We start from the raw sequence: 144,179 nt of genomic DNA, 5'->3' as shown, positions 1-144,179 counted from the left end.
GCGGGGCCGCGCTGGGGAGAGAAGGGGGAGGAGCTCGCGCCAGGGGAAAAAAAAGTTGGGAACAACTTTTCCCATCCCCGCCGGGCCGGGCCGGGAGGAGCCGCCCGCGGCCCCCACCTCCCGCGCTGCCCGGCACAGCCGCGAAGGCGGGGGGCGGGGGACCAGGCAGCTCGCTCAGGGTGGCCCGAGCAAACTAAAATTAACTGGCTGCTTTCTGAGCAGGCTTTGAAAATGCTAACAGCTGCCTGTGCCCGGAGTTATTAAAAAGGAAGAAAAAAAATAGAGTAAGGAAAAAAAACCCAAACCCAGCGCCCGGGTACATTTGCGGAATGATCCTATCGCGCAGTTGGGATGTTCGTGTCTGTGCGCCATCGCCTCCCCAGCGTGGGGGGTTCGATTTGTTATCGCACCATGACCGCTGCTTTTTGCTGGCAGAATAAACGGTTTATTCATGCAGATCTAAGCCCTAACTGGGGGAAGGCAGCTTTTTTTTGAAACGTCCAGTGTTACCTAAGCAAAGAGAGGTTTTAAATCCCCATTTGCACTGCTGCCATTCCTTAAGAGACTCAGTTAAACAGTGAGAAACCAGGAGTTCCTCTGTGAAAGAACCCTGCCTGCAGGAGAGAAAATGGCATAGGTGGGGAGAGCCCTGTTACTGGCCTGCTAGGCCAAGCAGATCTAGAACTAGACACCAGCATACATTTGCTAAGGACACGAACGTGGGATTTGCAGCAGAGCCGTGTTTTGAGGTGCACTGCCAAAGTACAGGGAGCTGGGACCATCCAGCCTTGTCTTCGGCAGCACAGAAGGGGTGTGCTTGACAAAAGCTCTGCAACAAGGCCTGCTTCTGCTTCACTGGCCCATGAGAGTTTGTGCTCACAGACAAGCTCGAGCCAAGGACTACTCAACTTACCTCATCCTTCCCTTTGAGGACAGAGATCCCCCCTGAACTGCAGTGCTCGAATTCTTACTTTTACTCCTTTGCTCAGGAGTGTGCTTCTGTTACAGCTAGGCAAAGACGCCAATCTGTACCATCCTGCAGGGCAGTTAAAGAGAGCAGGGTTTGGCTCAGGGAGCCACAACAGCAATTGTTGGACAAATGTTTTCCATATCCTCTACTGCTCACGAACAATGTGTCCTCATACCAATAAGACCATGGTGCTGCAGCTTTTGTTACATTTCTTAAGAGAAGTTGACAGTTATAAAAAGGCTTGCTAAAATAAATTTACCCCTCTTAATGGAGATGTTTTTAAAAATAATACTGCTCATATTAAAAAATACATATGGGAAGGACTAGCTAGTCATGGCTGCAACAGTTCCTTCTGGAAAAGAAATGTTTTTTCTACTTTCTCAGTTATAGCTATTTGAGAATGCCTTAGAGGAACTTAGCTTTTTAATGTTAATAGGTTTTTAATCTAAATTCCTTGCTTTTCTACACCTAGACTAAGAAGGTTTTTGCGATACTCCTCACAACCATCCATGGGACGAATTTACATGAATCTGTCTACTCTGTTGTTTGGTTTTTGGCCACTAGTAGCTTTCGATAAAATTATTCTTTCCACACTTTTGTTTGGGGGTTTTGGGGGGTTGGTTGGGGTTTTGTTTTGGTTTTGGTTTTGTTTTGTTTTGGGTTTGGTTTCTGTGTGTTTGTGTGTTTGTTTGGGTTTTTGAAATTCGGTTTGATTTGGTTGGTTTGTTTTTTTGGGCGGGGGGTTAGGTTCCTCTTTCCCCCTTCTACCCCCCCAACCAATCTGTAATCCTCACCTTAAAGCCTCTCTTTTTCACTTTGGCTTATGTGACTGTCTTCATCTGCAAAGCACTTTGTGATATTCACTATGAAAAACATTGGATGATATGAGATGTTTCACTGCCAGGCAAGGACAATGCAGAGAAGGTAAAGCAACCACAAACTTTCTGCTGCATGGATTGTTCATTCTGATTTCTGTATGTTAAGAAATAAGTTCAGAGCTAGTAAAATCATATTACAAGAAACTCCCTCTCAGCAATGGGGAGACAGTGACAGGAACTATTCAGGGTGAGGTGGGTCAAATCAAGTGGCAAGGCTTTAACTGGACATTTATTTACAAGAAAGGGCAAATGGCATCAGTGGCTCCCCCAGTTTTCTACTGGTCCCAGTTTTTAGAGTCATTAATCCAAACCATGGAATGAACAAAAAGGTAACTGAGATCTCTGATACATGCTGTAAAAGCATCCTTTATATTTACGAATTTAATGTAGAGTCAAAGTGAAGCAAAAAGGGAAAAAAAGAGTGAAAAGATAGGCAGCAAGGAAGAAGGATTATATTCAAGATTATTTGTTAGGGAGAGAAGAAAGTAAACTTTTCACATGGAATGATGCTGCTAGGTCATACCAGATGGCAGGAATGTGCAACAGAATTTACTAAGATGGATGAAGTAAGTTTCTTTGGTATGTTACCAAATTCCAAGATCTTTTTTCTTTTTAGATCCATGAGGAGATGGGAAACAGTCACTGAGAGAGGCAATGGGAGTTGCCTCAAAATGGCATACTGTGGTGTTAGAAAATCCCAGACTCCTAAAACAGTCTTAGACATCCTGACAACTTTCAGAGGACAATAAAGAGAAGGGAAAGGGAAAGGGAAAGGGAAAGGGAAAGGAAAAGGAAAAGGAAAAGGAAAAGGAAAAGGAAAAGGAAAAGGAAAAGGAAAAGGAAGCAGCAGCAAAATTCGTGTTCCTGGAACACAGGTTAGTCCAAAGAATCCTGAACCTCTGTAAGTACCATCAGCCACAGTTCAAACGGTAGCCTGCAAAATTACTTAAATTTCCTCACAACAGGAGGGATCCTCATCAGCAGAGTAAGCACAGCAGCCCAGTTATCAGTCACCCAGAGAAAATGCACTGCACCAGACTTTGCAGCAACTGGCAAATTGTCTATTGCAACCACTGAGCAGTTCCAAAGGTTTTTTCTAAAAATCTCCTAACTGCTAATGTTCTTAGTACACTACATGGTCTGCCAGCAGTAAACCTTCACAAAGTCCTGGCAAGTCCCAGATTCTGGAATAAATTTACAGTCTCCAGTGTTGATACCAGCTCTGGAGCTGTCTGACCAGACTGCTAGGGAGGAATTGTTAGGCACAAACAATTATCTGTCTTTTTACTCTTTAAAAATAAAATAAATTTAAAAATAAATCCAGTTCAACTTCCAAGCTAAGTCAAGTGAGGAGTGGCATCCCTACATGATGTCTTTCCCTGCTGTTTTAAAGCCTCCTTAGATGGTGCCAATATAATTATCGTTGTTTCCTATCCCATCTGATAGAAAACTCTTCCCATGGGGGGAGGGAAATCAAAACAAAACACCCCCTCCCTGCCCCACCACTTATTTTGAGTGCCTGAGGGAGAACATTTTCAGATTACCTGTTGCAAGGCTTTCAGTCCTCCTTGCCCTCAAAAGAACAAAGGCCATTGCTTTCCCCTTGTCCTTTCCACCCACAGAAACTTGCTGGTCTGCACCTCACTTGATGTGCAGCTAACCAGCACTGCAAAAGCCCTGGTGCCACCACTTGAGCCATCAGATTTTCCCAGCTACTTTTAGTAAATTAAATAACTTTTATGACACTTTTAACCTCAACATTTTGAAGCATGCTTACATACAGGCTTACATGATCAGACAGGCTATTGAGCTAAGAACATCAAAATTTGCACTCCCTAAAGCTTAGTGGAGAAATGCCTGGAGCCTGGGGGAAAATTATGCATTTGCCTATTTTACATAATTATTTGCATAATTAGAAATAAAATAAGTTCACAGTATTATATCAGCTTGCATTTCTATCAGTCTGATAGATTAGTCTAAATTACATCTTGTTGGAGCTCATCAAAGAAATCCAGTCTTTCTGTAATGAAGTGGGAGAGCCTCGTATTTCATGGGCAGGCAGTGGGAAAAGCAACCAACCCCCTGCCCACCACCACGGAACCCTTAATTTGAGATTAGATGGAAGACATAAGAAACTGATTGAAAAGAGCATATGGGGAGGGCGCAGGTGACAAAAGGAAGGGGATGCCCCTGGAGGGGATGTGGCTTCCCGCAGCGAGAAAGGTAAAAGCCCTTTGCACCACGGATTTATAAAATAATTATTAGTTTATGATGTAGTATCCCAAAGGATACAGGGAAGTAGCACTGTCTTCCACATTTATGGTCAAATGTCTTCCACGTTTATGGGGGAAACTTTAGAAAACACGAATGACCTATCAGGCTGATTGCCTTTATCTCTAAGATCCATGAATAAGAAAACAAAACCTGATCTGCTCATCCCCCTCTCAGCAGTTCATTGAGAACATCAGTTACATTTTAACCCTTTCATGATACTTTGAAATCCCCTGTTTCTTTAAAGTGAATTTAATCTACTTTCTCAGAGCTTTAGGACTGCAGAAGGCCTTTGGTATAGAACCCAGGAAATCCCCCCCTATGTCAGCTTCTTAGGCTAGGTACCTTTTTAACAAGACGAATTCTCTACTGGCGGCAGTATTACCAGCCAGGCCTGCCACCATTCTGTCTGGGTGGAGTATACTGCAGTATGAAGAAAGGAAGGTTCCAGAAACAGTTGGAAAAGATGATATTTGTGTCTGCTGTCCTCTTTCCATCAGTGAGGAAGATCCTGCTTTACAAAATCTGGATGTAGCATAGGCACATGCAAACTTACTTTCTGATCTTTTAAATCTTAAAATGCGCTTCTGAGCTAGTATGTTGGCTAGACACTTTCTTGGCTGCTGTAGCTCATTTTGGCCAATTTTATATACACTGGGATATGTGATATACCAGCCTGGACAGCACCAGGAGAAGAAGTGCTTGGGATGGACCTGCCCCAGGCTCTGTGGGCTGGCCATCTTCTCTTGGTTTCTGCAGGAGTCCCAGTCGAATGGATGCTCCAGCTTATCCTGAGCTTCTTCCAGTGTCTGTGAAAATGACTCACAGATATACAAAGATCTCTAGCAGAGTCACTCCTTGCTTTATAATTCTAAAACTATTAACGATCCAAGCAAAAATAAATACAGCCTTACCTACTTGCTCTCATAACCATGCAGTGTTTTTTAGGAAGCTGACTAATGTCTTTGTGGTTGAAGCTCTCCTTCCCAGAACTATATTCCCTCAGATCTCTTGTCCATACCATGGATCCTTGACTTAGTCTGGACTATCTATCAGACATCCCTTTTCCTCCAAAACCCAGTGGTTTTGTTCTTTCTGTGTGATTCCCCCTTCTATAAACCCCCCTTCAGTTTCTGAGGCCAAAGACAAATGCTAACACCTGATCTCTATGTCCTTCCTGAAAGAGCTGCACAATTACAAAAATCTTTTGTTCTGCAGAAAAGTCTGCAGAAAAACTAAAAATATACTGGTTCTCCTTCCTCAGGGCAGCCAATTCCATAGAGCTGCTCATTTATCAGCTGCCATTAAGGCACCCAGTCTCTTACCAGGGAGCATTTCTGCGTGCAGCTCTAGCAATGTAAGGCTGTTACAACTGAGGTACGTAGAACTTTAATGAAAAACAGCCAAGTTTCTCAAGTTTGCGCATAAATTTCCAGCTTACTGCAGATGGTGCCACAATATTTTTGAACACTGAATTGTTTTGCTTCTAGCCCCATGGCTGGTGTGGACATGGTGACTGGTTGCTCTGATCACTCTCCTGTTGGTACCCTTTGCTTGTGAGGGGTGCTGCAGTGGTCAGATACATTGTGATATGTCTTTTGTCATTCATGCCCTACCTGGGTTTAATTTTGTCTTTCTATAGATTCATCTATTCCAGGTTATATTTTAAATCTTCTTTAATGTACAGACTGGAGGCTTGCACTTGTCCTGTTAGAGTTTACACTTGTTTCAATGGAAACAGCAGGATACTCATCAAAGACCCAGTCTGTGTTTATGTAGGAAGAAGACCTGCGTTTAGCCCAAAATAAGAGATGGGAAAGACCCATTATATCTTTTAGGTCCTGCTGTTACATATTACAGTGGTATAATTAGTCTAATTTTAAATGCCTGGAATAATGGGAATCTTGTCATCTCTCTTGGGATGTGGTTCTACCATCTAACAATCATACAGGCAGGAAGCCTCTGTCTGATGTTCAAACAAATGGTTTGTCTTTGCTTGGTTAAGACTCACTAAAGATGAGTGCAGTCTCCAGAAACATATTGTTTCCAAAGCTTAGAAAACAAGGGAAGAAGAGTTGTTATTTCATACAGAATCTGCCAGATGTGTAAAGAGGCTAAGGAATTCCTAAGCCTCTGTTTACAAAATCCTGTCTCCTCTCATGAATGCTTAAATTACCAATCACTGCTACCATCCTATGTTTAGGGTGAAATTTCCTCAATGACTCCACTTTCAAAATTGGATTGGAAAAAGAAACAAACATTTTAATTACTTTTACCTCTTCTTAATGGGCTTGCACTAATGAACCACGGTTCTCCACAATTACATTTAAAATGTTACAAAGAATTATTTCTTCCTTTGGTCCTGGCCATGCTTGGAGACCCACTTGCTGTGGTGGCTCTCTCCTTCCAGGATAATTGAAGGTTTGCTGTGTAGGGCTTCTGCCTGCTCCATCCCTGCAAACCCTGGAGATGGATGATGGTGCCGTGAGGAGAATTTCCCCTCCCGCAGGAGCCCCCAGGCTGCAGTGACCAAACTGCATTTCAGTGTAACAATGCTGTGTAAGGGCAAGGGGCAGAGGGCTAACACCAGTGCTTACACACAGCTCTCCTGAGAAACTGGGATCCTGGGGGTTGTGGACCTGCATCAAATACTCTCCCTTACCTTTTTTAATCACTTGCTTTCAAGCTATGACTTCTACCTTGGTGTCAGCCTGCATTCACTGCACTCTCTTGGAGCTGGGATCACTGGTACTGTGACTGGGGCTGGAGATATTCAGCTGATTTCCTTCCATGGAGGAAGGGGAACCAGAAAGCAGCACTTCAAATAAGTTCCCTCCTCATGGAGTCTCTGCAGGGAATGAGGGCCTATTTTCTTAATTACATGTTCATTAGTATGTTTAGTGCTCTCCTCCCTCTCTTCCCCCAGCCCTGCCACCTGGGAGTTCCTACTATGTTACTGGAAAGCCACAGAGGTTTATTTAAATACCACATAGTCAGATTGGAATGAAAAGCTATGAAGCTTCCCCTCTTTAATACTTTTTGAAATTATTTATGGGCTATGCTTCTTGCCTACATAGAAGGTGCCTTCTGAGATTCCTGCAAGTCAATGCAGAAATAGCTGTTTGAATTGAGCAATAATTAGAAGCAGATGGAGCAAAGCAAAGCATCACAGAAATCCCATTCTGCTAAAGAAACACTGCTGTCTGAAATAGATTTCCGCTGCATGTAACATTTTCTCATATGGGCTAAAAAGAAATAACATCGTATGTCTGGTTTGCACCTACCAAAGCTGGGAAATTCAAAGTAACATCTGCAATTGTGCTCTGAATTCAGTCTCAATATGCATGCTGTTTGCAACCCCTACACTTGCCTGTACCACAGTTACAATTTCTTTTCTTTGCTAGACCTTGGAACAATGGGCATTCAGTTACTTTTCGTGAATGTGTGTATATTTATTTGTATTGGGTTTTTTCTCAGTCTTTGGTGGATTTTGGTGGTTGTTTTGTTGTTTGAGGGGTTTTGTTTTGTTTTCTTGTTTTAAATGATTTAAAATTCTAGGAAAATATTTGTGACTTAAACACATTACAGTACTTAGTAATCCACAGACTCAGTCTAGGGAAGGTACTCAGCTCTCCAATCCTAATTTGCTGCCAAATTCTTATGTGCTTGATGTAGTGGATTGTTTCACTCCTGACTTCTAAAAATAACACATCCTGCTCTCATTGCTCCCACAGATCACCTCCTTAAGTTTAGAGAAAACTGAAAACTCACAGCATCTCAATGACAGCTGTACAGCTCTCAAGCTCAAATTTTAACTCTGTTTCTCATTTGCTTTCCTTACATAAGTGCAGCTGGATGCAGTTTGCTTGAGGGGCTTTTGTTGAACCATGTTGTTGGGGTGAGCTGATTTTCTTTCTATGATTATAACTTACTGACCTGATAGAAAGTCGTAAAGCCATATTTTGGTTACTGCTACGTGTGTCCAGTAAAGCATGATTTTAATGGCGGACTTGTTCATAATTACTTTCAAATTTTCAATAGGTAGGGATCCATACTACAAGGTAAGGGGGTCTTCATGAGCCATTTTAGAAAGCAACAGTTTTAAAATTGCAAAGACATGCACTCACTATCTCTGGAAACATTAATATTGTAGCAAAGTGTTCTAAGCTTGTGCTACTCAAGAGTGTTTACAAACAGGCTTGAGGGTTTTGCCTGGAGCAGAAGCTACTCCTAGGGGAAAAAAAAAAAAAAAAAAAAAAAAAAAAGGGGTATTTTGAAGGAAATCATAAAGGTTATCAGGTTGCTGTTTCCTTTCTGATGTGAGTGAGCAGGCCTGTGCTGGTTGTGGCGAAGCCACAGCGAGAGCCTGTCCTGCAGAGCTGCTCCTGAGTTCCTGTCCTGCAGAGCTCCCAGGACCGCACTCAGGGTGTTTGGCACATCAGGCAGGGGCTGCTCCTGCCAGTGGGGTGAGGAGAGAGCATCACAGCCAGACCTGTGCTGTGGGAAGTGGTGCTGGGAACAGCAATGGGTGGCATCCCTCTGTTTGACCCTGCCTCCCGGCTCCGTGCTGCTGTAGGTGCAGGATTTTGCCTGGGGTGTGAAAACCGAAATTCCAGCCGCTGATAGCTATTAAAGTGCAACTGCTGAAGCAGAAATGTTAATACTGGTGTCTTTGCCAAACTCCTACTGGTTTATTTTCATAAAGACTGTTGCTGGGGCGGGGGGATAATGTAGGGAAACGAGGTCTAATATTAAAATAATTACTTTTGGCCAAAGCAAACAAGTCTTCCTGTAACATCCTAGATAGAAGCTGCCCCACATGGTGTGTTGGGTGATGGTGAAGGAGCGCTAATCCTGGAAACTCTGTATGTACATTGATAGTATTCGTTTAAGGTTTCTGATCTGTGGGAATTTGTGAGGTACTATAAATTGTTTTTACCTGAATTTGAATGAGGCAGCATCATGCCAGTGGCTTCTGGTTTGGTAGACAGTAGGCTCTTAAAATAAACCATTGTTATCATTACTATTATCCAAGTGCAGTGTAATCCTTGGTGCTTTCCTAGGCACAACAGCAAAGACATTTTATGCCCAGTGAGATTTATTCATGCAAGTTGTAGTAGGGAAGGATGATGACACATGAAACAGCCTGTGGGAAGATGAAATGGTGACTGTCCCCAGACATCCCCTGCTCTGTGCCAGAGATCGCTGCCTCCAGGGCAAAGACATCTGCGCTCAACTCAGAGCCATTGCAGGACTGCTCTTGCCTGTCTCAGTGTATTGGGGCAGTTCAGATTTAGCACACAGGTTACTCCTTTGAGCTGCAAACTGAGGTGATTGCTGGAACCACATTACTTTTGGCCCAGAGATCCCTGCATGAGGGGCAGCCACTTGCAGAAGAGCAGCAGGGCAGGGCAAGGCGGTGGGAGCTGCTGCAACCATCTGATTTTCATGTGTTTCTGTGACTCAATACTCTCCCTGACCACAAGGGTCAGCTCTTTGTGAGTAAATCTATAGGCGTTGGTCCCTAGATATTACACAGATATGGTGAGTTTGGGCTCTCCGAAGCAACCTGAGCAGCTGAATAACAGCTACTCACCAGGCTCCAAATTTGCTAAACAGTATTCCAAAGAAACTCTCTGTTTTCCAAGAATGTCTAGGGTAGTTATTCTTAAGACATCAAAGATCTAAAAATGAAATTTGCTTCAAATGTATATCTTAAAACTGGTCAGTTTTTGTTGTTGTTTGTTTTTTTTAGCTAGACCAACTCTCCCTTTAAGATGCTCTCAGATTCTAGGTGCTTACCACCAGGGCTGTGGGTGGCAAAGAAACCCAGGCCACTTCCAAGCTTCTTCAGAGGAGCTTACCTGCTCTAGGGAAGCTGCAGCTGAAGCCAGGCAGCTGAGAGAGGCAGCACAAATGGTATTTTTGCTAAATAATTCCTTAGGGTTTGAAGGCTTGTTTCCTAACAGGGCCAGCTAAAAAAATCCCAGAACTGGCATGGAGGTTGTATAAAAATTAATTATTGCTTTTGTCCATCTTTAAATGTATTGATTTAAAAAATACATATTTTTAATTGCGTTTTGATCAGAATCACTTTTGAAAAGAAGTGCTTGTTGAAAGCCTTTTCAAAAAAATTCGGTTTGCAAAAAAAATTGGTAGTATTTGAAGTCATCTGTTTTTCAGACAGGATGAAAAAAATAACAATTGGGATAGGAGCTCATCTGGAAGCATCATGGGAGAAAACCCAAAATGTTTCTGAAAAATAGTTGAAAATAGTCTGTATGTGACAGTCTCTTCCTGTTCACTAGCATACACCTAAAAGAAAAATCAGGTCGATTTTTAATGTAAAAATGCCCAAGTGTTTGCCTCTGTAAACAGAAACAAACCCAAAAGCCGGGTAAACCCGAATTGTATAGCCAAGGAACCCAAGCACCCCCTTTGCCTAGAGGAGGAATTAGTGGCTTGCATAATCAAGCCTGGGGAGCTCATTTTGTCATGCTCAAAGGGCTGCAATGGTGTAACAGTAGGGGTGGAGGGATCAGCAAGCACCAACAATGAATTCCCTTCATTTTTCCACTTTAAGGCCTGAGCAGAGGAAATGCAAAGCCCTTCTTTTTTGCTCTTTCCCCCCACCTTCTTTTTTTTAAGGATGGATGAAAAGAATGAAACGGTAAAGCAGCCAGGCTGACACCTGTATCTATGACAGCTCAGGCAAGGAAAATAGTGGGAAAGGATCTGCTGGCAGCAATTTGAAACTGTCCCCTTCCTGACTTGGAGGCTTTGACTGATGGTGCAGCTTTGTGCAGCCATATGGTCGAACATCTTGAAAGGCTGGCAAAGAGATGCTGGTGCCAGCTCTGGGAAGAGGAACCAAGTCATTATTGGAAACCAGATCTCAGAAAGAGAATATATACATTAATACAAAATTTTGCTTCATGCTTGACTGTTCTCTCTGTGCATGGGACCCAGAGTGGCACTGCAGGAAGGCAAGGCCTTGCCTGGCTGCCAGGCACAGCTGTGCTGAGCCATGGTTAGAAGGAAAAGCTTCTTCCTCAGTTCTTAGTTCACAGTGAGGGCTCTTCACATTGCAGCATTTCTCTCTTTGCACACCCTGGTTCACACCCTCCCTCTTTTGATTTACCCAAATTTGGCTCTATTATGAGCTGCAATATTGGTTCTCCCTGTATTGCAGAACCAGGAGGATAACGTTTGTTCTTCCCAGGCTGCAACAGAGACCCAAAGGGAGCAGAGCTCTCTGACCAGGGAGCCAGAGCTCTGGCAGCACTGGTGCCCATTAATGTAAAGGAGCACCAGGGCCAGCAAAAACGAGTTGTAATGACCGCCGTGGGTTCCTGCTTTCCCTTTTATTGCTTGGTACATTACATTTGTTTCCAGCAGAGAAGAGTTTATGTGTGTGTGGCTGCACTGGTTGTGTTGGACTGAGCTCCCTACATGGTTATGTGGATGGACTCCAGGGACAGAGCTGCACTTCCCCTTAATAAGCTCCTCGCACCACATTAAAGATAAAAGGGGAAGGGAAATATTTATATTCTGACAAAGCAGCTCTTCCCTTCAGGCTCTTGTTTTATTTATTAGCTTGCTCTGTCCCTCTCTTGCAGTTTTTTCTCTGTTTCAGTGCCTGTGCTGTCTTTTTCTCCTTTATTCACTAATTTTGTCCCTGGGAGACAGTGACAGCGAAACTTAAGAATCACTGCCCAAGACATCAGATTCAAATTGTGTAATTCCCAGTTGATAACTACAACTCTCCCCCATCTTTTTTTTTTTTTTTTTTTTTTTTTTTCTTTACACAAAGTAATGATTCATGGTGCTTAAACAATTGAATACATTACATCTAGTTTACTCCAATTGCTTTAGATGTAACTGTAGAAATAGGGTGAGTTTGGTTTCTGATGGTTGTTGTTATTTGTTTGTTTTTTATACATTGCAACACAGATGCTGAATAGCCTCCCTTGTTTGTGTAGGCAGTAGAAAGGACTATCATTCTTGTCTGGAGAAGCCCTTACTGAGGCATGACATAGCTACATGGAGACCTTTTTAACCTCATTCATCAAATGCTTCCTTTCCTCTGAGGCCTTATCCTGGGGGACCATTCATTTCCTTCAACTAATATGCCATACGAAAGGAATCTTGGGTAGATTCCTGCATCTCAGTCTAGCTCTGAATTTGTACAAAGGTTCAAGAAGACAAGCAAAATGTGATATTCTTGTCTTCTTCTTTTGCTCCTTCTCATACATTACAGAAGATCATCATCTAACTTTCAATGCCAGGGGACACCGAAGTCCATGTTATAATTATTTTTAGAACTGTATGTTTTGTGATATAATCAAGTACCCCTCTGCTAAGAGTGAGGTAGCAAAATTAGGGGCTTGGTGCCCATAAACTTCTTGTCTCTGACATTATTATCTTTCTGCCTGTTGTCATAGAACTGCAAAATATCTGCAAAACACAGCCTTTACAGCACCAGATTAAGTGGTGTAAACTGCAAACTGCCGGATGCATGAACTGTAGCTGGAGCAAACTGGCTTTTTACCGTTCACAGAGCTGTCATAGCTCTGTTTCCAGACTGATCAGGAAGGTAAAAGAATTTGTTAATTGATTTTTCTCCCTCCCATATCAATTAATGGAGGCAATCTAGTGAGATGTATGCTCTTCTTTCTTAGTTAATTAATCCTTTTCCTTTATCTTCACAAATAATGGCAATAAAGCAATTAGCAAAGGATTTACAGGGTGTGGAGTAGTGAGAGATTCCTCTGGCTCCTCTGCAGCTCAAGCTGTTCAGCAGTGCTGCAGTTCAGGCACTCTCTGAAAGGATTTGTATCCCCCACCCTCTGTGGTGTGGCTGCTGAAAGGCCAGCCTCCTCAAGATGTGAAGTCCCCAGCTCGCTTTCCCCTCAGGCAGAGTTAACAGCTTCGGTGCCAGTCCCTGCGACAATGACACCAGGCCTCAAAGGCAACAGGCACTGGCTGCTGGTGACACTGCTGTCTCCATAGCCCCTAAGCCTGTGACCCTAAGCTTGCACCCAGGGAAGGTGCAACGGGGCAGGGAGTGCTGAGCACCCCCAATCCCTCAATCCTGCTAGAAGAGCAGGCTCTGCTCCCCCCCTCCCCTGTCCTGGCCTTGTCCCACCACTCCAGGCCATACCCAGGCCCTGCCACCCTGAAAGCTCTCGGTGAGTGGTTCAGTTCTCCCAGCCAGTAGAAGAGGAACTTACCTAAGCTGTAAACCCTGCAGGAGAGGAACATACAGGAGAGGGGAACTGCCTCTCTTCTCTGTGACAGAGAGGTGTTGAATGGGTTTTGCTGTTCTCCCCAGATGTTAGGGCTCACCTGAACAGCTGTCTCCAAGCTCCCTGGCACAGCTGCCTTGGATGGTGCATGCCTTTTGTGGAAGGACAGCAGCTGCACAGTGAGGTTGCACTGGTGGAGAGAGCAGCATCTCCCTGTGGGTTATTCGCACCCTGACAAGACATCTGCCCCTGAGCTCATCTGCTCAAGACAGCCTTTATCAGCAACTCTCCTTGGTTGTGTCCTTCCCGTGTAGTGTGCAGATGAGTCCTGGTCACCTTTGTCCGAGGCAGCAACAAAGACCATACAAATTCCAGCCTCAGGGTAGAATAAAAGCATCACTGACAGTTTGTATTTTGAAATGTTCATATATTGGGTGGTTAAGCTAAGGCAAAGTTCCAGGGTTTCAAGTACTTTTTAGGCATGACTTGGAACACAGTATTTTGTCATTTTTCCATGTGATAAGGGTGTTGTGACCTGCTTCTGCCCGCTTACCCTCATACCCCTATGCAGGACTGGCATGGAGGGTGTGAGAGTTGGCCCTGCAGCTGGTAGGACAGCAGCCTTCACTGGTTTTGATAATTTAATTTAGTAGTTCTGAATCGTCATTTCTTATTATTTGTCTGTAAATAGAAATACAGAATCCTTCAGGCTGGAAAAGACTTTTAAGTCTTGAGTTTGACCATTACCCTAGCACTCCCAAGGCCCCTGCTAAACCATGTCTTGAAGTGCTACATCTACATGTCTTTTAAATACCTCCAGGGACAGTGACTCCACCATTTCCCTGGGCAGCCTGTTCCAGGCTTGATAACCCTGTCAACAAAAATTTTTTCCTGATATCCAACCTAAGCCCTCTGGTGCAACTAATGTTATTAGTCAAAGAGTAAGTTTGCTGATAATATCTCATTTAAGAAAAGCTTTACAGGGTATTATTTTTTCCTGCTGCTTAAGGATATTACTAGCACATAAGAATAAGCAACAAGTCCTGAAGCGCTGCAGCAAGAGCCATCCACATGTTCAATCTCCTCCTTTCTGCCCACAGATCCCCCTCTGCCTTCTCATTAGCAGCAGTGATGTGTTGCTGGAAGGCTCATCTCCACCCTCCTTCTCCAGGCACAAAGAGCTGGAGATGAAAATCTCTCTTCTCTGTGCTCCTAGCTATGGAAAGTGGGAGCCCTTTTGGTTCCCTGAAATATATGATGGCCTCAGAAGGGCAAGCAGATCCCAACAGCCCTGTGTATAGTGGTCAGTGAAGAGTCCCTCCCGCACCAGAGCCCTGAGGGAACAAGCACTTGACTCTGAGCACCACCACCCCTTGCTGGCCCTCAGGCTTTCAGGAGAAAAAAAGAAAAAAGATCCCGTCCTAATGTGTGAATTAACTGCAGCCAAACTGTCAGCTGGTGGCCCCTCATAGGTCTTAGACTAGATGCTGAAAATGAAGCAACTGACTGCAAGAACTTAAAGAAATTGTCTGTGGGTGAAGGAATATGTCCAGGCAGAATAATGTCCAGCTGTCCTTCAGCCAAGGGGTTCTCCCTCAGTAAAAGGTGTTTGGTTGCCCCTCAGCCTCCTGTAACCACCCCAACCAGCCTGGTTACTCTGTGCTGCTGCTGTGTGTCCTGCAGGTTTTGTGAACTGCCCCAAATCTGTGAAAATGTTGGTGAGCTCTAGAAAGTATATTCTGCTCTGGGCTGCTTCATTAGACTAATTTCCTACCTCCCAATTTAAACTCCACAAGAATGATACTTTGATGTAATACACATGATTTTAACTATACAGCCACTACATATTTCTGGCTTGGGTCAATCCTTCTGTCACTATGGAGAAGTGTCTAGGGTTTTGTTTTTTTTTTTTTTTTTCTATTATGTTGCTTTCTTGCTTGCTTACTGCTGCTGTGGCTATCTCTATTTTCAAATGTAAACTTGCTGTGCCACTATCAAGTGCCAGTGAGGAGATGTGGATGTTCTGTGTGACAGTGTGTATATAGTAGATGCATATTTGTCCTTAAGGCGAGATGCAATGTTTCATCCCAAGGGAAAGAAGAATGACCTTTAGTCTGTCTGGATATTTTACAATGTGTCCTTCCTTTTCTGTTTCCTGTGAGGTTAAAGACCTGCTGGTGATGATTAAAAGTACTGCAGTTTCTTCTCTCTCTAAGTAGTTTTTTGAGTTACTTCAGAAGGAAGAAAGAGGCTAGAAAGGTTTAGCTGCATCTTCCTTTTCACCTTGATGGCCACCAAAAATCAGATTCTGCTGCATTTTGCTTTTTAACAAAAGTAAAACTTGGTAAGCTTTTCTTTCTGTTCATATCCAGCAGCTGAACATCCCCTACCCCTCCCAAACAGATCCCAGAAGGATATTTCTGCAGCCTTCATACCAAGGTAACTTCCATGGTAACTTTCATGGCGCCATCATGGGATCTCTAGGCTGAAGCTTCTGCCACTTCTGGATCCATATATCTTAGCATTGTAGCTGTTAGGACCCAAGCTTGGAAATGTATCCCTAATTATAGCAGAAATGGTGGTCAGGGTTCATATATTTTTCCTTAGGCTCTTTTTCTAGTCCAGAACTGCTGTATGTCTTTCTGCATAATGCTGGCAAAGATATTGTCAAGAAAAAAACAAAACAAGGTAGTTCCAGAAGATAATTTGTGCATTGCACAGATGGTCTGCATGTGCACCACAAGCCCACAGCTTTAGGAAACATTGAATTTATTCTGCCCTGGCTTCACAGCTGATTCCAACTTGCACCACAAACCCCTGTGACACTTGCAGGAAGTGTTGGACTTGCTTGCAGGGTCTCAACAACTGATCTGTGCAGATGCTGTGGAAATGTCTAGGGTTTTTGGACACTGAGTAACCTGAGTTGCTACCACATAGTAGTTCCAGTGGATACTGGACCAGCAGAAATCCCACATAAATGTAAAGAAGGTCCTCTGAGTCTCTCTTCCTTCCAGACAAAATCTGTGGGCAGAAGAGGGCATGTCCAATTAAACCCAGACGGGTTAGCCTTACTCTAATCTGTTTGCTGCATGTCTGCAAGATGCAGAGATCAGGCAGAAGATGAATGGTGTGGCAGTCTAAAACCACACTTTGCTGTGAGTAATGTTAGCATATTGATGCAGCCTCTCATTCTCAGTGTTTGTCAAAAGTAATTAGTGTAAAGGTCTCCACAGGATCAACATCTGAAATACTTTTTCCACTCCATATTCTCTTTTTTCCCAGTTTATAGTCTCCTCTTAAGTCACTATGTTTGCTCAGTGGCAAATTTGTATGTAAAAGTTTCATTTATTTGCATTCATTCTAGCTTCACAATATCTAGGACTCTGAATTCTCTTACTGGATCTGATAGTTGCGAGTAGTCAGGAGACTGGATCAGGCCAACCACCCAGCATCGGAACTTCCCCCCAAAAAAAAAAAAAAAAAAAAAAAAAGCTGTCACCTGCCCTGGGCTCCAGGGTAGGGCTTTTGGCTACTCAGTCAGAAGGTACTGAAGGAATCTCACTGGGCTGTGGAGTGGCTGCTGAAATTGCCAATCAAACAACAATGACAAAAAACCCCAAATCAACATTTCCAGCCCGTTGTTGTTCTGCAGTCGGGCTGCAGCCCCGCACAGCGACTCGGCTGCCTGGAAACAGGGCATTCCTAAGGGCTCTGCTAAGTCCTAGCTGCTAACTAGGAGGGGTGAATACCTCCTCAGGGCTGGAATGCCCTGATCTCAGTTCATGCCCCCTCAGATAAGTGGTGACATATCACCTGCCCAAATTAGAAAGATCTGCCCAGAAATTTGTCAAAGAAGGACTTCCTGGTTTAAATCCCTCTGAAAGTCGCTAGTCTTCTACATTTGACATTCAGATTGCAGCTGGGGCTTTCAAAAAGCACGACTTGAATGAACAGCTATGGGTCATTCAGAAGGGGAGGGCCTGGCTTTGTGGCTGCTGCCCGGAGCTAGGGTGGGGAGAGCTGGGGTGCCCGAGCTTGTCCTTCTTGCCAGAGTGCTGCCAAAGGGGTCTCTGACCTGGACCCCTCTAATGGCTCTGAGGAATGTACCACCATAGGTCTCTCTGAGATAGAGAAAAATCATATTCCCAGTATTAGATTAATTAGTGATCAGGCTGGAAATCTGCCTTCAGTGTGTTCCTTCTTCTCTCTGTGCAGCTCCGTTCAGATGTAAACATTACTTTCTGGTGGAGTTTTGGCCGGTTTCTTTCTGTGCGTGATTCATTCACTCACCCTCCCTTTCATCCCTGCAGATGGCTACTCTCAGATCATGAAAGTGCTGCTTTAAGACAATGGAAATAGAGCCTTTTGTTTCTCGGCTTTTCCTCTTTGTAAGAAGGGCAGAGGTATTTGTGGGCAGGAAAGGACGGAGGAGCATCAGTTCACTGGAGATCGCCTTCCAAACAGAAAATCAAAGTCCTTAGCTAGAGCCCAGCCTCTTACAGAAGCATGTGGAATTAGGACAAACCAAAATCTGAATTCCTCTCTCATATTTGTGTAAAAATTGGTATCAAGAATTTACCTACCTTAACGACATTTTGTGGCAACAACTATGTAAAAATAGCACTACGTGCTCCAGAGTCCATTTTTGCATTTTCACACTGCTGGTCACTGGCTGAGTCCATGACATGCAAAGCACTTGTTGTGCTTGTTGAAATCAGCTTTTCTGCACCAAAGGGAGAGAGGCTCTTTAGTATCAAGATATACAGTCCCATGTAAATGAAGTAACTATATGTAGCTTAATAGGACTACGTTCCCTGGGACTGAAAGAAAAAGGAGTATTATTTCTTTATTCTTCAGGTAACATGTTTATAACAGGTCTCTTACCTGGCTGCCATTCTGTTGCCTTCTGTCACTGAAATTAAACTGCTGAAATCTATAATTTAAACATGTACATACCTCTGCTATGGTATGCAATACCAGGGAAATACAGTATAATAATGCAGTAAATATAGGTCATCTTCAGTAGATTGTAGCTTTTAGCAACTGGAACAATCCTGTATGCAAAAAAGGAAAGAAAATTCCCAGTGTGGGCATCAGATCTGTTCACATGGTGTGAACACACATGCTTGAACTGTATAAACACACAAAATAGTGAGGGTATGATGAAGAACTACATAATAGCAGAAGAAATATTTGCAGTATTTTGTATTAAATTAATAACTGAAGCTAACTGAATTTTCCATTATGTCTTTATTATTCCATTTATGTAATAATAGTTGGAAGAAAATTTTCTACCTTCTAGAAGAACACTTCTTTCTCTGGTGCGGAGTGTTTTACTTTTTTCATGTAAAGCCTGACATTGACAAGGGACTTTTTTCTAAATTATGAGAGGGAGGAAAAACAGCCATTTTGAGTGTGGACCTGAATGAACTGATCAGCTGTCTGAATCACCTCAGGTGCCACAACACCAAATGCCAGAACCCATCAAAACCCTTTCCAAGCTGATTTCAAAATCAGCTTTTAGTATCACTTTGAATTTCACCTTTTCCTTTTTTTTTTTTATGGCAAAATAAAAGTGTTCCACTATCAATCAAACAGAAAATACACAGCAAAAGTGTAATTTTAATAAACTTGTTCAGAATTGGCTAAACATGAAAAGCCAATAAGAATGCATTAGCTGTTGTCATTATATGACCAGAACCTTGTGTGTTTGTTTAAGTGAAAACTTTTTATCACATCAGTCCTTTGTTCAGTCTCCAGTTTGGAAATTAATCTCTAATGAGTGTCTAATCCGCTGCACTTTTCCTAATGATTTCATATAAACACTGATTTATTTATTGTACTTTGGCTGTAATAACTTGCTATGAGCTGGAATCACAGCTCTGAAACTATTCATTAGGAAATAGTAAACACTTGGCATCTTTTGAGTCAGTCAGGCTGTGTCTAAAGTTATTTACTGCAACACGGGTGGATTAGTACACTGAAGCTACTTGGTGCCAAAACCCCTACATCTGACCTGTTGGCAGTTTGGGAGCTTTTCTTTGGATGAGGTGGTCTGGTTGCTTGAACCAAATGTTCCCACCAAGGATGTGTTTTGAAGCTCTCCAAAGAAACATGCATTGACTCAGACTCCCAGGTTTCCATGATGGACTGGAGCTTATCCAGTTGTGCATCTCAACCAGCTCTGGCTTAGCGTTGTCCATGAGCAATTGGGCTCCTGCACACAAAACTACTCTGCAAAGTAAAACAGTTCCTATAACTGGGGATGCACAGGGGATTTGCATTTGCTGCTCTGGACCACCATACTAATATAGACATTGGAGTATAAATAAAATAGAGAAAAAGATTTTTCCATTTTTCTGTTACCTAAAAGCTGTTTTGGTTTGGTTGGTTGATTGGTTGGTTGATTGGTGGTTTTTGACATACCATTGCAAGAATTTTTTTTTTTTTTTTCTGAATATAGTCCTTTAGTGACAGGATTTTCCAGTCAGTGTTGAAAATTAAAATTTGTACAGTGGCCAGATTCACAAAAAACCCCCCCAAAAAAAACCAAAAAAAAAAACCCCAACCAAACAAACCAACTTGAGGGCTAGTTTTTAAGGAGTCAACATTTCTAGCTAGATCAGATACCCAGCCATTCAGATTTTACTTAGTCATGCACCCAAGACAGACCCTTTGGTCCACTGCACTGAGCTCTTTCACCTCACTGCAATTCACACTACATACTTCAGTATAGCTTGATAAGGGTCTTGTCTGGCCACAAGTTCCATGTAAATATATATATATATTTTGTCTGTGTATATCTATACAGCCATTAAGAGTTCAGCTGGGTTTGATGATAGTCATTAAGAGATTTTTCCACCACAACAGGATTGGAATCAGATCTCATGTCTTGGTTCATGTGCTGGCCTGATTTACCAGGTTGTTTAGGCCAGACTTGTTTGGGTTAACCTAATCGCCCTCTCCTGGCTAGAGGCTGGACCACCATCTGTCAGGATGGGTTCAGTATCCTGCTCAAGTTGTGTTGTCTATGATTACATATAGAGTCCTGAACAATGGTCTATTATGTCTTTGTCTTATCTTTTGAGTTTCTGCAATTCTTTGTTGGTGACAATTCTTGCAGAACACCACAGCTTTTTTCACCTGGAAGGAGTCTTCCATGGCAGCACCCTCTTTCCCAGGAAGACGTGTGCTTGGAGGCTGTCTGAGCACAACAGACAACTGCATTCCTGGGAATTTGTTTCAAGTTTCCAAGGTTTCTTTTCTGAACAAGCACAAGAATTGAACGTTTCTCCTGAGATTTCTCTCATGCATGGTCACCAAAATCATCCTCCTTTCCCATCAGAGGGAGTTTTCCTTTGTGCCCAAGAGGCATGTGGTGGGAAATAAAAGCTGCAGCTCTTGTTCACACAGCTCTGGCAGAATTCACCCTCCCCAAGCCCCATGTCTCTCTTATTTGTAGCAGAACCCAATTTTTGCTTCTTCAAACTCAGCTCACATATTTGATTTTATCAGATGTTCTAATTGTATCATTTTCAGGTATACCGGTATAAGTTGAGATTTCTTCCTAGAATGATTTGTATCAGGCTGAAGTTTTCAGGGAAAATTCTTTACTTCACCAGAAAGAGGGGGGAAATCCTGTAACTGTTTTTGTTTAATAATGAGCCAGATACTTGATAAGCCAAAAAGAAAAAAAAAAAAAAAAAAAGGGTTTGTGGCAGATACCAATACACAGACACTACTGAGCAGTTTCTTTTGTTCATGCAAGCAGCTGGCTCAGTATTGCACCTGAAGAGGTAATTAGAAAGATAAGTTGGAACACTAATTTGCAACATTCAGGCCTTCCCTGGGAAGGTATTGCCATGACAAAAGGAAATAAAGGAACTCACAGTCAAGAACAGGGGCACTATCCACCATTTTTCACTCTCACTGGCAGCTCTAGGTAACCTTTAACCTCTTCCCACCAGCCTCCTCAAAGAAGCTACAAGATGCAGGAGAGTAAAGGAAAAGGGTCTGGTCTCCTCACAGAAAATGCCCTGTGCGTTTATACTTAGAACAAATGTCTTTTATTCTGATTTCCTTGTGCTCTGTTGCTCTCAGGTACTCCAACAGCTAAAAAGGAAAAGAAAAAAATATAAAATTGCCACCTTGCCAAGAGCAGGTTTCTTTATAAGGACACTAATAAACATATTGAAATCAGTTCTATAGATTACTAGTCAGGAGTATTTTGTTTGGTTAGTTTATCATCATGGATAGTACAGTGCTTAGGTCTGAATAATTTGACACAGATTAATTAATTTAGTTTTGCAGTGCTACACAGTGAACTTTGCAACTTTGCTTATGAATGCAATCGAGGCTCTCAGGGAGAGCTACAGCTTAGTGACACCCACACAAAAACAGCCATGACAAGTTGTGTGCTCAGCTTCAGAGGCTGCTGCTGAGATCTCCTCCTGTTGGGAAGTGGGGCTCTTCTGCCAGTCATCTCATCTCTGTGATCACAGCCAGCCGGCCTTGTGTGCACTCCGAGAGCCCAAGCTGCTCGCACTGGAGCCGGTCACTCCATTGAGAAGACAACAGGACCTTAGAAAAGGAAGCTCTATCAGTAACCTGGAATCAACCAGTATAAAATTTCTCCTTATCTGAAACTCTATTCTTGGGAGAAATATTATCACTAGCTGTGTGTTAATTGGCAGGAAATTGCTTGCCCTGGGCTCCTCTGACAGAGGCCTCCTGCTTCCCTCTTCTCTCCCTGGACTCCACTCTCTCCTACTGCACCGCACTCGACGTTTGACGGTGCTGAAGGGAGAGATGAATTCCGTGAACAGTGAAAAAACAACTTTCCGCTCCATCGCAAGGAGCCAGATGACGGATACTATTTTCAAAGGCTTCTTTGTCCATAAGATGGCGTTTGAATTAGGAACTTGTTTAGCCAGATTCTCTTGTTACAATTTACTGATTCATTGGGTGGAGAATGGGAGGGCAGGATGACAGAGCCAGACAGCTTCAATTAATGATCTTTTTAAAGTTCAAACACAAATGCATCTTAAAATATATCCAGAATTAGACAGCAGGAAGAATTATCAATTTTAACCTATTTGTGCCTTTAAATTATCTGCTGAAGGTAAATAAATAGTGATGTTTTAACATCACTACTTTTTGAGAGAAGAATAGTGATGTTCTAACAGATTAAATCTGTGGTGTTTTTCTTAAAAACCAGAGGTGGTGTAGAAGGGTTTTTTTGAAAAAACAGTCTCAAAATCTCTCCTGATGTCTCAGTGAGACTATAACAACAGTAAAGTCTCATTTGGGTTTGGGTTAGTAACATGGAAATTAATTTCTGTTTCAGCACAGAAACAAAGAGATGGATCAAATTCAGGTCTTCCACCTGTTCTGACAGATGTCATTCCTTTGACGGTTTTCTCTGGATTTATCTCTGAGTTATCTCTGATTTATCCATCAGAATGGATAAATCTGGAATTCGATCCAAGGAGATACTTAGGATACCTTTGTCCCACCTGCACTGGAGGAGCACTTGGGCTCTGACAACACCATCCCTCTGCTTCTTCTTCCTCAGTGCTCCTTCAGCCAGACCTGAGCCATTCACACCCTGGCTGTGTGAAACCCTGGGGTCCTTGTCTCAGCTGCTGAGCACTGGCCATTTTCACAGTTCCTACTTCTAGTTATAAAGTTTCTTGGAAATTGCCTGGGGCTCTAATCTTACTGTTGGGGGAAGGGGAAAGGTCTGGAGTGGTCTTGCGTGACCTCAGCCATTTAATTTGTCAGTCATTACTTCGTGGGTATAGGTTACCAAGAATGCAATTCTCAATTTTCTTACAAAAATAGGGCAATGGTCTAAGCTTTTCTTTAGTTACTTGGTTGACAAAAGAAAAATTTTCTTTCTGTAGTAGAATCATTCCTATTCTCTTCAGAAGTCTCTCCCTCTGAACACAGACATACACATTTGTGTGCATGTGTCATTAGAAATATCATGCACACACCAACTCAACCTTTCGCAGAATTTAGGTAGCTAGAGGTATTGAACCCAGAAGACTATACTAGTGATATAAATAATATATACTTTTTATGAAGTCCATTTTCACATCACAGATTTCTTTAGATAAATTTTTTAACTTTCGAGTTCCCTTCTTTTTTTCCCCCCATTTACTCCTCTCAAGGCAGCATTCAGAATAAGTATTCGTGTGTGGGGAATGGAGACTTCTGAATGAACTTTAGCCAATTTAATAAAACTAGAACAAATCAATAAGCCACCCAGGCATCTAATGCTGTCAGTATTCCCACTGACTGTTCCACAACATCAAACAGTATGGAAAACATTTTCAAGGTAAGTCCTCTGTATTCTGAAACAGGTCCCTAAAGGCAGAGAGATGGAGGTTTTCTTGGGCTACCTGTTTAAAGTGGGTCATGCTCTGCATTCACAATCACCTTGAAGTCAGGTGCAGTTCTTCAAAGCTAGAGCTCCAGTGAGGCGTGCACTGCTTGAGGTGCGAGTGCGCTGCAGCCAAGGTCAGGGAGACCCTCCTTTCCCCAGCCATGTTCAGAAAGTTCCCTTCTTCTTAGCCTTGACTGGCATGATGATAACAACTCCTCTTAGCTGATATCAAATTCCCATCTCCGTGCAATGTCATCTCATTCGTCATGCCACCCTTAAACCAAATCCTAACCTCACTTCTCTGGCTTCAGTGAGAAACTCTGGGCCTCATTATCTGCTTCATGTGCGTTATTGAAGTTTTGCTACCCAAGCAAAGGAAATGAAGCTTCTGACAGTAGGTGTCCTTTGCCAATGTGAAATGTTTCAGTTCCCAGGGAAGAGATGCTGTACAGGCAAAACTACTTCTGTCGGTACAGCTATCTCCTGGTTTTATCTTCACAAAAGTGCAAAGCTGACATGTTTCCACTGGCAAAATTTTCTAGCTGGATGCTGAAGAAACAGAGGGCTGTTGCACTGGGACAGGGCTTTTGGAACAAGGACAGCTGTTTTTGGTGAAACTGGTCATTTCTCTCTGCTCTTCTCTCCTTTATCACTCCATCCCTCCCCCAGGTAAAATTGGCTGTATTGATCCATTTAACTGCACTTAGTCTAAAGGCATCTGTCAAAACAGTGAGGTTGATCTGGGATCACAGGTCATCCAAATCCAGCCTGACCCCAGGCCCTGCCAGCAGCTAGTTGCAGAGCTAACCTGGCTCTGAGAGTGTGGCCCTTGCTGCCCTCTGTGAGAGAGGCCCTACACAGGCCATATGTGTTGCCATTTTGATCCACTAATGCTCTTTTGTTCTGAGGAGGTAAGAAGAGAAGGTTATAGTCAGGGTGATGTTGCTGTCTTGTTATCCAGATGAGATTTTAGTTGTACACTGCCAGAGTCTGTTCATTATCAACTCAGTATAAACGATTTCAAGTGTAAGAGCTTACAGGGCTCATTCTTGTCTGCGAGGTCCCAGGAGTTCCCATGTGCACTGCTCTGGTGCTCAGTCTGGTGGTGGTTGCATCAGCTGAACTGTGGCTATACTGGGACAGTTTGGTTCACTCAGTGCAAGAGCAAATGTCAAATGGTAATACTCAGCTACTTTGCTACTACCTTGCTGTTATAGGGTTATGAGCACAGATACAAATTCTTGGTAAGGAGGTCTGTCAGCTCCTGCACAAATCCACTTTTGATGTTAGAACTGGAGGTGCACCACAATCTTCTCTCTGTAAGGAGTTATTAAACAATAGCTGATTTTGCCAAATGAGCTGGTATATTTTCCCCATTTCTGACTGCACAGAAATTAAGAAGTCTTTGCTTATCCTCACTGAAGAGCCTTTGAACCCTTCACTGTACTTTTCAGAAATCATTCTTGGTTCTGGGATCCCTGAACCCAGATGCTGATGGAGTTGACAGCAGAAGAACTGAGGATATCAAGGTGAGGACCATGCTCTGTGCTTTGGCACATGAAAAGCATCATTTTGAGCAGAATGCCCACAGCTCAGAGGCACCACAAATCAGCACTGATGTTTGAAAAACTTTGCTTCATTTGTGCTTTTTTCATATGCCAGTTTTAGATGGGTGTGAGAATCATGGATTTCAGCTGAATTATCCCAGAAATTTTCTGGAATAAGTGCAAGGGAACCAGTCCTGCTCTTCCTTGTGCCTCAGTGAATAAAATGAACATCTCTCACTGGAGAAGGACTAGCAATGACTTTAGAAAACAACAAAACAAGGAAATACATTCAGTTGAGTTACTGGTGGAGGGGATTTATAGCATGTTGTGAACTATCCACTTAGTCCCAGAATTTAAGTGAGGGGCAAGGGTGGGGGTTGAGAGAGCAGGAAAACACAGTTCCCTTGTTAAAATGAAAGAATGAGTTTAATATATACAGGCAGAAAGAGGAGGCAAGTCCTTTCCCTGTTAAATATTTACCATCTGAGCTCTGCTCAGACTCCTGATTTTCTGTATCTCTAAAGGTGGTGGTACTTGTGACAGTAGGATATGTTCCTTAATGTATTCCTCCCTCTCAACCCACCTTGCATGGGAAACGACTGCCGTAACAAAAAGCAGACTGTTCCCTTCTCATGAATATTAATCAGTAAACTCCCCCTGCTATTTTAAATCGAAGGCTGGTGCTAAAACCCTTTTTTCCCCCACTCAAGCATCCCCCAAGGAAAACCCTGAAAGTCCTGGGAAAGCCATGCACAGAGGCTGCCGTGACTAGAGGCCTTCTAGGCAGTGACATATAAAACTCTGAGGTCAGAGGGCACAGCAAGAGGAGGAATGAGCTTTGTTTCCGCTATGTGTTGCTGAAAGCTAAACCTTTATGGAACTTTTCTAGCTGCATTTTTGGCTATTTAGCCTTGAAAACAAAAGATTTATTTATTTTTTCCTATTCATCGCAGTTTTTGTCCTAAGTTGACAGCAGTGACATAAGAAGGACCCTCCCTGTTCTGAGCTAGAGCTGTGTATGCTCCTTTGGTCATTACTGCTTAGTACAAATATTATATGACCTTTAAGCAAAGGGAAGAAAACAAACAAAAAGATTGCACATTGCCAATGTAGACACCCATTTCCACAATACAGTCTTCTAAATAAGAAAATTAAAACTCTCTTGGCAAGTGAAATACATTGACTGGAGCATGTATAGTACAAGAGGATGCCCAGAAACCCAGCTGTGTGTCTTCACAATCCACTCAGCTTTAGATCAAACCAGAGGAATATTCCCAAGGACACAGGGTGATACAGCCGGAGGTTGACTTGCCTCCTAGATAACCCTGAGCAGCGCTGAACAATTCTTTGAACTCAAAGCAATTTGTGATTGTGTTCAGAAATAACACATAGACTTGCCAAAATCCAAGAGTGTATCAGCACCAACGTGTATTTTTCCAGTGCCTGTAGTGATAAGCCAGTGCAGAGTTTGTTGTTTTCTCTTTGGGGCAGGGTTAGCACTTGTGGTGCGTTAGAGGATTTCCCATGCCAAGGATGCAATTCATGTCCTGAAGACTGTGCAGTCAAGAATAATGTTTTAAAATCTTTGTCATTTATCAAAGCATTTGGACAGACTTCAAAGAACATTATTATCCTTATCTAACAGCTGGGAAAACTCAAGCAAGGAGGGGTGACATGGCTTTCCCAAGGCAATCTTATGAACTGGTGTCAGACCAGGAGTAAAGTACTGTAGTTCTGCCTGCTGTGGATGTTGCATTTCATCATGCTGTGAAGGTCAATGCTGAGTGCTGTCCACTCCAGATCTGATGTACTGGTTGAAGACTTTGAAAGAGAGATGCTGCACACCATTATGAATGGAGAATTGAAGCAGTGGATGGAACACATTCAAGCCAATCAGCCCAAACAGACCTGTGTTTAATGGCTGTTGGTGGCAATAGCTAATGGCATAAACCCCATGCTGGAATGGCAGTAAAGCTCACAGGACAGGCTCTTGGTGAGCATGGAAAAGAACCACCTCAGTCTTTGGAAACAGTATCTTAGGACACAGCTAGAGAAGAAGGTGGGAGAATGATGGGTTTCATGGCTGGTGCTTTGGTCACTCCACAGCTTAGAGGATGTGTTTGATCCAAGTAAGCCATGCCACCCAACTGAGCTGGTGATAAATGTTCCCCTGATTTATTCTGGAAATGTGATATCTTATTCATGTAAAGGAAGAGTGGCATGAACCAAAAGTACCTGATCCAGTATAAAGCTTGCTCACATGAAGATAAATCTCCACAAATCTTTGAACAATCTAGGATTGAAGAGTAAATTCATGTTAGATCAGCATCTTGAGTTAGGTGGCTGCAGTGGTTTTGGTCCAGAGCCCTGAAACTACATGTATTTCCATATTCTGGGAATAATTCTGTGATAGGTAAGTGACTGTGTTCAGAAGAAGAGATTTGCAGGCAGAACCTGAACTTTGTGCTTGCAAAATCTGGGTGGAGTGAATGGTTGATGTTAGTACACAGAGATGTGTATTTGCTGCAGCAAGGTCTCAACCAAAACTCCCAGTAGATAACAGTAGGTGGTTTAGAGGGTTTATCAAGCTGCAGTTCTCCTGTTCAGCGTTGCTCCAAGGTGATGGCAGCAGTACAGTTCTTCCAAGACACAAGAATGAGAAGCAGCTGTAGCAAGTAGCTCCAGGTATAAACATGTAACACTAATTAGAGGTAGTTAATAATTTCCTGGCTCTATTAAGTGCTCAAAACTGATATTTACTCTTAATTTTCACTCTTCTTTGTTGGAGCTGAGCTACCGCTGACTAATCACAGTTGGTGGTGAACAAGATGACAGTAGCGTCAGATAGTTTTCATGGAGTGCCATAGATATGTTGAGTGTGAGAATGCAGGTATTTGCTAAAATTCAGGTTGTTTATTTCAATAGAAGCATTTGGCTATTAGTGTTTTAAAGACTGTGCTGCATGATGACAGACCCACAAGCTAAACAACCAAGAAAGAGATCAGAATTACTATAAGTTTGAAAAAAATTCTTCTATGTATTTGAAAAGAATGCCAAAACTGTCTATTCAGGCAACTACTTTAACAACATTGTGTTTTAGAGATATAAAATCAAGCAGTTTAATATAAAATGGGAGATTCAAGTGCAAACTGAGAAGTGGATTTGACCCTGGCAGAAGTTGTTAGAGATCAGAAGCATATCTCAAGAGCTGATTATTCCATTTCAGCTGAGCACTTCTCAGGAATCCTTTTACCTTCAGGCCAAGAGGCCTTATTTATTATACAAAGAGATGCAGATAGTCACCACTATATTCACCTGTGGTTTGCTGAGATTAATGGGAAATTTCCAACAGGCAGGTATGGCACCCTGGAGAACATGCAAAGTTGACCCTTAATTGCAAACTCTCAGTTTTTCTGTTACCTGGCCCAGCTGAGCCAGCTGTGCTTGTGCTGAGACCCTCAGCCACTCAGTCCCTCAAAACAGGATAAGAGAGCTGAGACATCAGCAGTCAATATCGAAGATGCAGTGCTCTTTTCCCTGGCATCATTCAACTGTGACTGTCGATGCTGGAGCCTCAGCCATGTTTTGGGTAGGATTGTCTCTGGACTGCCGCACCCAGACACTGTACTAGCACTTGAACTCCTTGAGCAGTTCCCAGCAGTGCATATAGGAGCAGAATCCTTATTTCTACTTTTCCTTTGTTAGTCTCCCTATCGGCCCTCTGGGCTTCTGCACTTCAGCGGAACAGGTCTTCCTCTGTGGTATTCTCTCTATACACATCTAGGGCTTTGAATACCTCCCAGTTAGTGATTTCTGGCAGAACAATGTAAACCATTGATAGCACAGACTACAGCCAATTTGCCTTTCAGTTCCCTGTTTGACCTTTTAAACTTTTTTATTTCACAAATATTCAAACTTGAAATTTTACACACTTCAGGCACCAAAAAGCAAATTCTCCACTGGTGAAGTTTTCTAAACAAACTAGCCAAACCTTGAAAGGATATAATTTCCCTTGAAAATACATCCTCACAGATAATTAATAGCATAGCCATCTTTCAGACCAGATGGTTTCCTTTCGGATGCTTACGCAGAATAAAGTATGAGGAGCAAAGTAGCCTTATACCCTCAGAACAGATCCTGCCATCACTTCTTAGACTAAAATCCACGTTCCAGAAGGGTATAAGCTAGTAAAAAGAACCCTTGCATTTCACCTGATAATAATTAGCTTCATTGCAGGAGAAAAGTAATTTCTATACATTAGCTGACTCTATCTCTAGTATTTATGATTGTATGATATTCAATATATATTATGCATATATACCTATTAGGCAATTAATATAGTGCTGTGTAAGACATAAATATAAAGGTATATTTCAATTTATACTTACATTTATCCCATGTTTTTCTTAATAGAGATTTGCAAAGGTAAAATCTGTAATGTCTTTTGTGAAATGAGGCCACTTCTGGAGTTTATGTTGGTGTCGTAATCATGTCTAACAGCTGAGGCTGGGCTAATCCAGCCTTCCCTTTTGAGAAGGTTGGGACCCAGGTTGTAACAGTAAAAGAGCACTTGGTTTCTGTATTGAGCTTAGGAAGAAACATGGCCTCAGCCCCTTCCTCCTCCCTTGTGAAAGAGCTGTAAGCTCTTCACAGGCACAGGGAAGACTTGTCCTTTACTCCTGAGTGTTCCTCTGCTCTGCCCAGGCAGCACATCCTGCCTCCTCCTCTGGACAGGTAGCAAAACAGATGGATCTACCTAGAAAGACAGATCATCTGTGGGGTGGATTGGGCTGGTTAGAGTAAAGGTGAAGAAAGAAAGCATCAGTTTAAGAGACATGGGGGGATTTCAGGGAGGTGGAGAGGAATCTCACACATTGCCATGAGAATTTTAACAGAGCATTTTTAGTTCTTTAAATAAAACCCCAAACAAACACAAAACCACGTCCTGAGGTTATCAGTGTGTTGTGGAGGGAAAACACCACAAAGTGAATCAATAGTAGACCCAGCTGGAAGATATCTCAGAAACTGCTTGTTTCTGCTTTTGGTGTGTTCAACCACAGGATTGTCCTCTGCTGAACTGCGCGAATACAGAATCATGAGAGAAAGGAGAGGATACTTGGGCAGATTAGAAGGGAAAACACATGCCTTCTAAGGAAAAAACATTTGAGCAACCATCACTGGGAATCATGATGGCAAAATTCTCCTACTTTTTTTCTTCCTTCCATGTAAACATATGTCAAAAGAGATGGCAAGACTGCAGGGAGAGTTCTGTGCAGGTGATGTGAATGATAAAGTTTGTGAAATCAAAGCGGGATAAGAGGGATTGGTCTACTGTTCTAGCAAGATTTGCATTAATACTAAATTCAGGGAGCTGTATACCTAAGGACCATACTAGATTCCCCTAATTATTCATGATGGTTCTGTACTTTTAATTATTTTTTAACTATTATTACTCTTAATGCTTCTAAGAAATTGTCTCATCAGAACTAAGAAGTTGGGCAAGTGACTCATGTGATGCTCATCAGTAGGGGCAGCCTGAGTTATGTGTTTCCTGGAACAATTATCCTTCCCATTTCCACTTTTTGTTCTATGCTTGTCTAATGTTGTGTCCAGTCTGGAAGCAGGGAAGGGTAGGGACCTTGCCAGGTCATGTGTTTGAAGTGTTTTTGTAAGATCTTAAATTTTTAGCCTTTGGGAACAGCATTGGTTGAAGTGGTTGTAATCCGGACCTGTTTGTGGAACATGAGAAGAGTTTGTGCTTTGGTGGGCAGCGCTGTGAACAGGATGGCTCTTGCATGGCATTGTATTTTGGAGGGGGCGAGTTCAGGAAGCCTGAGTTCCTGGCAGTTCCCAGCCAAATGCTTCCCCCAAGCACCAACTGCACTGGCAGAGCTTAGTCTAGAAGAGCACAGGATGTACTTTTAGAAAGGTTCAGTTGCCCCTTCATGTGCCCTTTTGGGCCTCAGGCTAGCCAGGCTAGAGGAAGGGCAAAGAAGAGAAGGTCAGAAGATGAAAGGGTCTTTAGAGTAAAACCCTTTGCTGAGATGCAAGGCAGAATGATTTTGTCACTCAATTACTCTGGACTTTCAAAGCACAGAATGAAGTGTTGGATGTGGCAATGCAGCCCTTGTCAGCACAGCGTGTGGGAGGCAGCCCGGCAAAGTGAAGTGAAGAGGGTTTGTTCAGCAGCTGGCACAGCAGCTGGGCCCTGCCAGCTCCCATCTGACTTGCTTCATCCCTATCAGTGACCAGCTTCTTCTCTGGCTGTGACACTTGGCACTCTGCTAAGCCTGCTCTTCTTAGTTCTCCTTCCCTGGCACAGGACTCAGCAGCAGACATACACCCTGCGGAAGTGAAGAGCCCAGGACCAGCACAAAACTTCATAGGAAAAGGATTTTAAGGCCTGTTTATGTTAAGATATTAAGAAACAAGAGTTAGTGGCATCTAAACTAGGAGTAGTAGTGGTAAAACTGCTTTGAAAAGGAAACTAGCTTTTAATTATATCATTAAATCCCCGTGATTACTCTAAGCTTATTGAATGCCTTGGCTTGAAGGTTGATCTATTTCATGCACCTTTCTCACCAAACCAGTGAGCAGTGTTGGGTAAAAAAACATTGTGAACTGTGAAACTCAGAGCCCTCTGAGAGGAAATAGCTCCTTCATAAAATTCAAAGACCTTTTTACCTGTGCAGAATGGATGTAAATAGGTGTGAGGGTCTTCTTCAAGGGCCTTTCTAACCTAGACTGACCAGTCTGCCTGGCTAAAGCATCAAATATCATTTCTATCTGTAACTAAGTTGTTTGTATAATTTGTGCTTTTCAGAGCTGTATGAACTGCAATGGTGGTCGAGATTTTCCAAAGTCATAGGAATTAAGGCATCTGTAATACAGCAGGTGCCTAAATCCCTGAGTTTTTGTGAAAAGACAGTCCCAGAAGTTGCTATGAGAATCACAGGGAAAATGCCCTGGGGAAGGATCTCAACGTTTGTCTTAACTGGAAATAAGAGATTTCACTGGCAGAGCTTCTGCTTGTAGCATTTTGCTAAATCCTATTGTCATTTAGCAGTCTCAAGATGACTCTATAAACCACTCCTTATCACAGCCAGGTCCAAAAACCTGTTCTGTGAAGTACAGAGTAGTTGGATTTTACAGAGGTGATTCAGTTGATTTCTTCTACTACAGGTATCCTTTCTCCTCAGCACCACAGCACATCTTTGCCTGCGTCAAACACTATATTAGAGCCACTGCTGCTCCTAAAGAATTCTTAATGAAATCTTAAAAATTTCTCCTCTAGGAGTGGAGATCTGGCTACATTTCCAATTCTGTGTGCCACAGGAGAACTGGAGTGTGACTGAGCATCTGTACCTGTGCTTCTGCAATTCAAGCAAAAAATGTTGCTTTAACCTCTCTGTGTCCTGGGTGACTTGGTGCACCCATACTGTTCTGCTCTGGCCTCTCAGCCCCAGTCACACTGGATACATGTCAGTTTGAACCCAGATTCTGCTACCAGGCATTTCTCTTGGCAGGGAAACTAAACAGAGTGTAGAGCTTGGAGACTCTGCACCATCCAGGCAGCCTGCTTTACTTAGCAAGAACCAGGACTGCTCCACGACATGTAACAAAGACAGGATAGCCTAAATGTCCTGGAAAGGATGCTCAAAAACAATTGGTTTTGGTTGGTTTCTTTGCTCATACCACCCCTCTCATCTTCACTGCTCGTGATGTTGCTGTAAGTGCTGTAGCGTGACACAGTGAATTGCACTGAATCTTCTTGAAAGCTGGGCACCAGGTAAGCCGCTGAAAACCCTGAGTCTCAGCAACTCGCCTGGGAGTAATCAGTGTGTAAAGCCAGGTTTTCCTGTTTTGTCTCTTGTTAGGTTTTCCAACAGACCAGTTACCATCAGGACACTGCTATCAGCCCAACATCCGTCAGAAAATGAGGACCTGTGTTATTAGAAGGGAAAAAGAATATCAGCTGCTTTCAGGAAGAGAAAACTGGTGCCAATTTATGGTTTGCTTTCAAAGGGCCTGACAAACATCTTACTGAAACTGATGGAACAGCTGGCATTGATTATATTGAGTTCAGCTCCAACATGAAACTCTGAGAGCATTTTGCAGCATCTAATGATGGCTTCCTACATAACTGCCTTGGAAACCTGATCTCCTTTCCTTCCAGCCTCATTCCAATCCAGGTTGGCTTGTGTTTCTTTGTTCACTAAAGCTCTTGTTGGCTAAATTTTTTGGGACAAACATGTAACTTAAATCCCCAGACAAAAGAAAGCACAGATGCCTTTTCTGCTTTGAAATACCCAAGGTCTTTCTCTGCATAGCAAGAATCCATGTCCTGAATGGACTCAGGGGGAGCAGAAAGGGGCTTGCTGCCTGCGAGGCTTGGTTAATATGCCTCTGACTGGCTGGCTTTGTGCCTTCTCTTTACCTCCTTGTGAATGAGAAAAGCCTGCTGGCAGGTAGCCTAAGGGCTATGGCTATTTGTGAAAGGGTGAGCTGGGCAACAGGAGCAGGAATGAAAGTAGGCAATAGCAGATGAGAAGAGAGGGGAAATCATTCAAACTGATGAGCACTTTACTACTGAGACTACGTCTTGTAGCCTTCTCTCCTGCTGTCTGCAGCAGCACCCACCATCCATCGAATTGATCCTTAACTTCTTGAGAGTTGCTCAGAGGTAGGTTTGGGAGGCACCCTTGCCTTGCTGATTATTTTCTCAGCTCCCTCAGCATCCCAGGGCTGGGCCTCAGATACTGTATCTGAAGGCAAAGGGTTTAAGATGCCATGTGACAGTGGCATTGGCAGGACACCCCATGTTGTTGATGTATTTTTCTGGTTTGCAAAGTTCTCAAATGCTTCATTTGCATGACATACATTGTAGGAAGGCTTTTCTGCTCTTTCTGCCCAGCTGTTTGCTGCTGGACTTGGGGTTCTCAGGAACTACACATTTTAGAAGCTGAAATTTGTTGCAGTGTTAAAGACAAATGTTATGAATCACATATAGAGCCCTACTTCAGCACAGCAAGCCTGTTTCCAGCTTTCTGGAATTTGCTTCATAAGTGAGATCACAACTGCTAATTCTTTTTATTTCTTTGCATATTTTTGAGTGTGAAGGAAGTATGTGGATTTACAGACACTGAAACTGGTTTGTAAAATAGCTACTCATTTTTTCCAGGTGGCTTCTAAACCCATATTTAGAAACTTCTCTTCTGTCTCACTCTGAAGCCATTAAGCACGTGGAGTATGTTCAGCAGCTGACAAATGTACTGAGATTTGGAAATAATAAGGGTAGAAGAAACCATCCACCAAAACACAGTAGCTTGTGTCAAGGCAACATGGAAAAACAGCCAGTGGTTGTTCAGTCTTAAGCAAGAAGCCTGTCATGGGTTCAGGCTGATTTAAATAAAAGGAAAAAAAAGCCAGAAAAAGAAAAGATTACTAACTGAAAAGAAGAACACCATAGGAAATAGGATCTAGATACCATCCGGCACCCCATATTTGCACTGTGAGGGGAAACAAAATGAGCTGTGCCTGTGCTGGGCTGTCATAACCAGGGGCAGAGGGAAGCAATCAGCTAAGCTTCTTGGTGGTGTTGATTTATGGAAAATCAGTGCAGCCCTTGTAGCATGTGTGGGAGCTGTCGAGGTAGTACATTTGCCTCAGCAAAATCAAAGCAGTCTTGGTCCCTTGGTAGCTTGCAGGAGGCTTCTTCTCCTCTGGTTGGGGCACAGAGCACTGCAAAAGGTTTCCATGGCAGGGACTCAGTGCTCTTCTTCCCACTCCCATGTCTGTAGGAAAGGGGCTGTGTGGAGAGTTTAGGAAAGTCACTGGAAAGCCTTTGGTCCTTCTTGTCTATTTCTGTCCTGCGTTTTAGACTGAGGCAAGGTCCCGGGCATTTAATTTACAAGAAGTATTTCAGGGAGAGCTTTCTGTGCTAATTGCCGTGCTGTTTACTGCCAGAGAGATGCAGGGTTTATTACTTCATGCACTTTAAAACTGGCAGAGGGTGACAGGGTTTATGATTTAATCTCTAGCAAGTGTCTCTTTCTTTGGGGGTAGGCGAAATGTTACTATCATCTATTCAAAGGTGGAGTGACAGGTTTTTACTAGAACCCAACTAACTGCATCTCAGAAAAATGCTGATACAATCACACACAAGAACTGGATGAGATGAGACACTTTCCTGCCCGTTCCTGTGGCACACAGGGTGAGCAGTAACAAGAGCAGTAATTTGATGAGCAGTAACAAGATGCCCTACTGTGATACCCCATCAATGCCAGTTGTTTATGCCAAGTCTACTGAGCCACTAACATGCTGAAGAGGCAGAGTCATGTTTAGCACAATAAGATCCAGGGACTTGAATATGTTACAGTGTTAATTGTTGATATTGTTGCTGCCGATGAGAATTTATCTACAGTTTCAGAGAGCAGAAAAACTCACATTTAAAAAAAGAAGAATTAGAAAGAAGTTGTTTCGGCATGAGCTGATCCTATCAGTCTCCACGTGCCCCTGGTGTGCAGAACCAGGATGCTAGCCTAGCCTTGCCTCAGTGTTGCAGACTACACTCAAATCCCATTTGTCTTCAGTAGCTTTATTGATAACTGCATTTGGGAGACTGCCTTCAAGATGTATTACCTTACATCATGGTTTGCCTTGCCTCCATCAGCCTCTCTCCTGTGTGCTCTGAAAGCCTCCCTGTTCTCTGGGGCCCTCCAGCCTTGCCTGGTCGCTGTGCTGCCCCTGTGCCCCAGGAGCTCTCTGCCTGGCCCAAGTCACAGTGGGCCCTGGAGGGTCAACTCGGGAGTGAGGGGCTTTGTTGTGGCACAGCTTCCATATTTAGGCACTTCTTTCTTCCTCCACAGGTTGTTTGTACCTGCACAGGGTCACAGCAAGAGGATTGCAGATGTCTGCAGATGATCCACAAAAATGTTACGTTTCTCTGCTGTTGTATGGCAACTCATTACAAAGCTCCTAATGTTTTTCCATTTGGTAATTTCAGAGCTCAGGTTTCTCGCACTATGCTGAAAAACCCCTCTGGCATTTGTGAGGAGGTGAACCTAATGGTCCCAAGCTAAAGCCAGGTTACTGAGACCTCAGTGATGTGTATTCTTCAGAGAAGAGAATCAGAGATATTTCTAAATGGGTATAGCTTTCCTGGCTACATTTGAAGTGTTTGTATAGGTCTGCAACAAAATTGAAGAGATTTACTTGGGAGTGAAAGCATCACATGCCATGATGCCCGTGATATCTCTCTGTCTTTATGGCAGCACGTCATCCTTGTCATCTGCATCACACACCTGCCAGAGAGGGCTCATCTTCTGGGTTCACACAGAGGTGTTTGTATCCTGGTGCCAGCCTGGCTTGTCTTTGGGTCACTCTGGAATAAAACGGGTTGGTATGTGCTTCAGAACCTCTTGCTGAGGTTTTTAGCACTTTCCATCTCTTTGCACACTGTTTTCCCATCTCCCTCTCTTTCCCTCCATATCAGCATTACTCATCCCCTTCCTCTTCCTTCTATTAGTGTCCCATATGCTGTCTTCACAAGAAGAGGCTCAGTATAGTGTCCATGCATCCCCCTCCCAATGCTCTGTCTTTGGGCAATAGAGAGCAACAGACCTAGTTGAAGCTGATGAGCCAGAAAGGCAGGTGGCACAGCCCTGGAGTCCCTGTAATGGTGCAAAAGCATCTGTATTGTATCTGTGTTGTATTCCTGCAGCAGATATGGGGCCCTTCACTGCTCACCTCGGGACAGCAAATTGGCAAATACCTGAGCTGGAAAAGGACTGCCCCTGAAAGAAGGCTGGTTACAGTGTTAGAGAAGAGGGAAATTTGGAGTCATTAAATAGGAAAGGATCAACTCATCACATGCCCTCGACTTTTTAAGCAAACACAGCAGGGAAATAGAGTAACTGGGGCTTCCCTTCCCCCACACAAATAACTGAAGTCCTTATTTCAGCAAGTGCCATACAGTGCACAGCTATGCGACTCATTTTCATTTTACAAGGCTTCTTGGCTTTTACTGTGACAAAATTCAGTGCCTGTAAAACTCTTGAATTTTTATTATCACCTTCAGAAAACAGCATTCCTCTTTATTTTCCTGTCAGTGGCCTCAGACTTTTCTGCTAAAGAGCTGTATTTTCTAGGACATGAAGGATTTAGAGGATGGTCAAAACAGTTTGCCCATTTTGTAAAGTCCCTGAACTTTACCAGTGCGGATACAATGAATACATTTTACTGTATTTTTTGTGTCCTCACCATTGCTAGGCAAAGAGAGCTTGTTCTAATGCTGTTCTGCATGCTTCTAGAAACCAGCCCAGTTTTCAACAGAACGCCTTGCCTTTGGCTTTTTCAAGGGGAGGTGGAGCCCTCTTCCTCTGCTTGTATTTGCTTCACATCTGATCAACAGTTCTCTGTCCTTCAGTCCTGATATGGCTTCACCTTTCCCTGGACTGCAGGAGATCTTGTTTTAGTGTCTATATAGAGCCACCTCCCTCACCCTTCATACTCTGAGGAACTGGGTTTTATTCATCTCACCTCAAATCCATGCTCTTTCTCACCTATGGCCGGCAACTGTTTAGGGAAGAGCAGCCCTGTCTGCCCATACAGCCCATGGCTCCCTTCTGAAGTGCCTGGGAGGGGGAAACTGCCCCTGGTCACGGCACAGGGCCTGTTAGTGAAACTCCATCTCTGTCAGACCACATCTCATTATAGGAACTCATCTGGTACAAAATTTCAGGACACCTGCCGAGCACTGGAGTCAGACAAGTCATTCTTTGGTTTTAAGTTTGTACCATGACAACCATCACCACTGGGGCCCCAAGGAGCTGAAGGAACGTGTCATGCACAGCACAGGACACAGGTATCCCACTCTGGTGTCACTTGGTCTGGAGCAAATGAAGCCAGAGCAGTGGGGGTTGTGTCTTTTAAAATAATGCAGAAATCTGGGGGGAAGGTGTTCAGTGAAGACCTACATTAGTCTCTCCCACTGGTGCCCTGCAGCTTTTAATTAATCAGGTCCAATTATTCAGCCTATATCCATTTGAATAGTGGATAACACTGGAAGGAATTCACTTTCAATGGGATTTATGGCCCCCTTCCCTTAAATCATTTCAGATAAGAGATTGTAATTGTTATGAAGCCTGCAGAGATCAGTATGATCCAAGCAGTTAATGCTGTGATGTATTTATTCAGGAAACAAATTGGAAATCAGGAGGAGAGGAAACGGTCTTTTAATTTACAGGAAAACAATAATTTCTAATTATTTTGCCTTTAAGTCAGAGAACAAACACAGCTGTTGTTTGAGGCTCTTAATCTGATTACTGAAGTGCTGGCCTTTCGGTGCAGAGTAAGCGAAGGGGACAAGCACTGCCCTCAGGCAACAGAGAGCAATTCTCTTCTGCTGAGGAGACTCAGGTGAGGAAAGGACTGGACTTGCTTTCAGAACGTGATTAGACCCGTGTGTTTCAGTTTGTTTCAAAGGTGTTACTTTCTACCTTCTATTTAAGGTATTCCCCACTTGGCTCACACTCCTAAGGTGAACTGGGAGCCAATCAGCCGTGGGTTTGTGCTGCTGGAGGACTATTTCTGACATGCTGGGAAAGTTCCCAAAGTCTTTTCTCACCTTGCTTCTGCCTCCTGCCTCCTCTCTCAATTGCCAAAACATCACACTTGCTAGTGACAGCAAAGGAATTGAGGTAGTGTCCCATCTCAGCACAGCTGACAGCAGCGTCTGGAAGCTCCAGGCAGGTTCAGATGAAGGGCTGAAGCCTTGCACTGTTCACAGCCAAAGGGCTCTTGAGGCAGGGAGCGAACATTGCTGGCCCACCTTGCCCCAAATCTTGTCTTCCGTCCTGTCCTCCTTGCAAGGATGAGTGAAGGAGCACCCACACAGGAGGCACTGAGTGCCCCAGGGGGCACTGGGGCATCACTTTCTGCCTCTTAAAAACACAAGGGTCACAAAAGAATAATTTAAAAACTAACTGCCTTTCTGAAATGGGATGGTAATATATTTCCTTTTATTCTCCTAATGGAAACATTAGTGACTAATCAGTTCAAATGAATTTCAGTGTATAATCTGTTAATGTAGTTATATCCCATGGCAGCCGTCAGTTTGGAGAGGATGGAAATACTCTGGCTTTCATTCATCTGTCTAGGGAAGTTCACTGGGATTCAGATATTTTTACTAACCTTCATCCTCTTTAGCAGACAAAGTGGAACAAATGTCCTTGAGTGCTGATGATACTCATAAGGAACAGAGGTGATGTGCAGAAAACAGCATGATGAAAAGAGACTATAGGGGACAAATAACAGCATATGTCCTATTTTGCTGCAGGGGCCTTCTGTTTATAGCAAACTCTAGGGTTTGGATGTAGCATTGTTCTGCCTGTGCAACTGGGTTTTTTTTTTCTTCTCTGTGCTTAGTCTTCACCAGCAGAGATCTCTCAGGTTTCAGAGTCTCTCTGTAATTAGAAAGAACAGCTTAAATCCTGACTTCAAACGAGAAGCCACCAATCTGCTGTGTAAACAGAGAGCTTGAGTGAGCTCCCAGGAGGGTTTTTAAAATATGTTCTGCTAAGCCCCTGGGGGCAGGAGCCAGATCGTGGAGGGGATGAAGCCCTTCATTGCTACCAAGCAATCACACATGTTGAGGACATTAGGGAGCATGGGGAAGGAGCCGCCCAGCGCAGCTGCACACCATGCAGGTGTTTAGTTTCAGAGCATGGCTGTACCTTCGGTAATGCCTCCTGAGGCTGCACGACTTTCGTCTGCATCAGGAGGGAGCCCAAATGATTTTCTGCCTAGGTAGTTAAATTGCATAGCACATGGTACCGGCCTCTGTTAGCTGCAGGGAAGGAGGAGGAGGTTTGGGAAATAGTGTAGTACCTGATCCAGCATCAAGTCTACAGGGACAAAATTACTTCTTTATCTTTTTTTGGGGTAGGGTTTGTTTGGGTAAATTCGAGCTGGCAAGTTACATCCCAGGTGTTTCTGGTATATAGTGCTTCACACTGAACTGTCACTGGGCTCCTTCCAGCTGGGTCTGCTTTCCTGTAGAGCCATAGTCCAAGTGGGAGTCTGGATCCTGAAACAATTTCATGAGACAGACTGCAGGGCCTTCCCCCAGCTGCTGTAAAGAGCAGTAACACTGTGCACTGTCTTTGTATGGACATTGAGAACAGACTAAAGCTGTAGACTGAGGTGTGAAAGTCTCGCAGACCTTTTGCAGAAGATAAAGGAAATCTATGGAGGAAATCTATTGTCCCACACTACCTGTCTTATCTGTGCTAATTGTTGTTAAGGTGATTTGAATGATAAACAGGAATATAAACAGGAATCTCTGGAATTCCTTGGTAAACCCATACAGCTGACTTGCTCTGGAAGTTACTGGCAAGTACAGCTAAAGTGCTGCTCTAGTTTACTAGAGCTCACGGGGACTTTGGCAGCCCAAGAGTGAACGTGATCTATTCCTGCTGGCCCTAACTCTCAGCAAAGACCAAGAAAGCTCCTGACAGCTTAAAAACTGATTGGAAAATGTATGACTGTGTAAAGGCACCATTTTCCCCACTTGTGCTGCCTTATTTCGGATTAAGTTGTTCACAGAGTCAAGCTTAGCATTACAAATGGATGCATATCAATTCCTTTACTTGCTTTTAAATACAGCCACTCTGAAAATGCAAAGAGTAGATTTGGAGAAATAAATTTCGCATGCCTTAGGTCCTTCATTGCAAAGCCAGATGACATTCTCCCCAGGAGCCACCACACAAGCCATGACCATGGGTACAACCAACTTTCATTTTCAGGAGGAGGAGTCTGCTGGCACCCTGTCTCAGCCCTGCTCTGCCAGCACCACAGGTTGCTGGTTCTTCTGACTCCTGTGCCTGTCCCAGAAACTAATATGATTCATTAAATCTGCAGCAGCTGTTTTGCAATAAGAACACGAATTTTTGGAGCTTTTGTGAACTGGATGGGGTGTTTCTGTGATATAGAGGGGATAACATATGTTTGGCTACTGTATAGGCTGGGAAGGATTCTCTGTTTCTCAGAGAAGCATGGTAAGAAGATGATTAGATACTTGTCCACCCTGTCACTCCCCATTATTCTTCCACACTGCTGCCAGCTCTCCATCTGATTATTGTATTGTGTGCCTAGGAGGCTCTACCAAACTCTTCACTGCATCTGAATGCCAGTCCTCCAAAGAGCAAGCAAAAGACCCTTATAACATGCCATCCTTCCACAGAATATTCTGGAAAGGACCCACAAGGGTCATGGAGTCCAACTCTTAAGTAAATAGTCCATGAGGGGATCACACACTGACCATGATGTTATTAGCACTATGCTCTAATCGACTGAGCTAATCTCAGGGTTTCATGGCAACAAAGAGCCAGTCAACAACACAATGAAACAAGTCTCCCACTTCCCTGAAGCCTCCCGCTGCTGGTAATGAGATGTAGGCTGAGGTCATCTTGTTATCTAGGTCTAAATCCTGGTAATTCTTGTGCAATATTTTGACCATCTGGCAAAAAGGCATGTGCACTGCAGAGCTGGTTCTGGTAGGGCTTTGTAGGACTAGTCCTGTTTTATAGGACTGGATGAAACCTGAAACCTGGAAAGCTTGTGATGAAGGTGGGCATGGGCTGTGGAGCAGCTCTTACAGACCTTGCTGTGACACTCGTGGGGTCTGTCTCCACACTGGCATGGCCAGTGAAACCAGAAATGGATAAGTGGGAAGTCGGGTACGGCTTTGTTTGAGCTACACGTTTCCAGTCATTCTGGAAAGCAGTTCTCATACCTGGACTGCTGAGTGGCAGTACACCATGTACAGACAGTGTATAAACAGATGGAAATGAAATGGAATATTCTAAGGGAAAAAGTTTCTAGAGGTGCTAGGTACTCATTCATCTTGTGGGCTCTGTGGGTGGAAATGCACAAGTGATATCAGAGTAGGCAATTATGACTGTTCCCTTGAGAAAAATGCCCCAGAAAACTGCAAAGATTAGAAATTGTAGAAAGAAGTGGAGTGAATTTTGACCTGGAATGAAGAAGGTTGGTTAGCCTCAAAAAGGCTTACACCAAACAAAGGACCAACTCTTTAACTGGTGCAATTCGCCATTTAGGTTAGCTGCCCCCGAATGATTTAGTGGAAGAAGGGCTTGAAAAGCTGTTTAGCTAAAAGAGATGTGAGTGTGATAGTAGACAGCAAATTGAATCATGTGAGTCTACAGTGTGTTATGATAGGAAAAAAAGAGTAGCTAACGAGATTCTTATCTGTGTATGGAAAGGCATCAAACCACAGCTGAGGGAGGCACTGGTTCCTCTCAATGCCTGATGACATCCCAAAGAAAATATATTGCTTTCAGTCCTGGGCTGTATCACAGTAGAAAGGTATAGATAAATCCATGAGGATACAGGGAGAGGCACTGAGATGTAGTACTGTAGGTCTGGAGAGGCTGATTGGTGAGGAAAATGACAAAAAAAGGCAACATAGATAACAAGGAGCCTGAAAAAATGAGATTATGTATGTCCATGTGCTTGCCAGGTGTGAGTTCCACAAGGTCGGGGAATAGTTTAGGTGAATTAGAACAGGCTATAACCAGAAATAGTGGCATAAAGTTATAAAACTTAACTGACAGCAATATGAGGTCACTTCTCTCCAGGTTACCCCACAGACAAGTCTCTGGGAAAAAGATGAAGTGCTTTTGCATGGCACGTGCAGCTGGAGCAAACATCCTTGGCCCTGATCTCTTCCATTTTAATGGGTCCAAGTAGCTGCTGCAGTAAGGGTTTGGATTTTCCTGCTGTTGTTTACCTCTCTGTTATGATAAATATTGATAGCCTTGCCCAGAGCACCTCCCTTCTCCTTGTTCCATGTGGATCCTTAATGTGCAGGTTTGGGCTGTGCTGGGAAGGGTCTTGCTTCAGCTGATCTCTCTCCCTCTATTAAGAAGCTGTGGTGCTGGGAAAGGGTAGCATTGGAGGGGAATATGGGTAGGTGACTGCCATTAGCAGTCTGTAGGGAGAAAGTTGCCAGCAGTAGGGAAATAATGGTGTGTTGTGCATGTGATCCTTTGCCCTTTTGGCTGATGAAGGAGCCTCAATCAGTCCTACCCCTCTGGGTAGGGGATGGGAGTGCACACTGGGCCCTCTGTTAATAGCTGGGAAGAAATTCAAGCAGTCAGCACCACCTCCAACACAGGCAGCCCCTCAGTCAGTGGAATAAGGCGTGAGTTTCTCGACCGTAATGAGCTTGTTTTTCCATGAGATTGCTGTAATAAGCTGTAATGAACAAAGAGCTGCAGGATACAGAGTGAGTGGGTGATAGGATGGCAGATGAAATTCCATGTTGATGTATGTAGAAGTAATGTGGGGAAAAACAATGATAAGTGGATGAGTACGTATTAGCTATTACCACCCAGAAGGGAGATTTGGAGCCATCCTGGGGAGGAAAACTGTGCAGCATCAGTCAAACTGGAGGTGGGAGGAGGGAACAGCCAGGAAAGGAACTGGCAGCAAAACAGAAAACATCATTATACTGCTGTATAAATCCATGGTACATATGTGTCTTGAATGCTGCCTGCAGTTGCTCCCTGTGAGAGGATGTAGAGAAATGAGAAAAAGTGCGGCAGTGCTGGCAGGAGTCCTGCAGGGTGACAGGGGCCTTTGGCTGGGAGGGAGAGGCAGGGACAGAGTTGGGAGCAGCCACAGGGTGAAATTTTGAAGAGCTGTTGGTCAGGAGGGTCCAACACTGAGACAAAGGTATGAAATGACTCCCTTATGAAGTAATCAAGCTCTCCAGCTTGAAAAAGTGACAGCTGAGGGGCTATGCTGGAGATTGGTCAAGTCGTGATGTGCACAGAAATGTGAATAAGGAATGATCACTCACTATTTATCACAGCATGGGAGCTAGGGGGCAAGGAACAAAGTTATCATGAAAAAGTTTAAAGGAAAGAGAAAAGAACAGCTTTTTTATCAGTGCATGGCCAAACCTGGAACTGGTTGCCACAGGACACAAGTCAGTGACATGTTTATAAATGAGTTCAAAGGGCTTGGAAAAGTTGTGAAAGTAGTTTAAATAGGGATGCTAAACTGGGATGTCGATGCAACCTCCAGTTCAAGGAGTTTCTTTGCTCCATATTAAAGAAATTGGGGGAATTTCCATCCTGTTCCTCTCCCATGTTTTGCCCTAAGATGCCACATTGGCTACTGCCAGACTGGATGCAGAAGAAGACAGACTTAAAGTCCAAGGCAGATATGGCAGAGGCTGTGTTAGGGGTCTAGCTGTGGCTAGATCAGTGCAGACTACACGTCCTCCAGGAAGCAAAGCCACACTTAGCATATTAGCATATTCATATTAGCAATTAATGTACTAGTTCTGGTGACTGACACTCTTTCAATACAGTCCTACTCCAGGGAAGAGTTAGCTGTTCAGGACCATGTGAGATTAATTCCTAACAAAGAATTGTCCAAGCATTTCCTTTAGGGAAGCAGCCACAAGACAGACCTTTGTTCTGCATCACTGACTGCTTTAGGTCATCCCTAGAGATGGATTTAAAGCAAAACCTCTTGAACCCTCTTGAACTTTTAAGGAAACTCATTCCTGGATCTTCCATCTGGCTCAAAAGCTCTGCAAGGGGCTGAGATTCAAACACCTCTGAACTGAGGGGAAGTCTGGAGCCAGATCCACAGCTGTAGCTCGAGGCCATCCTGAGCTTTTCATGTCAGCTTTCTTTGAGAGCACCGGCTCTGTTCTGCACCGTGCAGATGGGCTACAGGCCATGTGGAACATAGAGTGAGAGGAATTCCTCTCACACACCACTCACACAGAAAATTTACCTTCAGGTAAACTACTTTAAGAAGGCTTCATTATATTGGACAGCTGTTTACTCTGCTGAAAAGTGTGAGGAGTCCTTCTTTTCTGCTTTTCCAAGACTTTCATCTCCCCTCTCTTTCAGGAAGAGTAGATGTAATAAGATTTAAAGCTCTGCCATGTAATTGTCATGAAGTTTATATCCCATGATTCCTGTTTGTGAGTAGAAATAAATTAAGCACCTGGATAAGCCGTCTTTCTCTCCCCTCTCCCAAGCACCCAATGTGATGAGAAAACTGCTGAGAAACAACCACAATTAACGATGGGGTCACATTTAGTTCAGCACCATGGGCTGGTTAATTGGCAGATTCCATTACAGTTCCCCTTATCTGTGTGCCAACACAGCTTCTAACAAGCTGCTTGCTGGGTAATTAATCCTGTCCAGGGTTTATATCCTGAAGCTGGGTTTGCTTTAAGGGACTGTGCCATTACTAACCCTCTGCTAGCAGGGCTTCTTCACTCAGAGCTTCTCCCTGCAGAGCCTGACTGTAGGTCCAAGTGACAGAAGGGACATGTGGAGACATTGCATTCCCTGGAGAAAAGCCAGCCCTTGGTTTTGTGAAAAGAATCCAGACCCTGTATTTAGTTTTCTGCTTTTGCTTGCTGTTGCTTGACAGATATGTAGTGAGGCAGTGCCTGGAGAAGTTAACTGGCCCTCCTGCAAATGCAGGTAATTTTATTAAACAAATCCATAACAGGATATAAGCTCAGCTAAAAAATTGAAATTATAAATATATAAAGTAACCAGTGTCCTGACTGACAGAAAGAAAGAGAGAGAAAGAGGCAAATGAAGATGGAGCTGGACATCGAATTGTGGGAAGGGCCAGGCTTGAGGGTCCATGCACAGGGAAGAGCAGACACTAGCAGAGTCAGCAAACAAGCAGCTACCAGGGAGGTCTGTCACCTCTGTCACTGTTATGCCTTCTGCCACAGACACCCAAGTGGGCTTTTGGATGTGAGGCATACTCTTGTTTTTTTCTGGTGAATGGACTAGACAGAAGTTCTGATCTTATGTGCTCTAATACAGAAAAGTCCTTTCAGCCTCTCAGGCAAGCTGTAAGTGAAGGAGGATTCACCTCGGCCTTCCAGAGTCTGTGTCATGCCAAGACATGTGCCAGACAGTCAAAAGGAATGATTAAGGCACAAAAATTAAAATATGGTGGGGAGTGAATGATTGGAAATATTCATTTGTGTAGCTTCTATTCTCTGACTTTCGCATGAAAATGCTTCTAAAAACGAGTGCATGAACAGCAGGTCGCTTTGGAACAACATTCTTGGAAGCAGGAACATTGGAGATGCACATGGAGAAGGCATGATGCCAGGGTTAGAAGGATTGCAGGCAATTGGATACTTTGAGCTGTGGGTAAAGGAGAGAGGTGCTTGTATTTTTACCACCTGTTCTCAGTCAGCTTTCACTTAGGAGGAGATTGATTACCTCCAGCTTTTTCCATGGGAAACTTTCCTGTACCACGTGCCCTCAGCCCTTGCTGTATCTTGCATCAGTCCAATATTAAAGTAGTCCAACAGTTGTTAACAGTCAGCCAAGTGTTTTTTTGTTGTTTTTTTTGTTGTTTTTTTGTGGGTTTTTTTGTTGTTTTTTTTGTTTTGTTTTGGTTTGTTTTTTTGGTTTTTTGTTCTGTTTTGTTTTGTTTTGTTTTTTAACTTCTGAATGTTGGAAAAGAAAGGAGATGGTCTCAGAGAGAGGATTTAATGAGATGAATCTTGAAGTATTCCTCAGAGCCCATTTGCAGCTTGATCAGTCCAGGAACACCATGAGCTCAGGGATCTCTGCATGAGTTCTCCCAGCTAACTGGGTTTTGCTTCAGCCAACAGCCTGGTGGGCTTGGAGTGTGCAGGGCAAGTACCCAGTCTGAAGCCAGCTTCAGAGCAGAAAGAAAAGACATCTACCTGCTAGCTAAACTGGACAGGAAAGGATCTGTTAGCTGGGCTGCCTGGACCACCAGGAGACAGTGGGGACCTGAGACAACTTCGTAATTGTGAAGGTCTGTTGTAATGTACAGCCATGCACATTATAACAATAAAAATCTTCATTATAAGTGTTTTCATAAAGCAAATTTGGACATTGCTCTGCACCTCTCAGTTCAGGCAGGTGAAACAAACTCTCCAGAGGCATGTGATAAAGAGAGATCCTGGTGATGAGAAGGGATTGATTTAAAGAGTGGTGCCCCTGGAGGAGCTGGGGAAGGCTTTGTAACTGCGCTGAGGAGGGAGATCAGCATGATAAAGACAGAATTGCTGAAAGGACACAAAGGGAGCCAGGGAGCAGGAAGGGGAAGGTACTGGACAGGGCATAGGGTCAGCTGTTAAAGTCTTGAAGAAGGACAGATGGAGCAAGGGAGGGAAGATGAAACTTGTAAAGAAGCAAAGAAGGCAACTGTGTGGTTTGAGTGAACTAGAAAGAGGGGCAGAGAGGAGATTACATGGCTGTAATGAAAGAAAGATGTGGATATGCATGTTCAGTTTGTTTTACTCACAATCACTAGCTGAGAAATCAATACTCATTAACAGCATAAGCAACCCTTGATTAAGAGAGCAACAGAATTATGAAGGAAAGCAGATGCCTTCAGACACTTGCAACCAAGAGAAGCAGTGCCTACTGCTCTGTGTCCTTTTTTCCTGTGGGGCTGCTGGGTCAGGCAGTTGATAAGAGTTGGGTAGTTTTTCCTCCATGATCCCTGGTGTCAGAAATTTGTTAGGAATTTGATAGTGCATGCCCTGACCATGTAAGTTCTAATGTTTCAGGTTCCTGACTGCCAAGTGGGAATACTGGAACATGACAGATGTTTGACAAGTCTGCTTCTGACTTAGGGAACTGCTCCCCCATTTTCGTGTCCCGCCACAGTTTAGCTAACTAGCTCTCAGTATGCCTGCTCCTCCTGGGAACAGGGAGCTTTGGACACCCACAGCTCTGTGATGCTGCCCAACTTCTGAGCATGGGCCTTCCAACCCTGCAGCAGGGAGGAGCTGTTCCAGAAGAACCTTGCCACGTTGCCAGTACCTTCATTTTTCCTGACAGTGCCTGCACATTTATTTTCACCAGCATTAATGCATTTGGGGGATCTTTGCATTTCTGACTGTACCATTTCACAATCTCAGCTATGGCTGCATTGCGGGTATTTCCATTTCCAACACTTTGGAGCTCAGCGTTTGTCAGGGCTGAACACTTTTGAAGAAAATTATCTGAGGAGGGCAAGAGGCACTTGATATCTCGAAGAACAGACTGGGACTATTGATGTATTTGGTGCCATGTTTTCAAATTGCTGCTTGTTGGGAGCCACATCCATCTGTCTTTAGTTTTTTCTTATGTACTAAGTACCATCTGATTTACTTATAAAGTATGAAACAACCATTGTTGAAGGGAAAATCTACTGCTATTCAGGCCATCCTAACTTCAATGGATAAGGCACCTGAAGCTTTGATATTATTACTGAGGATATCAGAACTGATGAAGCTTGAAGTACAGCACTTAGAAATTTGGGAAGTTGTTCAGCTGGAATGGGAATACGGTTGATGCAGGAAAAGCCTGAGAGCATCAAGACAGCGGTTAGAAGTTTGATGATGATGACTCCTATTATTATTACCAGTCTGCCTTTACAAAGGTACCAATGAGAAATCATACTGGTTTTCCTGTACAACTACATTGCTCAAAAGTATCTTGACGATCAAATGCAATTTGTTGAAATCCATATTCCTGATGTTCTGCTAGAAGGGAATATATTATACCCTACATGTTTTTTTTCCTTTTTCTTCAGGAGCCCAAAATTGGCCAGTGCAATTTCCCTATGAGGAAAGAATTTCAAAGGGTCAGGTCCACATATTTCTGATACCATTTATGGAAATTAGCATTTCTGACAGATCAGCATGCAGATCTATTTTTTGTGTCTGTGAATGCATTGTGGCCTCGGTTTGGTTGTAAAGGGAATTTCTTGTTTATTTTCTAGTGAGCTTAGCTGACATGCAGTTTCTGTTGATCTGCTTGTGCTGTAGAAGGTCTGAGTTCTGTGGCATTGCCTGTACATTATAAATACTGTGCACACATTTTATCCAGATACTGTACAGCCTCGCGAGAGTCTGAGAAGTCCCTGACTATCTCAGATGGACTCATTTGCACTTTGTGGAGTTCAGGACATAAGCCTTGTCATCAGAAAGATGTGTTAGACCTATTCTCTTTGCCTTTTTCCTTCGGCTTGCTCTGTGCATCTCTTCTGAGACAGACTAAGCATGCTGTTTATGGATGTGATTTTTTGCTACTGAAACAGTAATGATATCTTTAGTCCTACACAGATGCGCTGACAGTAGTAAGTCTTGTATTGGTAAAAAGATATTTTCCTCTGATAAGGAAGGTTTTGTCAAAGAGGGATGCCTTTTAACAGTTTTCATGCATGGAAGAGAAAGGGATGGAAGAGAGATATGTTGCTTTAGCTACAGTGATCTAGTTAAAGTAGCACCATTTTTGTGTGTAGACAAGAGCTTAGGAAATGTGCAGGTCTTAGTCTGGGGGCAGGACTTTAAAGCACCCATTGAAGTCTAGTGTCAGTTTTCAAGGCTGAAGAATATTATTTTATTTAGGCTTCCAGACCAGCCTTGCTCCAGGAATGCACTTAGGTTGTTTTTAAAGCAAACATGAAATCAATAGCCTGGTGTTCTGCTCTGCTATTTCTTGCCAGAGCCTAAGGACCACACATGGGTTTTCCCTCCTCTTCGTCATACTGCCAGGCATGCTCTCGGATAACGGCAGGCAGCTCCTGGGATGAATGCAGAGAGGTTCCAAATGGCCAAACACGCTCTGGACATCTGGGCAGGTTTTGCTGCAAAGTATTTTCCATCAGGCTTCCCTCCAGATATTGCCATGAAAGGACCAACTCACACCACCCTGTCACAGATTTTATCCAGCCTCTGACTTTAGTGGGAGTTTTATCTGAGTAAAGCTCAAATAGGAGCCTGTTGGCTTACCTCACCGTTTATAATGTTGCTGGTGGAACCTAGGGCTGTGGGTTTCATTTTGACCCTGACAAACACCAGCCCCAAGAGCAATACAGCACTGTGCCCTCCTGCACTCCACTCCAGTGGTGGGCCTCCACTCACGTTTCCCTGGACTCTTATTGGGTGTAACTTTCCTCCATCCTGTGCAGGGAATAGGGGCTTCACCTGCAGTAACAGATTCTGAATGCCTATCCATGTAGGACTGACCTGCAGCTGGGTACTCATTCTCGACTCCAAGCAGCCACCATCCTCATGAGCTAAATAACAGCCTCTGGCCAGCTACTGACCTCTCTTGAGACATGAATGCTCCTTTGGTTGTTAGCAGCTCCCTCGGGCCAGGCTAGCTCCTCTGCTGCAGGGTTTGAAGCTGAACCGTATGGTACCGAGACAGGTCCCCAGACAGAAATGAAAACACACATTAGTAAAGAGGAGAGAAACGGGCTAAAATTGGAAGTGACCATTTTGTGTTTGATGTTATTCAGAGGAGCCTGTTCTTCATTTAGGACATTAATAGTTGTAACAGAAGCTGTAATATTTCAACAACAGTGGTGATTAGGAGCAAAGAGGCAGCTAATCTCCATCTAAAAAGAGCTAACTAGCCCGTCCTTTAGCCCCCACCGCACTGTCACATTTAAATACCATGAATATTCACTGCTTGGCACCCAGCTGGCATCTGAGCTGTTTTGACACAAAAACCTTCAAACTCAAAGAGTTTTTAATCAGTCTGCAAGAGAGAGAAGAAGAAAGTGAGAGAAAGAAATAGGAACAGAGAAAATGAATCAATGAGTTCAACAGAGAGGGGGGTATCCGAATCCAGTTAACCCCTTCCTTTCCCTGCAGGCATAAGTGCTGTCTCTGTCTCTGTCTGCAGCTCTGCAGCCCTCTCCCAGGCTACAGTGGAATGGAGAAAGGGCACCCTTTCCCCTCTGGGCAGCCCTATACTTCCTGAGTGCTCAATCCTACCCTGGAGCCCCATATTCCTGGGTTTCCCATCCTAGCTGAGTACCCATTCTGCCTGGCTGCCTCGTTTCTTCCGGGTACCCCATCCCACCCCAACGTCCCTTGCTTCGGCCACCTCCTCCCACTCACTTTCCCATACTTAAAACGCATTTCTTGCTGCTTGTGCTTGTTTCCTGGCACAGGGCTTATTTACTCTCACCTTTGCCTGTGTTTGTGACTGGTTACAAATACTCTTGTTGCAGACAGCACAGTTTCACTGACAGTATTTGATGTGCTTTAGAGCAGCCAGTCTGCCTGCAAAGAGTTTTTGTCACAGAAAGAGACTTCTCAGTGTTAACAGCTGCCATCTCCAGTATCCTTATTGGAGTCTCAAAGTTGCTATAGCCCACACAAATCTCTTTGCATCAGCTTTTGCTGCAGGATTAACTATGCAGCTGCAAACACTGAAAATCGTGCCTTGTCCTGCAAGAAATAACCCCACAATGCTCTGAAAGGTAAAGTTTTACCAGCACTGTGATCTGGGTTCTGACAGATCACCCAGCAGTCCCCAGTTACCCAGGGTCAATCCCATACACACAAGTGCATTTCTGTCAAACTAGTCCAAGCACACAACACAGAATTTATGCAACTTTATGCTGTTACGTCAGCTTTGGGCTACTTGTGGTAGACAGTTTATAGCTGATTTGGCAGGACAGTAGTGTGGTGTAGGAACTGGTCTACTCCAACACCTTGCCATGAAAAAACTGACTTGTCTAAACCTTCTAAATGTGTTTAACTTGGTGGAGTGCTAGATCCAGGTTTCATGTCATATGGCTGTGGCATTTTTGATCAATACTGGGAACCACAGAGTCAGATTTATTTTATAATCAAACCGCAGCCTAAGTCTCGAAACTTTGCGGCCCAGACTGCAGACCTCAACCACATGTGGGGAATCTGTACTTGCACCTCAGCTGGCAGCATGTTCAGAGCACAGCAGGGACTTTTCCAACTTACTGTGTCTTCAAGGAGGCTGTTGTAGGCTTAAACTACACATAGTTTTTTGTCTCATTTGCCTTCAGGGTCTTTAAAACTGAGATGCACCTCAAGAGCCAATGTTCCAGTTCTTTTAAGGAAAAGCTCTGGCCAAGTGAAGTATAGAAGCCTGGGACTAATTCAGGCAGATTGTTCTGATCACTGCAAAGGATACAGGTATCCAGGAAGAGTGTAACTGAGGTGGTGTTGTGCAGACCTTACAAGGCAGGCCTGTGCTGAGGGAAGGAGTTGCAGTTAAAAACGAGAACACAGTGGCTGGAAGACCAGGGCCAATGAGGAAAAATAAGCAACTAGCACTGGAGGAGCAAAGTGGATAGCTGCATCCCACTGGCAGTGGAACAGAAGATCTCTTGGGAAAACAAAAGAGAGCAGGGTTAGGTAGGAGCCTGAAGGCACTGCTACCTGGTGTGATGAAAATAGTGCCACAGTGAGGAGCAACACAGTGACAATGATGTGTGAGTCAGATCTGCACTACACTGATCTGTCTGGGCTGGAGGTGGAACATTATGGATGTCAAGGAAGGACGGCATGGAGAAATTAATATAACTGAGACAGGAGATGAGAGTTTGGGGGCAGGTTTTTCCTGTGTGGGTTCTCCAAATCAAAAGCTAGTGTAAGATTTATTAGGAGTTACTGAAGCTATGGTGACTTTTACTGAATACAGTCTGGGACTCCTTTGGGAGAAAAAAGAAGAAAGATTTGGGTTCCACATTGCCTTAGTGCTCTCAAGATCCTCTGATGCTCTCCAGATACAGAGATCTCACCCAGGACTTTAAAATTTACAAGCATGCACACAATAGCCAAATGTGCTTTGTAATCTCTTCCCAGGCAGCAGACAAAGTGGGTTTTCCATAGATTGGTACTTACTCTATTCAAGTTGATAATTATTTTGAATGGAATACTCCCCATGAAGCATGTCTGGAACAGCATCAAACTCTATGGGTTGTGGGAGGCACATCCATCAGCTGCACTCTGGGGTGTATTCTGGAAAAGCTCACAGCTGGATAGGAGGATCCATTTTCCTATATACTTAAATGAGAAAATAGCATGAGCTTTTCTTCAGTCTCTTCTTGCCAACATCTGGCCACGACTTAAAATGAATTTGCACAGTTGCTATGAACTGTATCTCGGCATGCTTCCTTTGCCTATGGAAAAATGTGGGAATCTAATCATCCAAAAGGTGTTCCAGCTAAAATGTGTCTCAAAGACCCTGAGGACATGGATTTAGAATGTTTTTGAGGAGATGGATCTAAACTATTTTATTTGATATTCACCTACAGCTTTCTGTTGCCCAACTCCATCATATTTGCATACAGCCAACAGGTTCTGCATTAGGAACGGAAAATCCAGGCTGAGCCACAGGCAGCAGAGGTGTTGAACTGGCAGCTCTCACCCACCTGAGTCCACTCTCTCCCCAGCCTGTCCCAAGAAGAGCATGGTGTTGCTGTGGTGGTGCTTTGAGGGTGAGGAGGGCTCAGATAAGACATAAAACAGAAGCTGTGGCCATCTGTGGCCATTAAAATTCCATGACACCTTTTGGTACTGAAGCAGCTGGTGCTAAAAGTAGCCTACTTGCAATACAAGGCAGACAAGCCTCGTGCAGCCTGGTGAGAGGGTGCCTCATGAGATTTGACCGGTGTTTTTCTGCCTGCAGTGGAGAATGGGGCAGATCCTTACACTCACTGCCCAAAAGTCACTGATTCCAGAGCTGGGAGCAGAGTTGCTGCATCCCTGTGACCAGAAACCAAGCTGAAAAGGAAAGAGCTATGTATGGATTGTACAGCATGCTAATAAGAGAGCTCTATTGTTCCTGTGACTGGATTTACACACAGTGCTGCTGGATGGTAACACATAAACGGACAAGTCTATTTGCAGGAGGTAGAACCACAGGATAGTTTGGGTTGGAAGGGACCTTTAAAGGCCATATAGTCCAAATCCCCCTCAAATTTTTTTGAGCTTTTGGGATCCTGTGGATCCTTGCAGCCAGCCACACAGTGGGAGGTAGCCTGCCACTCCAAGATTATTATGTGACATAAGAAGGCTCTCAAGCTCTTGTTGTAGGTTGAATCACATCTCTGCAACTGTTAGAAAACTAAACTTGGGGTGAAAGAAAAAGCCCTACATAAAATGAAGTCTAATCCGCCACATAGAGGGGTAGAAAGTGGGGATGATGGTGGGGACCTTTGCTGACTGACAGTTTACAGATCCTCAGCACTTGCTCTCATCCCTGCGTCTCCCTGCTGTGCAGTGACCCAGGGCAGGAACCAATCCAGCTGAAAAATAAACATCTTTTTCCTATAGTTGTTTTTTATCTGGATGAGTTCTCTGGTCTCATTCACCATGTGCTACACAGACAGCATGCTGGCATAGCTGGTGGTGCAGGGTATGGACAAGAAAGCAATGGGGAGTGGAAGGGGAGCAGGATTGCTTAGAATGATGTAAGTAGCCCTGATTCCAAAAACACAACCACAGCCTGCCCAGAGTGCTCTCCTGTGTGCCTGGGCTGACCTACAGTTTGCACAGAAGGAGCAGGGGGAATAAACGCCTCTCTCAAAAACCCTTCAGGAATTCTCGAGTAATCAGTGCAAATCATCCCAAAATGCTGCTACTGGGTTTTTGCAGTTGATGCAGGAGGATGCTGGAGTCTTAGGAAACTTACTGTGTGCCATCCTGATACTGAAAAGCAACAGCAGCATTTTATGTCTTGGTTCCTTTCTGTCTGTAACAGCTCTCTTGCAGAATCCTTTCTTCTCTCTCCTTCTCTGTGAGGAAAAAAATCTGGTATTTCCCTTTACTCCTTCCCTGGCACATCCTGTGTGTCTGGGAGCTTGCTCCACATTCCTGGTATCACACTCTGTTAGGAAGGTGTTGTGTCTACACCCCAGGGGAAAAGCCGCTTGGTCTGGCATCATAGCTGGAATCCCCACGGCACCACCCCACCTCAGGGGTGCCAGGGAGGGAGCACAGGGCTGCGAGCCCTTTCTGGCTGCTCTATTTCATCTCTCTGCCGCCGCTTCCCAGGCAGCATGTGATCCTCTGCGGTATGCTCTGGCTTCTACAGGGAACGGGTTAACGCTATAAAATGGGCTTTTTATGGAACCTCTTGGCAACGCAGAAAACTTTCCCATTGCCAGGGTGTTCTTTTTATTCAACAATTTGTTCCCAGAAAGCAGCCCATTTAAACAGGTTTTCTCTATTAAGGGGCTTCAGCTGCATTTGGGGTTTTTTGAGCTTATTCAGTGTGCTGTAAACTGCAAAACAGTGTCTCACAATAGATTTGTCTGAGGGAACTGAAGTGTGTACTCCTGTGATTCTGCCTACTGTGGGAGCTCCTTGAAAACCAGATGTCACATCCAAAGAGTAATCTGTGTTTACAAACACATGGCCACACATACTCACATTTTCAGCAGCCACCAAACTGAAATTCAAATACCGCAATTTTGCTTCTCTACCCACCTGCCCTGCGCACAGCCAAAGCAGGGAAAAACTTTGCAGAACTTGGATGGGATCATCTATCTTATTTAGATGAGGAAAACACACATTGCTGTCTGCAGAGGGCTGAATTTAACTTCCCAGCTGGGGCCTCTCATCTGTAAGTTCTTGTAGACAGAAAAACACCAACTGCTAGCAAGATAATCCAATTTCCCTTCTTTCCCACTCAGGGGAAGACTGCCTACTCCCCCACTGCCATGTGGGTTTCAGTCTGGCAGAACTTCTCCCAACCACCATACCCCGGGCAAGATCCATATCAAAGCTTCAGCCCCCCAGGGATCATTAGAAGGCATTTATTTCTGCATATTCAGTCAGGGATGCAGGGGTAGGGGTGGAGGAGGCAGATAACTTTATTCACAATGCAAATAGGCTGCCCTTACTTTCAACCTTTGCTTCAAACCTGGAGATATTAAAAAAACATTAGCTCTTCTAAAATAATAAATACACTAATTCTGCTGGATGTTATATTGCTGGTGCCTCCAGAAAAGTGCTCTGGCACCATTTGATGGGAAAAGCCAGTGAAATCTGTTGACTCTGCTCCTGCCCTCACTCCCCAAATTACTGTTCAAAGTTCAGTCGAATGGGCTGAACCCATACAGAGCACTTGGCTCATTTAAGAAAGATTGTTAGTAGGTAGTTTTGTACAACAGGACTAAGAGGCTTCGAGGACTGAGGGGAAAGTCAACCCAATTCTCTCTGCAAATTTGAAGCACTAGTCTGTGATTTACTAATGGGGAGCAGTGAGTTATTAAGCTCATCACAACGCAGCATCCTGCTCCTCTAGTCCAGAGGGAGCCAGCTATTTAATAAATCAGAACCCCGTGCTAAGCTACAGGGATAAAAGGATCTACATTAATATGAAAATATTAATATCTGGAAGAGCAGATTATAATCTAAATTGGTTAGAATGAGATAGCACCATTGTTTGGAAGAAACAGCTTGCTCCTAATCTCATTAGAGCTGTAAGCATACTAGCAATGGAAGACATCTTCAGACCCTTGAACATGCTTTGGAGGCCTGGTAAATGTGGTGATCATGCTGGGTGGGTTCAAAAAGCTGCCCAAGGCTGCCTTTCAGTGTCAGCTGGATGGTCTGTCTGAAGGAAGCAGCATGTTCAACTGAAGGGGATGATATAGCTTTTCCTTCTGAAAGATGTGCAGCTTTGCAGAAGTCCTGCACCCCTTGCAAAAGTCAGCATTGCCCAGAGACACTTATGACTGCAGAGGTTTCTCGGCTCCACTTCCCTCCAAAACTTTATCTGGAGCCACTGGGCAGGTGGGTGGAAATCTGTAAGATGAAGCTATGTTCTCTCTCCCTCACTTGTGCAAACCAAAGGGAACTTAGCATAGCAGTGCCTGCTGTGAAAGGGTAGAAAAAGATGGGGCTGTGGCCCCAGGGCAGCCCCTTCAGGGTCATCTTCTCTGCAGCTGCCTCAGGCACTGCTGGGTGTGAAGGGTCCAATGCTCACTGCTCAGAGACTGCTTCCCTCCAGGCCTGCCATTTTTTCCTCACATGTATTAAGTCGAGCAAGCCTGCCCTGGCAGAGACTGTGATGTAGCCTGGGCACACACAGGCAGCTCCCTGAAGACGTGGTGATTGCTAGCAACCTGTCTGCCTGCACTGGTTGTGTCCAAATGATAAAGGTTCCTCCTGGGCCAGTGGGGCAGCTGCTTTCCTGGGTTTCTCTCTGCTGCCTTCAAAGGCATTCTCAGACTGCCTCCTCACTCAGCCCCCAAGAGAGCCTCATTCTGCTTCCAGGAGCCTCAAACATGGTCCCAAGCTTGGGGCTCACAGCTATCTCCAATTGTCTCCATCTCTTTTTGCTCAGGATCTGCAATGCATGGTCAGCATCCCTGCTCCCAAGTCTCTTGCAGACCGTCTTCTTTCAACATCATCAAATCTTCCAGGTCTGTCCAACTGAATGGCTCTGAGAGGGTTTTCTATAAAACAGGCATCTAATCAAGTCAGAAGCCTTCAGCATTTGCCCACTGAAGCATGGTGTGGTTTATTTTGAAGCTCTTCACCAACTGCAAGATGCAGGTCCTGCTGCTCAGCCCTCAGCTCACCAGCATCAGCATGGTGATCTGTGTCATGTTTGGCTCCTAAGAATTGTTCCCAGACTTCATCATGGGGATAGTTGACCTTGGCAGTACTGTCACATGGTTATAAACCCAAGAGCTCTGTTCAGAGACATAATTGTTTTCAGCCTTTTTGTTTTAAATCCAGTCCAAATGTGAAATGTTCCAGGTTTAATTAGCAGAGAAAATTCTCAACACCATTACTGATGAGAAAGGTGAAGCCAAAGTGAGACTGCATTGCTAGGAGATGTTATTTTCCTCTGACATCTGTGGCACTTCCAGCCTTAGTCACTGAAGTAAATTTTCCAGCACATCCTTCAGGGAAATGCTCAGTCAGGCCAGCAGTCTGGCTCATGCTGGCTTCCGTACAGACCCCTGTCATGAGACATTGCAAACAGACAAACTATGGCCCAGCTGCCCAGCCAAGGCTGGCAAGTAGAACTTAATTCACTCAAGATATGAAGGACCTTCCATAACACATGGTTTTGATTTTCACAAATATTGAGACTATTCTTTGCATTAATGATGAAGTGGATTAAACATGCCCCGTTTTCCTAGAAAATGCCCCTCTGGAGTTTCACTGGGACCAAAGTAGATCTGGCATTTAAACTAAAGAAATCCCTGTTTAGTATGTGGGAGTCTCTGGAGAGGCCTCAGATCTGCATTGCAGCTGTGAAATACAGCATCTCCTCTGTTGCTTATCAGAGATCTATGTTTCTCCTGGGAAAATTTTGCCCAAAGGATTCAGCCCTTGCCAAATTTTCTACTGGAATTTGTTTGTTTATTTTAAATTTCTTTTTAAACATCTGAAACCAACAAACTTAAAAAATGCTCTAAATCTATCAACTTGAGTTAATCTCTTAAAATAAAATAATAATAAAAAAATTAATTCCTCCAGGCTGCCAACTTCTATTTCTAAGGCTTAGTCTAAAATATATTTAAATTACTGAAATTCTAAACCCAGGAAATATGAGGTTTAATTGGAAAGAATCACAGTTTTTCTTTTCTCCTGTGCTACTACACCTGCTCTTGGCATCTGATTCTCCTGAATTTTAAACTGGTTGATCTCAAACAGGCATGTGTGTGTATAATGCTGTTCATTTGACCCCTGTGGCCACTTGGCAGCCACAAGGAAATACAGGTACCCAAGAACAAGTCATTCAAGGACAGCTCTGCCTCATCTCCTCCCCACTCAGTCCTCCCAGAGAGATTTCCCCTTTTCTATGCTCTCTTCCTTCTTTGTGTCTATACTCATTTGTCATGCAAAAATTATCAGGGCAGGCATGGAGCCAGATATTTTAGATCCAGTACAACATCTAATGTTTTCCATGGTTTCTACCATGCTGAAAGGCAGAGTTTTGCCATGATGCTATGTGGACCCTGGAAATGATGTTTGGCTTTGAATGCAGCTACATCTCCCACAGCTTCAGGGGTGTTCCAATGAAGTGGATGGGCTGAGATCTATAAATAGTGTGTACTAATCCATGCTTCAGTTTATAGGGAGGGATGGTAGAAAACACACAGCTACAATCTATTCAGAGAATTTATTAATATTAAATCCTCAGGAGGTATCTCTGCTTATTTCACAGACATCTGCTTGTTGGAAACACCATTCTGAGAAACAATTATCTCAGCCTCAGCATTGGAGCAGTACAGACATTACAGGTGAGGATGATGATATGGTCCTTTTTGGTCTTTGTGCAGGGTTGTTCTCCCCAGTACCAAGCTGTAGGACCACAGCTCTTTTCCCACAGCTGCACCATTCATAGACATCTACAACACATGAAGCACTTTTGCATCAGCAATCATAATAAAGCCCCTAAAGTGAAACTTCAAGGAAAGGTACTCCCCTGGGACCCACAGTCCTCTGAGTAAGGTGCATTTTGAACTCTAGTGATGTTAGATGGAGATCTTCCAGCACATCTCAGTATCAAATATGTTTGTCCTGGATACAGCTTCAAATGCATATTTTGAATGAAGTCTGTTTGCGCTGGGGAGAGCTAATGGTCAACTACCTGTAGGTATTTTTCCCATGTCATCATCTGCAACTCTGCTGACTGGTAACATACAGAGCTGTCTGATATAATGTATGGCCAAGAATGGAGAATCACAAGTTTCTGCCTGTTTCTGGTGGCTATCCAGGGCATGTGGTATCCACTGAGGAGGACAGTGTGGGAGAACAACCCTCTAATACAAAGTGAATTCTGATGTCTGTATCTGTGTCCAAGCTGTTGCAGTGCACACAATGACTTGTATTTTAAGAGCCTTGCTAGCTTGTCTCACCAGCATGGAAATGACTTTGGAATATTAAATAGAGAACAGACAATCCCACTATCAGCAAATAATCCTCTAGGAGATAAATATAGTAAAAGAGTCATACTTGTCTTAGCCAATATTGATATAATCTCAGTTCCATAGGTTACTGCATTTGAAGAACTATTCTGGAACTATTCAGAGAACATACGTGTAATGGGGTAAATGAATAGAATATGATTTGTCTTTAAAAGGTCAGGCTGTGTATCAGTATAAATCACTAAAAAATGTATTTCATTGTATGACCAGCTGGTTGAATGTGTTACCGTGATACAGCAGCATCATGGTACTGTACATTTTGAAGGCAATGCTAAATTCAGAGCCTGGCTCCAGCTGAAAGGCTCAGGATGTCATGACTTGCTGTTTGGGGCACTTGCTGAAGAGGAAAGCAAAGTTTAGGGTGGGATCTAGCCCCAGAGTCCCTATTTTCCTGCTTCCAGGAGCACTAGTTCTGCCCTACTTGTTTGACTAGGAATGAATGGGACTGGCTTGGTTTTCTTCCAAACTGGTTTTACTTTGCCTCATTATAAACCACCATGCACTGTCCTTTCCCCTGCCTTATCTCCCTATCTCCTTCAAGGGCAGTGCTGGAATGTAAGAGGGGTGCTTTTGCTGGGAGCTGTTCTGAGCTGAGAGGACGGGCAAGAGTGACCCTTTATCCTGCTTGGTGTTTCAAACAGCTTCCGCCGGCGGGGAGGGGGATGTATTGAGAATGTGTGAGAGAAAACACTGAAAAGGGAAAAAAGGCACAAAAAGGAAGGAGAAAAAAAAGTACAGCAAGGAAGCTAGAGACAAACTTCAAGTTGTGGATTATTTCTCACCCAGGCTCTAATTAGGAAGCCTCTTATGGGACTGTGAAGCTGTCAGGCTGCCAAATGTCAGCGTGTTTATCGGAGATCAGGCGAGTCTCCTGTCTGCAGTGGGTTTGGTGCCATGATCCTCCTGGGTCCTTCCAGCGTGTGTGACTCACTCGGCGCTGGCACCTCCGGGGGCTTCGAGGCACAGTGGAGGCCTCCTTCTTCTCCCTCAAAAACCCAAAAATAAGCCGTTTCCTGGGATTTGGCCTCTTCATGCTGGTTCTGCAGGGAGAGGGTTAACCTACTGTGCAGAACAGCTTCATCGTATGTGACTCAGATTCCCAGGGAAATCCCCAGTTTATCTGATGGAGCCTGTTAGTCTGCTAATTGAATAAGCTCCTATTAAAAGTGCAATGTTTTTTAATGACTGCTAACAACGGGTCAGATTCTGATCTGATCTTTTCGCTTGGGATGGTTTTTGCTGCTGGTCGGGCCCGGCCCCTGATGGCAGCCGGGCAGCCGCCCCAGCCCCAGCGGCCCCAGCAGAGCTGCCGCTGAAGCCAGTGCAGCGGCTCCAGGGCTTCTGGGGTGCGGGTGAGATACCGGCCGCTGGAACAGGCAGGAAGCTTTTATTTGGGATCTTTAGGAAGAGGCAGAATGCAGCGCAGCCAACAGAGGAAAGCATTTGCTGGGAGGCTACCAAGGATTTCATGTAACGTAATTGTTGCGGATATTTTTTACGTGATTCGAGCCGTGCTCTGAGTAATTAATTTTCCCGGTGTTGAAATCAGGTTGATTTGTTGATTGTGCACATAAAATGTTGTCTGTGTCTGCCTAGGAAAAATGTTGTGTATTGCTTCGCATACAAGCTCTAATTTTAATTAGAATTATGTGTATAATATCTGTATCTCCTTTTTCTCAACAGGAATTGACTTCGAGAGGGTATTTGCCTGACAGAAAAATTAAAAAAAAATGTGATTAGCATTTAAAGTTAACTTAGTTGGGTTCCAAGGTACTTCGGAAGAAGACCATAACACCTCTGATTTCAGCTAGGCTCAGGGTGGGGTGGAGCTCTTTTGCATGGGCCAGTGACCACATTTGCCTTCCTCTTCTTACCTGAAATTCCCAGTGCATTACCCAAGCCTACATGACATCACAACCACGTAAAGTTTTCTAATAAAAAGACTTTTTTTGTTTCTTCTTGCAAGCCAGGAAAGAGTTCTGACCATCTTCACCCCCACACATCTCCACACCTACTCAGTTCTTTGTGTCCTTTTTGCTTTTCTCCTAGGAAAGTTTCCATTAAAATGCAGGAGCTTCTTTTAGGAGGTCCCACACATTCACACTGGCACGGAGCTGCTGCTTTAAAAGTTTCATAGATACCCGTAAGTTGCGTTTTTTTCCACACAATAACAATAACGAAGTGTCAAAAATCTCAAGCTGCTGTTATCAGAGGCAGAGTCTAATCCCCATTTCTCAGCCTGTTTTCTATTCCCCACTCCCGAGTTGTCAGATGCTGTGACATGGCTCCATCACACCGCGACTAGCAGTCCCAACAAACAGAAAATGATTTCCAACTGGCAAACACGCTGTTTACTTTCCAGAAAAATTGCACTTTCCCATCTGACAGCTGATCAAGGGATCTCCTGCTGCTGTCAGCATGAAGAAGTGTTTAAACAGAGGGATGGAAGTTTAAACATTTTCTCATTATCACAGAATAAAAAAAATTAAAAAATAATAAAAAATAAAGGCATTGAGTCTCTCCGACCACCTGCTGTGCCAGTAATGAAGCGATGTCACATGACCAGCCGGCGAGGACTTTTATCTCTGCCCCAATATCATTACTGAAGTGACACCTGTCACATGACCCACATCAGGGCTTTCATCTGGGCTCCCCAAATGCAGTTCTGGCTTGTGAGGGGGATTTTCCTGGCATTTCCCTCCCCCACACACACTTTAAAGAGCATTGCCCACTTGCACCGTTACAGAAAGGGGTTTGCTACTTTTAAAGCCCTTGGATCTTTTCTCGGGCATATATAATTTGGCCAACAAACTTGCTCTGGGCTGAAACAAAACAGAATCCTGGCCTGGGAAAGAAGTAATTTCATTTACTTCCAGATGTTTTTAAAGCAAATATTTAAGTCTGATGTTAAATTCTCTTTACATAAAGGACGATGTTAAAGGATTTCTCAAAAACCTCAGATTTGGTTTTGGTTTTTTATTAGTTGGTGAGAAGAAACAGTTTGATGACACTTAAGCACAATGATCTCCATTTACATGCACTTTATAAACTCTCACCTTCTTTACCAAGGCATCCTGCCCCTGCCAAAAGGAAGTATTTTCTGGAGAAGAAAAAAAAGAAAGGCCAGTCCTGCACCTTTCTGCCCATGTCTGGGACTTTTTTGTGAGGTGTTCAACATTTGAATTTGACACGGGCCCACATAAATGACTGCAGTATTGAACACTTACTTGCCAAAACCTGTTCAGTTATTATCTCAAAACAGCAACAGACATTGAAATGTGACGGGATGATCACCCCACAGGAACTAGATGTGAGCAGGCTGGACATAAGAGAATACAAACTTTATGGATTTTTCCACCTCCTCCTTTCCTACTCCACACTCATCCATGGATGAAGTCTGGTACTTTTCTCCCTGCATAATCTGATGCAGCTCACTCAAACAATGAAAAACTAACTCAGCGAAAGAGTCCATAGTCTTCCATCTGTTTAGTGAATTAAATCAGTTCTTCAAGGGCTTACAAAACCAGAGAAAAAAAAGAAAGACTGTAAAGCTTGAAGCTGGGAGAGACATGGGGGAAGCAGAACTGCCTTTTTGGGTGGCACTAACTTGGTGCATGAATTCAGACATGTTTCTTGTTACTTACTCTTTCTGACTCATTATAACACTACATCCATTTTCCCCGAAAGCTGTTGCCCCAGAGATTGTGCAGGCCAGGGGATGGAAAATCTACTGAGATCAGTAATCCTGATGTAAATTGAGTGGAGAAGAGGAGTGGTTCAGAGTCAGTTTCTCTCTGATCTGACATGTTTTAGGCATTGGGCCTACAACGTTGAGTTAATGAACAGAAGACTGCTGGGTTGCAGCATATCCAGGGACTTCCTGGCTTTCTGCCCCTCTAGATACAGAATTAAAAGGTGTCATTTGACTCTTTGGCAACTTAGCATATGGCTAAATATAGCAATGGCATGGCCATTATGGGGTGGCAGCTATGTAAAACAGCAAAGCCATTCTGTCCCACTGCTCCAGGGCAGAAGAAATTTAAAATTGATGCTCTGGATACACCATGAGGAAAAGTGACTCAGTTCCCATCATTAGATCCCTCACTGCCCATGCATAACAAATCCTTTCACTTAATGTATCTTGAGCATTTAGTTGGTCTCAATCAGGAGCAGACATTCAGCCACAACCCTCCCACTGCAGGCCCTGGAGATCCTGCTTCTTCACTGCTCTTAGTCCAGACATCTCCAAGAATGCAAAAGGAATGCAAAACAACCCCTATCCCAACTTGGGCATCATGTACAGCTTGCTCAGTTCAGTATTGCAAAGGGAGGTCAGGTCACTGAGAGTGGCTAATGTTTGAGAGATCCAAGTCCATGCAATCTAGAGGTGGAAAGACTTTTGGGACATTTTTATCAAGGCCGAGAATTTCCTAACCTAAGGAAAATCTTGTCCTCTTAAGTGAGCAGTGCCTGCAGATAGTCTGTGTCCCCTTTCATGTAGCTAATCTATGCATTCCTGAAGTTATGTCTGTAGCAAGGGCAAAGGGGAACATAAACAGTCCTGCTCCTTCCTGCCCAGATCCGCAGTGTGTGTTTGGTAAACGATGGACTGGAGTGGGGCTGGAGATGCAGCTCTCTTTCACTAAAAGCTCAATTTTCAGCTGTTTTATGGCTTCCACCCATAGCTCCTTGACTGGTTTTGTTCCAGTGCCTCAATGCTCTGCATAATTCTTGCTCAGAGAAGTTCTCCCAATCACGCCAGTGACACTATTCAGATAAATAAAAATATTCAAGAAGGTTTGTATGTCTGCACCTCAGTGATTTATCTTTGTCTTTTCTTTCCAGATGTGCTGTAAGGTTACACCAAGGCTACTGGTTGCTATGTCCCAGAGCTAAGAAAAAGCATCTAAGAACTGAAACCAAGCAGACTAGTACTTGAACACAGTAAATTACTTGCTTTCCCAATTCTTCCAGGAAGAATTCTATAAGAAATTTTCACGGTAACTGCAGTTGGGAAAGAGGTCTCTGATTTCCCCATGTATCCCCATCAGCACTCACCTCAGACTAGCTTTCCTTCTCATAGTCTGTCAGCAGCCTTGAGATCAAGGAAATTAAAACACTGTGGAAACTAATTAATGAGCCAGGACTCTCTGCAACAGCTGGACCAAAAATGGACTGCATTTGGCTGCATCTTAAATTCTCTGCCATCTCCCCTCTGCTCACCAACACCTGCACACATTTGGGATGCTGTATAAGACCCCTGAATTCAGCTCTAAGCAACCAGTCTGCAATGCACATGTCTAATGCTCTGCTGGTGTGGAACCAGTATGCTGGTAATCCTGTTAGTAATGGCAGAAGCTCCCTCTAGGAAATTATAACAAATAGTCTTAAACAATTCCTTTTGTTGACAACTCAATCCAAGAAACCATCTTCCCTGGAGACCTCACTCAACTTTTGACTAATCCCCTCCTTCCCTCAGGAGCTCTTTTGTTGAAGGAGATTGTAGGCATACCCCAGGAATGACAGGTCTCTGTAAGCCTTGGATGAGCCTCTGCATTCTTTCAATTGTCAGTCCCCATCTGTCCTGTTTGTACATCGATCTTCTGGTCCAGGGAGCTCTCTATTAAGTGACACATGGCTGAGTATGTTCTGCAAGTCCAGCGTGCAGACTGTGCTGTTACATCTTCGTTGCCAAGTCAATCATTCTGACATTGCTTTCTGAAAAATAAAAGGCAGGACATCTGCACAATTTCATTCTCTTCTCCTGAAAGGTGACTTCTAAAAACACACACCCCAACCCTCAAACTGTGTCCTTGTTTCATAATGTCAAAGATTTTTCTTCATTTTGTCAACATAAGGAGTTATTTCAAAGGTCTTTGGTGTAAGCAAGGGTACAATCTGCACCTATGGCAGAAGAATTCTATTAGGTTAAAAATCCATGGCTTAAATCCTGAATCAAAAAGAAAAATAAATCCTAATTACAAATATTCTACAGGGCCAGTGCCTTCAGTCACTCTGCTTGTTAAAAGTTGTTTTAAAACAGGCTCTTCTCTTCCTGAAGATTCGACTACCCTTAGCTGGTACAATATCACGTACATGTAGGAGGCACAGCATTAGTTATCTGAATATTTATTTTGAGAGGCAGAATGAGAACAGTAGCAGATTCCAATGACCCATATGTTCCTCCTCAGCAGGTAGAGGGAAAGTGGTGGGTGGAATAGAGTAGAAAATGGGTGGAGTGTTGGCATGGAGTATATATCACCCTGGGATAGACGACTGACAGTATCTCATCTTTTCCTGAAACCAGAAAGAGAACAAGGAGGAGCCTGTGATGATGTTTTGTCCCTTGCTGTTTTGCTCAGGGCCCATGGATTCAAGATGGAGCCTGGTATGTTTAGTTTTTTGGTTTTGTCTATTTTTGGAACTTAGGTTGGCAAATGAAGGAAAGCTGGCCAGGTTCATTATGTTCCCAGGAAATTCCATTCTCTCATGTGCCAGGATGAGGCTGTTGTGCTTTAGATGCATATCTACCTCTCATTAGATTTGAAAAAGCATACAGAACCCTCTGCTTTCCATTGGTAGCCTATTAAAATGACAAAAAAATACTCTTTCATTTATAACCTTGCTTGCATGTCTGATTCCAGATGCCTTTTTTAAAAAAAAAAAGGATTAATAATATGAACACCATCACATATAGGATGTTTTCCTGCAATGAACTGCAGAAGAAAAGTTGAGTTTACATTCAACATTGTTTAGTATGCTTTGTAAGCAGCTAAAAAAAAAAAAGGGACAAAATAATTTTGAGGCCAGATTAATGTATTAAAAAATGTTTAGGAGTCTCTCCTACTAGTTGCGAGTTTTCACTATTTTAAATGATGTACTTAAAATGGGCCAAATCCAAGTTCATTGAACACTGATGCATGAGTGCCCCCCTCAAGTGAGTTGTCCCAGAAGCCTTAGTGGAACTGACAGCCAGCTTTTCTGGCAGGATTAGTTCCTCTCTGATCACAGAGAGGGAGCAGCCATCCTGTCTGCACTCAGCTGAGCAGGTGAGCAGGGAAGGCATTCAGGCTGCTTCCAAAACCCTGTCTGGTCACAGCGCTGGCAATGTCAGGTCTTTCTTAAAAGGATTCCAGGCTGGCCTCTCTGCCTGCTGTTGTCTACATGATGAGGGCAGAAGGGGTAGAGAGGCAGCGAGACCAGGCACTGAGTGCTGGGACCTGATCCTATAGCAAGTACTTGCCATCTACATACATTTGAAAGCACAGACGGTAGCTGAGGTGTGTCCTGCTATCCTAAGGTTGCCTCTTAGCTTGGCAGACAACAAGGCAAATTAATTTGGCCTCAGAATCAGTTTCCAGGTCTGCCCTGCAAGCACAGACCCAGCGGTGACACTGACAGAACACATGCTGCTAACAAATGCACAAAGTAAACAAAGACACAGGATATAATAGAAAGATATTTTTCTGGTATTTTCTCTCAATAACAGTGATTTTAAGTGAGCTTTTGGTCTTCTGTAACAAAAACATGAAAAATATTGATGTTGAAGCATCATTTTGAAGTGTGAAAATAAGGTAGTGATTAATTAAAACCAAGGATATTACAAGATAAGGAGATTTTGCCTAGCTCTGCTCAGGTTCCAATGTGTGTGAAATCAAAACAAGTAAGCTATGAAATGTGAACTCAGTAGGCAAGGACAAAGGAGAACAAAGCAATTTGGTCAGTTTAAGCAGTGGGGAAATGAAGCAATACTTTGACTGGGGAGGCATCAGAGGAAAGGGCACTGGTCTGAGACTTGGCAATATGACAAAACAAATTCAAACCTCCCATGATACCATTGTTCACTGGGGGCCACTGGCTTGCTGATCTCTTCTCTCTAAATATGAGATTTCCCACTTTGTTCTCAGCCTGAAATGCAGTCATCCAGCCCTGAGTATCAGATCTATTTCCCACCTTCAATACATGAAGGAATTAATGTGCTAAGGGTGATGGCAGCAGCTTTGACAATGGCAACTGCACGCTTACCTAAGGATTATTCAATCATCCGTGGTTTCTACCAAAACTTGCTCGAACCTCCTGAGACACGGCCTTTTTGGTAAGATGCAAACAGGTCACACATTTCAGGTTGCAGTCTCACCCCTGGAACTGTGAGCACTGATTGTCCTGTGAAAAAATCAGGTTAAAGAGAATGCTACAAAAGGGTCCTTTTCCTTCATTGTGCTTCTCTCTTAATGCTCTCCTGTGACATTAACCACAATACAAGCTAATTCAGGATCCTATGTCTCACAGCTGCATTCCTTCTGATTGTTTTCGGAAAATTATTTCTTTAATCTAGACACTCTTCTCTAGAAATCTCATCTATGTTTTTTTCTTTTTCTTTTTCTTTTTCTTTTTCTTTTTCTTTTTCTTTTTCTTTTTCTTTTTCTTTTTCTTTTTCTTTTTCTTTTTCTTTTTCTTTTTCTTTTTCTTTTTCTTTTTCTTTTTCTTTTTCTTGGAGCAACCAGCAAAATACTATTTGGTAGAACAGTGGTAGGAATGTAACACGCTAATCAAAAGGATTCAAATGGATCTGTGCACTGCCAAGCTCTCTCCTTCCCACCCAGCAGAGGGGAAAAAAAGAAAAAGAAAAAAGAGATAGAGCGAAGGCACGGAGCTTCTCTCCTTCAGCAATCTCACAAATGCAAAACCTTCCACTCCAGTGACTCCTCATTAACTTACCAAATCTGACAGTCTAATTATCGTAGCTGCTTCACGCTTAGAATAAATAAATACCAAAGTGGGTGTTTAAAGAAATTGAGCAGTGAAATTCAGTCATCTAGACAGTCAATAGAGAGTTTATTTTAAATTTTTATATTCTTATGTATTTATATCATTTTGGGAAAGATAATGAGATAGTTGTCTTTCAGGCTAATTGAGTTCCTACGCTCATGGTTGCTTGCTGTCACAATCTCAAACTTTTGTGCCTTAGAAACCTGATCACTACGTCCCCATTTACTCTTCTCTGCTGATAACTGGGTGAAGTCAGAAGTGCACCCGAGGATGGGAAACTACTATGTGAGACTTCCAGTCTGGATGTCTTTCACAGCAAGCAAGACAACTAAATCTTTTCAGATTTGCATTTAAGAGTGTTAAAGGGAAAATGGAAGTTAAAGAAACCTCAGCTATAACTTGTAATTAGACAAAATACAGAAAAACATCTGCTAACCTCTGATGCAATAGTGTCTGCCTCCACCAACGGTATTATCAGCACTCCCCCAAGAGTGGTTTGTCTCCCTGAACAATAAGACCTTTATAGAGATCCTCTGGCCTGAGATCAATGGGAGTCAGAGCATTTGATCCATGTCTGTAGGACTTTGTTTCCACAAGTCATGTGGGCCAAACTTTGCGTTAGTTGCTTTTGCAAGAGCAGGAGCTGGGGACTGAGCAAAGGAAATTTTCCTTCTTTTCCCATCTTCCCTTTTGCCCTCTGCTCCTAAACAGTGCCCAGCACAATGCCTGCTCCAGGATAGCATGTGGGGAAGAGCTTAAATAGGCCAACACGTCCAGAGTCCTGTGCACTTGGCAAGCATCTGCTGTGATGTTGCAACAGCTCTTTCCTAGGGTGGTGGCTTAATGACAGAATACAAAACTTTAATGTCCTGTCAGTATGAAGGCAAGCAGATCTTTCACCACTGTGGGGTTCACACCAGGTGAAGTGAGAGGTGGTTTTCCTGAGTTAAGGGAAGATTTTTGTATCACCTCACAGGTAAGAATACTTCTGGCTTAGAATGGGCAGCTGATTTCCTGCTCACCACCAGCTTTGGTTTATTCCTGTATTAAGATACATTATAAACCAGATTCATACACCTACTAGGAACTCTCTAGATGCAGTGAAGGATATCTATTTGCTGCGTACATAGGTCACAAAGCAGAGTGGTAAAAAGAAATCAAGTGACTGTATAAATCTTTTAACTATGTAGGAGAAGCTAGGGAAACCAGCCAACCCAAACAAGGGGGTCAGAAGCCAGCTTGTCTTTATATGTCCCCTGCTATAACGTTTACCAGTGCTAGCTAATCCCAACAGTAATGAGATTTTTGGTAGGCAATGGCTTACAGCCTTAACCTCCTCATTGCCCACACTTGCTTACTTGCTTTGTCTTAGTTTAGATACAACAGACATTAAAATGACTGTCAACATCAGGCCTCCCTCCTCCTCCTCCTTGTCTCTGAAAGGCTGTGGAGTGGGCTGTTTCAGGAGAAATGGTACAGTGTCTTCATCACCTGGTGCACTGGTTTTGTGTTGTTGGGGGAGGTAACAATTAGAGACCAATTGTACCCCAAAAGAGCAAGTACATCCTAGTCAAAGCCAGGATCACATCCATACAACACACAATCCTCCTCATGGAATTGGAATGTACTGGAATTTACTAACTGCTGTGCTGAGGGTACATCCAGGGTTGAACATCTCCTACACTGAGAGAAAGGTCTCTACTGAAACTGGACAATGGTCCAGTGGGGAAAGGATCTGAGCTGCCAGCTCAGGCCTCCCTGGCCCCTGTGCCTGTGTGGTTTGGCCAGAGCTCTTCTTGCAGTGTTTTCTTGGGAGTGCACTGTTCATAACCCCAAATCCCACTGCTTACCATCTCTGCTTGCAAGCCTGCTCTGAAGCATGGGAGGGCAAAAGAGAGGGAAAATAACTCAAATCTATAACTAAGAATAATAAGCTGCAACTGTCACTGTGTCTGACCTGTCTGACAACAGAGTGAGATGCCTCCTCAGAAGGCCCTTTGCACTTCAGGACTGACACTGAGTTGAGAGCACAGCTCATGCTTTCTTGATTGAAGGATCTCATCTTTCTTCCAGGAGGGATTAATTGGACAGCAAACATTCTGCTTTAGCAAGTGGCAAAGGGTTAGACTGAAGTTTTATCAGAGCTGCTGCAGTGCAGGGCTGCACTGCACAAAGATAATTGTCTCAGCATTGGCTCTGGCCAGAAAAAGGACAGGAAATGCATCAGTTTTACAAATGTCTTCACTGCCACCCCTTAGGCTACTAGCCACACTGAAGGGAAGCTGAGGAAACTCCTGCACCTCTCTCTGTTTTAATATACAGAGGTACTAATGGCACATGTAGGAATTAAGGCCACCAAGATGATGAGCGAGGTTTGAACCCAAGCCTCAGTAATCCCCTCCTAGAGCCAGAGGCACAGGAGTGAGCAGCTGTAGGTGAGGCCCTTCTGTGGGCCAGCTCTACTCAGAGGACAGAGAGTCTTCCTCCTCCCTTAGAGTGGGGGCTAATCCTTTCTCTAGCACGCTGCACTCAGGTGAGCATAGCAACAGCAACCTGTTCCACTCTCTAGAAGCTGGCCTCCAGGAAGTAAAGGGCCCTGTGCTCCCTCTCCCCCTTCCCAGAGGCAGCAGCTGGCCTCTAATCATTAACATTCCCCCAGTAATCAGCAGCATGCTATTTGGAGGAGCACTTAACTTCGAAACAGTGATTTCTCCAATTATTTTTTCCCAGGAACTGACCTTTGAAAAACATTCTCTGTTTTTCAAGATTCCAGCTTGTCATAACAACTTATTAAAAGGACAGTTATGGATACAATTATTTCATAAAAACAGAGAATAATTTCATATTACAACCTTTTATTTTTTCAAATGTTGTTTCCCTCTTACTCTCTCACACACCTTGGATCAACCCCCTCTCCTTTCACCTTTCATCTCCAGATCATTCTTTGCCCTTCTGCTTTAACTTTCCCCTTCAGAGGATGGTAACTAATAGCCAGCATCCCCCAGAACAAAGTGGGAACAGAATATATTTAAAATCTGCACTGTTATCATAGCAACAAGAATTTTAAAATGATACAGTTAAATTCCAAAATAATGTTATGCCAAAGTGACACAAGAGAGCAAATGTCTTAAACAATTATGGCAATAGGAATGGCTACATGGGGAATTATTCAGAATTGTCTAAATTTTTCAGGCTTAATGAGTCACTCATGAATATGGTCTTGCATGATCATACTGTACTTGTTTCAGCCCTGTGCACTTTGATTCTGTTCTCAACACATTGGTTGCTATGATAACGCCATGCAATTTCCTGTCCACAAGGTACTTCTTGCTGCAATATGGGGGATAATAAATATGGGATGGTGCCTAAACCCAGGTGAAATCAATCTGTCCCCTCGCTGGCAGCATATTGGAGAGATTGACACATTATGCCAATCTGTTTTCTCATTCCTTCTCTTTCTCCTCACTCTCTCCCTTTCTCTCACACTGTCTGTCTCTGTACCTGTTTTTTTCCACTCTCTCTCTCTCCCTCTCTCTCTCAGCACTGACACTTTCATCTTCTCCCTTGGGGATTGGAGATGTCACTGCGGGAAGTGCTTGTCCGCCTCTCTGGCAGCAGCAGAGCCCTGTGGCTTTGACAAACCTCATTTAATTGGGAGGAAGCCAGGAGGGTTTGAAAGAACTGAAACATCCACGAAACTCCTTTTATCAGGCATAATTTAAACTCTGCATGGAAAAAACCCTATATGTATAAAGAAAAGTCAACTTCCCTCCTGCTGTGCGTGCTCCCCTCCTCCCCCCCCGGCACAGGCAGGCTCCTGCGAGATTCCATCTTTTCATTTTTCTAAAAGTGTCAAAGTAGATTTGTGCTCTGTGGCTGGGTGAACAGAAAAGGAATGCAGATGTCTCTCACTCAAGCACATACACACACAGAGCACCTTCTGAAGGGCAGCAGTTTGGGGGATTGGGAGAGATGCTAGCTGGCTGCTCCTCCACTTGGGATGTGTCGCAGGAGCCAGAAATTTGGTTTTCCAACAGCTTGACAACACAGTCCATGAAGGCTTTTTCTTAATTGCCCTCATCTTAAAGAACACTGCCAAACTAACTAGTGTACAGGGTGCCCAGGAGGCAAGGAGGAATGCAAGGTCCCTTTGGCCTGCAGCCCAATAGGAGGGAGCTTTTCCTACTGAGGAGCAGAACTGCAGCTTGAGAGACCCTGTGTTTATTGTCAGCTCAGGCCAGGAGAGGCACAACTGTGTGAGCAGCTGTGTGCTTAAGAGAAGGGAGCAAGGGAAGAAGAAAACAAAGCAGGTAAAACTGAGGGAGAGCTGGTGTGACAGGGCACAAGGAACAGCTGTCTCAACATCAAAAGGAAGCGGGAGGAGCAGTCCAAGGGAATTGGGGCTAGCACACCATGCTGAGCAGATGGGAATTCAGGACATCAGGAGGGACCAGTGGGTGAGTTACACTGAACTCACAGTGTGAGCTGCGGAAATGTCCAGGCCCTTGGGGTTACAGAATGAGGGAGAGATGACCTGTCCAAGCATACACACCTCTGCTTTGCAGATGGACCATGGTAGCAGCCCATCAAGGTCCTCTTCTAGTATTAACACAGTGGTCAAGCAGAAGAAAACAGAAAAACAAGAAAGTTATCAGATGTGCCATGGGATGTAAACTTTGCAGCATATAGGAGTGGGGAGGGAGTGCAGGCAGAAAAGAGAGACATCCAGGTGAATGGGAGAGATCTTCAAAATAGAGAGGAAACCCACAGTAAATAGAATGTGCAGCAGGTCTTTCTTGGCGAGATGAAATTGAGAGTTAACTTACCAGCAGGAACCTGATAGAGCTGAGGGGGCAGAGGGCTGAAGAAGCCATGAAGAAGTGCGTCTTGTGCAGAGATTCGGCCTTGAGGGAAGGCTGTGAGCATCCTGGAGGCCAAATTCTCTGCTGCTGGCACCCTGCTCATCCTAGGAAAACAGAGGAAAAAATTGAACAGGAGATGAGGACAAGCCAGAAAGCTGGAACCAGAACATGACCCAGCCCTTCTCAGCTTGAGGTGAAGATAGTGGAGGAACGCAGGGAAGCTAGATAAATCCATCCCAGCTATATACAGGACATTTGTTTTTCCATCTGAGTTTCACTATGTAGGGGTATATCTATCCAGGAATTCAGCTCAAACTCATGTTTACAGACAAATTTTGAAATCAAATTTCTTTTTTTTAAAAAGAAGGTTGTAAGTGAAAGGGGAAATGATGCTGAGGAGACTATATTTTACATGTTGTAACTATAATATCAGAGTTTGGTGGTACCAGTTTACAGTGACAATCCAAATGTAGAAAATAACATGACTGGCCCACTGAGAAGAACTGAGGTCAAACCTAATAAACCTAAAGAAAATACCATCTCCTCTTCTTCTACCCCAGTACCCATAGTTCAGCTGGTTGTAAAATGCGTTGGGGATTTACAGAGAAGAATCTGTTTCTCAGGATGAGTCCTTAAAATAAATGTAATACACATATGCTCCATGCCCAGCAAATATCAATGCCTCTCTAGAAGAGAACACAGCTGGGGACAAGGAAGTGAAAGAGTGAAAACAAACCAACAAGGAAACAAATAAAAATAGTAATTTAGTTTTACAGCTTTTACTTTGTTTGTTTGTTCTGATCACATTTCAGCTTCAGAGCGTGGCTTGTTGTGCTTCCTCCCATGGCCCCCAGTGGTGCCTCCCCTCCAAGTGACATCAGGGGCTGGGATCCCCCTGCCCCTGCACTCCCCCTCCCTATACAGGACATTTGACATGCTGACATTTTTGTTTTGAGGAGATAAAATGTAAAATATAAAAGAAGAGGATAAAACACCAAGACAGAGAGAGAGAGAAAGAGACTCAGAAAAAAATTTGTAGAAGGTATCTGGCCTCACTGCAGTAGACAATTGCTGAATTTTCACCTCCAGCAAAACCATTGAAGCCCCTGCTTCCTTGGAGACCAGGGATGGGACTGGCAGCCAAAGCATCCAGCCTGAGGCCTCTTGCTAGAGCTGCATGACAAGCTGCCCCTGCCATAGCAGGGTCTTACTGGAGACCTTCTGCCCCCTCAGTCCCTGGTGCTGCAGGCTCCCAAACTGGGCAGCAACACAGTTCAGTGTTTCCCACCACAGCTCGGGCTTCCTGGTGGTGGCCAAGCTCTGCGGAGAGCTCCCCTTTGATTTCTTAATTGTCCATGGAGAGTCATGGCTGAGTGGCTGAGGAGCAGCTCTCTCCTTCTCCCAAACTGCGCATTCCAAGGCACTTATTTGGCCTTGGCAGCGCCAGGACTTTAAGGCAGAGCTGGAGCTGGCCCATGTGAAGCCCAGAGCTCTGCCACAGAGGTGCTAGGCTTGGTATGATGTGTAATGGGGTCTGTCAAAGGCCTTTGGCCAAAAAGCAGAAGTGCAATACAGCACAGTTGCAAGGAATATACTTACTTCTTTGTTCAGGCTGAGAGAGGATTTGTTCTGTTTCAGGACCTGCATTATAAGGGTTTGGGACATATTGAGCTTTCTGTGTTTCTCAAGCTGTGCGTGACAATGGCTGGCATTTCAGTAACCTGTGCTTTGCTGAAAACTTTAGCCTGTTTGTTCAGCTATATAGAGCAGCATCTGGGAAATCCTGCTTTGAAGCACAGCACACTTCCCTCCTAGCAGGGCTGGATCCCAAGCAATCAGCTGAACAGGTAATAAACAGCAATGAAAAATGTGGTTATGTCCTCAAAGGTTATTTGGCTATTGACATCTTCTTGTACACAATCTTGAGGACAGACCCTGTCTTGTCTTTTCCTACGTATCTATAAAACCTGCTGTGTGCCTCAGAATCAGTTTAGGGGGATTTGATTTGAATGACTCCCTCAGCTAGCTTAGGGCACTTTGTCTGATTATAAATTTCTTTCACTGATACATATATACTTTCTTACACATGTGTGTGTGAGTGTAAAAGTGCCTGAAAAAATACTCCCTTCCCTTAGCACACTAGGGAGTGATTCTGCAGTCCTGGTGTGTCTCGTCAAGCTGTGTGTGTAACCATGGCCTTCATTTCATAGCTTTGGCCACTAAGAATGTGATTTTTTCCCCTCCTAACTAATCATAAGATTATTTCATTGTCTCAAGAAAATGCTGTCCTAGCATGTCTTCCTTACCGCTGTTGAGCAACATTCCTACAGTCTGTTTTCAAAAATGAAAATTGGGACAGTGCAAAGTCTGTCCTCAGTCTAGGCAAGAGGGCCTGGGAAAGTACGACCTTCTCAATAGAACTGTGCCCCACAAAAAGCTGCACACAAAGTCATTGAATCACTGCTTATCTCAGAATAATCACTACTCCTCTGAGAATAATAAACCCACTATGAGTCTACCTTTGCTGCGATCTCTCAAAATCAGTTGCTTAACTGATGTTAGATCTGCTTGTTACTACAGAGCCACCCTGCTCTTACTGAGCTTGCCAAAAGAGCTCATTTCAAGTTAAATGATTGCATAAAGAAACAAATAAACCCAGAGGCGATTTTGACATTGCTGTTATAGGTAGCTTACCTGTCACAGATGACTCGGAGTCTCTGAGGTCTCCTGGTAGCAACCAGTTCTAGAAAGTGCAATATGCAATCACAAGATTAAATGAAAATCAAGCCAAATCCCATTCTTTGAGCCCCTAAAAAAAATGTGCTCAGAATTTCAAAGGGCCCTATAGAATCTATCATCTTATTATTTATAAATATACATTACTCCTATAGGACTTGAGTGCCTGCATTGATCTTAATAAAGCTGTTCGAGTTCTGTAACCCTTTCCTTTCATATATCTGCGAGTATAGGCCTTGGACCTCCTCCTGTTACAGTGCGAGCCTTAGCTTAGACATCAATAAAAGCAGTTGCAGTCCCTAAAGCCTTCACACAAAGGAAGCAAAAAGAAGTTTGCAGGCCTGAATCCCCAGCAATTGTCTTGGCTTTCCAAGGGGCTGCTGAGCTTCACATACTGCCCCCACAGGTACATGGGACTTTTCTACATGGATGCAGCAGTAGGATTGGGGATGTGGCACTTTGATCCCACTCTCTTCTTGGCCACAGCTCTCACTAAGTTTGTTGTTTGTCCAGTTAACCATGCTCATGGAGGCTTTTTACTTACTGATTGTTGTGATCTCTATCAGACTGGAACTTAGCAGAGTTTGCAGTTTTGTGAAGTCTGTGCTCTTGCTGATATTTTTCAAGGACATATTTCTAAACATTGTGGTAAATGTAGAGGAATACATTCCTCAAATGTTTTTATGGTAAAGCATTAATTTTCTCAGACGTAGATATGAATGAATGGCTTAAGCCTGGAAAATTTCCCCATAGAGCTGATCAACAGAGAGATTTTCTTGCATCAGAAAGGCTGCAATTTCTACCCACCTACATTTTCCTGAGCACTGTTTCTGACAGCAGAGAATGAACAGTGGCACTCTAGTCATGGTAAGGAGAGCAGGAAGGGTGGTGTCGACCTCTCTTCCAGCTCAGCCTGGACAAGCATTCCCCACAGCAGTGAGACCACCAGGAGGCAAGCACCAGCAGGCTCAGAGCTTGCTTGGGGTTAATGCTGCACCCTCCAAGAGCAGCTGCCCTCCCTGCCTGCCTGGAGGCACCAGGCACTTCACTCAGGGACAGGAGTGCCTGCTGCAGTCAAAGTGCGAGTCCCCTCGGCCTTTGCCCGCACGGCCATTTCCAGAGTGCCAGACCCGGCGTCTGACTTGATACACAGACAACTTGAAAAAGTGCAAATGACTGAACTTCCAGCCCTTGACCTTACCAGCAGCAATCTTGCACCATTAAACCAGGCAAGCAGGCTGTTAAACCTGTCTATCACAGGGTAAGTAACAGTTCAGAATTGAATTGTTCTCCTACACCCAAGTAGTAAGGTAATTTCTAGAGCAGTAAATGGGAATATACCTTGGATGGGATTCATGGCTGTTCATGTGCCAGAGCACTGGAATATCACTAACATATAGAAGTTATGTATTAGCATCTTGAATACTCCCTTCCCAAATAAGGCAGAACATTTTTTCTTGGATCACTAGTAACATTTTCACTGGATCATCTTTCCTTCTTTTTGCCCTCTTGAAAGTAATAAAAGTGTAGAAATAAATTACCCATATTGACTAGAGATGTAAAGTTTCCAGATAGAATAGAAGAAAAAACATTTTTTAAAATTGTTTGGAAAGGCAAAAAAAAAAAAAATCTATATGAGGTAGAAATTTTTGCCTCTTCACAGAGCTGGCTAAATCTTTCAGATGTTGTAACTTTCTATCAGAAAAAATTGATTTCTGAAATGAAGACATTCTATGACAATATATCAATTTCATTAAATATTTAGTAAAAATGCCAAGATTACTTAAGTACTGTACTTTACTGAAGCCTTTTAACATTAATATTCTTTAGTGAGTTTAACACAGAATTTTAAAAATGCATGTTCAGTTGGTAACAGCAGGGCAAAATGTTTCAATGACATCTCAGTGAAATGTCACTTTGTTTTTGCAGAGTGAATTTCCAGGATCAACATTCCAAAGAGGAAATAGGATTTTCTTTACATTAGAAATAGAAATATCAGCTTGCTTACTGGGAATTGGGAGGAATACCTGAATTATAGTGTTTGCTGTCTTGAGCAAGGCTCTAGACTTAAATTTATCTTTTATGTAAACTGGAGATTAATAATTATCTGCAAGGGATAGTGTAAGAGTCAGTAAGCCAACTACTCCTGTCCCTGTCCAAACACATCTCTCAGTGAAGAATTCAGCTTGAGTGAAGACTGCCAAATTTGCCACTTTGAGTACACAGAACTTTGATTATAAATGGAAGATATGGGCAAGAAAACAGTGTGTCTCTGCTCAAGGATTTAATGCAGTTAACTAATGCACATTAAATCAGTTCAGATTAATCTCCTGACTGACCCCATATAGACAAATCCTTAGAGAATGTCGAGGCCCCATTGTGTTGAGCAGGGTAAAAACAGGGCAGTAAATATTTTCCCTACTGTAAGATTAAGACCGATCTAAAATTGTAAAACACTGTTAACAGCTACTCCGTAGCATAGAGGTAAGAGATAAAGAATATTTAGATCATTCCAAAAAGTGGACGAACTACTGACTTAATCATCTCATAATTATGATCTAGACATAAAATGATGGGATTGTGTAAGGCTGATTGGCTTTTTTTAACAATATGAGTAGATCTGAAAGGTAGCACTTAGGTTTGTTATTTTCTATCCTTATGCAAGGCAGAGTGTGCTAATGAGGAAATACCTTCCTATTTGAAAACCCAGGTGGAAGTGGCTAATGAACTGATAATGAGGCAAGCAAGCCAGAGGACAAAAGTTAAACTTTCCTAATTGATGAAGAGAGAGAAAGACGATGCCAAGTGCTGCTGGATGAAGGCAGTGGGGTTGCAGGCTCACAGAGAAAATTTCTCTCATTAGTGAAGTCTCTGTGGCTTCAGGACAGGAGCAGAGCTCTGTCTGTGTGGCAGGCTGGAAACTGCAGGCTGTGCCCATTGCCACACAGATGGGAAGTTTCCCTACACCCCGGCTAGCATACATTGCACATTAGTTACAGTGCTGCTCTTCCCTCTGAGATCAAAGCCACATGCAGTTTGTTATGACAATAAAAATTTTATCGTTTTAGAATTCAGTTTTCAACTATCCCATGTGTAAGCATAAAAGTGAGATTACAAAAAAACCAAACACCCCCCCCAAAAAAAAACCCAAAAAAAAAAAAAAAAAATAAAAAAAAAAAAAAAAAAAGGCACTCGGAATGCAGACTTCATCTGCATTTTCACAAATGTAACGGGAAGAGTTCGCTTTTCAGGGCCTGCTGCTTGTTGCCTCCATCTGCTGGTGACATCCTGGAAACGCAACAGACACTGAAAATCCGTACCTGGGAGCATAGGTTGACTCTGGAAAGCTTCTAAATCTCATTCAGCATACCAAAGCCTGCAGATACGTGAAAAACTAGGCTTTATTTGAAAGTCATTGCTGCATCTGAAAAGGCCTTGTGTGAAACTTGCATCTGCTCTGTGAGGTGATATTAGATGGCATAGGCAAGTTAATGACTCAGCCTGTGCAATAAATCAAGGAGTAAAGCTCACTCTCAGTTTGTCATGTTATAGGTAGATATGCATTGCTCCACTCTTTGAAATCTAAATGCCAGAAAAAGGAAACAAAAACTAACTTGGTACATTGGGCCTTCCAGTATTCCCAGTTTGGCAAAAGCACCAGCTTAATGTCATGGGCTGTGATTCCTAATCCTTTCCTGCCCTTGACCCCTGCTGTCTAGATTCAAACTTGTAACCATTAATGGGGCTGGATCAAAACACTGGCCTTCTGGTGTCACCAGTGGTGTTTAGAGGGGATTTAAACTCACTGCTTTTCAGCGCAGTGAAATGAACACAGCAGTAGATTAATGCAAGGATTTGAGCTCACACAGCATGAGAGCTTTCAAAAATAGTGTTAACAGAGCTACAACTGCCTCTTTCAGGGAAAGCAAAATGAGGGAACAGAACAAATGAACAAACACAGGGCAAAGCCTTGTCACTATGGGTAGGGCTGGTAGGCCCGGGGAGCCGGGGAGATGGCCAGTGAGTGTGCTGAGATGTGGGGCAGGACCTCTCCCAGTCCTTCATGTTCCCCAGGGAATGGCTCTTGCAGGCCCTATGACTGCACATAATCCCCTACCCCAACTGTGTCTCTTGCAGAGAGAAGGTAAGCTCACAAGCTGTAGGGCTAGCCACAGAGGGGTTACTCACCCATCCTTCCCATTCACCCGGAGTCAGGCTGAGACTTTGGCAAACTGTAGGGAATGGCCATGAGGCTGTTCTTGAACTTCTTTGTGCGAGACACCGGGGCATAGGGTAGTCAAAAACTCCTTTGCACATTTGCCCATAGAGGAGGCAGAGGAGCTGCTTTTCCTCCAGCTGCCCTGTGTGTGCCTGACTCACAGACCCCACAGCCCACGCTGTATCCTTTTCAGACTGCAGCAGGATGTGCTCAAGCCCACAGCAGCGACAGGAAAACACCTAAAGGTTTCTAGCTTTCATTTCAAAGATTCCACCTAACCCACCTGGCCCAGGAACTCTTCCAGTAACAATCTCAGTCTGGGGCTGAGCCGAGGCTGCTGAATCCAGTGGGAGTTTTGCCATCAACTTCAATGAGAACAGGATCACACCTCAGTGCTTTGTTTTGCCCGTGTTCGTTCCTTGCCGCGGGCAGGAACCTGTTTGTTTGTTTGCTGCCTGTGCTCAGTGTGAACATCAATAGGACTAGCTAAAAGAATTCAAACCATTGGATTTGGGGAAGAGCTCCAAAGTCTGTTTGCTTATCTGAACCAACCCAGGCACCCAGATTCACACAAATGGTCTGGGAATAATCCCAGGAGAGACGGTATTCTCAGGCAGACTCCACAGATTGTACTCGGGTTGAGCATATCCTGGAGGGGGCGGGAAACAGCATTTGTGCTTCAGGGAAGAGAGGGGAGGTGCCCCGAAGCATATAAATGGTATTTAGCTCTAAACAAAGAGACTAATTTATCTTCTTACCAGCAGTTCCATCAAAAAGTGAATTGATTTAGTTCATGAGTACGGCAAATAGTCCAACTTTAGACCAGCGTTCTTCTGCCCAGGTGTGAGCCAAGTGCTTGGTTCCTGTAGGTGGCTGGAACAGCTCGCAGCCCCTTAGGATCTCAAGAGGGGAAAGGGATATTGCGTCTCCAGCTATCACAGCTATTGCCCCAAACACTGACATAGCAGCCCTCTTGACTCCTCTTAGCACCCCATAGCCAGCTCCGTGGGATGCTCCAACAGAACAGTGTCCTCAGTCCTGCATTTCTGCCTGGTCCAGACACAAAAGGCACCAGCATCCCAGTATCAAAGCACAGGTCAATTCTGCCCCTCTGGAGTCCATCAGGGAAACTTTCTATCAAGTCTGAAAGCAAGTCAGACTTGAAAACTGCTTATGATGACTTGACTTCACTGGGGCTATTGCCCTGCCGTCCAGGTGCCTGTCCTCTCCTTCCCAGCCCTGCCACTGGCACCCTCCACAGCAGCAGAGGACAGCACTGCTACTCAGACAAAACACAGCTGAGGAAATCCCTACTCAGAGCAGTTCTAGGCACTCCCATTCTCTGTTGTCTGTGCAAGTTTCATTGCTAACATGTCCTTAGTGCTTGCACTGTTAGGTTGTTCCTCTACATAGCACCAGGATACCTAACCATCATCACTCAAGAGTTTGTATGTTTGTATGTTTGAGGCTTTGTATTAGCAGATGACTGGCATAAAATTTTTTTTTTTTGTGATTAATTCCTCCCACACATGAGAATTTCTGTATCTCCCAGACTACTCTTCTTAACTTGTTGACTACCCAGCCAGGCCTTCTACAACTTAAGAGAAGAAAACGCTTCCTCCAGCTGTCTGCTCTCTGCTTGCTTGCTATCCAAATTAAACTTGCTGTGGACAGCGACACATTCCCATTTCACGCTGGTTTGATTAATGTGTCTCAGCTAATTGTGTGAAAGATTCCAGTCCTTTCGACTGTGAGACCAGGTTATTGTTCAGCCAATCTCGGCTACCATGTGAAAATGGGGGCTGTTCAGTGTTCATGCACCAGAATCAAAGGAGGGGCATCTTGGACTGGGTCACAGAGCAACACCCACTTCTTTGAAAAGATGTTACTATGCTCTACTAAACCTGTAAACCTCTTGCTCAAAGCACGTCTTCTCCCTCCTCCTCTCCCCTCTGTTCTTTTTTTCCTGTCCAGATAGACAGGCTCCCCCCACCACTCTCCTATGGTATAAGTGAGAGAGAATGGCTAGATTGTAGATGGGTGAATTTCACATTCTAGGGTTTTTAATATTTCACTTTTATATTTCTCTTACAGAATGATCCTGCTGAGAGGCTGAGAATCAGTGCTCATCATTTCCCCCTCACTGACACTTGAATATATTTTCCCGGGAGAAAACATTAAACAAAAAGAGAAAGAGAGAAAGGGAGAGAGAGAGAGGGAGAGGGAGAGTGACTGAGCTAGCTTTTCAAAGCATATTTCTCAACCTGCCCACATCAAAATAAGAGACAACTGGCCCTTTGAAGTTCAGGACACAGACTTCTCTACCAGCCCATGTGGAAATAAAAGAATCCAGCTTTGTAAATCACACAGATTTCTCACCTTGCCCACATCAAAATCAGGGACAGTGACCTTTAAAGCAGAGGTTTAAAGGTCCTCAAACCAATCTCCATAAAAATAAGGAAAGGTCAGATAAACTGTGTCTCCAGGTGCCTGTCAGCTTTTCCAGTCTAAACCAGGAGACATTGGTCCTTTGCTCTACTCCACTGAGGAGTGGAGACTAAGTACACTCTAAGACTTCGAGCAATGAAATCTTCCATTAGACTTACATACACCAGCACTCAGTGAGGCAACTTTGCCACACATGTACCACTGTAAACTAAACTAATCCCAGTGCTGTTGTAGGTCCTACAACACCACTGTCATTAAATAACTCAAGAGATTTAGTAACACTGAAGCACAGGATTTTTTATAATAAGAATTACTGACCCAACAATAGAGTCACTAGAGGCTCAGAGAAAAAAGCTGGCCTTCTCATGAGTTGAATCCTACCTGGGTTATAGTTAGGAAGCTTGGAAAGTCCTGGCCAGGTATCTTCAGTTGGGACCCCCAATACCTGCAAAAGAAGAAAGAGTGAGAACAATGATCTCTTTCTGCCCATTCTTTGCCTGGGTTTGGAATTGGAGGAATCAGTCTCAGTGGAGAGTGACTGGCCTTTCCTGTAACCCTATGCAGAATTACACTGCCCTGGCTGGTGCTGGATTTGCCACTGTGCATAAAGGACACTGACATTTTAGCAATTGATTATGTAGCAGAAAGGTTCCTGCTGAGACTCAGTGCTGTTGCTGCTGGGAACATCAGTGAAGGCATATGCAGCTTTACTGCCAGGTGCCACTGCTGCCTGTGTTTGCCAGCCCAGGGGTCACACAGCTGAGCCCTTTTCAGTGCTGGAAGTGTCTTCCCACACCAGAGCTGCACTGGGGACTTACTGTGCCCACTTGCACTGGCAGCAGCTGGTATGTTCAGCAGCAGCACAGACTGTACATGCTGAGAGAAGCCCTTGTCTCCTGAGGTAAAAAAGTAAAGCTGGCAGACATGTCTAGTAGCTGGAGCTAAAAAGCAGTGCAGAGCCTCACTCTGAAGGATACAGAGCTTCAGCAGTGTCTTTGGCCTTTATCAGGGATTGTGGACTTCAGCAGTAGCTGCTCACTGAGCAGAGTCTGGGCCAATAAAGCCTGCTCTGACTTCATTTTAGTTGCTGAAATGTGTGAGATTTCTGCAGTTGTGGATGTTTAGTGGTGTTATTATTATTACTTAACACATGCAAAGTGCCCTGTGCCTATTGACATGGATGATTTGTGCTAAAGAGATAAAGCCACATATTTAAGAAGAGTTCACAGCATGTGAAATGGCAGTATACATCAGTACTGCTAGCTCCAAGCATTCAAAGCTTAAAAAGCAGTGAAATTTTAACATGAAAAGTTTTAGGAGTTTTATTCATTTTCTCTTTTCCAATACTAGATTTGTCTCACATTAGTTACCCTTTGCATATGAAAGACAATTCCTGTTCCTTAAAATGTAAGCTGAGATATATGATATGGGGAACTTGGCCCCTCCAAAATTTTTATTAAGATTGCAAGAAAACGGGCATCAGTGAAAAAATACATTAAAGAAGGAAGAAACATAAAGCCAGCTTGTGGCAGTTGTAAAGCATCGGGTAAAGCATTGATTTTCTCACTCATAGTTGGGAAACAGATGTGACAATTGCAGCTACCTGGAGCAGACAGCCACAAGCGGGGTGTGCATCTCACCGCCGGCACACATTAGCATGGTGGTCTCTGAAACAGAGCTGGTTGCTGTGGTCCATGGTTCCAAACTGCTTATGGACTCAGCCTGCCACAGCAAAGGCTGAGAGGGAGGATCCTTGTCCCTGCTCACCTCTAAAATCAGCCTTGGAAGCTTGAAAGCTCCCCAAAGAGAAGGTGTCTTGCAGTGTTCAGCCAGCTGAGGATGTTGGAGGTCGGCTCGCACCAAGGGTAATTTGACAGCCCTGGGTGAGGATGCTGTCTTGACTGGTGTGTGTATCATGTGAGCAGGGCAGGTCTGCCCAAAGCAAACTCTATGCACAGGAAAGAGAGAGTTGGAATTTGAATTTGCATCCAGAATTTGCTCTCTTTGCTATCCTGTTTGCTTTCCAGGAAGGCTTGCTCAGTAGGCTCATTCTTCAAGGTTTCTTGTGAGCTGTCAAACACCAGTTCCACAGTCATCAGAGGAAACTGGGTAAGTTCAGTGCATAGTAAAATCATACTTTACAAGGCCAGCTCAGCATTCTGCTTCTTTTGGTAAAGAATTTAAACAAATAGTTATCTGTGTGTGCTTACACTTTTCTACACAAGGATTACAGCAAATATTGCATTTTACTGCATTGAGGAGTGAAAGCATTCAGAGCACCAATCACTGAATGCCATTTGAATTTATATGTGCATTTTCTGAGCCTTTTATTTACAAAAGATGCTTTTCCAATCTGTAAACTTGCATCTCTTTTTGTTTTCCAATGTAATGGGGCAAGTGATCTTTTTCCTCTCCTCTCCTCTCCTCTCCTCTCCTCTCCTCTCCTCTCCTCTCCTCTCCTCTCCTCTCCTCTCCTCTCCTCTCCTCTCCTCTCCTCTCCTCTCCTCTCCTCTCCTCTCCTCTCCTCTCCTCTCCTCTCCTCTCCTCTCCTCTCCTCTCCTCTCCTCTCCTCTCCTCTCCTCTCCTCTCCTCTCCTCTCCTCTCCTCTCCTCTCCTCTCCTCTCTTACATTCTCTTACATTCTTTTTTTTTTCTCCACCCTAGACCTTTTGTGAGATTCCTTGCAAAATCTGACAATGTGTTACAGTTATTTATTTGAAGTTAATTATACTCTGATAATTGTTTTACCTGTTTTGTATCCACCCTAAATCTGGATGTTAAGTCTGTGCCATCAGACAAAACAGATCAACTTCTCTATACTTCACTCCATAGTGAAAGGTCTTGGTACAGGTCAGCTCAGTCCACTTGGGAAGACACAGTTTCAGCCAGAAACATTTTTACAGTGTCTGTATTTCAGCAAGTGCTTTAAGATGGTCTAACTGCTTGCTTCTCCTGTATTGACTTAGCTGATGGAAGCAACCTGATTTTGCTTAATTTTTTTTGGAAGTCTTATGTTTTCTGTCAAGGAGCCTTGTAGTCATTCATTTGGTGCAATGTTTGGCTCAACAACAGAAGCACCCTGGTGGCATTCTGTAGCCTAATCCAGCCCACATGAAGCCCTTCTTAGCACAAAGTTAATCAACAAGATGGAGTTTTGCATGTAAATCCTAGGCCTGGCCTCTCAAAATTTGCATGATGGATCTTGAGTTTGTCAAGTTTGCTTGCTCTTCATGCCATGAGCAAACTGGTGACATTTTGGAGTTCACATTCACTCACACCACACTTCCATAACCAACTCTGCCATCCTTCCTTTCCCATTTGTCCCGGCTCCTGTGCCATGCATGCATGAGTAGCAGTGCTCATTAGGGCTGCTGTTTGTGCAACCAGAAGATGAGACAGGCAAAGAAGCTGCTCTCATTTAGAGTAAGCCAGGGAGAAAACAAAGTTGCAGGGTCCCCAGTTCATGCAGCCCCACATGTGAGAGGTTACACAGGAGCAGCAATCAGCAGCCAGGGATAGAGATGGGAGATAGAGACTGCTTTAGGTGGCACTTGCCTCTAGAAGAATTTTTGGTAAAATGCCAGCCAGTCAGTCGTGATGATTGAACAGGATAAACACATTTCACAGAACAGGTATTTTCCAACCAGGTATCTATATGGTGTGTGAACCAACAGTCCCACATGGAGATGAGCATGCTGGGTGATACAGACTCATGCACAGAAATGCACATGGTCTCTCTATCAGTGCAGGGTGCCTCTACTACCAGCACATGAAAGGAACTGACAATTAGAAAACAGTAGGAATCCCCATTTTGAACCTCACACTTGGCAAAATATCTCAAGTTAGACACTGAAAGCCTCTAAGGAGCTTTGAAATCTTGGTCTAACACAGGAGCTCATTCCAGGCTGTATAATATCATAAAACCTTCTGTGAAAAGCACTAATTATTTCATAGCTCTTTAAACTTCCTCATGATTTTTAAATAAGGGTTTTTTTGCCTTCTATAGCACAAATCCTATTAATCATGGTATTAGTTATAGTACCAGAGAGATTACGATAGTGCTGTAACCCTCTAATGCAAAACCACAGGAAATGTATCCAGAGATTTCAGAGACATAAGTGTAAGGATAGCCTTCATTCACACTCTGAGAAACTGGACCCTGCCTTGGCTTTGAACCTTGTTAATTGGCCAAGTATAGATTTTTTTCCCCCAATAATTCTTCCCTCCCCACTCTCTATGAAAAAGAAATTCAGCATTTATTTAAATGGACTGAACTCAAGTCTAAGAATTGGATGCACTTGTCTGACTTTTTATCACATTCCTACTTACAAGGAGAGAGGAAAACCCTACCAAGCAGGAGTGTTTCTGCATGAAGTGGTTCAAGCTGGAAAAATCTGACTTATGCAGTCTAATGGCTATAAAGTAATTTCTCATGATTTTAATGAATTTGATTTTTCTGTACTTTCTCCTTTGAAACCCCATGTTTCAGAAACACTCTACGCATAAGAGGAAATCCTTGGAAGGAGATGTAAAAGGGCAGACACAGAATCACAGAATCACAGAATCTGCTGAGTTGGAAGGGACCCAAAAGAGTCATTGATCCCAACTCCTGGCCCTGCACAGGACACCTTAAGAATTCCATTGTGTGCCTGACAATGTTGTCCAAATGCTTCTTGAGCTCTGTCAGGCTTGGTGCTGTGACCACTTCCCTGGGCTGCCCAACCACCCTCTGGGTGAAGAACCTTTTTCTGATATCCAGCCTAAACCCCCTCTTGACACAACTTCAGGCCATTCCCTCTACTCCTGTCACTGGTCACCAGAGAGCAGAGATCAGTGCCTGCCCCTCCTCTTATGCTCACAGGGAAGTTGTGACGGCAGTGAGTTCTCCTCCTCAGTCTCCTCCAGACTGAACAGACCAAGTGATACCTACAGCAAGACCTAATATGAATGCATAGGCTGACCTCGCTGTTGAGTCAGTAACAGGGTCAGCATGAGCGGTCAGGAACGCACAGAACCTGTCAGTGCTGCTGATGTCTCAGCTCTACCAAGCTGCTCCAGGAGTGTGCCTCTGTGTTGCTGCTTTCTCAGCAGAAAAACAACTTAGGAAGCTCCTGAATATAGACCTTTCACTCACTACTACCTTTATAAATTTCACACTTTCCATTATGCCAAATCACTCTCTAGAGCTGCACCATAAACTGGATAATACAAAATGTACCAAGTTAAAATGAAGAAGGATCTTTGAAAAACTTCAGGGTCTTGCCATTTTCAAGGTAGTTCCAGAGCAGTACTAGAGCTCCTTTGTGAGAATGTGGTATGTTGTATCCCACAATAAGAAAGGATTTAAAAAGAAGCAAGAGAATTTGCAGTACCTGCACACCTTTTATGCCTTCTTCAATTTGATGTCACTTTAATTGGCTTTAAATTTTTGATGAGATGACAAACATCAAAGGGAAGTAATTTGATTTACTCCTGTGTCTGTAAGAAAGTTGCTAAATATAAAATGGGTTACAAAGTCTGCTATGAACTTGGCAGATTAGACCAAATTATTTCTGCTATTCACAGGACCTATGCTTAGGGCTTCAAAATTAAGTAGGCTGGAGCAGTGGATTCTTTTTATTGAGATTGGTGTATTTTACTCACCGCCCAGATCTTCTCCAGCTGTTCATGAGTACCAGAAGTTGCTGCAAATATTGGCTGACCCTGGATCATTTCCACAAATATACAGCCTGCACTCCTGCAAGAAACCCAAGGTATTAACTCATTCACATAAATGATATATATAATATGATTGTTAGGATGGGCAGGGAGAGAGTCAGAGATAATGGCTGGAATGGAAATTTAGAAATTCTGATTTGTAAATGCAGAAATCTTGATATAGGCTCAGAAGTCAAACAGGACAGGAGCAGACCAAAGATGAGTTACATCCACATGCCTCCAAGATTTCAGAAAAACTCCTGAAGGGGTCAAGGTTCCATACAAGTCTGTTCCCATCTTATTTTTCTCATCAGCACCACCCACTAAAAAAAACAATTCACTTTTCACCAGCAAGACAATACAGGTGATATCCTTGGAAAAAGAAGCCCACTAAGCACCATCTTTTCTTTTCCAGTACCAAAAAAATTGTTTCAGGTCTCTGTCCATTAATCCTGTTACAAACTATGTGAAAAAAGGGTCATGGCAGAAGCCTGTGGAGTACAAGGTTACTTCCCATGAAAAAGGGCACAAGATTGGAGTATTTACAGTAGGAAAAATAAACAGGGAGGTACTACCTACTTCATTGGCTTGAAGGATATATTAGATGCAGAAAGAACCCAGAGGAACTAACAACTATAGCCATTTTCCTTCAGAAGAACTTTCCTTGGAAAGTTGAAGGCAAGATTTCAGAGCATAAAAAACTTGGTCATAACAGCAAGTTAAAATATTCTTTTTTTTATGTCATCTCCTGCTCTGCACTTCTGCCAAAACAAACCAGCCATCTTAAAAAAAACCCCATCACCTGCCAAATTGCTTCATTTTACTACAGTAGATTAGTCCTCATGGCAATAATGATGAAATAGTTGTGATCAAGGTGGACTTGCCTATTTGCAACTATTCCCATCTCTTACTGTATGGTGTAAAACTCCACTCATTTATAATTTCCTTCAATTTTTTTCCCAGGTTTTCTATCTTTTCACTAAGTCCCATTGCAACTTTTTGGGTTTCAGTCTCATTCTTCTTTGGTTATCTCATATTTGAGTCCTCTAAGCTCAACTCTTGAAAATCCAGCTTTGTCTTACAGGCTCTGAAAGTATTACTTTCACTTGCTTAGCAATAATTGGTAATCTCTTCTGGTCATCCGTACTCCTGTGTTACCCCTTGCACCTTGTTTTTGCAATATCGTAGTTGCTTTTCCCACCTGGCTGTGGTCAGTTGAAACCCTGGCATGCAGCTCATCTGTGGAATTTATTTTGGTCATCCTTGCACACCAGGTGGTGGTGCCAAGGCTGTTTGCAGATCCATATCTAACACTGTTTTCATAAACATCTCTGCTGCACTTTCCCTTAGCTTCCTGTACCCTAACCTTGGCAAGTCTTGTGAGATGAGCTTCTTTGCTTGTCTAATATCCTCTTACAGAGTCCAGGCATCACGAAACTTAATCCACAGCTTTTGCAACACAGAACTTTTCTGGTGTTTCATAGCATTACCACATGATTAGACATTACTTTGGAGCCCACAGATAGATTCTACTGAGACCAGTGTCATACCAACACTGTTTTCACAGCTGATGGATGTGCCCAAATGGCTCACCCTATTTTGCAACCACAGGGACTGCTGTAATCAGCTGATTGGATTGCACAAGTTTAGCTATGTACGGTTCAAAGCAGTTTAGGTACCCTTGATGTGTAGGAAGGAGAGAAACAGCTCTCTGTGTTTTTAGAACAAGTGATTCTGATGTTCTACCACAGTTTGCATTCTGATATCCTAGCTAGAAAGGGCCATTAGACTGGCAAGAGCAGGAACTTTTAAATAGGGGGGGTTTTAGTAGTCCTATCAGCCTTGCAGTAGCGGCCTCAGCTTTCCTTCTGAGAGTTACAGTTACTGCTCTGAGTTACTGCATTATGAGGATCCTTTTGATAATGAGGATGATTCAAAAGCATTTACTTTTAAATGTTTCTAAACATTTAGACCTGGAGTTGTTTTGCTTTTCCCTTTTTCTTTATTTTTCCTCTAATATTAATTTCTCAAGTCTTATTCCTTCTAGTCTGTAAGTTTCTCAGAGGGTCTCAGTCCTATAAAACTGCCTTGGGAAGAGATAGGGCAGAGGGAGGGGTCTTTTAGGAAGAATCCTAGCTAGACATGGTATTTTAGCAAGTGCCAGATATGCACACATATCAAAACAGTGACAGCTAAAGTAGTAGAAGTTACAGGGATATTCAAGGGGCATAAGCAGAGCTGATTCAGACAGTACAGTTGTATCCATCTGCAATCCCTGGGGAAGGTCTGAACACTTTGTCCTCAGTCTGTAGTGCTGCATCACACAGTGGAAAGGTTCTCATCAGGATTAAGATCTAAGATATCTCTATGGCATCCCAGAGTTCCCTCTCCATGTTTGGGGTTTTTTGTTTGCACTAGGAGATGGCAATTTTATATTTAACCAGAAATATAAAATGATGAACCTCTTGTTCATCACCAAGCCTGGTCTTCATCACCAAGGGAGCCCGTAGCCAACATTTCCCAGTTTGGCATAGTGGGGCACTGTGAACCAGGCTGAGGAGAAGGCTGTAGTGAGTCTGGCAGCTCCATGTTAAATGATTGCATGTGAACTCCTATTCTACATGAATCTACCAGGGAAGATCACTGGGATTTTTTTTCTTTTTTTTTTTTTTTTTAATGGCAGATTATGCCAGGAAAGCCTGACTGAAAAGAAGACATCTTAAGGCATTCACGATGTTTGCAGCCGCTAATGTGGCTGTGCATAAAGCACTTGGTGTTTTTCAAAAGAAAAAAAAAAAGTCCCTCTGATATGCAGTGTAATCTCCCTGAAATCCCTTAATTGAATCTTCTAAAGTCCTGAAGAGATAGTGAGAGAGAAAGAGACAGAAAAGAGATACAGAGAGATTAAAGCAGCTTTTCTAGTTAGTCCAAGAGCAACCAAGTCTCCTTCTATATCTCTGTCTTCATCTATTCAAGGCCTCATTCACTTCCCCTGTGCCTCCCACTGACAGTATTGCTGCTCAAGCACACTATGCATGAATTGCCATAATGTTTTATTTTGTTATAATTGGTTTCTTTAAACCAAGGCTTTGACACCCACTGTCTCATGCCATTACCAAGGGCATTCTGACCTGCCTTCATGTAAATTGCAGCATCCAAAAGACATAGGGGTTTTTTCCTTTCTTCCCAATAGACAAGTAACATCTGTGTGAATTCACATTATTTCCTAATAGACAAAAATTGAACTTAAATGCAGTGTACATCAAGATAATAAATGACTCTTGTTAGAGGAAGTTACTGAATAGAGCTTGCTGAAGTACTCTCTATTCTCTCAGCGTGACATCTTTCTTTAGGGCAAACACTGTGAATGTTGTTATTATAAGGGGGCATTATAACAAAGGTGCCTATAGTGTGTATGAAGTTCAGTGGGACAGAGAGCTCTGTGCTGTTAGAGCTGGGATCTTTGTACACCACTCCTATGTTGCTATTCCTTACAGCAGAGCAGAGTTATGCAGTGGGGATGTTGGTTTTGCATAGGCAGAAATGACACACTATCTGTGCATAGCTGGCTTTGGACAGAGGTCAGCTTTCAGGGGAAAAAACAACAGGCTTATGCCTGATACAAACCCTCTAATCTGCTAGGCAGGCATCTTCTTCAAACTCAGCAGACATTTCTGAGACACTGTCTGGAGGAAAAAATGACAGGTAGTGGGTAGTAGACAGGACTATTTAGACTGGTTAGCAGCTGGAAGCCATTAGAATTTAGCAAGGTCTTCCTCCTTGGAGAAGTCTTTAAATAATTAAATTAGCAGCAGTCCTAGAGAAGTAAACAATCTAAAAACTTCCGTTTCCCTGACCTACCCTCCAGACTTTGGTCACTGGAGTGTCTGATAAGCTGCAGCCTCTGGAGGGAGATACAGCCTGTGGAGACCTGGAGCTTTGCTGTTTGTCTACTTAGCCAACCCTCTTCCACTTTCTTCAGCCTCCTCTTCCTACCTTTTTCCAGCTTTTGACTCCGCAGTAGTTAAGAATAAGTCCTGGTGGGACGGGTACCAGCAGAAATGAACTGGTCTGAAGAAAGGGTGAAACAGCAATACCATCTACAGATGTCAAATTGCCCAGAATAAAGGTCTCCTGCAACTTTGTGAGCTGCATGCTGTCCCTGAGCACATCAGGACTGTGTTGCTGGAAGTGGGCTCAAGCTAGTGCAGAATTGAGCCAGAAGGTTGATGAACCTAACAATTATCCCAGCTGCACATCCAACTCAGCCCAAAAAGCCACTAGGACCTTTGAAGACTTCATCCTCTCCTGTTTTCTGCACACTCTCAGAGACTCCTCTCCCTTCTATGAATGTACAGCTTGTTTCCTTTTGATTTCCAAACACATCAAGATTTTGGGGTAGAGCTCATAAGGAAACAAGGCTCTAACAGACACAACCCTTCTCCTGAGTCAAATACAGACTTCATATGAGACATGGTCAGATGCATCTGAGACATGAGAAGGACAGAGTATCACAGAAATAATTAAAATCTCAGACACCTTTCTATCTCTAGACTCATTGAGAAACCCTTTAATGTCACATTCTGTTACCAAGGCCAAAGTAATTGATGGTGCAGTTGTGGATCCATTGTTTTTACATGAAGCCATTTCTGCAGAGAGTTACTATTGACTCAGCTAACTACACAGATATATTTGCATTGAGCAAAAGGGTTCTGTTGCAAGACACAAAAATGCTCCATACATGTTACCAGACAAGATGCATATCTCTCATAAATATTATCAGATGAGGTTTGTGTCAATCCATAGCTGATGTAGTGACATCATTCCCAAAAACTTCTATGAACCCTCTATGAAACTTCTACAAAACTCCACACTGCTCACAGGTGTTAATTCCTTTACTTACAACCGTATCTACTGTAATTTTAGCTGATTTAATTTAATTCAGATAAAAATTATTTTTCCCAGGGAACCCCAGATGCTTTGATATTGGTCAGTACCAGATATCTATATCAGAAGAATAAGTTGTAGCTCCAAGCAGCACATCAGGAGGACGGTACCAGAGTGTCACAACTTCAGAGGAGTATGTCTGTCTGGGGATGGACTGGGCACGAGCAAGGCCTGCAAAAAAAACCCAACAAACCAACAAAAAAATGTTGTGTTAGGACAGTCCTTCTACCTGTACAGTGCATAGATGATAATAATTGGAAACAGGAGGTTATTTTCTCATTAAACACAAGTAATTTCAATGCAGCTTACAAGCAATTGACCAAGTGGTTCTGAAATATACCTCTGGGGCAGATCAAATCAAGTAATAGGCTGTGTTTTGCAGGGCTTTATCATTTGAGACTGAAGCAGCTATCCCAAACCAATGCCGAGAAAGCTTTTTGGGGCACACATTGCTGTAGATAGACTCTACACATTACATTATTTTTCCAAACACAGAGGGGTTGATTCTTTGTTCTCTTGAACTAGTTTTACATGACAGTAATTGCTCTGACTTAAATGAGGTTAATCCCTGCACCTATCAGTATAAATACAAGAAAAGCTGGACTGACCACAGAAATAGTTTCCTGAAGTTCAAGAAAAGGTTATGCTTCTCTGCCTTAATTGGCTGTGGATACAGATCTATCTGCATGCTCCAGCCTTGGTCTGAGCAGATACACAGCTGTACCCAAACTGTGACTCACCAAAGTCAGCTAATTTGAGCTCACCAAGGCAACTGATGAGCAAGTTCTGGGGTTTCAGATCACGGTGAAGAATGTGTTGTTGGTGGATGTAAGCCAGGCCACGCAAAAGCTGGAACATGAAGAGCTGGAAAAAGCCAACAAAAAACTGAAATGATTTTGTGTAACTTTGCATTGATACATTAGCTCTGAACTTCAGGAGAACCCTGGAACAAAGCAGAGACAAAGCAAGTAAGAAACCAGTAAAAATCCCCAAAATGAGTAGAGCTGGCTGAGGAGGAGAAAACTCTGGTGGGTTATGACTGTTCTACAGCTTTCTGAGGTTTTCAGGGTGAAATATCTGGCCAGGAGGGCAGTTTAATTGCGGTCTATAAATGCACGTTTTGGAAATTTAACTTTTCTTTAGAAATGGACTGTTGATTGCAGGAGCAAGGTCAGCTTGCCAAAACACAGACCCCAGCCTTCAGAACAGCAGCTGTGCTGATTGCAGCGCTCAAGACAAAGACACACAGCCAAACAAACTGAAAGCCTAAGGAGCTGAAGGTTTCCCCCTTCAGCCAGATGGCGCCAGCTGGCTGAGTTCCATGGCCGCTGCACATGCCACCAGTGGAGCACGGAACTGACTGACCTGGCAATGGGAACTGTTGGCTTCAAGCTGGAGAAAACATGAGGACCTGATTTTAAAAAATACAGCAAATCAGATATGATGAAGGAAGCAGGCAAGCAAGAAGAAAACCAAGCAAGAAAGGAAACCAAGAAATAAATATCTAACTCCCACCACCATAGAAGTCTAAATTAGCCTGGGGTAAAATAAGTTGGGCTGAAACAAGGTATGAAGTTGGACAGTGGATAGAAACAAAACACAGCAAAAATAATAAGACTTCACCAGAGAAAAGATATTTTCACCAGAGGTTTAACCTGAAGAGGAGGAAAAACAGTGACACCCATAGGTCATTTTTGTACCTATTTTGTACCTGAAAAGTGTCCCTGTAACATTCTGCATAGTTACATTCCATAGGAATCACTCAGAAAAAAACAAACAGCATTTGCCAGCAAAAATGAAGCAAGATAAATGACTTGTGAGCAGTACACAAATGAAGGAGCAGTAAATAATTCTGCAGTTCAGTTCCTGCTGACAGTGAGGATTCTGCAAAGGAAAGCAGAGCAGCTGGCTAGTGTTTACTCACAGAAATGCCAGTGAGTACATATTACAGCCATGTGCTCCATGTGCTTTACGAGCATGTCTGGTAGCAGAACCCTTGAGATCTGTGCCGAAACGACTACACTGCATCTCAGATGTATCTAACCTTTAAGGATGTTTAAAATCTGAGGCCCCAAAAAACTTCATTAGAATTGGTGTTGCTTAACAACTATCTGGAAAAAGATGTGAACAATGTGGCAACATTTGAAGATGACAGAAGTATTTAGATTAGCTGTGATAAGAAGTGACAGTGAGGAACTTCAGAGAGATCTGACAAAGCCAGATGAATAGGCAGTTTGATAAGATACAAAGTTATTGTTGACAGCTGTAAGATAAATTAACTGAAGCTGCTCAGGAAAAGGACCCAGGCATTCACTGAGGACATCTGCACTGAAATCTTAAGCCAGCATGCAGCAGCAGTCCTGAAAGTTCATTAAATGTGAAGATGCATACAAAAGAGAGCAGGAGACTATTATAAAATCAATCCATAAAGTAAGAGTACATGTTTGGCTGTGTTCAGATGCAGTCAACCAATCCCAAAAGCTATGAGAGAAATAAAAGGGACTTAAATGATTGCAAATATGGAAATAGTTCCAAATGAGAAGAGAGTGAGATGTGACAGTTTTTAATAAGAGATATGAATAATGTCTTGTAACAATAAGAGGATAAAAATTTGTGTAGAGATAGGCTTCCTTGCCACAAGATGTCATCGTTCACAAAAACTGAATGTCCACTCGCAGGCTCAGAAAATAGAGGGGCTAACTGAAAAAAGGCTTGGAGAGGGAGCTTGTTACATCATCAAAGGCCGATTTTCTCCCAAGTTTTTGTCATATGTGGAACAAATAAATATTAATAGGTAATTTAAAGTGACCATACATAGTGGGAAATAACTCTTCCTCACACCTTAAGGGATACGAGTCTTCTAAGGAACTCACCATAACATTGCATGAATGGAGTCCTCCAGGATGCTGGCCCATGTACTGTGCTAGATCTGTGTGCTAAATAAAAGAGAAGAACTTGAGGCAAAGCTTCTGCAGTAAAATGCCTCTACCAACAATGCCTCTTCTGTAAATGGAAAAATATACAACTGCTACGAAGGTGCCTATTTGACCTAGGTGAACATCTGGTCTGATGCAGCACACAAGCATGTGCTTAAGTTCTGGGTCACATCAGGGACCTGGCTGACCTGTTACCTCACCCAGCATTTATGACCTGAAGCTGCTGGTTAACACAGTTCAGACTTGTGCCGGAACTAACCCTAAAGCGGCAATAAGAAGATACAGCTTCTGTATTTTCTTTGTAATTTGGTTGACTATCTGCAAAAGCAAGAGAAGTAGCAAGATTCATGTGGAGAATTTTATTGGTGCCCTGGTCTCCCCATGAGAGCAACTCACAGCTTGGTCATGGTAATCCACTGGGGTCAGTGCCAAATCTGACCCCAGCTGGGATGTGAGCTCATATCATTATTTCCTATCCTTGCTGTGGCTCAAAAACAGTACTTTTATTGTGCTGGCAAGGCAGAAATGGAGGTAAATAATGTCTGCCACCCCAGTGGACACAAGACATGGAATAATTTTTGCATACAGCTGTCGCATATACAGAAAGAAAAGAGTAAGGCTGTATGGCTGGAAAGCAGGGGATCAAGAAGGAAAATCAATCATTGCACTAAAGCACTACAACTCATTTCTTTGTAGATGTCTCATAGCACAGTAAAATCATTCTGCAGCCACCTCCCAGTACTTCCCAGTACTAGCTCCACAGGAAGCTAGAAAAACATCAACTCACCATGTACTCGAAGACAAATGTTAGTGTCGCCTTGGTCTGGATAATGTCATGAAGCAGTACAATGTTGGCATGTTTCAAACACTTGAGAAGAGAAGCTAGGAAAACACAAAAGGAAGATCAACTTTACTGCTGCTGGAAGTGGAAGGAGATCGTGCACAAAACAAGGCAGTGAAAATAAAAAACTGGGCAGTAATAGTCCAGAGTTGGCAGTTCTGTAAGAAGAGGCAGCTATAGAGCCTGAAGGAGAACGGAACAGCTCTGCAGAGAAGCGAACATCAGTGCTCCAGGCTTGGCAGGAACCCATCCATCTCTCAGAGATGAGATCTTGCCTCTGTCAGAAATAACAGTTCACAGTTCCCAGGTGTCAGCTTATAAGTTGAGAAGAAGTAATTTCTTCAAGGTAAATGCTGAGAGGCAGGACCTGGGAGCTCCCAGAGCTAGAATACAGCAGCCTCCAGCCTGTCACTAAGCTTCTCATCCTTCTCCCATCCACCTCCTGGTGTGTGCCCTCAGCAGGGCCCTTACAAGAGACTTCAGTTTCCAGCTTCATAGCAACAGAGCAAAAATCTGCAAAAAAGAAATCACTGTAGATATAAGCTAAATTCTGAGTTGAATTCTGTGCATGTTGGTTACTGTCTCCGGTTAAAAACTCTAAGAACAGAGATGAAGTTACCGAGTGAATAGTAGATTGTTTGTATTTATAAAACTTAGGCAAGCTTTTCTTTCAGCTTAAATATCCAAATGCATGATTGCAACTGTGTGTCCCTGATCCTTAGGTCCTGTCCCGCCTTTGCTGAGCCTTGGCACGTCCAGGGTGTGGTGATGCAGGGAGCAGCCTGGAAGAGTCTCCTGCCCCGTATAGACCACAGAGCACTGACTTACGTTAAAACAAAAGCTGCAGCCTTCTGAGCCTTTTGGCTGCGCCTTGGGTTTGCTGCGTTAGAGCAGGCTCCAGCCAGCACACTCATGAAAGGAGCTTCTCAGCAGAAGCTCTTCATGGGGGAAGAGCAAGAGCATGCACAGCTTAATAATTTGCTACCTTAGGTGTGAGACAATGTAGCAATAACTCTGCGCAGAGGAGGAATGTGGGGAAGAGGTGAAGCTGCGATTACTTTGCCTGTAGGTCGCTGGCACAACTGAAGAATCCGACCCAGCTGTTCACAGACAGGGAACACAAACTACACGGAGAGAAGCTCCAAAGCCCCATAAAAGCATATGTCCCTGACTCCAGATTTTAATTCCACTTCTGACATAGCAGAATAGCCTCAAAACTGTTTCAGAATCCACTTTTTGTTGCTCATTAAAACCAAATTAGTTTATTGTCAGACCACGCAGTGCTACAAATTTCATTCAAATAAGGCATGGGCGTACAATCTTTTTTCAGCAGAATGAGCTGAAGTACACAATACGGAGCAGGGGCCAGCTGTGGGAGGCAGAGTTTTGGTCACAATTAAAAGCTGCTTTTTTGTTTTTCAAACAATCACGAAAAGATATTTGAAGAGTTTCATGCTGGCAAAGCAGATTTATACTGGATTAGCCCTTTGCCTTTTGCAACCATAACAACTTCACCTGGTTCTAAAAGCCCTACTGCCAGAGTTACACTGTGTGACACAGCTGTGGCCCAAGCCTGTGTCAGTTCTGAGACTACTGAGCAGTAGAGGATGCCTGCTTCAGCAGAACTACTGGAAACAGCAGATTGCAAAGGAGTTCTTGCGCAGAGTTTGGTGTTGCTGCAGCTAAACAGCCTCTGCTACTGATACTAGTCCATTTAGCTACCACCAGTATGTTCCCAGGGCACGGCCGTATGGACCTTAAACATGCTCCACACTGCACCTAATTGCCTATGAACCTAGCGGAGATACTCTGGCTAGAGCCCATCTGCTACAGAACACGATAAGCCGACTCTGTGATACCTCAAAAATTCCATATGACCGGAGCTATTGCTCCAGAGGGGGAGCACAGAATGTCCACAGCAAAATGGAGGATTCAGCGCCTGTGCCTCAATCAGGCTTCTGGGAACTGCTCCTCACTTTGTTGCTTCTACAACCCCCTGCTGGGGTGTCAGGTGCTACTGCCAGAACCGAGCTTTAAACGCATTTTGTCTCTGCGGGGCTTCCTGGGGTGAAGAGTCTCTTTGTCAGAGGAGCGCATTCCTCCCGGGTAGCAGAGAACGCTCCGCGTTAATAAATCTTGTGCTTTGTTTTTGCTACTGACTTACATTGTAAATTTGAGGTGTCAGATGCTGCAAAGCTCACAGCAGTACACAAAAGACCTACTTAAAGCAGACCGCTCATAGGAGCACCCTTGTTTTCTCCCATAATGAATGAAGTTAAGACTCTCAGCCTGTCCAGTAGAGCATGTTAAAGTTGTGCTGATCTTTAGCGCATCATTAGTTCAATGCAGATAAAGCTTTTAAGGCTTCTTTTACTGGTGGACTACAAGTGTAAATGCAGAGCAAAAGCACCAGAGGCAATGAGTGTATAGGAAAATGTAACACAAGCCATTTTTTAAATAGGCATATTTAGGTGTGTCTCTGCTTTCACACAGAATTGGACTAAGGACTTCGTAAACTTTCTTGTCTTAATTACTGTTATAAACCTGGTGTGGAGTCAGTGACCTCTCTCGGTGTTCTGAGCTGACTGCCATGAGAGTCCTTCTGTGCTAGTGCTGCTCTATGAAAGCTAGCACATCTGGTCCCTGACTCTCCTTCCCCGTGACAAGATTAACCCTAGTTTCACAAGTGCAGTAAGAACTAAAAAAAAAATCCCTATGTGTGTTGTCCTACATTAATAGCTTTCACTAATACATTAGTAAAACAGACTGGCACAACAGTTGCATATTTCTATGTATAGAAGAAAACAGATTATGATCTTCTTGGGATTGTACAGCAGATGAAAATAGAAGCCTCAGTCAACCAGGCTTGTGAACTTAGTCTGTAGGGCAATGTAAATATTTCCCACCAAAATCACTCACTTGCACAAAAGCATTTCTTTCTTCAAGAAATTGAGAAATCTGCAGATATTTTGCCCAGTGCTCTACAAAGTCCACTGATAAGAAGAATTTCTCACTAGACTGAAATGACAGATGTTATTAAACATCAGTTTTACTGAAAGTATCTCTCTTCAGGCTGGGATCTGTGATGCTCCAGGTATCAGCTAGGAAAGTGTCATGGTTATAATAAGAAGTCCATAACTGCCAACGCAGCAGTGGCAAAAGCTGTGTAGTTTCTAGAGGGAGTGCAAAAGCAACTGTGAAGGAGGCAGCAAGCAGAACGTGCAAGAGGGCCTTGACAGTGCTAGAAAGAACACGCTCTGGCTGCAGCTGGCACTTTCCTTGTCACAGGCATGGGTGCATCTGTCACAAGTGCATACACCAGAGATTCCTCCTCTGTCCATTGCATGCCTACCCAGCCCAGCATGAAGACATCCACCAGAAGAGGACAAGGAAACTGAAAATTTTGGGAGGAGAGCCAGCACATTGAATAAGCAAGAAAGGACTGAGGGAGACATCATGGAGCTTTTCCAGGTTAAAACAAATGCTCTTCAAGAGTGATGTTCCTCTGTGTCGTACCTTCCCGAATGGCTGTAAAGGGCACTCCCTCCTCTGCTTCCAGCTTGATCACTTTCAGTGCCACCAACTGGCTGTTGATCCTGTCAGATCACAGGAGAAGGTCATGTGAAGCTTCTTAGTGCTTGGCATAATAACACTAACAGTCTCCCAAGCAAACACCCAAGCAAAATTTCTAGGGCTTGCTGACCCACTGTGGCCGAGCTTGGAAGGGAATTATAAACCTCCTCCATTTTGTATTCATTAGCAGTGAGCTGGGAGCCAGCCCACCTGGCTAGAGAAGCACTGTGCTGCTGTCCAGGTATTGCTAGAGCAGGGCTTTGAGCAGTGGCCTCACTCCACCTTCTCACAGATTTCCTGCCCCTGTGTGATGGCAGCATGACCTCATGCCCAATTTTTCAGTCATGCAGAAATCTCCCACTTCAAGGAAAACCTTTGCTCCCTCCTTGGTTCAGCCAGACAATCTCCTGGCACACTGATGGGGATCAAAGCATCTTTGTGGTGCCTCCATGGCTGCAGTGGAGGAGTTTCCTGAAAAACTGGGATGGGGCTTTGCAAATATCCTGGTTAAAGGCAAAACTGGACTTTTGATTTGCCTTTATCTCCCATAGGAGGTGTTTTCAGCAAGCACTGGGAAGGCAATATTGCTCACCTGCTGATCCCCTTGTACACAGTTGCACAGGATCCTTCACACAGCTTCTCTAGATGTACATAGGATGTGGCAGCTCCAAACGGGGTGCCTTGTCTCTGCTTCATGAAGAAATTGGTACGTGTTTTAGATTTCTGGGTAGAATAAGAAGCTACTAGCAGGTCATTCAATAATTAAGTACTGATTCATGGCTGGAATAAACATAGGCCCTTCAGATAGGATAAAATATCTTCTGTCTGGCTCTGTGGGTGCTGCACATCACCCATTTGAACATCTTCACAACATCCTGCTCCTGGAATGAATCAGTGTAACTCCAAGGTCATTGTCTCCTGCACCTCCAGCTCTGGAGGGTATGGAGCTGCAAGGGCTGCAGGGAGGGTAGAGAAGGGGATGCTCTGGTTACATCTAACAGCTGGCATAGGAAATGCCAATGTCACTGGCAAACTCTAATTCTACTGATGAGTTTCTTTTCTTCATCCTCAATTGCAGTGGCTTTGAGCAATGCACATCATTTTCACCTCTCTCTCTACCCATCATGGATCTCCAGTACTGTCTGTAAGGGGAGCAACTGCCCCTGTGCTCCTGTGCTGGTAAATGGTAGTGCTCACTCAGAACACACAAAGAGAAAGCTGCCTTAACTGCAGAGGGTACTACGGTCAGCATCATTCTAAATGCATGTTATTCCCCCTTACCCCTAAACTATTCATCTTTCAATAACTTGTTACAGCAGGGACCAAAATCCAAATGCAGAAGTGAAATTTCAGGACTTTTACGTTGATATATTCTTCTCTCCCTTAATTCCTCACCTCCTTCCTCACCACTGTATAATTTACATAGCCTGTTAATTTGGCCCATACAGCATAACAGTGCTGTACACTACACAACTATATAAAAGGTAGCAATGAAGGGCAAGCAGGCTTCAAGCTCCTCCCAAGCAGCTATATTGAATGGATTATCATTTGACAACACAGGATTTGCAATCTGTGGCATGCTGCCTCCTCCAGAACTGTAGGTTGTTGCCTGTCTCCCTGTTTTACAATCTCTCATTGGCATAGAAGTCGCTGGAGTGCAATTTTCTCTCCCTGCTCATCACATCAAAGGCATTTATTGCATCTAAGGTACAGATTCCTCTTTCAGCAGCTTCATAAGCCTGAAGCTGCAAAGTTTGATGCTGTCTGGTTAGAAGCAAATGTGACAGCTTTGAACTTCCACAAGTGGAAGCACCCAGGCTTAGCCTATCTCAATGCAGAAGCATCACAGTGTAAATACCTCTGCTGTAGTCACTGCTTCCATGTGCTGAAGGCCTTGGATTTGTTGGGAGCCCCTTCTCTCTGAACAGCAGCTGCTGCATCCTGGTCTGACAGCACTTACACACAGCATGTCTCCCATGATGTCCTGTTTAAAATTAAACTGTATCTCTTTTTTTCTCCTTGCTCCTCCTCATCTCTCTGTGTCTGTAATAACAGCTCTTATGACTCTCACATGAGGTCTCTGCCTCAGTCTTGTGATTTCTGCAGTTTTTCTTTCAAAGTCCAAATGCACCCCTGGAGTAACTCCATTGATTTCAGTTCCTTTGCTACATGCCCTCCAAAAACAGCCAACATTTTTCATACCTGAAGATGGAGAATTAATAAATCCAAATGTTCTGCTTGTACACATTTCTTTCAGTTAAGCGACTCTCAGTGTAGTAAGTTGGATAACGAAGGGATAGGTTTAACACAGGAACAGACCTTGACTTCCCTCCCTGCCTGTAGCAGTTCAAGGCTTCAGACTTCAGCCTCTAGGCTCTCAGGTGAGCTTTCTGAGGTGAGCTGTGCTTTCTGCAGGAGCTGCACCTTCACTGTCCTTGCTTTGGCATTTATGTCAGCATGGGGACCTGTCTGTCCCTGCTGGATTACGTGTCTAAGGGACGTGATGAGCTGTAGCTGATAGAAAACAGTCTTGTCCATATGTCAGAATAACCAGAGCAAACTGATTAATCCTGCCCCTATAGGGAACACAGCATGCATTTACCCTGGATATGGACAGATGAAAGTCCCCTTCTTTCAGTCCTGCATGAGCAGGACTCACTGTGCAGCTTCCTAGGACTAACACCCAACCCACACACAGAAAATGGCAAGGGCTGAGGGAGCAGACATTGTCCTGTGGTATTTCTGTGCTCATATATTAGGTCCTTCAAGTTCTCATTTGAATGCATCACGTGAACTCTATCCTTTGCTTCATGTTTTGATGTCCAAGAATAGCACTGTTTCCTTGAGCAAAGGATTTCTTTAAAGCAAAAATATCTTGGGCAGGCAGGAGCAATTTCTGTGTCTTACTGAACCAAACCACTCAGCCTTTGCATGGCAAGAAGGAGCTAACATACGTGGAAGGCTTGATTTCCTTCACATGACTTTCTTTTGCACTCCTGTTAGCCATAATCTGCTAAATAGCTATCATCATGGACTTTGGTCTTCACTTTATTTCCCAAGTATTCTTTGAGCCACCAGGAAACAGCAGTAATTTAGATGTGCTGTCCAAGCATGAGAAAGGTTGTCTAGATGCCACACAGTAACAAACTGGTTATGTAGTCTTTTATTCTGCAAAGCAGTTTTTAGTGTTATGGCCAAATAATATTTGCATTTTTAAAAAATGGAAAGATAAATTAAAAGGTGGACAATATAAAATATACATGTAAATTCATACGAAGATTGTAAATTTTAATCTCGTGTACTTTTTGTGTCTGGGAGTAGAGGGGAAATACTGTCACAAAGAGAAGTAATCCAACTTTTCCAGGCAGCCAGAGCTGATAAATGAAGAAAGCATGCTTATAGCTGGTGATTGTTGGTATTGAAAAGAATAATAAATGGAGTAATCATTCCAGTTAGTGGGGGAAACACTCTAATAGAAATGTTAAATAGCTATCCTTAGAAAATGCAAGAATTTATAAAGGAGAGCTTTTACCTGTCTTTGGAACCCTGGTTTTTAAATGAAAGTTTCATGCAATGTAAAAAATAGTCGACTAAGAAGTGGCATAACATAAAAAGTACATTTTACAAAACTCGTTCAAATAGAAACACATGTATATACCCATATAGGGATGTATATATATAGTGTGTGTGTCTACACACATAGGTGTATGTACATATCTCTGTATATACACAATACACAATTGTTTATACATATACATAGTGCATGTGTATATACACATATTGGTGTATTTATGTATGTATATTTTAGATGTATTCTGTGAAATCTATGCTTGTGGAAAAGCACACGCAGACCTATGTGCAGGACTCGCCCGAACACGTGCAGGCACCAGCACGCACATGCACCTGCGGCAGCACATCTCTTCAGACCAGGTTGGTGTTGAGGGGAAGCTCTACGCTGGGCCCTGCAGAAGCTGTTGAAGCAGCTGCTGACGGGCGGGTTTGCGGAGTAGGAAGGGCCGGGCGGGCGCTGTCGCCGTCACCGATCCCGCACGGGCCGGCCCCGGGCTCCTTATTTGCGCCTCGAGTATTTCCTGCCGCGCACCCACGTGCCGCTCCCGTCTCTCCCTATTTTGTCCTGGGCAGGGACCCGTCGGCGCTCGCGCGGCGCTGGCCCCGCCCCCTGCGCGTCCCGCGCCCCCGCGTGAGTCAGCCGGGCGGCGCGAGGGCTCGGGGACGGCGCGCGGCTGAGGGCGGCGCAGCGGGAGCAGGTGCGGGGCGCGCGGGGGCCGCGAGAGGCGCGCGGGGCTGCGCGGGAAGGACGAGCCGCGCCTGAGGGCGGCCGCGCGCCCTCCCGCACCTGCGCCGCGGGACGGGAGCGCCGGGCGGCACCGGGCGGCACCGGGGACACGGGACAGGCCCTGCGCCGCCCCCCCTGCACCTGGCCATTTCGGGAGCGCCTGCAGAGCGGCCCTGACGGACCCGCGTGTCCAACTCTAACCGCGCTGTCATATCGAGGTGTATTTCTGTAGGGTCGGTAAGGTCTCCTCCCTCTTGGTGGAAGGAGACCCGCGAAATGTAACTGACATGCCCTTCATCTCCTTCCACTTGCCTTTAAAAGTCTTGTCCCTTTGCGTGGCTGGCTCAGGTGTAAACGCTGTTTAGCTTTTGGAGTGTATCGGGTAATGGTACCTGCAGTATCCCGTACAGGTGACAGTGTGCTGTCACTGTCACAGACCTCTTCCAGAACGAAAATAATCTTGGTGAGGCACCGGGGAGCAACTGGAGTGGTTGTAGAAGATGTGTAGTTAATCACTGCTTATGTAAACTAGCTGTTCTTATCATTTTCAGTTTCTGTAGAGTGAACTGTGTTCAGAAGGGGAAGCACATGAGAATGTACTTTGAGAATTTCAAAAGAAAAAGAGGCAGAAGGACATTCAGAATTTTTTTAGTCTCTTAGGAGTGTAGTAAATTTTAAAATTTTAATTACATACTGTAGGAAATAATTTTCAGCTGTGCTGGTTTTGTTTCCCTGACTTATTTACTGCTGTATTTTGCTACCAACCTGCGTTCGCTGGAACTGGCATTAAAAGTTTTGCCCCCTCATCCAAAGGGATTGCTGTCTTTGGGTTGCCAGTTTCGTTTTGTTCTGAGCAGATCTTTATCACGCAATGTTAAAAGCAGTGGTTGGTGCTGACCAAAACACAAAGGCTTCCTTAACTGGTCACACACATTGAATGTAAGCCACAGTTGCCCACGGTAAGTGATGTTGACAACTGTTTTGAATGAGGAAGTTTGGAGATCACCTCTTCAGAACCTGGGTAGGTAATTCTCTGTAACAAACGTGCAGTCTTGGTCCTGCAAGTTATTGCTAAATGGGATGCAAGGAATTTATTAAAAATGTGTTTGGAAATACATAAGTAAACATGTGTGAAAGCGGTAGAAATATTTGCAGTGTTTATTGACATAGGAGGTAAATAAGCACATGAGGTCATGAGAGTTGTGGTGTTTCTCAAAGTCAGGGCCATACCAGCTGTTGCTGTTCAGCATTGAATGTCAGGTTACCTTCATACCTGTGGTGCTCACTTAAAAAGGGCCAGCGAAGAGCACAGTCCATGATAATGAGAGTAGTGTGTGCTCCACGTCATTCCCAACTATGGCAGGTGTTATGGTGTGGTGGCATTTGATTTCTGGAGAATTAGCCTTTAACTTTGTAAGTGGAGAGTATGACATCAGTGTCATGCCAGTGACCATCTGTCTGTAGCACAAATCATTTCATAATTGGCACTCCTTGCTGCTTTCTACTTGCAGTGTTGAAAGAAAAGTGTAGATGGTAAAAGTACGGGCAGAACAGTGAAGTTGCTGGAGTGTTGTTTTGTGCCTGGATGTTCACCTCCATGAATGCTAAATCTATTAACTGTTCTGGTAATCTTAGTGGAAAGGAAATAATGTTGGTGTGATGTGAGAACAAGCAAGGAAAATTACTTCTTTCTGTTGGGAGGAAGAAACTTTCCATTACAATTACTTTACTTAGTTTGTAGCTCTGGCAAAGCAACTTGTATTTCGTGTTAGCTGTGAATTGGGGAAAATGTGCTGTCCTAGGAGTGAATGAAAACTTGAAAGTGATTTCAAAAGTCTTAAAGATGTCTCATCTCTGGAAAGAAAACATTTTGACTTTTGTTTTCCTTTATATGCATAAATGCTTGGTAATGCAGCTGTAAGCGTGAGCTTCTGTAAAGAAAAGAAAATCTATCACTGCTATCGTATCATGCTCTTACTTTCTAGTTCACCACTGTTGCAGCTTTCTTACTTCATAATTATGTAAATAGTCTTTCATTTGGCCTTGAAGGGAGATCTTGCAAAACAGCTAATCAAATGCCTGTCTTTAACTTTGTTTTTGTACAATCAGAAGGTTTTGTAACAATTACAATAATTTTTTTTTTTTGCAGTTGAGGCTCATGAAAATGAAAAAAAATTCTTTGAGTCCTTAAAAAAGTCTATAAATCCTCGAGGTCAAGAATTTTCAGCCTCAGTTCCTTAATCTCAAGTAACTATATGCAATGTAAATGGTGTATTTGCTGATACTTCAGTTGCTCTATCAAAGTGTTCATCTCTTTGATTCAGTGACCCACTGAGTCTTTTTATTTGAAGCTAGTTCTTCACAAAGGAGAGGTGCCAGCATTTCCAAGAGAATGAATTGTAGGGTTGGGTGGTTTTGAACAGGCTGAAAACCCTGAATGTGCTTGCTCTGAGCAAGACACATCAGGAATTCATGGTTCCAAATATGCTCTTCCATTTTCCTTTGATGTTTCATCACCACCTCTGCTACTGTAACATTGCATGACAGTTCCCTTCTGTTTGTGAGACTTCCTTTGTTAATATTTTAAAAGTTAACTTCTACAATTGTAAGTGTTTTTTTTCTTTTGTAGTTGAGGAAGGACAGGCTGTCTTGAACACAGTATCTTTCTAGTGACAAGTGTGTCTTTGTGTTCCTGGAAAGTATGCTCTGGTTTTCTTGGGGTTTTTTAGAGCAGGGTGCATATGCCTTACCACAATACCATGTTATCAGATCTTTATCTTTTGAGGTCTGCTCTTGCCAACTGTGAAGCCCAAATCACTTTAGGGTCCTCTGTCTGAAAGACTAGAATTGTTTGTATGCTACGTTGTTTCTACAAGTGAAGATTTCCTTGGTAATTCATTATTGAGAACACTCCAGTGAATGTGTTGGAGGTTTCGTTAGTTATTTTAATTATTTATTGACTTGATGATTACTGTTTTGAAGTGTGCATTGAAACTTTGAGAGTTACAGGTCTGGATATATTTTGTCTCCTGTATTCTTGACTGGCCATATTTATTTCTGTTTTCTGTATGCAAAAGCTCCAGACTACTTATTCTGGGTCTTAAGACTTACACTAACTATTTTGTTTTCTGATTTTGTTACAGTGGATATCAGACAGCAGCTATAATAAAGAACAGCTCTAAAGCATTTATATGTGAAACGTTGTTTGAATAAATGTGATTAGACACATGCATTAATGTAACTAAAATTTGTAATGCTTCACATAGTAAGGCAGTAGATCCAGAGAAATCACAGTTCTTTTAATACTAAAAAGAAGCCAAACAGATCATAAGAAACAAAGATTTACTGTAACTTTCTTTTATTCCAAGAAAAGTCATACAGCGGTATCTTCATGAGGATGGAAAGGCATGAGGGTGAAGTTGCAAAATTCACAATCTGAGAGGTTGAAATTGTACTTAGAGCAGCCACTTTTTTCCTCTTGCCTTCCCTGGTTGTCTTTGATCTCCATAGGCACTCTGCTACCAGTTTGCATGAAGAAATGTTTTGAACTTTGCTTCCTGAATTTCTGCCCAGGCAGAATTGCACCTTCTAATGGTGATGTCTGCTTTGGTTCAGGAATGAAGTTACAAATTCAGCCTCTGGTCATTTTCTGCTCATGCAAATCTGTTCACCTTAAATTTAGCTGAGTGTTGAATTCCGTCTTATGGCTGAAAATGAATCAGTTTGGTCTTTCTTGAGTGGTATAATGAGAATTGTATAGAGAGGTTGATGTAAATTTCTGCCTTTGGACTAGGTTTTGTTCATTGTATCCTTACAATAGATGCATTGTGAGCTGAGTAGTTAGGACAAGTCTGGCTGTTTTGCTTCTGTCTGCCAACTCAGCGTGAGTGAACTAAGTATAAATACTTGAACCATCCTAGCACTGTGGAACTGTTTATTTATTGAACTCAGGAGCTAAAACTTTGGCGGGGGTGGGGGGGTGGTTGGGTTTTGTTGTTGTTTTATTTTATGTTATTTGCAAATAAATCGCTGGGTTTTATGTTTTTTCAGTTTGTGAAAATTCTGTTGTTCCTTTTGTAAGAGGAACAATTTGGTGGTGATGGAGTGCTGCCACTGACAGATGGACTCACAGGAAAGAAGGTGAGAATGAACAGCTAGGTGAAACGACAGAGGCTCCCTGAAATAGGCCAGCTCATGCTATTCCTGCAAAATTAAGTGATATCAGCATACTTGTTATGTAACTTGTCTTAAAACTTACGCTAAGGGGAAGATTATTAACTTAGCTTCAGCTTCAGTTGTGTCTGGAGCACTCAAGTTGCTGCAACAGCAGCTTCTTCTTTAAGCGATTATTGTACTTTGTGGAGCTGTAGCCACAGGCTACAAACTTGAAAGTAACATTGCCAAGTGCCCAGTAGATCCTGTCTGGTACCTGCACCTGTGAATTTTGATTATGGATCAGCAGCCCTGCAGTAGACTTTGCTTGCACTGAGATATTTGATGAGATATTTGATAGAGGTCAGATGTTTTTTGTCACAAATCCTGTTATGTGAATATCCAAATTTGTTTTCTGAAGATCTGTTAAATGGATAAAAGTGCAGATGTCAGGCATTGAACTGATTTATTGTACAATATGTTGATGAAAACTCTCAGTATTATCATTTTGTGTTCTTTGGAGTGCTTTTCCCATCTCTGTAAAATCTGTATTTTTTTATGTTAGGTGAAATATCCTTATATTGATATTGAATTTTGAAGACTTTTTTTTTCTTAGTGTTTATATTACTTGATTGGTTCCTTTCTAATTTACTTGTATTCTAAACACAAGTCTTATGTGTTTGAAATGTAATGTGGACTCTGCATTTTAAGTCTGTGTTTGCTTTATGGAATAAACGATTTACTTGAATTTTAGAAGAGTTCTAGACTGTCACCTTTAAAATATTTTTCTTTTTATTTCCTTCTATTTTGTAGAAAAATAAAGGTATTTGGGATGGGCAGAGGAGCTAAGAGAGATAATTTGATTTCTTAGCTGTTCTTAATTTGAATGTTTCAGAGGCAGATTGTATGAAGATGTTCATCCTGTGCACCACAGTTAACAAAATACATAGTTTAACAAATCCCTGGCCTGCAGGAATAGGGCTGCTGTTTGCCTGCAGTGTGGTGCATCAGAATAGCTTTTTTGAGGCTTGGTACAGGTTTGGAGTACATTTTATTTCTTGTGCTTTTTCTTCTAGAAAAAGACAGTAATTCTGTCCAAGCTTTTCTTGCTGTCTTAGTATGTCTTAGTCTTTTCTTGCTGTCTTGCTGTCCAAGCTCATGTCAAGCTGCAAGAACTGATTTATGCAGGGAGTGAGTGATTTTCCTGTTGTCAAATAAGGAGCTAAACCTATTTTTTCTTTCTGAGTAGGTAACAGTCTAGTCTATATAAAGTTCTAAGGAAATTTAAGCATGACTCTTAATTTAATTTTAGGTCTAGTGTTAATTAAAGCCAGTCTGTATTGATGCTTAATAAAACTTTATATTTAAATCAAGAGATTTTGCAGATTGTTAAAACTGTAGACTTGTCAAAATTCTGAGAAATTTCTTTGTGCTGAGTTGTAGAATTTGCTGACTGAGCATTCAGACCACAGTGTGTTGAAGTGTTAAACCAGTTTGGATAGTTACAGTCACTCCTGCAAGCCCTGATACTTGCATGCTATTTCAGGATATTTTATTTTCATGGTTCAGTTGATTTGAATAACTGGCTCATTTGAATCTGAGACACATTAAGAATTTACAAAAAAGGGAAAAAACCCAAATAATCAAAACTTTATTTTAATCTCTAGAGGTAGAAATGAAAGTGTATAAAGGATGAGCTCTTACAGGTGTAATGTTTTAAACACACTATTAATGGGAGCAACTGGAACATGGTAGAATACAAATGAGAAAAAAGTTATGGTTTCAAACAGAGGACGCTTGCTTTTCCATTTAAATTGCATTTACTTTACAATTTGATAATAGCAATTTAAATATGTTGCTTGAAAGTTAAACTAACATCTGAACTACTAAGCCCTTCCCACACAGGCATTACTGAACTATGGAAAACTTCATCCTGATTGTGCTCCAATTTCATTCAACCTTTGTAGCTCAGAAGAGGCAGAAGGAGCCAAAGAGAGAGGCCTGGTCTATGTGTGGAAGGCTGGTTCCTGCTCTGTGACTCCAGAAAGGCTTCCAGGCCTCAGTGGGAAGACAGTGTTACAGGCAGCCCTTGGAAGCCATCATGGGGTACTTCTAACAGAAGGTAATAAACACCTTAATTGTAATGATCTTCAGTTATTGTCAAGGTTTTTCTTTTAGAAGAAACTTTTTTTTTTCTTAAATTTTTTTTCATAAATTTTTTTCTGTGTTTGGAAAGATGAGGACTGTACTTTGTGCTCTTCATACACATTTGTATGTCCTTAGTACGCTCTTAAATTAGAAAGGACCAACGAATGCACTTAACTGACTTGACTTGAGTATAATGGAATTTGTAGCAGAAAAGCATTGCTTATTTTAACAGTACATGCATGCACAGGGTAACATGAATGTGAGGTGTGGAACTTAGCAGCAATTGCAGAGAGGAACAAGCAGCCTTCTTGTATCAATAGCTGTAGTTCTGCTGAGCCTGGAGTTAGCTAGGAATTCATATCTGTTTGTCTGAAGCAGTTTTCATATTTTTGTATTGGTTTAACAATTGGTTTTACACTCATACTAGGATTTGTTTTTCTTTTTCTTTCCCCCTCCCAGGTGGAGAGGTGTACAGTTTTGGAAAGCTGCCCTGGAGACCAGGACCTGAGGAATGTGTTACTAGTCCTCTCTTGGAAAACACTTTGCTTGGCCACCGTATGATCACGGTGGCAGCCGGCAGCTTCCACAACGGCGCCGTGACGGAGAGCGGTGCGGTGTACATGTGGGGGGACAACTCTGCTGGCCAGTGCGCAGTTGCCGATCAGCCGTGTGTGCCAGAGCCCCAGCTCATCAGTATCTGTGACTCTGAAACCAGCCCTCTCTTAGCAGTACGGATTTTGCAGCTGGCATGTGGAGAGGAGCACACACTGGCTCTATCACTGAGCAGAGAGATATGGGCCTGGGGGAGTGGCTGCCAGCTCGGTCTCATAACAACAACTTTCCCAGTGACAAAGCCACAGAAGGTAGAGCACCTGGCAGGACGTGTTGTGCTCCAGATTGCTTGTGGAGCCTACCACAGCCTGGCTCTGGTACAGTGTCTCCCCGTGCAGGAAATGAAACCTATCCCAGAGAGATGCAATCACTGCAGTCAGCCTCTCATTACTATGACAGACAAGGAAGATCATGTCATCATTTCAGATAGTCACTGCTGCCCACTGGGTGTAGTACTGTCTGATAACCAACCAGAAGACCACGTTTTCTGTCCATTATCAGACACCTCTGAAGGCAAAAGTGTCACAGCCGGCCAAAGTGAAGACTGTCAGAAACCCCCTGTGGAACAACAGAGGCTCGTTGGTCTAGAGTCTGATGGAACAAGTGGCCTTTCCAGCAGCGACAGGCAGGAAGATAGTGGAGTTTCTAGTTCAGGAAATACTCTCTTTTCGGACAAAAAGGAAGTGAAAGAGTACTTAATTGGTTTGTCAGAGAACTCATTAAATGAGAGCCTGAATAAAAACATCCCTACAGAGCCTGAACAGGTTGGTACCTAATCACTAGCTCATAATTCGCTATAACTTCACTTGCACATGTGATAATACTGCTCTTCTTACAAATTAAAAACTTACTTTAATATAGCTGTGGTGTTTTCATAGTTTCCAAGTGGCTTTTTCACTGATGGTTTGCAACTTTTAAGTGGGAGATTTTTCTGTCCTCCGTTGTTGTTCAGTTATGAGCCTTCATTGTGGGCAGCCTTTACAGTGGTTCAGTTTCTCCTCACCATAATCTGCAGTACTAGAACCATGTAAGCCCATTTCCGTGCTCTGCTTTCTGATGTGTTTTCCATTTGGATGGATTTCCGTTTGTGTGGTGCAGTAAGAGTCAGTCTTACTGGTACTCACCTGATTTACCTTTAAGGTTGAGGTTTCGTCTCTGTACCTGGAACAAATTCCTCACAAATCCATCTAATTTCTCAATCATTAAAAATTCTGGATTGCAAATTGCTAAAAGATTTGACCAAAAAGTTTCTAATATTAATAATGTAGGGGTGGCATAAACTCATAAAAAGGGATAGGAGATGTGCAGTACTACTCTGTGGTGTGGAAAATGATTCAACAACACTGTTGATGCTACAGCAGAACAGTCAGGTACTCATCTCTTACCAAGCATCAGAAAATGCTCAGCATGATGATTCAAGAGCTGTTTGTGGCTCTCGTATACAAAATACTGATTTCTGGTTTTTAGAGGGGTGGGGGGAGGGGGGGGGGAGAAAAAGGAAATGTAATTAGGGACAAAGGGAAGAAGATGGAACACAAAAGTTCCTAGACAGAAAACTAATCCAGAATCTCGCAGCCTGGCAGTCCTTCCCTAACTGCTGTCCTGTGAGGAACCCTGCTGCTCTGTGCCCTCATTTGCAAAACTGAGGGTGGAATTCTAAAAATTTCTTTTGTCATTTAAAGTGTTGTGCAGACATAAATTAATTATTTGTTTAATAGTTAAGATTTATGCAGTAAGACATTCTCCACAGTGGTTCTGGGAATTAAATTTCACAATACCTAAAAAATAGTTCATTTTTTTTACTGCCTCTGATGGCAACAAACCCCTCCTAGTTTTAAAATCTGTCCAGTAACTTGGTAGTTCAGTAAGTTATGCTTTCTTACTCTGAGGAGAGCTTACTTTAGAGAAATGAATGCTCTGTAAATACATTTGCTCTTTCTTTCACTTTTTCCTATTACAAATGCATTCCAGCAGCTCTGGGCTCCTCAGACTCTTGCAAGAACTTCAGTGTTGGGAAATGACTGAAACATGGAGTTTCATGCTCCTTTCTCAATTCCTTGTTCCTGGCATATTTCCAGAGCACTGTTACCCTTGCACAGTTTCAGGGATCAAGGCTGGAATTGATTCACTGAACCTTCTGCAACTGACAAACATCCGAAGAGCAGAGATGAGGTCTAATGTAATGTTTCAGCATTAGTAAAAGCCTTCATTTTTCTTTGCTTTCCTACACAAATGAAATTTTCTGTGCTGTATTGCTGGGTATGCCTTTTACAAATAGGATCAAGTAAATAGAACCAATCCCAGTCCTTGAACCTAAGCTTTAAAGAAGCTTAAAGAAGTCAGATTGTTTTTATTTTGGCAGAATAAAATGAGCTGTAATACTTGTAATTTTGCACTGTGTAGTACATGGGAAAATGGGACTTTGCTGTCTTTGTTTGAATGTTCAAACTATTTGTCAGAGATAATTTTGGGCATTGTTTCTTACTTGGTGGGTCAGCTGATTGCTATTACAGGTGATGGTGTGCTGGGACTAATAATTGCCCTCAGTCAGTTTGTCCCTCTTGTGACTTGATGACTATTGACTAAGCTTTATATGGATACAGCAATGGTGTAAGGGAACACAGCCCAGACTGGTTTTAAGATAGGCCTTGCAAAATTAATCAGTGAATTACTGTTTACCTTTTACCATATTGAAGGGAGAATTTGCCTCTGAAAATACAGTATGCTTACTGATGCACTTCCATTGGTGGCAGAGAAATTGGTGATAAACTTAAAATTATATCCCTTTTTGTATTTATTTGCAAAGATTTTTTTGTTGGCATTTAAAAACTCCAGATTTACAGTCTGTTATGGATGAGCGGCAAGACAGGTGCAACAGACAAAGCCCAGTCCATTTAGAAATGGTGCTTGCATTAAAAAAATTATTCTGAGCAATGGATGTACACCTAAGCATAAAAAACATAGATCATTTCTATTATATACAGTTAAAACACATCTATAATTTACAGTAAACTTTTATCACAAACATGACATGGTGTTCAGTCCAGCCTGTGGTTTGAATAGCGCATGTGTCTAACCGTCCTGCTGTTCTGTGCTGCCTGCTCTGACAGTTCCCCTTGTCCCTTTGGTTTTAGCCATGTCAAGAGGAACAGCTCAGTGCTTGTATCCCCGGCCCCCCGGGCAGCAGCACATCCACCCTGAACAGCCTGGTGGCCTCGTGTGCCTCGGCCGTCGGGGTGAGAGTCGCTGCCACCTACGAGGCCGGAGCCTTGTCCCTGAAGAAGGTCATGAACTTCTATGGCGCCCCTGCCAGCGAGCCGGGGCCTCAGGCGGGCAGCAGGTCCCCGGGGCCAGAAGCGCTGAAGGACAGTCGGGAAGAGCAGGTCAGACTGGAATCCATGCAGGGGAAGAAGAGTTCCAGTCTAGTGGATATTAGAGAAGAGGAATCTGAAGGAGGGAGTCGAAGGCTTTCCCTGCCTGGCTTGTTGTCACAAGGTAAACAAGCATGCTGGGGAAAAAACACTGGAAAACGTACAATAACGTGGAGGTTTATAAGTGAGAAAAACCCCAAATACTTATTAAACACAAATTTAATGATCTCTCAAAGGTGCATATGAATGGTAAACAATAGCTTAGGACTTGAAAGCAGTGGAGAGAGTGAAGACCATCAGATACTGCATGCTAAAAAAACCAAAAACAGTGCGTTTACAAATGGTCTTTTTTGTTAAATTAAGGTAAAGGGAGCACACTGGAGATGTCATATTGCCAAATGATGCTAAGGAATGTTTCATATTGACTTCATAGCAGATAAAAATCTGTGGTCTGTAATCTGCAGTGCACTGAGCTGGTTTTGAGACAGGGACCTCTAGAATTCCAGTTCCCTCTGCTGAACTTCAGAGTTAATGACATTCTTTCCTCACCAGTGTTTGTGCTGTTAATTGCTCTGAATGTATATGGTTTAGTTCTATATTGATCTTGGATTTGAGGGGAGTTTTAGGAAGTATTGAAGTCTTCTGTTCACTGCAAGGATGTATTTTCTTTCAAAACACTTTAATGTATAGTTTGTTTTGGTTCATTTGCTTCATTATAACTGCATGGTTCTCGTATGTCTGGTATCATTTAGCAGCTGGTAAAAACAACTTGACATCAATCTGGTTTTAGCACCTCTGTTACTTCTTTGTATCCATAACCTATTGTCTTACCTGTCCACCTTTGTTCTTGGGCTTGAATTAAAACCGCTTTAAGCGGTTTTGATCATTTGCTGTTAAGCAGTGCTGTTGCTGTGTAACACAATCAGAGTGCTACATTTACCAAAAGATCAGAAATTTTTCTAATTCTTGGCCTCTGCTCAGTTTCCCCAAGGCTCTTACGGAAGGTGGGAAGGGCAAAAATGAGGACTGTGGCTCTGACTCCAACCTACAGTGGTGAAGCTGATGCTCTTTTGCCCTCTCTAAGAACAGAGGTGTGGAGCTGGGGGAAAGGCAAGGAAGGACAGCTAGGGCATGGTGATGTTCTGCCAAGGTGAGATTTCTTTGATTAATGTGTTTTTTTATTCACTAGATTGCTAGAAAATTTTGAGTATTGAACTATCTCAGCTTCTCAAATTTAAACATCTACCGTGCACTGTATTCTTGTTCTTTTAAGTGTTGTGACCTATGTTTTTCCAAGTAACGTTTTATGCTGTATTGTTACAAGCATCAATCAATTGTGACTTTTCCCTTTGTAATTGGTATCAGTTTTGGTGATATTTTGACTTTGTCCAAACTGGGGTGAGGTCTATCATCAACTTCTGCCCTTCCTGACCATTTTGACTCAGCTGGTTTATTGCTAGAAGGTTCCATGTGTCTTTATTTTTTCTAATTTGTCTTGGGGAAGTAAATAACACATTGAGTGTTTTTGCATTAACAGTACCTCTGATAATGTTGTTTTCTTTTTCCCCACCTTCTCCCCCTCTTCCCTCACCTTATGGCTTCTGGGGGTTGACAGGCTTCAGCCACTGTGTGTGAAAAGCCTTGATGGTAAGGAAGTGATTCACCTCTCTGCTGGTGGCCATCATTCCTTAGCACTCACTGCCAAATCCCAGGTACAAGTGATTGTTACCATTTATTGTTTCTCTGACATAATTATCATGTTCGGTCTTTTCTAGTTTTTAGCTTCTTTTGCTTCTAAACTTTGTTCTCGTTTATGGGAGGCAGCATGGAAGTAGTGTGGGTTCTAAATTCTATTTCTGACCAAGTTCTGCATGTACCATCAGCATTATGTTTAAAGGTTGCTGTGACTTGATTTGGTGCATTCTGTTTCTGAATGTGAGAAGACAATCTGAGAATGTAGGAAGGCAGTGAAAATTAAGAAAATGCTTTTTGGTACATGAATCCTGTAGCCTTGACTTGTGTGTTTGCACACTCGATGTGTTGTACGACCACAGTTCAGTATGTTTCCATGTATGTAAATGCACATTCTGATGTTCAGCACTGCTTCTTGCAGGTGTATTCCTGGGGCAGCAATATGTCTGGCCAGCTTGGTCACTTGAACTCCCCAACAACTGTCCCTCGTCTCACAAAGGTACTTCGTTTTCTGTGGTTTTCTTCTTTCAGTTTAGGGTCTCTTCTTGTACAAATGAGTACAGAGTAATTTCTGAGAATAAGCTGTTCTTGGATCTATGTGCTATTTAGTAATAGAGCCCTTGGTTTTTTTAGCTTATGCTGTGAAATGATCTTTAGATGAGCTTGTGAAAATCTACCCAAAAAATAATTTACACAAATTTCTTCTGGTTTTTGACCACAGTGAAGTTCTAGAACTGAGAAATGTGACTGATTGTGTCTTCCTATCAGATTTCACTTTTACCTTCTGTCTGGTTTCTCTTTTGTGTTGCAGTGTTGAAACTTCTCAATACTTCAGAATTCTGTTTGTACTCTAAGCAATTGTTTCTAACATTTTTAGCTTGGCTGGACCACAGCCACGTTTGTTGTTTATTTCCGTATTTCCAGAGCTTTGCAGAGTTTTTGCAGTGGGTTTTCTCTTTGTTTTGAACTTTGCACCACATTGAGTGAATAGCAAAATAACAATTTTTAAGTTAGACCACAGCCTTTCCAATATTTTCTGGTGCTCATCTTTAATGGAAAACTAGCTGCACTATTTTCCTGCTTAGGCCTTGTGCAAATTAACATAGAGCAGATTAACTATCTCCCAAGTTTATACAGATTTTCTACTTAAATGTAGAGGGGAGAATAGTGTTCCAACTTTAATCAAGATCACTTGACACCCATTTGAAAAGGTAAAAAGCAGCCATTAGAAAGAAAACTGGAAAGAAAGGGTTTTCAGTATATGTGCAAGGGGTTTATTTGTTACGAGACACTGAAGTTGAAAAATTGGCTGGTTACTGCAATAGTTTGTCTTGGCAAGTGTGTTATGTACATGTGTGACTAAAAGAGTTATGTACTTTTCTCTCCTTTCAGCTTTGGGTGGTGATTTTTAATGTCTTCCTTCCTCCTGAATTTTAGGTGTGCGGTGATGGCATTTGGACTGCAGCAGCAGGACTAGATTATTCTCTCTTCTTAGCAGATGAGAAAGACTTCCAACCTGGATTATACTACTGTGGCCAGGAGACATCAACAGAAAAGAATCTGAATGAAAATAGCTGTACTAAGAGTCCAGTTTTGTTAGTAGCTTGTAGTAAGGTGAGTACAGTCAGTACAGATCATACTGGTGCTCTTAGGAAACAGCACAGTGCCGGTGGCTCAGTGAGCCTTGGTGCTTGTAGTCAAATGAGGAGCACATTGGATGGAAGGCAGAGAAGAGGCCGGTTATTACTGTTCTCTGCCTGTTTCTTGGCCTTCCCTTCTGTTTGAGGGACAAGGAAGTGTTTCTAGTGTGTTTAATCCATTTCCTTCTGTCTGTGTATGCTGCAGAAATGCACTGGTTTTTTGTGCCCTGTTTCACCAGTCCCTGTGTTCGGTCTTCACTGCTATTGCCCTTCACTTTCTTGTCGCTCAGCTGGCTGAGACCACTGGCTGCTCTGTTCCATTGCTCCATTCCAATATTCTGCCTCTTGTTTGTGGGTGGGCAGAAGGTCCCTGTGAGTTCTGCACCATCCCCTTCCCTACCTGTCCCTTTCACGTGAGTGCAAAGGGAGATCGGAGCAAAAATGTCCATTTGATGTTAATGGGAGACAGGAGGTGCCCCTACACAATTTTTTTCATGAAGCTGAATCTTATCTGTGCCTTGAGGTTGGCATGGGGTAGGGGTTGAACTCTGACTGCATGTCCTCTTCCAAGTTCTTTGTGTATAGTTTCAGACCAACATGAGTTTAAGGTAACAAAGAGGGAATTGTGAGGGTAGAGAGTGTCTCTGCCTTAGCTCCTCTGGGTATCAATGCTATTTCCCTAATCCAAGCAGGATAGCAATTTGGGAAGTGTTTTGAGGAGGGACAGAGATGTAGACACTGGGTCTGTGTCTGTGCACGCAGACACACACTCCCCTGTATTCCTTCTGTAAGACTGTTGTTAGCCATTCCCTTCTCTTCAAGGCTCTTGTGTATGAGAGTTGATTGCCTGTTGAACAACTTTGGCTCAGTGTTTACATAAAAATATAATAATACAAATTATATTATAAATTTATATAATGATACAAAAATTAGAAATAAAAGTAGAGCTCAGACTCTATGGTATTGCATGGAAGCCAAAATTAGTGAGGAACCACACTTCATTAGTGGCACTTCTGTTGACCTCAGAGAAGAATTTTGCTTTGAACTACTGTGGAAAGCAAATACTACTTTTAGTAATATTGCAGTATCAATAAATTAGCATTTGATCAATGTTATCAATAAATTGACATATTCCAGGTCCAGAAGAGACCAGTCTAGAGCACAGTTGTAGTTCTAATAAAGGCGTGTTCTTCTCTCTTTGTATTTAATAGGAGAAATGTATGATATTATGATGCTATTTAATAACATTGTCGATACAAGCATATTGCAGTTCTAAAGTGACTGAACTTAAGGTCACTATCTCTTAAACATGTAATGGTCGTATGAGCCACCTTAAAAGGTGGTCTGTTTATTGTCTTTTGGCTCTGTCAGAGTCAGGAAATGAACAGCAGTGGCTGTAAATGTTCTTCAACTTCTGTCATTGTATTGTATTGTATTAAGCCAGTATTGAATGGGTTGTTTGTCACTGAAGGCAATCAATGCTTACTATCACTTAGTGCTCTTCAAAATACGCTTTATTTGCATTACTGTGTTTTAAATTGGAGTGTCAAAAGAAAGACATTAAAGCTGCTGTTTTTTTTCTTTTCTCTTTTTCATCTTTCAGATAGGGTACATAAGCAATGTGATAGCTGGTGGTGACAACTGTCTGGCCTTAGTAGACAAGAACGTGATGGGATATATTGCCAGTTTGCATGAGTTGGCTGCCACTGAGAGAAGATTTTATTTCAAACTGAGTGAGATCAAATCTCAGGTTCTTAGACCTCTTTTAGGTTTAGGTAAGGCCTTCTTTTAATGTTTTCCTTGACACTGTTTCCCCTACGTTCCACAACCAATTTCTGTTATGTGAAATTTAAAAGTAGTTATATATTTTTGAGATAAAACTAAGGTCTTGCTTTCTCTCCTGGTTGGATGAAGAGGTGAAATAGACAGTTGCATTTTGACAGTGTGCATTCTGTTAATATTTGCACTTTCCTGATGGTTTCACCTGAAATACCTTCGTTATTTCAGCTGTATTTAGGCCAAAACTGTTGAATTTCTGATTCTGGATAATGTAGCCATGAGGTGAAAGTGCTGATAAAACATCTAAACAGCACCATGTTGAGATTCTCTCTGGTAATGGGTGCTGCTCTTTCATAAGGTAAGCTAAATTGCTTTCTGGTCTGTTACAGATAATTTGGGCAATGCAAATACAATCCAGTTGTTGCAGGAAATGGCAAGCAGGTTCAGCAAGCTGTGCTATCTCATTGGTCAACATGGAGCTTCTTTAACTAGCTTTCTTCATGGAGTAAAAGAAGCCAGGAGCTTGGCCATCCTGAAGCATTCCAGTCTCTTTTTGGATAGTTACACTGAGCAAGTATCCAATTCCCTCTCATCTTGAGTCTCTGCAGGCTTAATCTACTGACTGCATCAAGCCCTGAGTTAAGGGAAAGTAGGTCATAAGGAAAGCTGTGTAACTGTTGTATTGTTGTGATTAAGAAATGTATGGGGAGTTTTACACAAATGGTTTCATTTTGTAGTGAGATGTTTTTCCAAGTCTTCACCAGTGGAGCACACGAACAGCATCACCTTCCTTTGTGTAAAACTCTGGGTACAGACTCTTCCTTGGTTGCTGCCTATAAGCCTAAATACTCATCACTTGTTAAGGGTCTTGTAGTATAATGAGATAGACTAACTATTGCTAGGCTGCTAATTAAAGCTGCCTTTGGGGATTTATTGAAGTTACAAAATGCTTTTTCAATAGTCATTAACTAAAGATTCCAAAAGAAAATTCTTCCATCCTCATACCTATTAAGCAGCTGGCATTACACTTGTCACCTAAAAGCTGGAGCTGCTATAGTACTCAGAATTAAGTCTGGATTTTCCTGATTATTGTTTTTAATGGCTTAATGCTTTTGGGAGGGAAGATCTATGCAGTCAACTTGTTTTCTGTCTTTCCTGTCAGTAACTTCTAGTTTCTGGACTATTTTATTTAAATGTGACAGAAGTCTCATCATACTTAATACTTACAGCTTTTTGTGAAAAACAGGTGCTTAACAGAAAGTTTAAAAATGTCATATCTGAATGTAGCCTTGGTTACCAGATACCTGAAAATATCTAAGGAAACAAAATTTTGAGATTAACAACTTCACTTGTTATGCAATAGTTGTCGACTTTGTTACACAGTAGCAGTTTGAGTGGACAATTAGTTGCACTTTTTTTGAACACGGGCACAGCCCGTGACATTTTTGCTAGGTCAGTGACAAACTTATGCTGTGTCATCCTAAAAGAAGCTTCCATCTCTGTTTATCATGTAGATTGCATAGATAATTCTAAATATGTATTTTCATAGTCTTCAACTTGAATTTTTCTTGTAACCTGGATTTTCAAAATTGGTTTTCATTACTCAGAATAGAAGGGTTTGATTTCTTCTTCCTAGAGACTGAAATACCTAATCTCTGTTCTCACTACTGCTTGTTTTCTGCTCTCCCCCTTTGCTCCCTATTGCTTACATGTTTTTGTGTGTATGGCATCAGAACCTCAGCATGATGCCGTGAGCATCTTTCAAGGATCAGTCAGGCAACACAAGTATAATCTGTTAAATGGGCTAAGCAGAGACCTCTTGCCTTGGAGAAAGGTGGTTTTTTGGTTTTGTTTTTTTTTTTTTAATGGTGATGGGAGAAGTCATAGAGTGTTGAATAGCAGGAAAAGAGAAAATTCCTCTCTTGAAATTTCCATCTTGACTATAATTAGAACTTAGCAGTACTATATTATTGAGACAAGTGGTGTGTTCTGTACATGCCCAAATCTGAAAGAAACAAAAATAAACTTAAAATATGCCCTCTGCATTGTAATGGCAGCAGAAATGTGTAGAAATGCATGTTCAGTGCTTCATGTGGAAGGTGAATGCCAAGTGTTCAGTAACACTGAGTGTTGCTCAAGTACTATATATCTTGTGTAGTAAAAGATATTATAGATGGCATTATAAACTTTTGGACATTTCAACAGTTGCCACTTTCAGGGATGTTTTCATTTTGTAACTGAAGATGTTTTTCTTTCCTATATTAGGTATTGTACTTCAGTAACAAACTTCCTTGTAATGGGAGGATTTATGCTCCTAGCAAAGCCTGCAATGTAAGCAAACCTTTAACGTTTTTGGGACATTTTTATCAATGAGCAAAGAACTGTAAAGAATGGAGAGTGTATGTGTGTAGTGACCATGCAGAGACTGGGTCTCAGCATACTTGAGTACACTAATTTCTTTTCCTTCAGATAAAGTTACCTCCTCTTAACTGTGATAAAAATTTAGGTTAAAATACTGCTGCATTCTGCTAGTTCATCTTGAAGGTGAAGAAAGGAGGAATAAAGCTTGCTATTGGAAATTGCTTCAAAGAAACAGAATTCAGATAATGATTTTTTGAAAGCTTTAGATAATGATGAACATTTAACCTCATTTATTCAGTGTTAGTTTTTATTCTTTCAAATATGGCTGTCAAGAAAATATCAAAGAGAGTTAGCTACAGTAGGTACTGTGAATTCATTCTCATTTGAATACTTTAAGTTTATGGAAGTGCTTTAAAATGATGCAAAAATAACATTTCTGCACATGCATCTTCTCTGCCTCTCAACATTTCTTTGCTCCGTTTCATGCATAGATGCTGTAAATATGAGGAAGGAATTGTATTTTAAGGCCTGAGACAGTACAATTGAGGTTTCTAGATCATAAAGCTTTTTTCTCATTTCTGTAGTATTTTTGTCTAGGAAATAAAGTAATGACGCTGGATCTCTCACCCTAGTGCTTTGAAGAAGCACTTTGTACTGAGGGTAATTTTAATTTGTCTGTGGAATTGCTGCCTTTCCTTCTCTCCCAAATTCTGTAATCTGGGAGTAAATCCATTGATGTTTATGGAGCGCTTTGAATGCAGTGTAAATTATGGTATTGGAAGTTCTTGGAAACGCAGGTACCTAGAACGAAGAATATTCTGCCCTTGAGGAGCAATGCCAAAGTCTCAATACAGAATCCCCCTGCAGAGAGACCCTGAGAATTTTTTTCCATTTGTCAGGATTTTTAGGGTGACTTAGAGGAAATCTTAGTTTAAGTATAAGGTTGTTTATAGTTCATACTGAAATCACCCATGCTGAATTCTTCACATCAGTTGTCACTGTTGGGTGTCACAGCTTCTGCTACTGCAACCAGGCTCTCATTAGGTAAATAACACTTCAGGGAAGAGATGTGCAAGTTTTGTCCTGCTCCTTGCAAAGGGAAGTTAAGAATATCTTCTCTGCTGATGATGAATTTTTCCCTCACTCTCTCCCTGAGGGGCACTGTCTTAAGTAAATGGTTGATGGTGTCAGCCCGTCCTTTATGGATGTTCTGCAGCATGAATGCATTAGATGTAGTCCTGACTTTAAAAAAAGTGCCAGCTTCAGTGCAAGTCTCCATAGCTGGCAGGTTTTTGAGCATGTCCTCTAAAAGAGTAGACAAGCTGTAGTGAGTGTTGTCTGTTATTGTTTGATGTTTTTCAACAGTGAAACCTCCATGCGAAGATCTCAAAATTAAGAATAGTAGGCTGTCCAGAGGCATAAATTTAAAATTAGGAAAAACAGTCCACTCTCTAAAGAAGACTTTATTCCTAAGGCTTGTTCAATAACAGAGTTCTTAAATACCACCAGCAGACCTGGACTAGATACAGTATTTTGTGTGAGATGGCATCTCATTAATTGGTGTAGCATTCTTAGGGAGCCTGCTGTGAGCTCTGATCTGTTTTGCTCTCCCTGGGGTCTGCTCTCTCAGCCTCACCTGATTCTTGCAGCTTGTGGTTTAAATGTTTCCCAGCTGGATGTGTTTCAGTGCAAGTGTCCTATGTGCCAGCACCAGTGAGCACACACAGCAAAGGAGAGGGAAAAATAGGTGTGCTTTCCTTTTAATGAAATCTTGGGTTTGTGTGCTAACATACTTTCTTCAGAATAATTTCCCTCTTCTCTGAGCTAGATTAGTTCTCCCTCTTGGAAATCAGACTGAGGATTGAATAGATTTCCTGCCTTTTTTTGAGGCAGGATGTAATTTTTGCAGTTAGGGGAAGAACTGCTCAGTTGCCTTGAACAACAGCAGGGAAAGAAATTATTTCACTGTATTTGGAGAAGTGCACTAGAGCAAAGTTAAGATTCCTTCAGGCCTTCTTGTATAAATCAGCAGTGTTAGAAATGTACTACTCTAAAAGAAATGGAGAAGTCTTTCCACCTGTTTGATCTTTACTAATCGAGTGGTAAAGAGGAAAAAGGCAATTGGTTACACTCCGAGTGAGCAACATAGTCAGCTTCCTTCAGCCAGTTTGGTGACTGAGCATATGAAATTTTTAGAAGTAAAAAACAAGTCTTGTGTTGTAGTTTTAGCTACATGTCTTTACTGCTGTACTTCCTCAAACCAAGTTGTGAATAGATGAATAATCAGCATGCATTTGCCGTTATAATTTTTATTGGTTCGTGATCCTCCAAAAACGGACACTGTGGGCTCATTTACATAAAACATCACTGATGCCTAAATGTCTTTTTTCTTCTCTTGTCTCTCTGTTTCCCAATGGTCCCATCATTTAGAGACTTCTTGAGCAAAAACCAGGAGCTGTTACAGAAACTGTCTGAAAAGAATGAGGAAAACCTGCAGCTAGTGGAAGTTTTGAATGCTCTGTTTTTCATGCCATTCGGACGACTTCATGATTATGCCAGAACTTTGCTAAAGCTTGCTACGTGTTTTGAAGTGGTAGGATGGCTTTTCTATCTATTCAGTAAATGCACACATGAAACTTGTAGCTTGGAAGTAACTGTGTGAAGCAAATACCAGGTAATAAGAAACAGTTTATTCCTCAGAGGAGCTCCTTCAAACTTGTATTTGCTGCAGGGAAGATCTTGTGGATTTATTTGTATGATCTTACACCTGCATAGATCACGTGACAGGTAGAAGCTTGTTACCCTGCCAGAGTCTGGTTGTGTGCCTGAGTGCTTAATTGCAAATACATTGTTTTCATGTTTGCCTGTTGCTTTTCAGTTTCATCTAGCATTATTGCTGTAGTTACCCTAGCTGTAAAACTCTACTAAAACCACTATATGTATATTAGGTAGACTTTTACCACCCATTTAGATGTATATAATTGTTTTGTTTTGAAAGAAAAGATAACTAAACTGGAACAATATCTACTTGTACATTTAGCCCAATATAGTAATTTAGAAAATTGTTCCTGCAGTTATGGACACTACCTCTGGTACAACTTGTTAAGCTGCAAGAAAGTAGATCATGGAATTGTGTATTAATCTTTCTCCTTGTAACATTCAGGGACTGTCTTGTGATTTTTAAAAACTATCAGCACACCAGCAGAACATGTGACCAAGAAAATAACTTTGTCTGCTCTGCTTATTGCCCAGACCAGCTGTCATGCACTTAGTGCTAGTTTAATAAAATGAGTAGTTGTATTGCAGCTTGGTTAGTGGTGTTGGTACAGGGGTTCAGAAACACCCTCACCTTGTGCCCTACAGGCATCTCCAGAATACCAGAAACTGCAGGATTCTAGTTCATGTTACGAGAGCCTTGCTGTCCATCTTAGCAGGAAAATGAAAGAAGCAGAATACACCCTTGGCTTCTGGAAGACCTTTCCTGGGAAAATGACGGTATGGTGACAATTACCAGTCCATTAGCAGCTTGAATCTCTTGCTCTTAGTGCCTGTGTTTATTACTGATGCTGCTGTTCCAGTTGCACTTGCTGTTTTTTCCAGCTGGTGTTGCTGTAGTAGTCTTTACTTTAGAAAGGTTGGGCCTTTGCTGTAAAAGACTAAAGCACTTGGGTCACAATCAGTGAGAAGTGGGATTATTTTGCCATTCTGCTCTTGACCCCCACAGGACTCCCTGCGGAAGCCGGAGCGGCGTTTGATCTGTGAGAGCAGCAACCGGGGCCTGTCCCTTCAGCACGCGGGAAGGTTCTCTGTCAACTGGTTCATCCTCTTCAACGATGCTCTGGTGCATGCTCAGGTGAGCCAGCTTGCAGCCAGGAACAAAACCTTTTCTCTGCTTCAAACAACATTTTTCATACATGTTTTTCATACAGTGAAGTTTTTGCATCGTAAAAATAAATCTGAAATTATGTGTCTTTTTAACATTCGATTGCATTGCCCTGTAGCTGGCATGATTTCTGTTGGCTATTTCTTGAAGCAAAGTGGTAGAAAGAGTCTCTAATGCTCAGTTTTTCCTAGTTCTCAAAGGGAAAAAAGAAACCATATGGAAAAAAAATGAGGCTGGGTTAATGGATCATTAAGTGGTGACATTTCCCTTCTCCCTTCCAACAGTTCTCTACACACCATATCTTCCCCTTGTCCACACTGTGGGTAGAAGCTCTTTCAGAAGAAGCTGGTAATGTGTGAGTATTCTTGCTTGTGATGCTGAAAGAATCTGATACTTTGGGAGAGAAGATGAGCATTTTGTAACCAATTATTGTGAACTTGAAGTGGAATACAGTGATTGCAGCCATGTCTACCCTTTTTTCTTGTTTCAGAAAATGCATTTCTGTCTTTAAAAAAGTTTTGTAAGCATCAGAAAGGTGCTTACACAATAAGATTGTCGAGAGGGAAGCAAGTTTTCTTTGCCACTGCTCCTTTTTATTGCTAACATAAAGGGAATGCTAGCTAGGGCAGGGGAGAGAAGATACAGTATCAATGCTCTAAGAAACCTTGTGGTTTCAGGATGGAATGCCACAGATTAAAGTACTTTTCCCCCATGTAGGAACGGGTTGAAGATTACAACACCCGAAGAACAATTTGTTCTTGTTTCTTCAACACCACAGGAGAAGGTGAGCATTACTACAAATTTGACACAGCTTCGGTCATACAAATAAGGCTTTTTCCCCTACTGTGAAACCAGTCTGGGAGAAGGATTGCCTGAGTATTTCCCAAGAATGAAGTCTTTCTGCTGCTGAGTGTGCAGCTGGCTGTACCTGGTTCCTGAGTGTAGTAGTGTTGCAGTGCACAGCGCTGTGCTGAGCAGTGCCAGGGACGTGATTGTGCTTGCTGTAAAGGTGAGAGTCGGCGCAAAGACAGGGTGTTGGCTGAATTCTGGGATGAACCACTTTCTGTTTCAGACCAAGTGGCTGAGGGCAATAAGCCAAGCAGTGGATCAGGCCCTTAGAGGGACTTCTGACATGATTCTGTACGGAGCTGGTGGGAATGTGCCAAGACAGGAACCTCCTATTTATCGCAGTGCCAAATACACCTTCTACAAGGACCCTCGATTTAAGGATGCTGTTTATGATGGGAGGTGGCTTTCAGGAAAACCTCATGGAAGGTAAAAGCATTGGAATGGAGCTGTTGAAAACAAAATGAAGTGGTTGCTGTCACAATAAATAGGCTCACTTGCAGAAGGTATTTGGAAAGTGCAGAGTGAACTGATTATCTTACATATTTGCATGGGTTTGTATTTTTCTCCAGAGGGATCCTAAAATGGGCAGATGGCCGAATGTACTCCGGGACTTTCCGAGCTGGGCTGGAGGATGGGTAAGATACTCGAACTACTTGTGGGGCCAGGCAAGAAATACTTCTTGTTGTAGGAGAAAACAACAAAACCTTCTTAATTAAAGGTTTTGCGGTGAATCTTACTGACCTTTTCTTACAACATAGTGATGCATCTTCTCTAGAGTTTTCTTTGGTAGAGCAAAGGTTTAGTAATTCAGCATAGAGACAAAATCTTGAATTGAGATATCAGGGTTTGGGTGAAAACCAAGGAGAGTATGTGATCCTGATGATGAAAAGAATTAGTACAGAGGAGACTGAAAGTAGACTGAATGGAAGGTCTGAACATTATCGTGTTATCTGGTGAAAAAAATAAAACCACTTGAAAATAACTCAGTGTATTACACAGCTTTGAATTAATCTGTGGACTTCACTGCTAAGAATCTGCTTAGATCACTGTTGAGGCTGAGAGATTAACTTATTTGCAAAGGCATTTTTATAAGCATCTTGGGAGCAGACATGTCTGTACTGGGCAGGATAAAAATGTATGAGGAGATCTGTTGGCTTCTAGATGTATTTTCAAAATATTGGGTTGGAGGGGAGATTGAAATGGGGTCTGACTGCAGGCAACTTTTAAGAATTCCTCTTGGCTGTTGGTATTATGTCAAACTATGAAACAAGATTAGAGTTTTGGTTATTTGTAACTAAGTGTAACTAATCCTGGAGATTTTTAGGGTTGTTGGAGATGGAAATACTGCAAACAAATCCCATCCAGAAATAAATGGATTAGTATTTAGCTGTAATTGCTGAAATTATCAAATGTGTTTACTTGTATTTCAGCATGCATGTTATAGTCTCAGCACTTAATGGCAGTGTTGAGTCAGGAATGCTCTCAGGAGAACTTTCAGAACTGGATTTTGATCTCCTCAGGAGATTAAAATCAATAAATACAGTTGTGTATATCATTCTTTTCAGGTATATTGAAGTTGTGAATAATTCCTTATCACTGAGCATAATTGGAAGCTAGCATCTTTTAAAAAAATCTTTTCTGTAGCTATACATGTCCTCATCTTTGCCTGGAATAGAGTGCACTTGAGTTATCAGGAGCTGAAGAAAATAATATCGGTAGAAGCAGTGTTAAGTTTTGAAAAGATTCATGGCCTGAGAAAAATGCTGCAGTGTGGTTGTGAGAGCAGTATTTACAGTGTCACAATCAAACAGGAGAGAGCAGTATGGACTAAACTGACCTGGAATTGATGCTGGAATTCTTGCTTTCTCTTATAAAAAATATCATCTGTGACTGCTGTAGTTAGAGATGCACAAAAATGAGAGAGAGCATTCTGATTTTAGAATAGCTCTGTGACATGTATCTGCTCTGTTAATGAACTGTATTGGTGTTACAGCTGCTTCTGTTCCGTCTCTGCACTGGCAGGTACGGTGAATACAGAGTGCCTAACAAAGCACTGAATAAAGAGGACCATTACGTGGGATACTGGAAGGAAGGCAAAATGTGTGGGCATGGAGTGTACAGGTAACTTGGGGCACTTGTGTTGCTGTCCCTGCACGGCTGCAGCAGAGGAGGGCTGATGCTCTGACCCATCCTCTGTGTGTCACTTTCCTACATCGCAGACTGGTGGTCCTACTTAGTGTGGCTGATTTTCTGCTTTGCTCACAGTGCAACTTGTACAACTTGTACAGCGATCTGTTATTAATGTCTGCTCTAATATTACTGCCACCTTGCAATAAGAGAGCATTCTTTATTCTGAGAGATAAATATAACTTCCAGTGGCCTTGCTTGTTGGGCAGAGAGTGGCTTTGAAATAACAAAGCATCTAAAGACTTGTATTAAAGGATCGTTTTTATCCCAAACATACTTTACCTGTAGTTGCTGCTCGATGTGGTTGTAATGCAGTTCCTAGAAGGAAAAAGAGAGGGTTTATCTGGGGGAGGCGCCCAACAAAACAAAGTCTATCAAAAACTCCAAAGCCAGCCCCCCAGTGGAGCAGTAGATGGTAGGAGTCTCACTTGTTCTGGTGGTGTTGTTGGTGTTCCAGCTACGCTACGGGCGAGGTGTACGAAGGGTGTTTCCAGGATAACATGCGGCACGGGCACGGGCTGCTGCGCAGTGGGAAGCTGACCTCTTCTTCTCCCAGTATGTTCATTGGACAGTGGATCATGGACAAGAAGTGTGGTTATGGAGTTTTTGATGATATCACAAGGTAATGCTTCCACAAATCTTAAAACTTGAGTATGACATGCAGTTGGCAAAAAGAGTAGGAAAGGATTTGATTTGTTAGTACCAGTAATAGTGCATGTTTTTCTGTTTTTCTTCTTTGTTGCTGGGCTTTCTGGGTTGACAGCTAAAGATGGGTGTAGGAAGTGCTTTGTGGTGCTGCTTCTGGAGTGAATGGTGGAGGGAATGCACTGCTTTTTTCTGTCTTGCATTTCTGTCCTACTCCTGCCTAAAAACTAGTTCTGAATATGGTGTCTTATTGAGGTGTCTTGTGTTGTGTATGTGCTGAAAGTGTTAGGAATTCATGTGAGGAGTATTCTTTCATCTCAGGCCTGTGAGACTGGGTTATTCAGTGACAGATAATGAATTTCAGTCCATGCTCAGGTTTTCCATTAGCTTATTCTGCCAATGCAGTGGAGGGAAGATATTTCCTCTCAGGGCAGATTATTGAAATTACGGTCTCAGAGACAGACTTGCACTAAATATTTGCAGTAAATGAACCCTGAGCACACATCAGTATAGTCTGTCTTTCAGTCACCAATTTATTGGTTGTTTTCCTGGAAAGAGCTTTTGGTAAAAGCCCAAGGAACTGTTGTTGGTTTAACTATATGTCCACTTCAAAAGCCAAGCAGGCCAAGTCTGTAGTGTGAAGGGGGATATTTTTCTGAAACAGAGCTGTTGTTACATCTCCAGCTATTTCCTGATGTCAGTTTTGCATCTAGTCTTGCTCAGGGGTGATGGTTGTTCTTACACTGTAGTGCCAAGATGTCTCTGCATACTTTCTTTATTCATTTATTTACCTAGGAAAATAGATACCAGCTTTTCTTGCAAATCCTCTCACATCCAGAATTTGTACATGTAGTGTTAATTCATGGTGAAGGAGTGTAGCATTTGCTTTTCATTCCAAAGCTACTCAAACATGAGTGAGCTGCCCTGATATAGTTTTACTTCTGGTCTTGGGGAGGTAGTCTGTGTATCTTTGTGTCCTCAGGATTTTTCTGCACTTATTCTGCAGCCCAGACAAACAAGGAATAGCTGCAGACACTCTATTGCCTGCTGTCATTGTTGGAAACAAGTATTTGAACAAGTGGGACTTGGAGTTCCCATCCTGGCAGCCGAGCATGTGGAATCTCTCTCCAGGGCCCTTCACCCAGCAGAGGCCCCTGCAGTTGGCAGGATGAGTCATCAGACAAACTTCCTGCTACCTTATGGGGCCAGTCAGCTGGGAGAGACCCCTCAGCTTGGGTTAATGGTCTGGCTTACTCTCTTTACTGTAAACATAGTTTTTCCTGAGTACATTTCAAGGGAAATGCTTGGTAACAACCAGGATTATATCAAATCAATCACTAGGTTCCTTCTAAAAGCAGAAGAAAGGCCTTGGCAAGTTAATTTTTTATTAATTGTGTGGTGAAAACATCACGTTCTCTTTCAGAACCTGGAAAAACAGGTTGTTATAGAATATTTGGGACTTGGACTAAGTTTCAAACAGCTCTAGCCTGACATCTGTGCACTTATATACAGAAAAAGAATATATTTTTAATAGTCTGGAAGAGGCTGATGTTTATTTGTAAGCAATCTTTAATTGTCTAATAAATTTTTTGATGTCATGACCTTTTTTAGGCTGTTACACAGAAACTTTCCACAATATGAAGTGTTTCTTTATTTGCACTCTTAATATTTCAAAAATGTCATGTAGGACTTTCTAGGTCTCCCTCCTACTCCCGAAGAACAGCTTGGGTTTCTTTTATTTTTTGTTCTCTTCAGTTTGAGTCACCTGACTTTATGTAAAAGAAATAAACTTTGGCAGAACAAAAACTGCTCAGGTTCCTTGGGGTGTGCCCTGGGCTTAATAGGGCCTCAGCACTGTTTCAGCTCATCGGCTTGCTTGGATATGGCCAATTTGAAATGTGGACGAAAGAAAGTTCAGTCTAATTTATTTGTATCAAAAAGACTGTATTTCTATGGAGCTGGTGAAACTAAACTGACAGACCCAAAGCAAGTCTCTATGAGACTCTTCTGTTGATTTCTGTAATGGTCAATTGTGGCTGTAAAGCCAAAGAAAGACTAAACTACTGTTTAGACTGTGTTTTTCCTACTTCATTTTTCTTCAGAGGAGAAAAGTACATGGGAATGTGGCAGGATGATCTTTGCCAAGGCAATGGTGTTGTGGTTACTCAGTTTGGACTGTATTATGAAGGAGCCTTCAGCACAAACAAAATGATGGTGAGTTGGACACTGACCCTGGGCTTAGGGACTTCTCTAAGTGTGGCAGCTTTCTGAGGCACATGAGTGTGTGTTAGGCTGTGGAAACCTTCTGTTCTTCTAATCTTCTGTTGTCCGTGGTTTTAGGATTGTCTTTATTATCCCTGCTCTCTTTTACCTAGGACTACTTCAGAAAGTGCTTAAAGATTACTGTTTGATAAGAATTAGTAACATGTGCATCTAAATCTAAAGCACATCTTTAGATCTGTGGTCTGGCCTTCTGTTATAATTACTGCTCTGTGTTCTTCATGATTCTTTATGTAGGGGACTGGAATTCTGCTTTCTGAGGATGATACAGTCTACGAGGGGGAATTTTCAGATAACTGGACTCTGAGTGGAAAGGTCAGTATTACAGTTATCACTTGTAAACTGTTACCATCTAAAAAATAAAATGGTTGTAATTTGGTTCCCAATGGATTTTAAATATTTTTTTATTATCTTTTCTTAAGGGAACATTGACCTTGCCAAATGGAGATTGTATTGAAGGTCTCTTCAGTGGAGAGTGGGGATCTGGAATAAAAATCACAGGAACCTACTTCAAACCTAGTTTGTATGAGAATGAGAAGGATAAGCCTAAAGCACTGTGAGTGTTGAATAATAAATAATTTCTCATATGGTTCACTAATACTTAGGAGCAGAAAGATAGCTTTTTTTAAAAGACCAGTCAAAAATACTTCTTACAAAGAAACAGTGAGGTTTTGAAAACATTTTTCTTCTTTCTTGCTGCTCAGGAAGTAAGATAAACATATTTTTGTAGTTATTCTTGCTTTAATTTCTACTTGAATATGCAAATAGAGGCATGAAATTTCAGGACAGCTGATGTGCTGCTACTATGCTGTAGCAGTCTCAATTCTATTATTTTTTTTTATATTGGAACTGACTGATAGAACCTGAGTCCACAGCTGCTGCTGACTTTTGAGCTCCTGAGAAAGACTAAGTTCCATTAGAGCGGTTAAGTTAATCACAGGCCTCTCTGCCTTCTCTTCTTGTTAGCAACTTGATTCATTAAGTGTGTCATTTTATACTGCCAGTGGGGCTATATTTGGACAGAATTGACTAGATCCTTCACCTTTTCCAAACAGTGTGCAAGAAAACAGAAGGCTGCTGATTTGCAAAAGAGCATTTTAATACCTTGGCAAAGATCACTTTGAAAAGTATCCATAAACTTGTCTGTATAGCAGATGCATTAGAGCAATTTGCTTAATTATTTCTGGGGGAAAAACCCCAAAGCATATTTAAGGTATAACTGATACATCTTTGAGTAGAAGAAACCCAAGTGAAGACTTGATAGCGAGATGTTGGTATGTGGTAGCACCATGTAACGGTTTAGCAATTCCTGAATGGGATTCAGTATCTTGGAAGCAGGCTCTGAAATTTCAGATTAAAATTGGAAACACGGCTCTAATACTTTTGCACAGATTACTTCTCAGTTGTCTTCCTGAAGCTTTCACTGGTAATTTCTTTTGACAGTGCTGACACCTACAACAGCATGCAAGTTAAGCAGGGCCTCCCTGCTGAACTGAACACTTGCAGCCTTCGCAGCTGTCTGCATTTTACCCCAGTAGGGAGTCTATGAATAAATGTATGTACATATTTTTGAGGATTGCTTTTGAAATAAGGGTTTCATCTACACTCTTCTGACTGTCTTCAAGTTGAAAATCTTCTGGTATAATTTCTGAAAAGGCTTAGAGCCTACTTTTTTCTGCTTTGTGAAACTGGCAGCATGGGGAAATACCTGTGTTGCTAGTTCTCATCTCAAATGTGCTGGAAGAAATAGTTATGAAAGGTCTGACAGTTTCTGACACTTGATTTAAATGAAGATAGAACTGTTAACCCTGACAGCAATTACTTGTTTTGAGAAAGCTTTTCAAAGCCCTAAATTTCATTATATATCTGAGATATCTTTATCTATATACATGGGAAGAATCTTGGTTTTCTTCTGGTTATAGATGATTCCTGAGCATTGTCTGGCAGTGAAAGGATGCCTGAGCTGGTTTTGCTCTCTATCAGCACATCCCTAACATGTCATGCAGCATTATCTGTAGCTGCTGTTTCAGGCTCAGAAGCTGTGTACCCATCCTTGGTATTTATGTGGGTAGCTGTGCTAGTTCTACACTCCATGACAACTTGGGACTTACCTGTGCTGCAGTCCTTGCTACATGAATGTGTCCTCAGTCCTCTGAATGAACACTGTAGTGAAGATAAGCACCAGCCCTTTGTTGTATCATTTCCTGGAAGGCTGCAAGAAAGAGTAAAACAAGCCAGGTTCATAGCTGTTCTCTCATTAGTACTGGGCTCTAACTTCATTCTTAGTGATAAAATTCGGTTCACAGTAGACTGTTAAGTCTGTCAGCTTTTGGTAAAGCAGTGTGAGAGATTAGATTGACATGGGTGGTTTTCAAGCTGAAAGTGTCGTCTCATTGCTATTTGATTTTAACAGACCCACTGGTCATTTTATTAGGCGGAAACTTGGGATCCTGGCAGTGGCCCCGGATGAGAAATGGAAGGCAGTATTTGAAGAATGCTGGAACCAGCTTGGTTGTGAGAGCCCTGGCCAGGGGGACAGATGGAAGGCTTGGGACAACATTGCGGTGGCTCTGACCACCAACCGACGGCAGCACAAAGACAGGTTGGCTCCTAGAGAATGTCAGCAAGCAAAACAGGATGGAGAGGGAAACTGCAATTGCACTCACTGTAAACTAGAAACTGTGACTGTAAAGTTCTAGTTAAAACAGCAAATCCCAAGCGAAGTCATAAGCTTGCTGCTCTGCACTACAAACCCTTTCAGGGACATACTGATGTTCATTACTAGTTGAGTTGGTAATGTCAGGGCTTTTTTTTCTCCATTGTATGTCTCAACCTGTACAATGTCTGTCTTTTTCAACTGCAGCCCGGAATTACTGAGCCGCTCACATACTCAGACACTGGAAAGTTTGGAGTTCATTCCACAACACATTGGTGCCTTCACCCTGGAAAAATATGAAAATATAAAAAAATATTTGATAAAGGTATTGTGACTAAAATGCTCACATAATAAGGCATGGCAAGCCATGACATCATTGAGAAGCAATTTCCTAATTGCTTACATATTTGTACTCTTGTAATCCATAGTTCATGCTTGCTCATCACTTCTTAATATATTGAAGTCCACAACTAAGACTAAAATAATGAATTCTCTCTTAAAGCCACTTTCTGTTTAGTTGCTGTTTTCATTCTTTAATGTTGGATCCCAGTAAAGCATCCTGAAATACTTGCTAACTTTTGCATGTTAATTTTAAGAATACTGGACAGATGACCAATCTAAGTAGTAGTACAAGTTCTTGTACTGCCGTGATTCCTATAAATTGTGTTTAGCTGACACAGAAATTTTATAATCCAAATGGCAGTTTGTTAAATATAGCTCATTTTTGAGGTATTTGTAATATTTTTTGAAAGCCTGTTGGGTCTCTCACCCATGTCTCTTGGATTCCATTTATTTTACCTTGTCTGCCATTGACCTACCTGACTGGCCAATTAATATCCTTTGTCTCAGGCTTGTGATACTCCTCTCCATCCCTTGGGCAAGCTGGTGGAAACACTGGTGGCTGTCTACAGAATGACCTATGTTGGAGTGGGAGCAAATCGACGACTGCTGCAGGAGGCTGTGAGAGAGATCAAGTCCTACCTCAAACGCATCTTCCAGCTGGTCAGGTAACAAGACTCATTTCCACATCAAACTGCTGCTGAATTCATTAAAGTTGTCCCATGTCCTGAAGCTGTCTAGTGTTCTGACACTAGTGTCTAGTTCAAAGGTGCTGGCATTGTCACTTAATTTTGGGGATTGCTTGTATTTTCCTAATCTTTTTAAGGAGTCTTGAATATTCTGTCAGAAAAGGAAAAACTGAACTCTTTACACCTAGCATGTTACATCCTACATTGTACTTCACAATGGGGCTGTAAGCAGCTCACCTGGAATATGGATTTACAATTTAGTGTCTGTGGATATCGGTCCTGTGCAAAGACAGTGTTCAAAGGGTGTTAGAACACAAGTGAGCATAGGGAATCCTAATGTATTCCATAAAGTGCTTACCAATGTGGCATTAAAGTTCTTGCCAATGTGGATGAACAGTCTTTCTATGAAGAGCTGGCTTAGATTCTTGAGAATAATTTTAGCTTTAATTGTGCCCTGCCAATCCAAAAGCAGAAGTACTCCAAATTAGAAGTCTTGTCTGCAAGAAAGTGACATTAATGGAGGGAAGGTGTCCTTGGCATTGGAGGGATTGGCCTTCCTAAGTTTTCTTCCAGGGAGCTGGCACTGTATGTCTGTTAGCTGTGCTGTCTTAGCCCACCATGTATTATTTCTGCTGACTTTTTTCTCTCCAGTCTTGCCTTTGTGCCGAGATCTGTGGAAAGGTGTTGACATGGACTCAAATGCTGTTACCTGTTGCCGTTTAGGTTCTTGTTTCCTGATCTCCCAGAAGAGGGCAGCACAATTCCATTTCTGGCAACGGAGCCAAAAGGAAGGCGATCGTTTTGCAGTGGGAAATCTGATTCCAGATCAGAATCTCCTGAGCCAGGGTACATAAAAGAAAAACAAATAAAAACTAATGAAGCCTTTATTTTATTTGTTGCAATTTTTTTTCTTGGGTGGGGGAAGAAAGATAAACAATATTCAACTGATGGATCTAAGCAGTGTATTTTTATTGCCTTTGGTTCTGATGACAGATTCTGATAAGCAAACTTCCATGTTATGGTTGTGATAAGCATTTCGTGTTGTCCATGCAGTGCTTCTTTACTCAAAACTTGCTTTTGTCTGTTACGGGTAAGCAAGTTAAGGTTTGCACCTGGGCTTCAGAAAAGTATTTGGGATAAGAGCACTGGAGGTAGTTTATAGTCTAGTCTTATCAGAGTTGCTATTTGATGGATTTGTACTTATTTTTTAGTCTTATCCCGTGTAGAATAGGATTGTGCTACATGAAAGATTTGCTCCAATGATTTTCATTCAATTTTTTTAGATAATTCGATTTTTTTAATGTCTTCCTCTGCAAACCAGCCCTTCTCTTTTGTTGCAGCTATGTGGTAACCAGTTTTGGCTTGCTGCTCCCTGTCTTACTGCCACGCCTCTATCCCCCTCTGTTTATGTTGTATGCCTTGGACAATGAGCGTGAGGAGGACATTTACTGGGAATGCGTTTTGCGCCTGAACAAACAAACGGATATGGCTCTTCTCAGCTTTCTCGGAGTGCAGGCGTGAGTGTGCTGCAACAGTAAAACAGAAACTGGAACAGGTTATGGCATGCAATTACATACAGCAACTAAAAGAAAGCTCCAGTTTTCTAAAGTATTTTCTCTGATTTAAATGCATCTAAACATACCTCCAAGCTAATTAGAAGGGTTGAGAGTGTGACTCAAACCTTCCCTCTTCCAAAATGGGGACGTGGAAGGGATGGGAAGGAGGTACAGACTGACATGGTACAAAAGCAGAGTGAGACATTTCAAATCAGACAGTTTTCTGGATACCTGTGGGAGGTGTAGTTGATCCTGTAGGATGGGCTGTTGTGTCTCTGAACACGATGACTTCATTCCTGTAATGCGAAAAATACTTTTAAGACTGTGTTCTCTCAGTGGACTGTGTTGGGTTTCTTGCAGGAAATTTTGGCCAGGAACTGTATCCATCCTTGGAGAGAGTAGAAAGGTATGTTCATTGGGCCTTGTTTAGATGTTTTGCCCAGTGCTTCATTCAAGAAGCTGAAATCATCAAAGTCATTTTTGGCCAGGCTTTTTGCTTAAATGTGCCATGTTATTATATCTCCCTTAATTTCGCCTGAATTGAATACTGCAGTATTTGAATACTACAGTAATGACTTAGCATGGGCACTGGACTAGATGATCTCCAGAGGTCCCTTCCAACCCCAGCCATTCTGTGACTTCTTACAGTGGCCCTCAGTCCAGCTTTGTCACTCACTGACTGACTTGGTAAGGAATTCAAGGGACCTTTGCTTGGTCTCCAGTTATGAAAGTGTGAGAATAAAAGTCTAACAAGGAGATTTTCAAGCTGCTTTAATTAAGAGGTTATATCATTATATACTTTCTGATTAGAAAAAATGTATAGTTTACAGTTCTTAATCATTATCTTGAAATGATGGAAGAGGCTCAGCACTGAACAGTGGGGGTGCTGAACCTACCTGATAAATCTTACCATGATTACACAGGTATCATCAAACACAAAAGACGCCTGCTTCGCCTCTGCTGTTGAATGTTTACAGCAAATCAGGTAATTCTCTGCAATTTGTCTGTCAGTGTTTTATTGTTCCTGCTAGAGTAGTATCTGGTTTACTTGACTGGGATCTTTTACATGTCACCTTTTTTGTTCACCTTTGTAAGAGAAATCACCAAGACGTTTTCCAGTTCTGGGTAAAAATGCAATTTCTCCTGCTGGGGAATGAAGTGTTGCCTCATAAACACGACAGAAAGGTGTCTGTGGAGCAACATTTAGAATCAAAGGCATAAAGATGTCTATCAGATACACATGAGAATTTCCAAACAGCTCTGGTAAAGTGACCTAAGCATGGGAGACTTTACTGTGTCTGTTATGCAAGAACTTAAGAAATTAGGAAATTAAAATATTTTAGAAAGGAATTTTTGCCCTTTCACCACTGTATTGAAACACCATAGAAGTGTGAAGAGAGTCTCACTTGCAGCAGTGTGCCTTGGTGTGGTGTTGTAGCCTGGGTACTGTGCGGCCTTGGCAGCCCTGACTGCTGCAGTGTCCAGTCTGACTGGCCTCCATGGGCAGGGCTGTGCTGGCCAGCAAACTCTTCCTGATACTGTTACCCTGGTTTGCGTTTGCTCTCCAAATAGTACCACATTTACCCCAGCTGACAAGTTGAAGGTGATCCAGCAGACTTTTGAAGAGATCTCCCAGAGTGTACTTGAGACCCTTCAGGAAGATTTCCTGTGGTCCATGGATGACTTATTTCCAGTTTTTCTCTATGTGGTGCTACGAGCCAGGTAGGCACTGAAGGTGGCATCAGTCAATAGCTGAGCATAGGCAGTATGTGTTAAACACTCCTGCTGCTTGTTTAGGATTAGTTACTGGCTTTTTATAACTATAAATTTTCCAATGTGACTGTTTGCTTTGGCCAGAAAAAGTCTTGAACAGTTTATTGTGAAAAGGCCCTGAATTCAGAATTAAGAAACATAATACTGGCAACTTTTGTTCCCATGTTCACTTTCCCCCTCTCACATGTGGCAGGATAAGGAATTTGGGGTCTGAGGTGCACTTAATTGAAGACCTGATGGATCCCTATCTCCAGCATGGGGAGCAAGGCATCATGTTCACTACCTTGAAGGTATGAAAATTACTCAGAGTTATTAAAGGCTTTCTTTGGACATAATCAGCTTTTAGCAATGAAGATAGCTTAGGACAATTATATGAACATTAGGGTATAAGTTCTTTGACTTTTTTAATTGAAATTTTTTTACTAGGATAGGCAAGGAAATTTAATGTAGATCTTTGGATAACCTCCTAATTGCAGATACTGCTAAGAAAAATGGTGCAATGTGTAAATGTGGATTACTCAAAGGTAATATTGGTTGCTGTTGAACTTTTCTCTGCTCACCTGGAGCTTGTCATTCCCCTACAACTTAACAGGCCTTACTCTCCCTATAAACTGAAATTAAATGCTTCTTTGGAGATTAGCCACTCCTTTAAAGTTTAAGTCTAACATTAAATCAAGACTTTTCAAGAATGCAGTTTTACGGTAAAAAAATACTCTGTCACTTTCCACATTTTATTAAGTATTCTTCTCTTTTTAAGTATGGGAAAAGGAGGAGAGTATGTTTGGAAGAATATCCTGTTGTACACTAAGACATTCATAATGGAAATATGTTGTTTTGGTACCTCAGAACTCTTTATCATGTGGATCTTGGGACAGTTCAGCTCTGTGGAGCCTTTTAGTGGTGATGTTTTGGAGGGATGCTGTTAATCTGAAACTTAACCTAAAAATCTTAAACTGAAGTGTTAGGTTATCATGATTGTATTTTCTGGCTGTGCAAACTCAAAATAGTTGGGTCCAGAGGACTTTTTTAAAGACCTGTTAGTTTCATAATGTTGCAAAAAAGGAAGGTTTGCATTGGTTCAAATTTACTAAACAACCTGCATGGTGGAAGCAGAAGTAGAATTTAATTTGTCATGAGACCAAGTGCTGTCTGAGACATTTATATTAAGTTTCTGATCCTGGCTGACCTGACCCAGTGCATATTTGAACCTGCATTTAGAAGTGACTGACTCTCAACAGGAGGTCAGGGTGATGGAAACGTTTGCTTTTCAGTCTGAGTGCTTTTGAAATGCTTCACCTCTGCATCATTGTTCTTTTAAAAAAAATTCCTTTTTTTGGGTCCTTCTGTCAGAGGGCAAAGAGAGACTCAAAATATATCAAAGATATACTTTCATCTTGGCATAGCTAGGAGCTGTGAAAGTTTTGACTCCCAAATCATGTTATCTTGCTTGATTAGGATGTAATTTGTAACTTAGTCTCCTGTTGCTCATTTTGCTAGCTTACATATCAGAAAGTTCTCATGTGTTAAGTTCATCATGAGTTCATCACTGCTTGTAGAGAGCCTTGTCCTCTGTTTTCTTGCATAAAAAAAAAACAAAAACCACAACCTTTTTGTGTGTGATGCTTTGCTGTGAACTGGCACTTGCTAATCTGAACTTTGTTTTAACTCAGGCGTGTTACTACCAGATTCAACACGAAAAGCTTACCTAGACCATCATTTACAACCTGCCTCTGTGGGATAATCTGCTCAGTGGAGCTTCACTAATAACCACTTCTTCTGTGAAATGGCTCTTAGAGAATACGTGGTTATAGTTCTGCAGCTACAGATGAAAATACTCAGTTGTTTCTTCTGAACTCTCAGTTCTAAGATTCAAAAACTGGAGCCAGAGGCCTTTTGTGAAGTGGTAATGAAGTTAAAGACTTGGTTTGTCAAGTACCTACCAAGAAGAAATACTTTCCTATTCTAACAGAAAGATTACTTAATCCTTTTAAATTAACCATGCTGCACAAAGGCATGGCATCTACATAGAACACACATGAGAGTCTGGATGGCATGGCTTCCGAAGCAGTGGGTTTCTTTGTTATTCCTGGTTTGTAAGCAGAAACGTTTAAAGGGAAAGAATTGCACCACAGAACCATTTGATCTTCCTGAATTAAGCTGTATGTTTGTTTATTTAAGAAAATAGAAATATGTTAGTATTTATAATGGGTACCTATAGTGTGTTTGGCTGTAACGGTTTTGACGCATCTGTGTTGAACAGCATTGCTGAATGCAGTATTCATGTGCTGTTGTGGAAATAATCACACTGTTATGGACTTCCCTGTTTACTAGAATTGTAAATATACAGGCATTTACCATTCTTTCTGTTTATGAAATAAATAAAAGGCACTGACCACTTCAGATTTTGGCACTGAATGAAATGCTGTGCAGTGTTCAGTTTGTTTACTCTGAGGATGAACACTTTCTGTCAGCCCTTGTGGTAGGAGGTGAGAAGGGTGAAGGGTGCTCTTGAACAGATGTGCTGGGTTGACCTTGGTTAACACCATGTGCCCACCAGGCTCTCTCACTCGCCTCCTCAGCAGCAAGTGATGTCCAGCCCCTTCCCAGGAAGCAGGGCTCAGCATGCAGAGCCATTGCCCCAGAGGCAAACTTCTGGCACCAATGCCAGGCCCTTCCCACTGCAGGGAAGCTCCCGGCCAGTTCACCCCGCAGGCTGCATTGGGGTGGCTGCTCCAGCGGGTTTGGAACTGCTGCCACTGCTCCTGGTTCTGCTGTGCTGAGCCAGAGCTGCCTCTGAGGCAGAGCTTCAGTGCTTCCATGCTTCCCCCTCGGAGCAGGACACACTGGGCTGTCTCTTGGCACTAATTACAAGGAGTTCCCCCTTTGGGAAAGCTCCCTGCAGTCCCTTAGCACGGTCCTGATCACACGTGCTGGAGCAGTTCACCTGGCAGGCTGCAGAGGAGTTGTTTCCCTGGGGAATCTGGGGGGGGGAGTGTTCTGTGGCTTATGGCTAACTTCATTTATACCAATAACACTGGTGGGTAACTAGAGTATTGTAGGGGCCAGGACTGGCTCCAAAATATAAGAAAGGGAGGGGAAATGTAGTTTACAGAATGGTATAATGGCTTACGTTAGAGTGCCATAGATAATGCTTATCATAGTTTGAAATACTGGTCATGGGTTGTATATTGGCATCTAAATGGAAAGAACCCATATGCCAAAATACTGTTGTGTTGAACAACAGCTGTAATGTAGCAGTTTTCATAATAAAGTGATTGGTCTTTTTGAAGTTATTTCTAGTTTTATCTGAGAAGGGAAAAGACTATTTCTGGAACAATGATATTTAAAACTTTGTTAAACTTGCCACAGACTATACTGATGAGGGAATATAGAGAGTGGACTTCATGTTTACAAACAATTTAGTGTTGGCTTAGTCTTATTTTTTAAATTATACTGAATAATTCAAGGAGAGATAAGCAATAAAATGAATAAAAAGGAAGCTCTAAAAACTTGAGAAGAGGGGAAGAGACACGACTAAGCATGAAGAGCATAATAAAGGATAAGGCAGAATTCAAACACTTCACCTTGCACTAGATGCAGCCTTTCCATGCAATCACTCTTGGAACTCCATGTAAAAAAAAGTTAACTGAAGCCTGTAGGAACCAGAACTGTCCTTTGAAATGGGCTGTGCTGAACAGCTGAGTAAATCACTAGCAATAATTTTCATCTGCAGAAGATCTGAATTCAGGATTTATTTTGCCTTTTGTGGGACTGTAACCATATAAAACAGATTTGGGATTAGTTTTTTTCCCCTGTAACTGCTTTGAATTAGCATTTGTTGTATTTGGATATTTCAGGAGAAAGGTCATATGAAACAAAACATAATATTAAAATCCTAAGTCCTATATTGATTCTGTGCCTTAAACTAAAAATGTAACTAGAGAAGGGAAACTCCGTAATATTCCTGCCTTTCAAGAACAAGGTGTAGCTACAAATATGTAGCAACTTTAATGGTGTAACTTCATTTACTGTGAATGGTACAAAGCTGAGAAACTCAACTGGTTTGCAAACTACACAACCCAAAGGATACGTCTGCCTTTACACACATAAACACAGAGAGGGGTATGTATATATACAGCCATTCTCTTAGA

General features: G+C 42.7%; 2 protein-coding genes across 2 annotated transcripts; one reads left to right on the top strand and one right to left on the bottom strand.

Annotated features, from left to right (window-relative positions):
- Positions 1–68,010: 68,010 nt before the first annotated feature.
- Positions 68,011–103,097, bottom strand: CDK15 (cyclin dependent kinase 15). Its single transcript, XM_066322602.1, has 12 exons — positions 102,978–103,097; positions 101,712–101,809; positions 101,063–101,142; positions 97,493–97,587; positions 96,643–96,705; positions 94,510–94,633; positions 93,820–93,940; positions 88,769–88,862; positions 83,508–83,571; positions 76,418–76,466; positions 73,688–73,827; positions 68,011–68,255 (listed from the first exon to the last, which is right to left on the bottom strand). The coding sequence occupies exons 1-12, from the start codon at positions 103,095–103,097 to the stop codon at positions 68,146–68,148; spliced, it is 1,158 nt and encodes a 385-aa protein (XP_066178699.1). The 3' UTR covers positions 68,011–68,145.
- Positions 103,098–108,006: 4,909 nt separating this feature from the next.
- Positions 108,007–142,448, top strand: ALS2 (alsin Rho guanine nucleotide exchange factor ALS2). Its single transcript, XM_066322601.1, has 33 exons — positions 108,007–109,556; positions 111,536–111,690; positions 112,176–113,092; positions 115,463–115,823; positions 116,681–116,849; positions 117,315–117,411; positions 117,813–117,890; positions 118,829–119,005; positions 120,635–120,806; positions 121,200–121,380; positions 123,076–123,141; positions 125,602–125,764; positions 126,535–126,666; positions 126,896–127,024; positions 127,339–127,409; positions 127,772–127,838; positions 128,127–128,329; positions 128,473–128,538; positions 129,926–130,024; positions 130,548–130,712; positions 132,838–132,949; positions 133,253–133,330; positions 133,438–133,571; positions 135,450–135,617; positions 135,879–135,996; positions 136,521–136,678; positions 137,423–137,545; positions 138,040–138,216; positions 138,616–138,661; positions 139,179–139,240; positions 139,828–139,977; positions 140,222–140,318; positions 141,699–142,448. The coding sequence occupies exons 1-33, from the start codon at positions 109,537–109,539 to the stop codon at positions 141,735–141,737; spliced, it is 4,950 nt and encodes a 1,649-aa protein (XP_066178698.1). The 5' UTR covers positions 108,007–109,536; the 3' UTR covers positions 141,738–142,448.
- Positions 142,449–144,179: the final 1,731 nt, after the last annotated feature.

The sequence above is a fragment of the Sylvia atricapilla genome, chromosome 7 (genome assembly GCF_009819655.1).
Source record: "Sylvia atricapilla isolate bSylAtr1 chromosome 7, bSylAtr1.pri, whole genome shotgun sequence".
Classification (NCBI taxonomy): Eukaryota; Metazoa; Chordata; class Aves; order Passeriformes; family Sylviidae; genus Sylvia; species Sylvia atricapilla.
This window is presented reverse-complemented; position numbering and strand designations above follow the sequence as displayed.

Excerpts from the sequence above, each read along its gene's own strand:
- CDK15 (XM_066322602.1), bottom strand. The coding sequence starts at position 103,097 with ATGGGAGACATGCTGTGTGTAAGTGCTGTCAGACCAGGATGCAGCAGC. Across the intron at positions 101,810-102,977 it reads AAGCAGTGACTACAGCAGAG|CAGAGACAAGGCACCCCGTT; the intron begins GTATTTACACTG and ends TTCTTCATGAAG. Across the intron at positions 101,143-101,711 it reads GTGTACAAGGGGATCAGCAG|GATCAACAGCCAGTTGGTGG; the intron begins GTGAGCAATATT and ends GTGATCTGACAG.
- ALS2 (XM_066322601.1), top strand. The coding sequence starts at position 109,537 with ATGGACTCACAGGAAAGAAG. Across the intron at positions 127,410-127,771 it reads TCAGAAGAAGCTGGTAATGT|GAACGGGTTGAAGATTACAA; the intron begins GTGAGTATTCTT and ends TCCCCCATGTAG. Across the intron at positions 138,662-139,178 it reads TCCTTGGAGAGAGTAGAAAG|GTATCATCAAACACAAAAGA; the intron begins GTATGTTCATTG and ends ATGATTACACAG.